General features: G+C 50.5%; 4 protein-coding genes and 1 long non-coding RNA gene across 11 annotated transcripts; 2 read left to right on the plus strand and 3 right to left on the minus strand.

Annotated features, from left to right (window-relative positions):
- Positions 1–1797: 1797 nt before the first annotated feature.
- Positions 1798–70322, minus strand: MROH1 (maestro heat like repeat family member 1). 7 transcript variants are annotated; one of them, XM_061607194.1, is made up of 43 exons: positions 70241–70322; positions 66241–66675; positions 55041–55186; positions 54296–54427; positions 53769–53931; positions 51799–51897; positions 49405–49562; positions 47866–48006; positions 44662–44754; positions 44121–44199; positions 40048–40161; positions 38708–38781; positions 37096–37215; positions 33866–33985; positions 33275–33422; positions 32759–32799; positions 32079–32220; positions 31224–31276; positions 30405–30512; positions 29951–30070; positions 28046–28168; positions 25218–25364; positions 25066–25092; positions 23474–23596; positions 22596–22675; positions 21998–22133; positions 21418–21513; positions 20946–21050; positions 20305–20440; positions 17392–17504; positions 16474–16626; positions 15671–15825; positions 14620–14785; positions 11901–12097; positions 9818–9955; positions 8911–9025; positions 7530–7676; positions 6714–6902; positions 6086–6241; positions 5864–5998; positions 4655–4757; positions 4407–4472; positions 1798–2563 (listed from the first exon to the last, which is right to left on the minus strand). In XM_061607194.1, exons 2-43 carry the CDS (start codon positions 66260–66262, stop codon positions 2478–2480), a joined length of 4965 nt encoding a protein of 1654 aa, XP_061463178.1. In that variant the 5' UTR covers positions 66263–66675; positions 70241–70322; the 3' UTR covers positions 1798–2477. The 7 variants fall into 7 exon arrangements, with proteins under 7 accessions (XP_061463178.1, XP_061463177.1, XP_061463176.1 ...); XM_061607193.1 differs by lacking the exon at positions 70241–70322 and adding an exon at positions 68730–68814; XM_061607192.1 differs by lacking the exon at positions 70241–70322 and adding an exon at positions 68578–68723.
- An 18059-nt stretch (positions 70323–88381) lies between these two features.
- On the plus strand, positions 88382–99996 carry LOC133375517 (testis-specific serine/threonine-protein kinase 5-like). Its single transcript, XM_061607199.1, has 8 exons — positions 88382–88585; positions 92367–92474; positions 94627–94829; positions 96594–96649; positions 97184–97316; positions 97666–97781; positions 98321–98503; positions 99551–99996. Exons 1-8 carry the CDS (start codon positions 88382–88384, stop codon positions 99994–99996), a joined length of 1449 nt encoding a protein of 482 aa, XP_061463183.1.
- LOC133375519 (uncharacterized) lies at positions 95919–100015 on the minus strand. The gene is made up of 3 exons (XR_009760244.1): positions 99252–100015; positions 98300–98446; positions 95919–96302 (listed from the first exon to the last, which is right to left on the minus strand). It is a non-coding gene; the product is annotated as an uncharacterized LOC133375519 (long non-coding RNA).
- Positions 100016–100180: 165 nt separating this feature from the next.
- HGH1 (HGH1 homolog) lies at positions 100181–110801 on the minus strand. The gene is made up of 7 exons (XM_061607200.1): positions 110528–110801; positions 108338–108906; positions 106241–106341; positions 105886–105984; positions 105556–105647; positions 104252–104374; positions 100181–103533 (listed from the first exon to the last, which is right to left on the minus strand). Exons 2-7 carry the CDS (start codon positions 108868–108870, stop codon positions 103378–103380), a joined length of 1104 nt encoding a protein of 367 aa, XP_061463184.1. The 5' UTR covers positions 108871–108906; positions 110528–110801; the 3' UTR covers positions 100181–103377.
- A 13095-nt stretch (positions 110802–123896) lies between these two features.
- Positions 123897–140201, plus strand: LOC133377714 (NFX1-type zinc finger-containing protein 1-like). The gene is given in 14 exon segments (XM_061612281.1): positions 123897–124033; positions 124451–124576; positions 125735–125883; positions 126137–126271; positions 126388–126493; positions 126929–127043; positions 127660–127779; positions 128259–128413; positions 131945–132090; positions 133712–133822; positions 134782–134877; positions 135773–135805; positions 135808–137602; positions 137604–140201. Coding segments are annotated over 14 exon segments (4785 nt in total). The 5' UTR covers positions 123897–123969; the 3' UTR covers positions 139238–140201.
- Positions 140202–141438: the final 1237 nt, after the last annotated feature.

A 141438-nucleotide genomic window follows, 5' to 3' on the forward strand; every position in this document is an offset into this window, starting at 1 on the left:
CTGAGAAGGCCCGCCGCTCCCATGTTCCCAGCAGATGTGCCTGTTGGGGTGGGCAGGGCCGAGGGAAGGGCTTCCCCTAAAGAGCTTAAAGCTCAGACAGGCCCATCTGGGAAGCTGAGGCCCTTCAGGTAACCTGGACACAAGCCATATAGGGCTTTATAGGCCATAACCAGCACTTTGACTTCTGCTCTGAAGCAAGCCAGAAGTCAGTGTTGTAACAAAGGAGTCGTGTGCTCTCTGTGAATGATTGCCCTACTCTCCAGGCTGCTGTGGTGGGGAATTCACCCAGCCCACTATCTGACCTCTGGCAAGGGTTTGACACCTTCCCTACCTCCCTTGCCAATTCAAGGAGCTGAACTATTCTCTGGTGCAGTTTTCTGCCAAGGCCTGGCTGGTCAGGAAGGGTCCCCCTCATTCTCACAACCTTCAGTTCACCTCCTTAACGTGGGACCTTCAAGACTCGCTTATGCGCCAGAAAAGGCTAGCGATGCCATGGCTGTCTTCTCCAACAGCAAGTCACACTCAAGGGGGGTTCTTTAAAGACCTTGGCCTACAGTAGCACTCCCAAACTTTGGTCATCCCACATCCTTACCAGCTGTTTAAAAATTCCATGGCAAGGAAAGCAGGAAAAGGGTGGACGCTGCAAGAGAGGGGAAAAGACAGACTGAAGTTCCTCCTGAGATTTGTTGTGCTTTTCCTACGAGCCAGCTAAACAGATTTGAACTAGGAAGAGCACAGTAGCATCTGCCTTGGATGTTAAGGACAGCTGGGTGGGCTTGTTAATGAAAGCATTATCTGGGTCCATGCTGTTGCAAGGCACAAGAGGCAGAAAGCTTCCTGGCCACAGGTGCTTCAAGTCTAAAACAGCCGCACTGAAGGAAGGAGCCCAGCAAAGCAGCCAAGGATGAACAGGAGCGTGCCCACAATTTCAGTGCTTCATTTGAGTTGGGAGAGGGGGCAGGGAGTGCAGGACAATAGGAGGCTTAAGGAATAGGTTTTGGGGAAAGGATGGCTGCTGGAAGGGGTGCCTCATCCCCAATTTCTGTTAAATCAGGAGCAACATGACAGAACCTTTTGCCCAGCCAGCCCTCGTGTTTCAGCAAGGTAGGGCAGTCATGCGGAAGCCACCTCAGCTCAGAGCTGGTTTCCCAGGCTTACCCAGCTGATGGGGAAAATATGGGGCTGGAGGCAGCCAAGTATCACCCCACGTCCCCAGGAGAGCAGCAGCAAAGGTTTCTCTCAGTCCTGCAGGTTCAACCCCGGGGGTGATTCTTGCACGTAAATATCAATGGGCAGTAGAGTCAAAGAGGAGCGGCAAGCACTTCACACACTGTAACACAAGGTCATCACCAGGCCCCTCAGGCGAGAGCAGCGAGGGGTGCAACTCTCCCAGGGAAATTCCCCCAGTCTAATTCCCCAGCCACTTTGGTAAGTGGGAGACCAAATCTCCTGCCCCCTCCCTTCAGTGGCTTGAAAGAGATTAGACTAATGCATGAATAAGCAGCAACTGGCCACTCAACGTGGTGGACACAAGGAAGGGAGGGGCTGCCCCACCATCATGCCCCACTTGTGGGATTGCCAGAAGCACTTAGCTGGGCACAGTTGTAAAAACAAGGAACTGGGCTACATAGATGCCCCTTAGTTTAACTCAACAAGACAATTCTTGGCACTATTCCCCACCATCTCCCACCCCAAATCTAATGTCAGGCTACCAGAGACTGCTAGCAAGCCACCTTCGGTTCTCCACAAAGGTCTAGTCCCAAACAGCCAGGGAGTTAAGAAGAGCCCTTGACATGGTTTCTGAGAAGCAAATACTTTATTAAAAATAGGTTGTCTGGTTGTATGTACAAATTCTACCAGGAGGAACAATGGATGAACTCGTGGACACTTGGGGGTGTGTGTGTGTGTGGCTCCTGCCCCTTCCAAAGAGTGGCAGGAGGGCCACTGCTTCTTGAAGAGGTGGCCAGCAATGACGAGCCTTGCCAATGTCTGTGTGCACGACGGGAGGAGGGCCCTCTGCCCCCCACCAGCTTCTGCCAGAAGCCCTAGTACAGTGTTGTGAAGAGCAGACAGTCCACAGCTGAAGGAAGGAGACAGGGGAGGGCAAGTGGAAGGAAACAAGGGGGGGGTTGTGAAAGTGGCAGCACTGAAGAGCGGTCTATGCTCTGGTGCCTGGACCAGCCAGCTCCTGCAGAGTGGCTCTGGCGTGTACCTGGAGGGAGGAATGCACTTAAGACACACAACTACACACTGTGGAAATGGGTGCCGTGACTTGAGAAGGCTCCTCAGCTCACGGGCCTTCTCTTCAAGATGGGGATGCAGCGCTCAATGTGCACTTGAGGGTCCCGTTGCTCTGGAAGACGAAGAAGATGTGCCGTGCCCAAAAGATGCACCCTGACAAGGCAGGTTTGAAGTGCATGGAGGAGGGTCCCCCTAAGTCCACCACTTCACAAGTCCTGCCAGGGGGGTGAAGGCCCTCAAGCAATCCTGACAAGGCGGCCCAGGGTCTCTGCCACCTTCACCCGCACGGCCGTCACAGGGTCCTTCAGCAGCACAGTCAGAGCTGGAGGTGGAACAGCAGAGGGAGGGAGTCAACAAGGCAAGAATCCCACTGCCGCCTTCAAGCAAGATGCAAGCCTGGACCCAAAGGGTCTCCATCTTCACGCCTAAAGCAGCTGTGGCCCCCACGATTCCCACCTGACCAGAGTGGCACTTGAGCCAGAGCCCCATTCCACAGAGCTGGGCAAATGACCTGCAGGGCAGTGGGCAACTGAGGGTCACAGCAAGCGCCTCTGAAGGGCTGAGGGCACCCGTCAGCGCCATCTGCTAATGGCTGGCACACCCAGCTGCCAAGGGGAGCGAGGGGGGCAGGAGTTCCCCTCAAGCAGTAGAGATACAATAATATTTTTCCAGTAGCATGTTTACACTGCAAATCCAAGACTCTCGCGTCCCTACAGAGCGAACGAGACAGCCTGATTTATGTGCTGAGACGCTTCCCGTTGGTCAGCCCTGGACCAGCTGCAAGAGCTCCCCCAGGGGGTCACTGGCAGAGAGAGCTCCTCGCGCTCAATACGGGAAGCTGTGGTGACCCCATCCGGAACCCTCGCTCCCCCCCTTCCAAAATATCCCCCCGCTATTGCAAACAGACGGGCCTCTCTTCAGGACCACTCCAACAGCCAACGGAAAGATAGCTTTCCCTTTTTTAGTGGTTTTTAAGCCCTGCTGGAAAGCACAGAGATTTTCCGAGTCTTACTCTAAACGATGAGGTCACTGCTGACAAAACAGCCCTGAAATCCAGGAAAGTTAGTTGTTCAACTGGCTTCCTCTGTTGCTCTTTGAATGGCAGACCCCCTCCTCAGTGAGGGACTGTGCCATGCACAGTCATGTGCCAACAACGAAGTGCCAGTCTTGTTCCACTACTTATTATTAAACACACTTAAGTGCAACCAGAGACACTGGCGGGTGGAGAGAATGGCCCTCAAGTCTTCCCACATCACATCAAGGGGACCAGTGGCTCTCGCCTGCAATGCCCCAGGTGGTCCTACGTCATTCATCTGCTGCACTTTACGGATTTTTAGGCAAGAATGATTCCAGCTCACTTCAGTTCCCCCCATACACGGAATTCATAGCCCAACATGAGAGACAGTGTGGTGTAGTGGTTAGCATGTCAGACTGGGACCTGAGGGGCCAAGGTTCAAATCCCTGCTCAGCCATGAAGCTCATTCGGCGATGTTGGGCCAGTCACAGTCTCTCGGGATAACCTACCACACAGGGTTGTTGTGAGGATAAAATCAGGAGAGGGAGGGCCATGTTTGTACACTACCTTGAGCTCCTTGGAGAAAAGGTGGGATATAAATGTAATAAATAAAGACAACCTCCGTTCATATAAAGATGAAAAAGGCCTGATAGTCCCAGCTCCCCCGAGGAGAGAAAGATCACATGGCTCACGTACACTATACATGCACTTGACCCATTACCTGCATTTGGCACACCTTTCCGAGAGGCGTGTCGAGGCCTATGCTGCCTTAAAGTCTGCCACAGCCCTAAACCAACGTCTTCAGGAGGCCTCAGTTGGGAACTCTTCCGGCCCCCTCCTCAGTGGTGGCAGGAAGGCGGTGGCGCCTGCCCACCTACCTCCCGCCTGCCCTCTGCCCCAGAGCCCTCAGCTGCAAGTGCACAAGACGAGCCCAGCAGATGCCGCCGAGGAACTGCCATGCCCACCCACCACCACTAGGCAGCTCGTTTTGGGCATCCCGAAAGGGCAGCAAGTAGTGGCTTAATTTAGGGGGAGGAGGAGGATTGTATTTTTACTGCGAGAGATGAGGAAAGGCCATTGGGTTTTCTGCTTCAGCTGTCCAAATGCACCCAGCAGCAAAATGCCATGGGCACCGAGTCCCACCACTCACCAGCGATGAGCTCGTCCAGGTCCAGCTGCTGGCTGTGCGCTCGGCTGACGTGAAGAACAAGGAAGCCTGGAAGGGAAGGGCAAGAAGAAAGCACCAATGGCTCAGGGCCACCCACTGCGGCTGGACCAAGCAGGCAGGATGCCAAGAGCTGGCCAGACACCCGAGGTAAGTTCTTGTGCCCAGCTGAGGACAAAGGGGTGGCAGGGGAAGGGCTCTGCCCTGCCCTGGGTGCCTCTTGCCCGCCTCACCTACAAACATGGGGGCGGCAGCACGGATCTCCGGCCAGCTGCTCTTGAAATAGAAGAGGTTGGTGGCAACCAAACGACTCAGGCTATCGGGGTAATTCTGCATCTACACAAGAGGAAACGAAAGCCACGGAGGTGAGCAGCTGGGACTTCATGGGGAAGAGTCCATCCCTTCAGCAGAGCCCATTCATAATCTTCTCTCTCTCCCCCCCCCCTTCTAGCCTAATTTTTCAGGACTGGCCACCAGTCAAACTATGAGAAGGAGGACCCTGAAAAGTTGCTGAATATTTCAGTGTTATCAATTGGCAAAAGCACCTCAACTGCTGGAGACGGTCCAACAAGAAGGCCTCATGAAGACCAACTGACGTTCCGTCTTCCCTCACTTCCCCATCCATCCCTCGGGCCCAATGCAGAATCCTTTAAAGCCCTAAGCAGATGGAGACCAGGATCTCTAGAGGATGGCTTCCACCCACATCCACTTGCCTGACCTCTCAGGTCGAGCATCCAAGGCTCTGTTGAGAAGGTGGGCACAAGCAATGGGGCCTTTCCAGTCAGGCTGCTCTTTGTCATCTGTGTAGTCACAACACACACTTGCACAGAGTAGCATGATGGAAACTCCTGGAGCTTCAAAGAGCTGTGCACCCCTGCCCTTGAGCAGAAAAACCCTGTGCTACTGCCTGTCTCAAGGGCAAGGCTCTTACCACTGAGCTTCATTTTGAACAGTCCCTAAACAGCACAATAGGGAGCGCTGGAGCTTCAAAAAGCTCTCAAATGACTTTGGAATGGCCCCTTGCCCGCCTCCCTTGCCCTGCAGCCTGGCGAACACGGGTTTGCCATGGGTTGTCTTGCGTGCATTTTAACTGTTACTTAAAAATATTATTTATTGGACTTATTAGTTGCTCACCACAAAAGAGTCTAAGCAACATGACAGAAAGTTAGCAGCCAATGGTATAGCATAAACACCAAAATGAGTAAATTATAATAAAACCTCAGCAACAACCCATAAACAGACCCAGCAAAACTTTAAAATTATTCAGGCCTGTGCCGTTAGGGTGTCAGCCGCCCCAAGGGTTCAATAACAGAGAGGAAAACTGCTTCGGAGGCCAGGAGTGGGACACAGGAGCGCCAACTCCTCAGCAGGACAGTTGGGAACTAGAGTGTGCTCTGGTCAGGCAAGGCCTCTGCTCCTCAAGCCCTCAGTATCATACTCACCAGGTGTTTGCAGACATCATTCATGAACTCGCCATAATGGAGGCTCCGGTCCTCATGAAGGTGGTTTTGGAACATGTCACAAAGGACGGGGCAGCCCATGCTGGGGCCACACCGGCGCAGAGCAAACTTACAGGCCTGCAAGGAGGGATAGTGTGGGCTGTGAGATGCCACCAGATCAAGCTCCCCACCCCGCTCCCCAAAGCCCCACAGCAGGACGCAAACCTTGATGACCTCTGGCTTTGGGTCCTGCAAGTGAAGCAGCAATGTCACCAGCCCGTTCAGGATCTGCTCAAAGAAAGCATCCTCGCAACTCCCAGCACTGAACTTGGTCAAGTGCCCAAAGAGAATGATGGAGCACTGGCGGAGCTCCCGTTTCTCCTGCAAGGGAATCAGCACCATCGGACTGGAGCCAAACCCGCCCAGGAAGGGCCCCGCCCTCTTCCACTTTGCCTCAGGATGGAGTGCGTGTGCCCCTCACCCTTCCCTAGGAAAAGCTTCCCAAGCAGAGAAGGACCAACCCACTTCACTGAGAGCACCAACTCAGCCTGCACAGCTGAAAGGGGAGGACCAGGAGAAGGCCCAGATCCTCTTCCCCTCCAGCCTGACGCCAAGCGCACTCTCTTCCAGCCCATCTCCTCCTTCTCCTGGTTGGTGCGCCTTCCATCTTAGATGTGGAGGACCAGGTCACCACCACCACCACAAGGTGTGTGTTTTTTGCCCTGTGACCCACGGTCCCATGCCTGCCCCCTCCCTGGGCACCTTGCCCTCTCAGAGGCTGAGCTGCCTTCTGCAGAACACCCAGCAGCAGCCGCCCCACAAGGCCTTGGGAGGTGCCTCTGATTCTCCTTACGCTGTCGAAGAAAGGCCGTATGCGGATGGCAATGTGGAGCAGCATGGAGTGCACGTCCCTCTCCTCTGTGAAGGCCAGGATCTTGGACAGGCTAGACATGGCCTCCAGGGCGACCAGGCTGTGGGGGTCGTCCTTGTCATCCATGCCGTTCATCATGGAAGCCAGGAGCTGAGCCCCATGCCGCCTCACCTGCACGAGCCAGAGAGCACACCAGGGAGGGTCAGAGCCAGCGCACACCCTTTCAAGCAGGGGCCTTGGGCAGGCGCTCCAAACGGCTCCCGGGGACGGCACCACTAGGTGGGCCAAACTCCCTGCCACGGTGCGGCTTTTCTGCTCCAGTACGAGCACTTCAGCCATGGCTTGCTGGGTGAGTGGAACGTGGGGAGGGAAAAGGGGGATCGACGTGCTGGGAGGCCAGGCTGGGTGAAGGAGGTTGAGTGGAAGCAGAGAGGGAGGACACGAGGAAAAGGCTAGAACCTTGACAATGCAGTGAGAAACCTCATGGTCGTATGGGCACTTCCCTTGGTCTGACAAGCAGAGATTTCTCTGCCTGGAGGCGAAGCCAGGAAGGCAAGGCCTGCCATTTGCAGCTGTGCTGGGCTGGGCAGAGCCACTCTGAGAGGAAGGATTACAATGGGGCCAATATGCAAACACCACGCGTATGGTGGCCCCGGGAGCAGCCCGCCCTCCCACCCGCTCAAAAGCTGCAGCAGGAGCTCCGGCAAGGGGCCATCACAGGCCGCCTGCGCCTGCTCAAGAGCAGCGTATTCTGCCGGGCACGAGATGGCAGCCGCCCTGGCATCGCTCCTCCCTCACCTTCTCCGGTGAGCCTGAGGCCATGTTGCCCAAGCCACGAAGTGCCAGCATGCGCACGGGGGTGCAGGGGTCACGCTGCCGGGCCGTCATGCTGTCCATCACGGACTCCAGGAGGACCAGGTCATGGACCACCTTGCTGTTCAGCAGCTGAAGGACACAAGCAGCAAGCAGCTGGCAGCGGGAGGGGTGTTGCTGCTGCTTGCCTGAGCCCACCCAGCAAGCATCATGGCACCAGCTTCCCAGCCCCTATCCATCATCATCATCATCATCCCCCACTCCAAGGGGAACATCCCCCTCCCCAGCCCCAACTAGCATCTTAAGCCAGGCCCCCACAGCACAGGGTGCCGCCAGAACCTGCCTCCGTGTCTCTAGAGGAAGAAGGAAGACCCCCCCCACCTCTGCCAATGCCTATCCTTTGGGGCGGCAGAGGAACTGAGGAGATCTCCCCAGGGCATGCTGAAGCCTGGCTCCCACTAAGGCCACAAGCCCAGCCACCCCAGAGCGCACTTGGGCCTGGGCTCCAGCAGCCCACTGCTCTTCTAGATGTGCTCCAGGCCTCTCTCCACAGGCAGGCTCCAAAGGCCAGGCCAAGCCCCCCAGCCAGCGCTATCCCCGCCCTCCTCCCCAGACCGCCCCCCTTGGCCTCTGCCCCTGCAGTGGTGGGAGCGGAGGGACCTCAGCAGCTCACACCTCAGCCCTCATGCCCTGCTCCTCAGAGCTGCTATTTTCAGCCCTCAGCCGGCCACTCCGGTTCTGGGCCCACATCCAGCAGCAGGCCTCCCCTCTGCTTCATCCCAGGCTGCTCCGTCAGCTGAGAGTTCAAAAGGTGGTTTATGAGCGTGGCGGCGGTGCTGGCGCAAGGGGCCGCTTTGTGTAACAAAGACCACTAGAATGGCCCCCCGTGTGAGGTGGTAAATCAGGCAAGGGAGGGCTGGCGGGTGGGTGGATGTGGCCTGACTCACTCCATTCCTCAGGATGGTATGTCAGGAACGATGAGGAGCAGGAGAAGGGCTCAGAACAGCCCCCCCCCCCAGTTCAGCAAATGGGAGGGACCCTTGAGAAAGAGGGGCTGTGGAGGAAGCCTCCCCAAGGCAGGCAGATCAGTTTGCTACACTCCTCCCCTTCTGCTAGCCGGGGGAAGATGACAAGTCAGAACTCACATCTCAATCAGGAACACGGGGGGGGGGGGAGCTGTGGCCCTCCAGATGTTGCACTCCCATCATCCCTGAAGTGCCGCAGATGCCTCCCCCCAAGACTCAAAACTTTTTGCGCTGCCATGTGCAGCCTTTTCCTTCCCTTCCAGCACACTCCCCAATTGCGCCCCTGCCTCATGCCCCGTGGCCAAGCGACCCCCTCTCCAACCCCCTCCCCCTCGACTCACCTCTGCAAAGAAGGCCGTGGCAGTCAGCCGCTGGCTGTCGTAGATGCTGTTCAGCATCGGGGAAAGGGTCTTCACAATCAAGGCGAGTTTGGGCCCAGCATGCTTCGCCATGGCGCTGGGAAAGAAGGGAGATCCCAGCCCAGTGAGGCAGGCCCCTCCCCAAGCATGCAGCTGTCAGACCCCCTTCCCACCCACCCCCACCTGGGCTCCTTGGGAAGCTGGAGGAGGAGGAGGGGGCAACCATGACTCCACAGCCCTGCAGACAGGAGAGCTAGCACCTCCTGCAGTTTAGCCAAATGGAGTCCGCCGTCCCTTCCCCACCTCCCAGCCACCCCAGCCACGGCTGCTACTGGGAGGCAGGCTGGCAGCCGCTGGGTGCACCCAGTGCTTGTGACCTGACTGCCCACACTAGGGGGCCCCCCTGACCATCCCTGCTTGTACCCCAAACTAGACCTACCACTGGGCTCTCTTCCACTCAGTCCCACCAGGAAATTAACGGCATGAACTGCCCCCACCCCCTTGCCCACAGAAGCAGGCAGGGTGCCACACCCCCCACACCCACGTTCAAGCACCAAATCCAAAACTATGCACAAGATTCCCCCCAAGGAACAGGCCACCCCACTCATGCTTCAGAAGACGCGCTGCTCACAAACCCGGGACTCGGAGAACAGGACAGTGCCTGTGTGGCGGCCGGCTAGCAGGTTTCTTGCCAGGGAACCCTTGGAATTGCGGCACACACCTCAAGGCAAAAGGCTGCTTCGGTGAAGAGGCGCTTGGCAAGCGTTGGCGACAGCACAGGGCATGTTCCAAGACCTCCCTGTGGCTCAGCCCAGGCCCAGCCCACCCGCTTGCAAGACGGACTGGACTGAGCGCTACTGCGGAGGCAGCGGGAGGCCCCTCCGCTTACCTGGCCAGGAGGGCAACGCCGTCGTGGTGCCTCTCGACGCTTCGCAGACATTCCCAGCCATTGCCTGCGGCCACAGCCTTGGCCACCTCTTCGCTGCCCCCCTGGGTCAGCATGGCCTTGAGGGTCTCCACAGCAGAGCTGGGGGTCGGGGGAGAAAGGAGCAGGAGGTATCAAGATCACTTGCTACTCTAGAGGAGGGGGGGAGCTCCACCTCTCGGATTGTGTCTGCAACCTCTCTCCCCCCTAGTGGCAGCAAGGGAGGTGCGAGGGAGAGGCAAGCAGTAACTCACAGCTACTTCACCCCCCCCCCGACAGCAGCCACCCTGTGAACCATTCAAGACAATCGACTGAAAAGTTACAAAGTCCAGAGCTGTTTAAAGGAGGTTTTGTCTGCGTTAATATTTTATTGCACTGCGGGTGGAGCGCTACATCTGGGAAACATGTGTAACCCTGTCCTACCAGGTCCAAAACGTTAGGCTCTGGGATCCCAAAAGCCAGAAATGTGCGTTCACACCCAGGCCCCTTGACAGCATCTGGCCCAACCTGCTCCTCCCCTCCCCCAAGTTGGGAGAGTCTCACTGCTTCCCAGAGGATTCGGCGGGGGGGAGAACAAACCCCCTTCTCCCCCCAACCTCCTGGGCACTTGTGCGGCCTGCCTCTGAGACTCCCATCTTTCCCAACGTCTCCAGCCAGAGTAGATTGTGCCAGGATCAAACTCTGAAACCAGCTGGGAATCCGCTCCCCTGGCTGGGCAGATCTCTCAAAGAACAAGCTACGCGTCTCCTGGTTCCAAGGTGTGGTGGGGACCCTGTGGCTCCAGAGAGGTTGCTGGACTACAACTCCCAGCATCCCTGTCCATTGGCCATGTGGCTGCTGGGACTTGGAGTCCAACCACCTCTGAAGGGCCACAGGCTCCCCAGCCCTGGTGAAGGGAAAAGGAAACCAAGAAATGGTGCAGACACCACAACACTGTACCTTGCCTGCTGATAGGCCAATGATCTGTGGATCCCATCACAGCAGCAGGATTTTAAGGGCAGCAGCTGACTTGGAAGTGGTCGACAGCTGCAATAGCCACCGAGCACCCGAAAGGGCACCTGCAGCCGTGCGTGCCAAGGCAGGGGGGCACTGAAAGGGATTCCCTGACTAAATGGGGCATGTCATGCCAAAGGAAAGGGCCCCTGACAAGCGTGGGCTGCTGCAACATGCACATGGGCACAACATCAGCAAGGACATAGCCGCGTTGGAGCAGAGGAGAGCACACAGTCAGCCCAAGGCATGATGGTACGTGACACTGCCACTGTCGCCTGTGAAGCACACACTGCCACCGGTTCCACTTTGCCCTCCTCCTGTGGAGAAATTTCTCACACTACCTTAGGCATTAAGCCAAAACAATCAAATGCCAAGACTGACTACAGGCAAGCATCCTCTCCCCAATTTGGGGGCGAGGAGAGAGTCGGCACCTGCACATCCACGTGCATACAGGGCACAGGAGATGGGCCAACCCTGCAAAGCAGAAATGTCCACAGAGAAATGCACTGTCTCTCCAGGACTGGGGGTGGAGGAAGTGAGGCTCCCAGTGGTTTGTGGCTTTGAACGTGCATCTCCTCACCGCCACCTCCAATCCCGTTTCTGTTCAGGGAGATGCTTTCTTCCCCAGCACCGTGCTGTTACAGCACCGCCTCCCTCCCTGCAAAGAGGGCCTGGGCAGCTCTCTCAGCCAGCCAGTCAATTCCAGCAGTTGGAAAACCTGCCGTAATTCAATCCGGCAGAGCCCAGCAAGCACGGGTACCTCTGCACCATGCGAGGAATGCAAATGCAAACCACAAACCAGGCTGCAACAGGAAGAGCGATTTAATATTTCCTGATTTAGGGGAGACGAGTGTCCCCCGTGGAGGTCAGGCCTGCCTTCATACCTAATACATTATGGGCCGTGGAGTATTATGCAGCCCTCAAATTATGCACGCAGCACTTGCAATCGTGTTTATGAAAAAACAAAATCAGTTCCACATGGCAGGTAAGGAAGCTGCTGCGTTTCTACATACACCCCTGCGACCAGCAGCTCAGTCGTTTGGCCAAGGAGTACCTGCAGGGGTCCAGAGTCCGGAGGGGCTGCCCACGGCCAGCGCTCTTCCTCTCCTTGGACTGCATGTTCTTCGGGAGCTGGACACCCACCGTGCAGCTGACCCGAAGGAGGAGAGACACAAACAGCTCGGCATAGAGGCCTACGACGGCTGGCCCAGACTCCGGCACAGACATGATCTCATGCAGCGCACATGTAGCCTTTGCGCAGGGTGGGGGGGGGGAAGACATGGGAAAGATTAGAAGGGATCATCCGTACCTGTACAAAGCTTTGCTCAAGAGCAACAAGGGACACCCGCGGGAGGCTAAGCAGGCGGTCACAAAGGCAGAGGGGAATGAAGCCCACACGGCAAGGACCCCTTTCCACCCGGCCACAGAAGGCGCACCCCAGGCCATCCAAAAAGTCACTGGGAGCAAAAAGTGCCTTCCGACACAGAGAGCTTGAGGGGTGGGCTCCCCTGGGAAAAGACCCCCCCCAAGGGGCACAGATATTCAGGCACACACATTCCCTGCCCACAAAGGCAGCTGAGGGGAACTGAGGTAGCAGGCCGACAGTGGCCGATGCTCCGGCCTCTCTAGCAATTCAGAGGCAGTGCTTGAGGAGGGGAGCTTCTGAGCACGCATGCATGCGCACAGATTCCTCCACCCCCAGGCCCAACACACAATGGAGCCTAGCCCAGTCTGAGCCTGGGGGAGAACGAGCCGGAGCAGCTCCGAGGGACACCATCCCTGGAGAAGACAACTACTTCCTTCAAAAGGAACAGAGCCCCACGGCAGACGGCAGGAAGAGCCCCGGAAGAGCCCCTTCGGCCTGAGGCAGCAGGCAGGACAAAGCCCTGAGCTCCAGACAGCAGCTGTGCCCAACGCACTGAGAACACCGAGGGCCAGCCCACCTCCAGGCAGAGCCAGACAGAAGGACCGGCAGCTGGAGAAGGAGGAGGAACAGCCAGGCAGAAAGCCGTGAACAGATGGAGTCCGCCTGAGGAGAACAGAAGGGACCCTGACAGGCAACACCTCTGGGGAGCAGCTGACAGAGTGCTGCTCCCTGGCCTGGCCTGCTACGAAGGGGGCGGGGTGGGGAGGGGAATCACACAAGAGTCCCCCCATTCTTTAGGAGCCCCAGCTGGACAGCAGTCCAGGAAGAGGAGCGTGCCGGAATGAGCCTTGCTCGAGGAAGAATTGAGGAGCCCGGCTGAAATCCTGCCAAACGTCTGGAGGGATCTCGCATGCAGGGCATGGAGGCAGCAACTGACTGCAGCGGCAACATCCCCTTGAGCCGCCAGCTGTCTGGGATTCAGAGGTACACTGCATCGGAACAAGTTCCATCTCACAACCGTGTCAAACAGCCAATGGGCCGAGCTCTCCATTAACGCATCTAACCTTTTCGAGCCTATGCTATACAACCGGGGATGAACCCAACGGGGAAGGGGGCGCAATTCACCCCAAACCAGGGAGGCCCGGGAAAAAGAACTCTGGGGCAGGATGTTAGCAAAACTCAGGAGACCCAGGAGACCTCGATATAGCCATCCTTAAAGCTCTCAGTCCAGTCCACACACACACACGTGCAGAGGATACGGTCACCAGGACTAGCGGCACTGAGCAACAGGAAGCTCAGGTATAGAACGGGACAAATATCAGCTGACAAAACTTGATTTTAGGGTAGTGCTTAAAAATGTAATTTTAAATTGCTTAATTGGATTTGGACTGTTTAGTTCCCTCAAGCATCTCCAGAGGCAGCTTCTTTTTAAACAAAAATTACAGTGACAGAAATACTTGGAAGGCTTTTTTCCTTGGCCCAACCTGAGGGCCTTTGACGGTGAGCAGAGAATGCACGGCAGCCAGATTTGTGCTCCAAGGTCCCTGCCTTTGGTCTGTGCCCAACAGGCCCTTTTGCGGGCCTGTCCAAGGGCCACCTGCTCTGCGTGCAGAAGATTCCCAGCAGCATCTCAGGTACAGCTGGGAAAAGGCTAGACCCATGGCCTGACTCAAGATATGACGCTTCCTGGGTACCTACGCTCTCTGCTGAGCCATGAGGGGGGCACGGGGGGCTCGGGGCATTTGCCGCTGGGAAGCGGGTGGGGTGCAAGGGCAACTCGCAGGTCTGAAGGGTCTGCTGTCCACAGGCTCTGGCTGCACGGGGTGAAGCGGCTGCACGGGGTGAAGCGGCTGCACGGGGTGAAGCGGCTGCACGGGGTGAAGCGGCTGCACGGGGTGAAGCGGCTGCACGGGGTGAAGCGGCTGCAGGCAGGCACATGCGCACAGAGCCCCCAAGAGGTTTCTGGGGGGTGGCATCCCCCTGCTGCAGCCCACTGAAAGAGCAAAGGGCTGAGCTGATACAAAAAAAGAGGTCGAGGGGTACAGCAGGGAGGTGGGCTGGCTTTGAACATGATGGATTCGCTGGCATCTGTGTCTGGGTCAGCGGAGGACGACACTTCCACAGCTGCTTTTCCGCTCAGAGAGCGGCCAAAGCAGCATTTGTTTTCTTGGGGGGATAAAATGCAAAGTGATCCCCCTGGAGGACAAACACCTGAGAGGGTCTTTAAGAGCTGGCGGATTAATGGTAATAAGCATTATATGGCAATGCCCTTCTTTCCAGAGTCCAGGCCTGGCCCGAGCAAAGGACATGAGAGGGAGCGGCGGGGTCAGCAGGGGGCGGGGGGGGGGGGGGGAAGAGAGAAGAGGAGGAGCCATGAGGCAGGCAGGCAGGCAGGCGGGACACTCACCGAGAGGGGGAAGAAGGTCGCCACGCGCTCCGAGCTGCTTCCCCGCAAGAAGGACTTGTTCTCCTTGTATGGGACATCCCGGTTGACTTTATCCAGAAGCAGCTCCAAGACCTGGGAAGCCAGAGTGAGCTCAGAGGCCAGCGCCCTCCACATAAGGCAGCTGCAGCTGACGTTCGGAAAGAGAAGCAGGACGCACGTGAGAGGCTTGCCAGGGCCACCAGCCCCGCGTGGGATGCTGAGGTGGCAGGCAAGCGGCTTCTGGGAGCCCAGCACAGACGTTGCAGGGCACCAACTGGAGACCAAGGCTGCCCCCCCCCACGCAAGCAGGGCACCACCAGGAGCACCCCCGTTGCCTAGGAGAGTCTGCTACGGAGCGGTCAGGTGTGTGCAGGGAGGGCCAGGCCGGGTGGCGTCCCAAGCACTGCCCGCGTACTCCACACACATCCAGAGCCCGGAAGTCCCAACACTCCAGGCAACACCAGCAGGCGCATCCCTCATCTGGGATGCTCAGCCCAAGGATGCTCTCCTGGCTCCAGCTGCCTATACAGCAGAGGCACCCTCATTCGACAGCAGCACTTCCACTGCCTGACAGGCCGGCACCGTCCTCTCTGCCCCATTGTGGAAACCCCAGGCATGGGGACGGTCTACAAGAATGGTTCCAGAGACCCACAGCCAGACCCACAACAGGAAGACGGATGACAATCCTTCCTGCAGGAATGTGCAATGCTTGTTTGGGGAGGGGGTGAAAGGGAAAGAGGCAACTTCCCACACAGGGATTGCCAATGCTCCTCCTTGCTCTGCTGGCGGGCCTGGGCCATGCAGTGCACCATGAGGAGTCCCCACCTCAGCCGGAGCCTTCTGGAGGGCTGTGTGACACCTTCATACCTTGCCCAAGCCCGAGGCACCAAGGGGACGCCCTGAGAACACACACCCTGCCTCACGGCCATTGAGCAACAATAGTTGAAGGACTTTGACCAAAGAGCCTCCAGCGCCAGCTGACAAAGCTCACGTCAAAGCAGGGGAAGGGGGGGTGCGTGTCAGAGCTTCCTACCTGTCCAGGGGAAGCTGGTTGCTCAGGAGGCTGCAGACGACGGCGGCCTTGTGCTGGGTGGCCAGAATGAGGACCGTCTGCTGGGCAGCCTTCCGGACAGAATCCTCTGTCACCTCCCGCAGCCTGGAGTGCACCACCTCCAGGATCTCAGGCACCTGCGAGGGGGGCGAGGGAAACAAGCTCAGAGCCTGTCACAGGGGACCCCGCTATGGGCTGCTCTCTCGGCTCGCTTGCCTACCACACGCAACGGTATTCCCACAGAGTTTGGGGGGAAATCCCTTCTGCCCCGCCCCCCAAGACAGTCTAACCTCCCTCAAGCACCCCCACCACCAAAGACAGAAGCACTTCAGAGCTCATAGCCTGCAGTTGAGGAATGGACGATATGGCCTGACCCCCCCCATGAAATGTAGAAGAGCTCTCCCTGCAACCCCCTCCTAGCACAAACAGCTCCACCACCCTAAAACCTTTTAACATAGCTCAATCCCAGTACATCACATTTTAGCCCCCACCCAAAGCCTCCAAGCTCCCCTGCAGGCCCACCTCCATTCCGCCCCTACCCCCTACAAGAAGGGGCTCCACAGAGAGGCCTGAGCAGAGAGCCCACCCAAACTAGGCCCTCCCCCCAAGAAGGCAGAGGACCCTAGCCTAGGGAGAGGTGCCATCCACAGTCGGCAGGGCTGGCCTGGCTGCTGGGCAAAACAGAGGAGTTGCCACCAGGGCTCCTCCCGGCATCCCTCCACAGGCCGGGGTCAGATGAGCACCGCACAGGATGGACTGGGTTCAAGGGGAGGGGGAGCCGTCACCTTCTCCAGCAGGACAGCCCCACGCTCCTTCAGCAGGGAGTTGACCACCACCGTGGCTGCCCGTGAACAGTTCTTGTCAGGGTCCGACAGCCCCTCCAATGTCGAGAGAAGAAGGCTGAGCAGCTGATCAGGGGGGAGGCGCTTGGCAGTGACCTGGTTGGGAGGACGACAGAGGACTGACTTTTGTCAGGCAGGCCCCGGTGCCCAAGCGGAAGCCCAAACCCTTTGGCAAGAGAAGGCTCTCCTGCAAATGCTTCTTATAAGCGCCTTGGCAAAGTTCTCCTCTAGCACAACACGAATCCCATTTCGGGGGGGGGGGCACAGTCAGTATGGCTCACTACTGAGTGCCAGGGACCCCCGCTCCCAAGGCTGGGGCAAGGCCACAGGTGTTCCACGAGGGGTGATGTGGGGACAGAAAGATGACCCAAGTACTGGCCAAGGAGGTGAAGAGTGCTCTTGCCACTTGTGTAGCGCTGATTGGGGGGGGGGAGCTGCAAAATGAGGCATTTCCCCTCCCCACAAATCCCCTCTTTAGCCAGCCTTGGACACCAGAGTGGTAGAAAGCCAGCAATCCAGCTACACAGACAGAGGCCAGTGCATGGATCAGGCCTCAGCCCTGTGCCAATAGCGCTTTCCCTGCACCCCACCATCCACATGCAGTATGCAGACACCTGAACTCTTGCCCTGGACGTGAGAGGTAGTTTCAGAAGCACGTGGGCTGGAAACTCTTCCAGATGAGATTCGGGGGGGGGGGCTCTCTTCATCACTAGCAGCCACTGCCCTCTATGCACCCCCCCAGTGCAGGAGCCTCTGAGCTGGGCCCAGAGCTCCAAGGGTCTAGCCAGAGGAAGGAGGCTGGCCCTGCAGTGCTATTGCTAGGGGCCGGGGGGCCGAGATGCCCACAGCTGATGGCTCTACCTTGGCAATGTTGCAGCACACCTGGTAGAGAACGTTGACATCTGGGTCCTTCAGGCCTGCCCTCATGGCTTTCAGCCTCTCCAGAGACTCGTCTTTATGATCCCGAGAAAAGCCTGCGTGGGGAGAGAGCAGCAGCCTAAGTCCAGGGAGCCACCAGAGCCTTTTTGATGGGGCTATGCCAGTCTGTGCCACACAGCTGCCCCTGCTTCTAAGACCACCACCCACTGGCCTTGGCTTCCCTGGCACCCTCAGTGGGGCAAGCAGGATTGTGCAAGCGGGGAAACACCACACCCCATCGCCTAGTTGATGCCACCGTCTCTCCAACACATGGCCCCAAGTACAGTCCCCATTTCTGTCCCGTCAACAGAAGAGGAGGGATAGAGCATACGGTCAGGGATATGCTGCCCTCTGCTGCCCAGAGAAAATAGATCGCTAGCTAGATAGGCCAAGGGCCTGACTCAAACGTAAGGCGGCTTCCTGTGTTCATGTTTTTATTATTTATTTTATCAATCACTTCCCATAAAATATCCCAAAACAATTTGACAATAAAAACAATTTCACGTCCAGTACAGATACAGAGCTAAAGAAAATCATTTAAAAGGCTAATTGAAAAAAAGAAAGGTCTTCAATAGGCACCAAAAGCAATAGAGTTGGGGCCTGTCTAATATATTCTGACATCGTGCATAAGGGGCACTCCTGATAGGACAGGGCAGCATCTGCCGGGTGCTTTGTCTTGCAGAGTGCAACGATTGGCTGGGCATCCAAGGGGTCAGACAATCTTTTCAGAATCCCAGTCACAAGCAGCACAGGGCTTTGAACAATCTGGGTTCTGGCCTGGCCGTGGGACTGAGTCAGCCTCAGTTGCCCCGATGGATGACCTCTCCTGAAAGCAGGAGAGGGAGAGTGTGACCTTGCTCTTGCTTCTGAATCCCTCTACAGCTTCCATACCATTGGCCACAGTATCCTTCTGGATCAGCTCCACGGAAGGGAATTGGGGGCACTGTGTTACAGGTGGTTCCAGTCCTACTTACAAGACCCCTCTATTATTAGTTCCCCTCTATTCAGCACTGGTTAGGCCTCATCTTGAGTACTGCATCCAGTTCTGATCTCTGCACTTCAAGAATGCAGACAAACTGGAACAGGTTCAGAGGAAGGCAACGAGGATGACCAGGGGACTGGAAACAAAGCCCTGTGAGGAGAGACTGAAAGAACTGGGCATGTTTAGCCTGGAGAAGACTGAGGGGAGATATGATAGCACTCTTCAAGTACATGAAAGGTTGTCACACAGAGAAGGACAGGGATCTCTTCTCGATCATCCCAGAGTGCAGGACACGGGCTCAAGTTGCAGGAATTTCAACTGAACATCAGGAAAAACTTCCTGTTAGAGCCATATGACAATGGAACCAATTACCTAGAGAGGGAGTGGGCTCTCCAACACTGGAGGCATTCAAGAGGCAGCTGGACAGCCACCTGTTGGGAATGCTTTGATTTGGATTCCTGCATTGAGCAGGGGGTTGGACTTGATGGCCTTAGAGGCCCCTTCCATTCTATGACCAAGTACAGAGAGCAGTGTTGAGTGATTGTTTTTTGGGCCCCTGGCAGTTGCACTATGGGGTGCGCCTGGGTACCATCTTATCCACAACACTATTTAATATCTATATGAAGCCACTGGGAGCAGTCATTAGGAGTTTCCGGACAAGGTGTCATCAGTATGCTGAAGACACAGCTCTACTCCTCCATTAACATCCAAAGCAGGAGAAGCTGTGCAGGCCCTGGACCAGTGCCTGGATGCAGCGATGGGATGGATGAAGGAAAATCAGCTGAGCTTGAGTCCTGCAAGATGGGGATGCTGTGGGAAAGTGGTTCCTGTGTCTGAGAAATTGATCAGTTGCCTGTCCTGGACGTGGTTGCATTCCACCTGAAGGAGCAGGTCTGGGGTCTGGGGGTGCTTCTAGACCCAACTTTGTCACTGGAGGCCCAGGTAGCCTCGGTGGCTAGAGGCACCTTTTACAAGCTGTGCTCGATAATGACAACTATGGCTGCTTATGGAGCAGAGCTTGACCATGGTAGTTCAGGCACTGGTGACCTCAAGAGTGGATTACTGCAATGCCCTCTATATGGGGCTTCCCTTGTGCTTGACTCGGAAACTGCAGTTAGTGCAGAATGCTGCAGCATGTTTGCTGACAAAAGTGAGACCCTGTCAGCATGTAACATCTCTGCCGAGGGATCTGCACTAGGTGCCGATTTGTTGCCAGGCCAAGTTCAAGGTGTTACTACCAGTATATAAAGCCCTTTCCAGCTCAGGACCACTTTACTTGCAAGACTGCCTTACCCCATATGAGCCCACTCGAGTGCTTTGCTCTGCGGAACAGGCAGTGTTACAAGTGCCACATAATACTTCTTCCGCGCTTGTAAGAACTTGCTCTTTTACGTGTGGCAGCAGCTGTTCGTCGGAGTGCCCTGCCTATTGACATCAGGCAGGCGCCATCACTTTATTCCTTTCAGTGCCTGCTTGAAACTGTTTTATTTAGGAATCCCTGTCCAGACACATATAGGTTGATCTGTTTTAATTTTTTTTAGTTAGTAGCTGTTTTAAACATGTTTTTAATTACTTGTTTTTAAACTGTTTTATTGACAGTTCTAATGTTTTTTGTAAACTGCTTAAAGGTCTTTACATTCAAGAAGTATATAAACTTTATATGATAAAATATATAAATAAAACACACCAGGGCCAGCACCATGAACTTAGCCGGACGGAACCAAATACAACAGAGGGGATACTAATCCTATGGAGGAACAAGCCAGGGATCATCAGCAGGACTAGAGAAGATGCCATTGTTTACTGAAAGGTCCAATTAGGAAGGAGTGGGCCTTCATGATTGCTCCCCTTCCCCCCTGGCCATCGACTGTTACCTTCATAGTACAGCTGAATGTAGAGAAGGGCGTAGACACAGTCAACAGCGTGCTGGCGTATGCTGGCCAGGGAGTCGGTGCAGCGGGGGGAGAAGAGGGCTATCAGCAGGCCCACGTTGTAGAAAGGGACCACCGTCTGGGCAGGGGAAGATAGGCCAGAGGAGCACCTTGAGCACGAGTTGGCCCAGAGGCTGCAATGCTCTGCCCCGCCCCACCCGAGGGCCAAACTGTGCCAGGACAACCCAGGCTGCGGTCAAAATAACACAAGCAAGCAGGGTCACGGGGTCTCAAACAGAAGAGCAGGCAGAAGCAGGAGGGAGGCTTGGGGCCAGAGGGACTAAGTACTATGAAGAGCTGCAGACAGCTCCCCTGGTGCAGTGGCTTCACGGCCTCCAGATCAGACTCCATGCAGAGCCAAGGAAGGCGCGCAGCAAGAGCACTCCACTGGGAACGCTGCCACCAGCACCAAACAGGCTGCTCACCAGTCCCCCCTTGGTCTGTGGCCAACACAAGCCAAATGGCTCATACATGTGGAAATTGGAAGCTCTGGACAAGCTGATGGAGCCGTCTAACTTCAGGCAAAACAAACGTCGTTATCCCCAACTGCTAGAAAGGACACTGAACCAACACAGAAAACTCACACTGACGTTCAGCTTCTCCTGATAGAACGCCAAGATGGCGGCACTCACGTCCACAGCTCGCTCCCGCTCATGTTCCTTGGTGGACTTAATCCAAGGGCTCAGATGCTGTGGGGACAGAGATAAAATGGCATCTAACCGGGAGAGGTCCTGTAGCACTTACGCGTGCAGGGGGGTCGGCAGCAGGGAAGCCACAGGCCCATCGCTTGCCCGCGATGGCCAGGACCACAAGAGTCCCCGGAAGGTGGCACCAAGAGACTGGGCAGCCAAGACCAGACAAAGGATGCCCCAGGAGACTCAGCTGCCTCAGGCAAGATCCTTCGGCCCTTCCCAGACGGAATCAGGTGAGGCATCAGAGCAAGACTCTTCTGGCGCAGTGTGTGGAGCCCATGCCAGCCTCACCTGGTCTATGGGGAGGGGAGGGGCACGTTGACAGGGGACCGAGATGCCACCACCTCCCTCTGCCCCCCCCTACCTCAAACATGGTCTGCAGGCCATGAGGAGTCATGTGCCTGTGCAGCAGGCTCTTCAGCAAGTCCTTGAGGGCACAAAGGGTGTCGCACCACAGAGGCTGGCAAGAGCAAGGAAGAGAAGGCGAAGGTTAGGGCACAGGTAGCTGCTTCCTGCATCGCAGCTGGGAGTGGGAGTGGGCCGCTGGGAAAGCCAAGCAGCTACTCTCCCCATTCCCACCCGTGGGGAAGCCCAGCCCAGAGATGCCCCTGGGTAGGTGTCTGCCCACTGCAGGGACTGCTGGGGGTCCTATGAGCTCAAGGCACATGGCACCTGTGTGCAGGCACGGCCAGGCGGAGGGGATTTGCAAGGTCGAAGCCACATGTACACTTCCCCAAGTTAAAATCACCTAGAAATCCCTCTGGGGGGCTGATTTACAAATTCCAGAAGAGCCTGCGGCAAGTAGTTACCAGTGCCCAAGTTGCATTGCTAGAGCAACTGGGTGCTTACAAGCGCCTTGCACGGCATGCCCACAAAGCTTTGTGGAAAGGCCTGGCAGGGACGGTGGGCCACAGCGCTCCCCCCTCAGGAGCTGCCCCTTGTACCTCTGTGCAGCCAGCCTCCAGCCCCGGCCCGTCTCTCTCCTTCAGGGCTTCTGGCAGCGGGAGGGAAAGGACAGCGCCCAGGCAAGTCTCCACCAGCTCAGCCTTCTCTGCATCGTTCAGAGGCGGCTCCAGGACGCTGGAGAGCAAGTTAAGGACTAGGAAGGGTGAGTTGTCGCAGGGTCGCTCCCAGGGAGAACAATGGACTGGCCAGAGGTTCAGGACAGACAAGGGAGAACTGTCACACGAGGGATGCTTAGCATAGGGATGTCACAGATGTGGCAACATCCAGCGGCTTCAATGGCTTTATTCAGGGTGTACTTGGCAAATTGGGAGGAGGAGCATTACCAGCAGCTGAACAGCATATCTGGAGAGCAACGCAGGATGGCTGTTGCCGCCATGCTGCCTTCCGCACTTCCTGACCTTGGTCTGATTGGGCAGGGCTGCATGCCTTTCTGGACCCATAAACCCCACATTTATTTCATTTTTTAAAAAGCCCTTTCAGTTGGACACCATTTGAAACACAAAAGTGATGTCCTCAGCTGGCGTTTCCAACAGGGTTACTGGGGGGGGGGGGAGGAAGAGAGAAGATAAAGGATACACCAGGAGCATGCAGGCAGCCATTGCCTTCTGGCGGATGGGAGTCCGCAGGGAGTCCAGAGGTTCTGCCTTGATAAAATCCTGCAGAGAAGGAGTTGAGAGAGAGAGAGAGAGAGAGAGAGACCGGCCTTCACAGCCACTCCCACTCTGGATTACCACCCAGTTGCACATACAAGGCTCTCTCTGCAAGTGTGAACGAATACCTAAGGCTATGTCTTGTCATGAAGATTAAAAGAGTAGACCAGGCAGATAATTCCTAGACATTTTCAAAGCTGCTCAAAGGAGGCGGCGGAAGAGGAGGCATTGCCATTTCCAAGGCCACTAAGCAAGAGCAGCAGCAGGCTTGCATTCCAGCAGGTTTATGGGCCACCCTCAGGAAGGCCAAACAAGAGATGGGTTGATTCCCTATAGGAAGCCACAGACCTGAACATACAAGATCTGAGCAAGGTGGTTCATGACAGATGCTCTTGGAGGTCACTGATTCATAGGGTCGCCATAAGTCGTAATCGACTTGGAGGCACATAACAGCAACAACTCCTTCAGATGGAACAGGCTGCCCAGAGAAGCTGTGGAACCCAGTGGTAAAGGAAAGGCACTCTGCATTGGCTCAGAGCACTATTCAGCAGGTCACCTTCTGCGAGCGCTGACATCAAGGATCATTTCTGTGGCTGGATCCTCATGGAACCGCCTCCCAAGGGCATGTGCCTGTCAAGGAGACTTCCAGGATAGCAGTGCCTGGCCTTGGAGGAGGCTGAACCAAGAGGCCGCTGCAGCTGATGCCACCATGCCACGTGTCTGAAAAATGGCCGAGAGCCCATGCCACGTGCCTGGAGACACCCACCACCACAACCACAGCAGGCGCCGCCTGCCTCTCCTCACCATCATCTGTGAAACCAATTCAGCCTTGCGGGAGAAGGTGAAGTCACCAGACTGGGCACTGTTGTAGATGGCCTGGCAGATCATGCAGATGCTCCGGAGGAGGCACATCTTCAGCACCAGGTCCTGAGGGCAGAGATCCAGGGTGGGGGTTGGGGGGAGAGAGTCAGAGAGAACAGGCTGGGCCCCCTAGGGTTCGAGGGGGCCAGTGGCCATCAGGACCCCGGCCACAGCCTCACAACTCCTCTGTTGCTGATAGCGGCTCATTATGCGTGGATGAGCAGCCCCCCGGTCCAGTGGAGCTTCTGCTAGGCCCACAAGGGCGCCCCATCTCAGGAGAGGGAGGGCAGCTCTGGGAAGCCCTGCCACAGAACATGGGGGGCGGCTGAGCCCCCACCGCCACCTGAAACATGGTCAGAAGAGGGTGCCCCACCCCCAGCACCTTTTGCAGAAGAAAGCAAAGCAACAGAACGGCTCCTGGGGATTCCGGAGCAAAGGACGCTTTGGTGCTGCTTATAAGCATATGCAACCCCAAGGTTTGCTCAAGCTTCCCTGTGCACAGCACCCCTGCCAGGGTTTCAACCAGCAGCACCCCCCGCCTGCCCCCACCGCGGTGCTCTGACTGCAAGTGCCGCAAGGGCGCCCAGAGCGAGCGGCGGCGGAGGAGCCTGCAGTCTCCACCGGGGTCCCACAGAAGTTAGTTAGTGCAAAGAACAGACCAGAAGAAAAGCATTAGTGAGACCTTAAGGACTGTGAGGCCACCCTCCTTCCAATGGGCTCCTCTCTCTCCAGAGGCAAGTCTTGCTAGCACCCCAATCTTTGCCCTGGGGGTGGGAGGAGAGCAAGCATGCGGCTGCTCCGCCCCCTGCATGTGTCAGCCCTTGCCCTGAACCAGCAGCCAAACGCCCTGCTAGGCAGCAGAACCAGGCAAGAGCTGACAGGCCTGGGCCTCTCCTGTCAGGATCAGCAGGGCAAACCTAGTGAGAGCTCCCCTTCCGGCCAGAGGCTTGGCGGAAGGAGTGAGATGTTGCATTCTCCTTAGGGAGGGCAGGAGGAGGTTACTTGGCGCCATTACCTCTTCCCCAAAGATTCCCTTGTCCCTCAAGCAACTCTGGCTTGGCCTGGATCAGGCTGTCATGGGCGGTGCTGTACCCTCCTCACAGAAACATAGAACAGTAGAGTTGGAAGGGGCCTCTAAGGCCATCCAGTCCAACCCCCTGCTCAATGCAGGAATCCAAATCAAAGCATTCCCGACAGATGGCTCTCCAGCTGCCTCTTGAATGCCTCCAGTATCAGAGAACCCACTACCTCTCTAGGTCATTGGTTCCATTGTCATATGGCACTAACAGAAAGTTTTTCCTGATGTCCAGTCAAGATCAGGCTTCCTGCAACTTTTGCCAGTGTAACCATGTAGCCCATTCCCCCTCTCTTTGAAAGGGTGGGCAAGATGAGCCAAGTGGGCAGGGAGCTTTACCCTTGCCTCAAGCCTTGGCACATTTCTGCTCCTTCACCTAAGCAGTGGCTAGAGAAGAGAGAGAGGGAGGGGCGCAGACTGAGAGGACAGAGGAGAGCAGGTTGAGGGCCTTACACTGTACCTTGGTTTCTACCTTTATTCCCAGAACCTGAGCAAAATAAAGGAGACAGACATTAACAATTCAGAAGACCGAGCGGAGAGATCACGCCACCCCACCGCTGGATGCTTCCAACCCGCCCTCCACCAAGGCTGGAGGGATGCAGCCAGACTTACCTTTGTATTGAAGTAGAGGAAGATGTTCCTGAGGATGTCTGCCTCAATCCGGGCCAACACCAGCTCTTTCGGCGCATGCTTGGCCACGTAGCCATAGCACAAGATAAGGGTGCTCTTCACCTTCTCAACCTCGTTGTCACTGCGATCCTGGATGTGGAGGGTTAGGAGGAAAAGGTGCAGATGGAATGGCTGCAAAGTGTCACCCCATCTTCAGACAACAGACGTGTCAGCCACACTCTTTCCAAGCACTTGGTGTGCCCCAGGAAGACCTGGGCCACCAGGCAAGGACATCTACGTGCATTACAATACAGGGTGGCATTCCAGGCTAGTCCTACTCAGAGTAGACCCACTGAAGTTAATAGACATGACTAACAGGTTCATTAATTTCAGTGGGTCTACTCTGAGTAGGACTTGGTGGCAACCCACAGATGATTTTTTTTTTACATATTTTTACACTCCCCCTTTCACAAACCGATCTCAGGGCAGAACACAATACAAATAAAGCGTAGAACAACTCACACAACAACAACAACAACTATTTCACAATGAGAGCAGGCAAACACACACGCATGTAGATGTTCTTGCCCGGTGGCCCAGGTTTTACTGGGTCCCACCAAGCACCTGGAAACAGCGCAGCCTACAAACTCTTCCTTTTCTTTTTTCTGGAACTACCAAGTCCTTAATATGCTTTACTCCTGTATACCATTGCATCTGACTTGTCAGATTATGAATTGCTTACAAATTCTGTTTGGACTGCATGGAACACACTATCAAGGCCAGTAGCTTTTCCTTCTGTAAGCAAATATTATGAAGCACCATGCGAACTCAAGCGCCTGGCTTCATCCCAACAAAGCGCTAAGTTATGTGCCACCAGAACAGAGACCGTTCTATTTCAGCAGGCATTTTAAGGAAGTTTTCTGTTTTTATGATTAATTTTAATTTATCTTATCCACTGTATGCTTTTTAATTTTTTATGTAAAACACTTGGGAATTTTGTTAATTAAGCGGTATATAAATGGTTTAAACAAATAAAACAATGTACTATGGCACTGTAACAGGTTTGGCAAGGAAATAATCAAGATAAATCCACACACTAAACACCTCTGTAATGACTGGAAGAGGTAGAAAAGAAAGTTGAGAGCTGTCTCCACTTACAGCTATTCGTTAAGATCAGGAACTAGAGGATCAAACGCTATTAAGTTCTAGAACAAACCTTTGTCTGACTCAATTAAGGAAACTTAATGTCTTATGAGGAAATGATAAATGAAATGGGGCCAAAACCACCAGCAGCACCCCTGCCGTATTTTCCAGCTTGGCACATTGCTGTTTGCTGACAAAATATGGCCCTTAAAGAGATAACAAGAATTTTAAAGCTTAATCACAAGAACAGAAGCAACCACTTTTAAGTAAAATATATAGCATAATTATGTGCATGGGCATACCTAAAAAGCGTATCACTTTTTATGCCAAGTTGTTAATGCCCTCAGACTCGAGCCTATGAAGGAGGACCATTATTTCAGAATGCGTAAGGAGAAAAGCCAGTGTGGCGTAGTGGTTAGAGTGTTGGACTACGGCCTGGGAGACCCGGGTTCGAATCCCCACACAGCCATGAAGCTCACTGGGTGGCCTTGGGCCAGTCACTGCCTCTCAGCCTCATGAAAACCCTCTTCCTAGGGTCGCTGTAAGTCGGGATCGACTTGAAGGCAGTCCATTTTCCAAGAAGAAAACCAAAGTGTCTCTGTTGTGCATGGCCTTGTTTTGTCTATTGATGTTTTTATTGTTTGCTACTTTGGAAAATGCTAACATTAAAAAAAGCCTAATCTGAAAAAGCAGTATATTAACAAATTCTGAAAAAATGAAACAGATCATCCTAAATGCAGTATAGAAACTGACATGGCAACATGCCCCACAAGAGGCTTTACGTACAAGTGGTAAAGGAAAGCTTTTACATATAAATATCTCAGTGATATTTAACACTTTTACGACTTAATCATAGATACACAGTTGATGTACGCTGGAGATTCACCAAATGCTGATGTGGTATATATTTTTGGTCATGTCCCAAAATGAAATTAGACTTATAATGGGGTATGAACCACCAACAGAACCATTAATAACTTTGTTTAATTTTACCAGTAGATGCAGAATACATTTGTTAATAGTTACTTGTACAGCTTAAGATCTGAACAGGGTGGTTTATAACAGATGCTACTGGAGGTTGCCGATTCATAGGGTCATCATAAGTCATGATAGACTTGAAGGCACATAACGACAACAGCTTGTACAGCAGTATATTATAGCTGGAGAGAAACAACTTATTCCTGTGTTATAAGACAGGATAGTGAGAGGATGGAAATTTGCTGATATGGTAAAACTGACTAATATTGTAAGGGTGAGAGAAAGCACAGACAACCTGATAATTTATCCATTTAAAACTGGAACAGTTTTCTTATGTACTGGTGTAATAAGACCCAAGAAAATAATCAAGCCACAGCTACAGCTGAAAATAATTTAAGGACCAATTTTTTTGTGCTGACGTGTGACTGATGCTGATCTTACCAAATTTATTTGTTATATACGAGTGTGTGTGTTCTCTAGATATTTGTTATAAACTAATTAAGGGTGCTTAGAATGCAGGAACTTTTTCATTTCTAACTATATAATGTTTTTATAAAAAAGAACAGCTCCTTAAAAAAAGGAGAGCATGTTGTGTATCTCCACATAAAGTAACGAACTAAATATACAGCAAAGAGCTGGGAGAACAAGTTTTCACCTGGCGCCAAAGTGAGGAAGGTGCAACGAAGGGAGTGCCTCGGCAGCGCTCTTACCTTGAATAGACTGAACAGCCCTGCAGATTTTTTGAAGACGTCCGACTTCACAAACTCCTCCAGCTTGGCAAGGGATTCATCCAGATGGGTCACTGCACACAGCCCCAGGCAAGAGGCAAGGCCCTAAAGGGAAGGGAGCCGATTCAGTCACCATCCCCTGAGCAAGCAGAGGCAGCACCTGCTGGGAGGCAGCGGAGACAGCCGGCAAGAGTCCCCACCAAGCTGGAGACTGGCAGCCAACGACCTCTGTGATGGCATGGGTTGTACCCAGCACTGTGGAAAGGGAGGAAAGCCAGCCAGCCACAGTCCAATCCCTCTTTGTTAACTTCATTGTTACCATGCAGTAGATCTCTTTTTTCCTCTGGCTGCATCCACTAAGCAGATCTTTAATATTTTGGACTAACCGGCCCAGCCTGCTCCCTATACTGCGTAGAGTGGTATGGCACCTTAGGCAAGGGATGAACAAGGCCTCAGACAAAGTTTTTCCAAAACAAACTATGCTTTTACTTAAAGTGTTAAGGCAACCAGTTAAACAGTTTTAAGATTAGTTGCTGCCCTGAGCTCCTGCTGGGAGGAAGGGTGGGATATAAATCAGATAATAAATAGATAAATAAGATTATTACTTTTAGGGGGGGAAACTCATTTTACTGCTTGAGCAAATAAAGCAAGTGTTGGAAGAGAAACGAGAAAGCGGCTATACCTAGGTGGTTTCCCTAAGCGACCAAACAGCCAATCAATTTGCATCCCTCAGTTCATCTTCTGGGTTTCTTTGTGGTATTCTGCCGGCTGCTTCCTGCTGCAATGCCCATCAATGCAGAAACATTTCCCAGTTTTCCACAGCTCCCTTCAAGGGTTCCAGCCGGTGTTCTTCTACAGCTCTCCAGGTTTCTGACTCCGCAACGACCCTGTTTCCTAGCATGGCTTGCATGCAGTCCTTCCTTCCCCCTCCCAACCTTCTAGCCAATGAGGAGAGGACAGGAGAATCTCGGTGAAGCTTGTGGTGCCCCTTCATGGCACGGTCCTAAGATGAAGCTTTGACCTTCCTGTAGGAAACATCCCTTCATACTTTTCACCATCTTGTGAATCTGATCCTCTAATGCAAAACAGCCTTAAAAGCAACCACTTGACAACCAAAACAGCTAATAGAAAATGGCTAAAGTCCCGACGGATGGATTGATATTCTGCCCTTCCTCCCAGCAGGAGCCCAGGGCAGCAAACAAAAGCATAAAAACACTTTAAACATCATAAAAACAGACTTCAATTCACATCTTCCAAGGAGCAGCCACGCTGCCCCTCTTCACAGGCCAAAAAAAGTCTTCAAAGCATTTTTAAAAAAATGTTTTTTAAACTGTTTTGCTTTCATGTATTTTAATGTCTGTTTTTATGATGTTTTAAAGTGTTTTTAGTGCTTTTGTTTGCCGCCCTGGGCTCTTGCTGGGAGGAAGGGCGGGATTATAAATCAAATAATAAATAAATATATTCAAGCAGGCTGCCAGGCAAATATCCACCCAAGCAGTCACGGGACAGACACAGTGGCTGCAGCAAACAGGAATTGGTGCCAGAGTTAAACACCATAAGAAGATTGCTGTTTAACATGGCACGCCCTTTCACAGCTCTTTGGACCATACCGGGGGGAGGGGGCTCTGCCTCAGGAGGAAGGAACACACACACTCCCACTCTGAGCTGTCACAGACATGAGGTCCCTGCCTGCCTGTCTTTGCTGGCCTAAAGAGACCTCAGTCGCAGCAGCAACCCTGCCTCTCACCATTCCCCATCTCACCTCCCTATCGGCCCCTGCCAAAGACCCTTCATCCCATGCCAAGTCCTCTCCCAAGAGGCCCAAAGAGCTGCACATCCTTCCGCTCATCCCTTGCAAGTACTGCACAGCACCTCCAGCTTCCTCACCTCCCTTTCTGCCTCCTCTTGATATCTCGCCGTTTCCAGAAGCTCTTGGAGTTGTTTCCGCACCAGATCCTTGCTTGAGCATGCAGCCAAGGTGGTCCCAATGCATTTGTAGAGGAAGTTCTAGAGGACAAAAAAAAGGGGAGGGGAGGAGGAATATGAGCATAGCTGCAGCTCCTGCTCACCAGCACCCACCCGGACACAGTCTGATTCTCCACTGCCTGAAGCAGGAGAGGAGGAGAGGCTGACCTAGGCTGACCTGTGCAGCCCCAAGCAGCCCTGGATGGAAGAGAGAAATAACCCCACCAGCACTGTGGCAGGCATCAGCCGGCATCAATGCAGGTGGACCCGGCCTTCTGCCAGATCTCAAGAGCCAGGAGCCTTGACCCTCTACCTGCCTATTTCCACCTCTCCCCCCGCACCCTGCAGCCGGCCCAGCTCAGTCCAAGCAACAGACCTTCTCCGGAAGTGAGCCATTGTAGCAGCTCAAGTGCTTGCACATCTCCAGAATCAGCTGACTAGTCCAAGAGGTGTCTGAAATGCTTTTCAGGGTCTTCTGAAGGAACTGCGGAAGGATGCATTTGCTGCTTCAGGGGTGGTATTAGCCAGAGATTAGTTTCAAACATTTTGTTCCTCCTTAGACGGGTGGAGGAGCACTCCACTGGAAAGTTCCCAACAAAGTTTAGCACAGGGTCACCGTCAGCAAGTGGGAGAGCATCCCAGGGAGAGGTACCCACCTCCGGCAGGCCCGGGCAAGTGCCATGTGGGAATACAGGGAGCTGTTTTCTGGACAGAGTTCAAGCTCAGGGTGTTGCACTTCCACTTGCAGGCTCAGCTGCAATTAGAACCCTCTTTTTGCAAACATAACAGAGCCCAGGAGTCAGCTTAATTGCACTAAGAGAACCTTGATGGGGAGGCTGCAGCAAGAGCCAGTAGCTGCAGCCTCAGAACTGTAGGTGGGAATCTGCGCCCCCTACAGGCAAGGGAGGAGAGTATTCTCTAGCAACAGCAGTAGGAATGGACATTTTTCTCTCATGAGAAAAAAAATCTAGGAACAAATGCATCCCATCACTGTCATGGGTTCAAGGTTAAGGAATAGGCCAGAAGGGGAACGAGGCATGATGATTACTACATTAGCAGTGACTAGGCTTTGAAAGGTAGTGCTCTCTTATCCAGTGCCTTGATTACAAGAGCTTTACTGTTCTGCCCTAACGAACCTCTCCGAGAACCAATAAGGCTGGTCCTTGGCCCAGATTATGAGAGGAGATCCGCTTACCTTAAGCAGCTGCTCCTCCCATTCTTTCTGGGACAAAGAAGCCTTCGTGTTTGCTGAAAGTAAGAAGAATTGCAAAGCATGTTGTTGTTGTTGTTGTTGTTTCAAGTTTAATTGATATCCCACCCTTCCTCACAGAAGGAGTCCAGGGTGGCAAACAAAAACACTAAAAACATCTTAGGAACAAAACGTATTTAAAAATAAATCTTTAATGCATCTGTAGTGTTTCGGCAACTACCCTTTGGAATTCACTCCCCTTACGTATCAGACAGGTGCAACCCTCTCCGTTGTCTTTTCGTTGCCTATTGAAGACTTTCCCCTTTCAACAAGTCTTTTAAGTGGAGACCTTATCCCAGTCATTTGTGGCACACGGACCCTCTCAGCCAATTCTTTTTAGCCTGGTTCCCTAGAGATAACTGGCTGTTTGCAAGCCTTGACTATTGCTCCAAAACGTGTAACCTTTCCATTCTGACTGGCAATGGGTCCCTTCATATCCAAGGGGGAGTTCTTCCCTAGCTCTGAGACTCTGGTTCTGACATGGAGATGCCAGGAACTGGACTTAGGACCTCCTGAGACATCCCACCTTTGAAGTGGGGCATCATCAATACAGCTGCCATAGATTCTCATAAAGGATCCTGAGGACACTGTGGCCTTTTGAGGTCTGAGGCCTTCAGCCACATTTGCAGAACTACATACAGTTCCCAGGACTCCCTGAGGAGGAGATGCCTCTACTAAAACCAACTGAAATCTGGGCTCCAGATGTGCCCATGGTCAAAAGCAGGAGAAGTCTCCCAAGAGTGCAGGTCACTTCCTGAAGGAGAAATAACTGCTCTACTGCCCCCTTCACAGCCCCTTTACCTTCCAGATGTTCCACCAAAGCAGGAATCTTCTTGCCCCACAGCTGCCCCAGAGCCTTGTGGACATTGAGGTGCAGGACGTTCAGGAGGCGAAGGGCTGCTGCCCCATGGCCTTCCCCTACGTAAGGCTGGGAAGCAACGACCTAGGAGGAAGCAGAGCAAGTAGATGGCAAGGCCTTCCTTGATGCCCACTGCGAAGGAAGAGGCTTCGGCTGTGAGGCGAACTCTGGGGGGCAGGAGGGTGGTGCTCAGAGACAGGTGGGATGCTATGCTAAGGAAAGGGCCACAAAATCCTGTCTTCAATAGGGCTCTGCGCAGTTCAGCAGCGGAGGACCTGGCCCGGGAAAAGAACAGCACCACACTACAGCAAACTGTGTGACACCAACAGCGTTGCTTAGATCAAACATGTGAAGCATGGACATGGAAATAAGTGGGCATGCACACTTGCAGCTGGGACACCTGAGCCAACTGGATTCTGCCTAGGCGGAGACATGCTTGCCCTCTTGGCTAGTAACGGGAGTGCAGTGGGGAGAGAGAGAGAGAGAAACAGACTAGGATTAGTGATGGGGCAGCCCTTTCCATTAGACTCTGCCAGGATTGTCAACACACCACTGTGTGGCTCAACAGGGAGCAATGCCACGGCTTCTTTCTCTTGAATTGGGATCTCCTCAGCACACTTACCAGCAACCTTGCCATTAGAGTGTAAGGAGATGGGAGATTTGCTGCAAATAAGAAGGGAAAGATGTTAAGACAAGAGCTCAGAACCAGGTCAGCACCCAGCAGGTTGTCAGAGGAAGCAGGACTGGAAGCCCAGCTCCATTTAAACATGCAGAACAGCCTCGAGCAAAACCCCAGGCCACCAAATTTCAGGGCCTTCTTTCAGGGAAGAGTAAGGGCCGCATGGCCTGGCTTGTGTAGAGGCTTCAGAAAGCATAGCCAGTCCAGGCAGGACTGAAGATGCAGCCCCACACCCTATCAGGACTTCTCCAGTCCCACATTCCCCTCCGAAGGGCAGTTTGTGGTAGAACAGGATCTCCATCAGCTATCCAAGTTTATTCAAGGCATCCATGCTTATTTTCAGCTTGCAGAAACACTCTATGAATAAGGCAATTTTAGGAAGGACGCCAAGCTGCCAGAATGCCCCCAACACACACAGCCCCCCCCCCAGGCCCAGCCTTGGAGCAAATGGATACGAACCGCCAGCCTCATAGAGGAGCTGCAAGTCAGACTCTTCCCGCTCCTCTTGCTTCTGGGCTGCCAGAAAGATGAGGCTCTTGCAAAGTGGGCCCAGGGCATTAGTCAAGTGTATGGGGATCACAAATTCCAGGAGGTAAGGCCAGAGAACCTGCAAGGACAAAAGCAGCAATCTCCGCTAACCCAGCTGGATTGGTTCGAGGTATGAAGCCGGGTTGGAGGAGAGGGAAGGAAATTCCCCACTTGCGCTTTGCGACACTCCACTACCTGCCCAGGGAGCCAAGCAGCAGCCCACACATCCCTGATCGCTTTCTGGGTTAGGGCTCAAGCATCTCTCGCTCAGTAGACAGCTCAGCGTGGCCACAGCTCCCCAGAGCATGAGCGCATGATGAGATGGACACCATGCGGCTGCTACAAACATGCCGGCACATGATCAGCCTTCACCAACCTGGCTGGGGCAGATGGGAGTTGCAGGCCAAAACATCTGGAGGGCATCAGGCCGGCAAACGCCAATTGATGGACATCCTTACCTCTGCAACATGGAAGGAGCCCCCCGCCCAGCAAGCCCAGCCATACTAGCCTCGGCAAACTCACATCAGCCATCCTGTCGACAGTGGTGCTGATGAGGAAGAGTGTGTTCACGCTGATGTCCCGGACGTGGCCGTCTGTCAAGTCCTCCGTTTCCAGGGAATGTCTCCATGCAAGATGGGCAGACTGAACAGACGCAGAATTATGGAGAGAGAGCCCTTGCTGAGAGCTCTTGGCTTTCCACAAGACCATTTTTAAAGTGATGCCAGAGCCAGGCCCAGTGGGCACTAGAAGGGCAAGTCCGTTTTACCAGCATCCCAGTGAGCCTCTCAGCCCTCTGCTTCCCTTTCAACCCACCTGGGAATATTTGAGATCCAACCAGTCACCTGGGTGGGCCTGGTCTGGAATTTACAGATCCAGGTCAACGTGTCAGGATGTGAGAAGCCAGTCACAGTCAGCTCTACTGAAAAGCAATCCACTCCTGTGCGGGAAGCTCCAAGCAAGGCAGCCTTCCCCACCCTCCTGCCCTCTGAATGTTTTGGACTACAACTCCTGTCAGAAGAGCAACGCTGGCTGGGGCTGATGAAATTTTTACCCCAAAATATCTGGAGGGCACCAGGTTGGGGAAGGCTGCACTAAGGAGAAGCCTACAACATTAATGGCTTGCCTAGCTCTTGCCTGAGAGAAGACCAGACTCAGTGCCTCAAGACCTACCCGCTCAGATTATTGGTGGGGAAAGACTCCACACACTTGCGCAGTTCTACCAGGGCATATCCACACCATACAGTTAAACCACATCCAGCGCACATTTAAAGCACATGATGTCCCCCAAAGAATCCTGGGAACTGTCGATTCCCCCTCACAAAGCAACAGCTTCCCAGCACTCTTAACAAGCTACAACTCCCATGACCCTTGAGGGGAAGTCACATGCTTTAAGTGTGCATTGGAAGTGTTTTCAATGTATGTTAACTTTTATGGCATGCTGCTCAGTGTGGACTCTGGACCACACGCTGACCCAATTCCCTTTTCACAGCGTAGCCAGCAGGGACTGCAGGTACCTGCAGCCATCCAGATGTTGCTGGACTACAACTCCCATCATCCTCCCTGGCCGGCAGCCATGTTGGCTGCTGGGGTTGATCTGAGCTGGAGTCCAGCTACATCTGGAGGGCAGCAAATGTTACCCACATCTGATATGGGGGACTCGGTAGGCACAGGCAAGACCTTCAGCCAAAAGGAAACAGCGGGCAAAATGATGGAAAGGGCTGGGGCATCATCCGTATAAAAGAAAGCCTGAAGTTTGGGACTTCTTTTTCTGCCAGATTTTGTCCCCACCATCTGGTCCCCCAAAGTACCCCAACCCTCTGGACATTTTCACTATTCTGCAAAGCACACGCGTTCTTCCAAAAGTCTGGTCTATGGCCATTATGACTAGTAGCCACTGTTAGCAAATTCCAGAGTTTATGTACTGTGTGAAGCAGTGCTTCCTTTCATCTCAGTCTCTCCCCTGCACTGTGATTGGATGACCCTGGTTCTCCCCTCTATTTATTTATTAATGCATTTGTGTAGCTCTAGTTCATTTTTTAGCAATACAACAAATTTAAGAAATATAGTAAAAACAGAGGTCAACTATTGCAAAAAGACATCTTCTTAACTGCCTGCATAAGCCTGGCGGAACAGAAAGGTTTTCAGCAGGCATTTAAAAGAGAAGGCACCTGATTAATCTCTCTTGGCAGAGCATTCCAGAGACCTGTGCCCATGACACTGAAGGCTCGACTTAGTGTCAATGTTAAATGCGCTCACCAACTCAGGGGATGACCAGAGCTGCTCCTGCAGATGGTCTCAGTGATGGAGCTGGGATATAAGAGTTCAGGCGTTCCCTAGGATACCCTGGACCTACGTTGTTCAGGGCTTTGTAAATTAATACAAGGACCTTGAAGCTGGCTTGGTGTATACCCTGTACCAGTCTATTATCCCAGCAAGCAAGTAGAGGCCTATAGCAAGATATTATAGCCTTATGTTAAGCATACATCCAGTGTGTATTTGTTAGTTAGCCTAAAGGATTGTATTTTCCCTTTAGAGCCCCAGCATCCTTGGGTATGTCAGATCACCTCATGACCACCTGGGATCTTATCTAGGTGTTCTAATGAGGATATGATGGCTTGCCCAGTATGATGCTGGGAAAGCACCTCGTTACCTTGAGACATGAAAGAAGCATCGTTAGGGGAAGGTACCTTGTTAACTCACATTAAAGGAAGCTGATAGGCATAGAGTCAAGGGTTGCTTGGCATAAACAGGTGGATGAGTCAAGGGACGGTCAATGATAAGATAGGGCAATAGTTGCTCGTCAGCCACAGGTGGACGAGTCAAGGGACGGTCACTGACCAGATAGTATAGCAGCTGCTTGTTAGCGAAGATAGAGAAGATATGGTAAGCATATAGTTTGCCAAGGAAGAGTGCCAGGGTATTTCCAGTAAAGATAATATAGTTTTCTAGCAATTAGTCTGCTTTTGAAGGTGTCCTGTCATAAGGTTAGAATAGCCAATTATAGGCAACAGGTGCCATGATAATGTGATTTTGATGTCTATATGCTCATTAATCATGCCAATATTGTATGTAATCCTAATAGCTGTATGCCAACTTTTATGCTATAAAAGTGTGTCTTGTGCTCAATGGGGTGTTCAGTCTGACACCAGCTACTGCAGAGCTGTGTGGCTGTTCCACTTTTATTGGGCTACTTGGCTGTATGCTTGTAAGTTACTCAATAAATTTTAGCTCTTTGTAAGCAAATCTCTTGTCTGCATCTCATCTCTGGTAACCCAAAACAACCTGAAGTGTTACACTTGGCAATGGATGGGCCACCACTTCATACTATGCACAACTTCATAAGCCTCCAGGGTATTCCGTTACTCACCGTTCTTCTAAGCAAAAAAGATGTAACCTTCCCTAATAGATCACTTTGGTTGCCCTTTTCCAGCTCAAAAATATCTCCTTTGTGGCGAGAAGAGGAGGACTGCACACAGTATTCCAAATGTGGTGAACCCGTCAGAGTTGCACTGGCAGTTTTATTGTCATCCCCTTTCCTCATGATCCCCAGCATGGAATGAGTTCGTTTGTTTTAATCACAGCATCCCACTGCTTATTTGGCCATGGCAAAGATGCCCCCAAGGGCCCCCCTGTGCAGCATCTGTCCTCCCTCACTGCCTTTGATCCGATTCCCCTGCCCACAGCTTCTCCTTGCCACACATCTCTCCTCGATTGCCTGGGGCTTCTTCCACAGTTCTTGGCAAGAGCCTTACCCGGTCAACAGGAAGGGCGCACTGGCAGATCAGGAACTCTATCATGGCTTCTCCACCCGGCTGTTCCAAGTATCCATGGTGGGCCATTGCGCTGATCACTTGGACCACCGCCCGCTTCACCTGTGGAAAAGCATTCCGGAGAAGGTGCCAGCTGAGTAGCCTACCATTATGATACACCCTCAGCAGCCATGTTGGGTGTAACTGTCCCCTTAAGCAAACTGCCGTCTCTGCCTCTGCAAAAGAAAAACTGACAGGCCACTGTAACAGCAGGTGAGGGAAGATGGAAGGGTTTTCGGACGGGTTAGAAAGGGGGATTTCCAGATGAGCGAGAGGCCTAAACTGCCATTGCTGCACAGGGGTCTTTGGAGACCGTGGAGGAGAGAGCGGAGAGGGGGCCTCTCACTTAGAGGCTCCATGCTCCCTTTAGACTACTTTCCCAGTAGCCTCCTCCTCACCTTTCCAGCCTCAAGCAAAGGCCTTTTAAAACAGGAGCATGCATAAGGACATAAGGAGAGCCTGCTGGGTCAGGCCAGTGGCCCATCTAGTCCAGCATCCTGTTCTCACAGTGGCCAACCAGGTGCCTGGGGGAAGCCCACAAGCAGGACCCGAGTGCAAGAACACTCTCCCCTCCTGAGGCTTCCGGCAACTGGTTTTCAGAAGCATGCTGCCTCTGACTAGGGTGGCAGAGCACTGCCATCATGGCTAGTAGCCATTGATAGCCCTGTCCTCCATGAATTTGTCTAATCTTCTTTTAAAGCCGTCCAAGCTGGTGGCCATTACTGCATCTTGTGGGAGCAAATTCCATAGTTTAACTATGCGCTGAGTAAAGAAGTACTTCCTTTTGTCTGTCCTGAATCTTCCAACATTCAGCTTCTTTGAATGTTCACGAGTTCTAGTATTATGAGAGAGGGAGAAGAACTTTTCTCTATCCACTTTCTCAAGGCCATGCATAATTTTATACACTTCTATCATGTCTCCTCTGACCCGCCTTTTCTCTAAACTAAAAAGCCCCAAATGCTGCAACCTTTCCTCGTAAGGGAGTCGCTCCATCCCCTTGATCATTCTGGTTGCCCTCTTCTGAACTTTTTCCAACTCTATAATATCCTTCTTGAGATGAGGCGACCAGAACTGTACACAGTATTCCAAATGCGGCCGCACCACAGATTTATACAATGGCATTATGATATCGGCTGTTTTATTTTCAATACCTTTCCTAATTATCGCTAGCATGGAATTTGCCTTTTTCACAGCTCCCGCACACTGGGTCGACAGTGCAATTTTCACCTGCCTCTGTCTGATCCTGATCCTGTGCCGACTTACTGTAACCTTTCTGCGTATTTTTAAGTTTCTGTTGTGAGCTGCCGAGTGCACTGCTGAAGGGCTGCACAGACATTTACTGTAAGGAACGCTGACCCAGACACCAACTCCAGGCCTCCTGCTTGGGAAGGGAAATCATCCCAGCTCAGCCACGTAGTCTGGCTAGGCTACTTCCTGTGCACGATTCCGACCGTCCCCGCAGACGGCACAAAGGCTGACAGGCCGGCTCTGAGCAGAGAGAGTCCTCAGCTGGATGTGGAGAGAGAGGAGATGCCAGACTTTGCCCTCCACTCACCTTATTGCTCTTGTCCTGCAGGGGCAGCTTCATGGAAGAAAGGATGAAGGGCTTCTTCATCTCCATCTGAGAGGCTAGGCAGAAGAGGGGCAGACAGGCAGGTGTGCAACTCAACAGGCCTCTGTGCCAGAGCAAGCCTAAGCCACCCACACCTAGCACTTTCTGCAGCGTGGCCCTTTTGAGTTCCCAACCAGGGAGCAGAGCACGGGACCTTTGACTCTCCTTACAGCCAAGAAGGGCCTGAGCTTTGAAGACAGCAGCACTACTAGCAGCCATGCAGTGCCAAACTGCTCACTCAGAGAACCACCAACCCACAGCCAGCTGCTCTTGTCCAGGCATCCAAAGTGGCTACCCTTGCAGAAGCCAAGGGGCATTTTGGAGTCCAAGGCAGTGGGCCCGCCTCAAGCACTGAGGAAGAGATGAGTCTGCTCCTCTTGGGGATGCGCTGACGGCCCACATACTTGCATTGGTCCCTCCCTTTGTAGTCTCACTTTGATCATTTTGGATTTGCCCAAGGCCAAAAGAGTCTGCTGTGCAGACACTGTGCCTGCCTCTGGGGGAGCTCACCCTTCTCTTTAAAACAAAAGGGGGGGACAAGCAAACATTGCTGCAGGTTAATCCTGCACCAAAGCTGCATCTGCCTCAAGACAGGGAAGCATCCTGCACAGGGATTTTCCAGGGATTCAGCCATGCAATCCCCACATACCATGCATGCCTTCAGCTGTGCCCACACTGTCTCCTCACATCTAGCAGTGAGAATTGGGGACAAGCCAGCGGGCGACGCCTACCAGAAGCATCCCTGGTGCTTCTCATTTGATACTGCAGTCCCACAGTGGAGTGGGAAAGGCAACAGGGCAGGTAAGTAAACAAAGGTATGAGACCCTGTCCGGGCATTCTCAGTCAGCCCAGCTACCAGCATTAACAGCCCCAACCTAGAAGCCAAACATGGCTTAGGCTTGAAGTAGATGAGTGGCGGCCAGCTACAAGCTAGCTCAGTCCCAGCCTCGCCCAACCTTTTGCCCTTCAGATGTTTTGGACTCCAACTCCCATCATCCCCAGCCAACAAGGCCAATGGTCAGAAGCGATGGGAACTGGAGTCCAAAACATCCGAGGACACCAGGCCGCCTTGCCAAGCAGGAGGAGTCAAACTGCAACAGCGGAAGCCAAAGCACAGGCAGTGTAAGTGTGAGCTGGGGGTTACGGTTGGGGCCCAGTCCTTGGCCTGGGCGCTCAGAGGGTCCCAAGGGGCCGGGGGCTCAACTTGCAAGGGTCTGCCCACAAGCCCTGGAAGTGCAGGGGTGGGCCTGGCAAGAGCTGCTCCTCCAGCCCCCCTCACTTACAGGCACTGTTGATGATTTGCCGCAGGATGGTGAGGGTTCCCACCCGTGTCTTTTCACTGCCCATCTCCAGCTTTGGAAGGAGAAAGCCAAGTAAACGGTCTGGGAACGAAGAGGCTGCAAGAGATCAAAGCCAAGACACCGTCAGCATCATGTGCGCAAGAGGACAAGCATCCCTAGACACTGCCAGCTGTTGCCGGACATCTAAAAGGCTTTCCAGGCAGCCACATAAGGGGATTTTCATCTGGCCGCACCACCCTCATGCTTCGACCCAGGATCAGTGGTCACGTAATGGCCTAGGGCAGAACTGCTGCAAAGAGAGTGGGCCAGGTGCCAAAGTCCGACTTCTTAATTTTAAGTCACGGCCGGCCAATTTCATGCACTGGGTTGGGAGTGAAGCCCGTGGCCCTGAGGAAGCTGAAAGGAGCACATTTCACAAATGGGCGAAATGACAGGGCAGGGCGAGGGAAGGAGTTTGCTGGCTTAGCGTCTGGGTATTCCTAGGCAGGCCATTTGCCAGCATTAACGACCCCAAGTCACAACACAGAAGACAAACATAGCCTTGAAATAAGCCACCCTTAATTCAAAGTATATTTTTCAGGGCAGTATATAAGGAAATGTACAACTACATAAATTGAGCCAGCTAAAAATACCATCATTTTAAAAGCCTGGGCAAATAAGGAGGTTTTAAAAGTGTACAGAGCTGGTGCCTGACATACCGCCCTTGGGAGGACATTCCTCTCCCTGGGAGGCCCTCCAGAAAAGGCCTTCTCTTTTCTGCTTCACCTAAGCATGGAACACCGAGACTGTCCGCCTTCAATTATCATGGGCAAATTGGTACAGGAGAAAGTGCTCCTTCAAATATTGTTCAGAGGATCTCAAATTGGCCTCACCAGTAAATATGCAGCCAATGCAGATCCTTCAGAACTGACATTATGTAGCTCCATCTAGTTAAACAAGCCAACATTTTAGCAACAAAATTATTTAGTAGTGGTAGTACTAGGATACCGAGGACTGCGAAAAAGACAAATAATTGGGTGTTAGAACAAATTAAACCAGAACTGTCACTAGAAGCTAAAATGATGAAACTGAGGTTATCCTACTCTGGACACATAATGAGAAGACACGATTCACTAGAAAAGACAACAATGCTGGGGAAAACAGAAGGGAGTAGAAAAAGAGGAAGGCCCAACAAGAGATGGATTGATTCCCTAAAGGAAGCCACAGACCTGAACTTACAAGATCTGAACAGGGTGGTCCACGACAGATGCTCTTGGAGTCGCTGATTCATAGGGTCACCATAAGTCGAAATCGACCGGAAGGCACATAACAACAAAGCAGTACTAGATTCTGAACTATTTTCAAGGGCAATCCCATATACAATGCATTGCAGTAATTCAACCTGGGGGATTACTGGAGCATGGATTGGCATGGCCAGGCTATTCCTATCTAGGAAAGGCCACAGCAGATGTGTTCTAAGCCAATGAGGCCTCAAGTGACAACTATGGATCAAGGAGCACTGCCGCCGCCCCCAACCCCCACCTACACACCTGCTCCTTTGGGGGAGAGCGACCCCCTCTAGAACAGGTAATATATCAACATTCCAGACCTGGAAATCACCAACCCTCAGTGCCTCCATCTTGTCAGGATCCAACTTCAGTTCACTGGCCATCATCCAGCCCATGATCAAGTCCAGACACTGGTTCAGCACATGCAAAGTCTCACCTGACTCAGATGGCAAGCAGAAGAGAGCTGGGCATCATCATCATCATCTGCGTACTGATGACACCTCACTCCAAATCTCCAGAGGACCTCACCAGTGACGATGGGGGAAGGGGGGGAATACAATGGAGCCTTGCAAACCCCCTCAGCTAGAAATGCCAGAGGACTGAGCAGAAATCTCCCCAATACATCTTTCTGGAACAGACACTGCAGGTGAGGGTTAGGGGGGAGCCACCACTCCATTGTCTCCCAACCCCTGAATTAACTCAGTCAGACACCATGATCAATGGTCTCAAAAGCTACTGGAAGATCCAAGAGAATCAGCATGGACAGACTCCCCTGCCTTGACAGACAGAGGTCATCCATCAGGGCAACCAAGGCTGTTTCAGTGTCAAACTCCTGCTCAGACGCTCACCTGAAATTAGTCTAGATAATCCAACAGCACCTGAGGACGGGCAGCCCCCATCCCTTTTAAGCACCTTGCCTCAAAAAGGGGGGGATGTAAGCAACTGGGCAACAGTTATCTTTTTGGTCCAGTGAGGATTTCTTCAGAGAAGCAGCCTCACAACCACTTCCTTCAACTGTACTGACACACAGAGGCTACAGAGAGCACTCGCTGCTTAACAAGACTAATATCCAAAAATATTTCTTGCTTGTAGCCACAGGCCGCTGCAAAGAGCTTAGAAGGACACTCTAAGCTAGCAAAACCTTGCCAAAATAATCAGTGAAGTAAAGGAGGGGGGTGGCAAGAGCTCTTCCCTCACAGAAACGTTAGCTAGAGAGTGAAAAGGAAATCACACTTCTACAGTGTCAAAATATTGCCAGAAACCACCATCCCAACAAGAAATGGCCCCTTGAAGACTGACTTCGAGAGGCCTGCAATTTATAGCACAGCAGAGACTCCAAAATTGGGAAGGGTGTGAAGCACAGCAGGCCCAAGGAGGGCCAAGGGCCGATCCGCAGGTGGGTGGAGGTGCTGCACAAAGGCCAACATTTGCAATGCAAAGCACCCAAAAAAGAAGTTGCGCGTTTCATTCCTGGCCTCCCTCCGACACCATGCGCCCGCCCGCATCGCTCAGCATGCTGCTTTCTCATCCCTACTCATGCAAGAGACATTCACCTGACCATGACTAAGCCAAAAGACAGTTTTCAGCTCCACAAGTTTGCAAGGGACTGTGGCACCTGCGGCTGGCAACACCCTCCTGCTCAAGCACGAGTGACACACTGGAGCTCCCCACCCTATACCCAGCCCCACAGGACAGAATCATCAGACACAAAAGCATACGTGCACGCCATCAGCAACAGGGCTAGAGGGTGCATTCATAAGAACACCAGAAGGACCCTGAAGCTGCATCGGGCCAAAGGGAGCCCATCGACTGCAGCATCCTCTTCTCCCCATGGCTAACCAGTTGCCCCACTGGGAATGCCACACGCAGGACCTGAGAGCAACTCTCCCCTCCTGCAGTTTCCATCAAAGCAAACCACCTCTGACTGGTCAGTTTTTATTTTATTTTCTCTATTAAGCCTAGAATTTCATCTCTCATCACCACTATCTACCTCAGTTCCTCAGACTCCCTTCCGACAAAGGTTAGTCCAGCACAGGGATCTGCCCTATATCTTCCACTGTGAAGACAGATGCAAAGAATTCATTTAGCTTCTCTGCAATCTCCTTATCCAAGGGTCCAACTGCCTCCCTAGACAGTCTCCTGCTTTGAATATATTTAAAGAATTTTTTGTTGGTAGTCTTTATGTTTTTCACAATGTACTCCTCAAATTCTTTTTTATCCACTTGCATTTATTTTGCCAAAGTTTGTTCTTTTATTTTCCCTTCAGGGCAGACCATTCTTCCTGGGCCATAGCTACCTTGGCTACAAACACCCCAGGCAGCAGTAGCCACAAATCAGGATGTGGCCATGGAAGTTCTGTGCTTTTAAGAACAGGCAAACTGAAAGCTCTGCACCAGGAGAAGCAGAAGTCCAGCCCTCTCTATTATTAGCAAACTTAAACATACGCAAACAGACTCTGCCTTACATCACATGCAGCACTTACAAAAAGCAACGCATGGCCTCAAAGTCCCACCTCTGGAGACGTGGAAACCCTAACCGTTCCCCTCCTCCTGGTATTTCACCACACGCTCCCCATAAGGCCGTCTTTGGACTAGAAAGCTAGTTGTTTCCTTCCTTCTTTGTTTCTTAAGATACTCAGGATATTCAGTTCCACGTTCATGCATTGCAATGACAGAATTCATGGTGCTTAGATGACACAGTGCAAGTTACAAACAGGTCTTCTGACTGTCCGTAGCGATTATTATTCCATCTCACAGGCGTGTAGCACAATTCTCTCTGGGCTCTTACCAAGCACAGTGAAGCACCGAAGGACCTCGTTGTGATTCTTCAGCTGGACTGGCAGAGATGAATCAAGAGGGGCACATATCTGCTCCAGAGGGGAGAGGAAAGGTCCAGTGAGGAACTCTTTACACAGCTTATTCATCAAGCCATTTTTACCCCACTCACCCTCCAAGGAGCTCAGAGTGGAATGCACAGCTCCCACCCCACCCGCATTGTCACCACCACCCTGGGAGGTAGGTTAGGCTGAGAGATGATGACTGGGTCCCAAGGTCACCCCGTGAGCATTAGGCCGAGCAGGAGTTTGAACTTGGCTCTCCCTGGTGCTATCCCAACTCTTTAACCACACCTCCACCCTGACAATGAGATGAAGCACCCTTCCCCAGCCTGGGGGCCTACAGACATTTTGGACTACAACTCCCATCAGGCCCAGCCAGCACAGCTACACTGGTTGGGTCTGATGGGAGTTGTAGTCCAAATGTCTGCAGGCCCCCAGGTTAGGCTGGAGAGGCAGAGCGAAAGAGTTAGCCCTCCCAGCCCCCTTTCCTACCTGGAGGTGCAGGGCACCGAGGAGGGTGTCCAGCTGTGCGTCCAAAGTGCGGCTACCTACGTTGACTGCTGCTTCAAGGATCTGGCATAAACTCTGTTCAGGGAGGGAGAACATAGCATAGCACTGGGCTAGCATCACCCTCTTGGCAAGTGGCAGATCACGCCACTCTCGCATTTCACACCCAGCTGAAGCCACCAGCACCTGCAGCCTAATTTGACAACAGCTTTAGCAACAGAACAGGTTTCCTTCCATTCTTCCTCCCCCCCCCCGGTACTGTTGCAGACGCTGCTGGGCCAGCCTCCCTTTCCATGCAAAATCCACTCACCAAATCCCAGGCAGCAAAAAACGCATCTCACCCTTGCTTTGGCAACACCACTCGGGAGAGACTGAGCCTTGGGGGAGCCTCGCCTGCCGCCCTCTGGAGAGGTTCTCAAGTTCCTCCCCTTGCCCTTCCTCCCCTGTCACTGAACACCATCGCCTGTGCCCTTCTCCCATTCCTGCCTTCTGCACTGCTGCTGTGTACGCCCAGACAGTGAAGCCGCTTCATTCTCCCCCTTCACATCTCCAGCAAAGCTTCTCCTGAACGGCCCCGATTCCCTCTTCCTGCCCCTTAACTCCCCACTGCCACCATTCTTTGCCCATCTTACACAGAGCTCTTGGCTGCCACAGAACGCCTGCGCTCTGGGCCACGGCCACGTACTATGCCTAACGCAGCGTGGTGCATTACAAGATTTGCCCAGCTAATACAGGCTTTGTGCACTTCAGAAAGAAGTAAGCCACATACTTCCGGGAAGGGTGACTTAGCCTGTGCCTGCTTTTGAGACGGGCTCCTGCCTCAAAAGAAGCTTATTCAGATATATCAGTCAGTTTTTTCTTTTTTTTTGACTGATTAAACTTCTCCCGGGTAGGGAGAAACGAAGAGATTAACCTCAAAGCCTATTTTTGTTGGGACGACCAGATCTCATTAATTTATGGGACGAGGTCCAGCCGACGAAGGTGGGACGGATTTTCAACAGCAAGCTCTATCTGATAAAGCGAACGTTCATCTTATCTTCTAAGAGAGAACGCACTAACAGGCAAGCACCCTTCTTTCTATATTTTTCTTTTATTTGACTTAAATTGTTGCTGTTTAAAAGAGATTTGCCAGATTGATCGGTTTTTGACATCTCACTGGGGAGCCATAACTTCTCTCTGCTACGCACTAATTAATAGCTTATCTCTGTTTTTGTTGCAAAAAGCTGTCCTGGATTTGCATTCTAAAGATATACACAGAAGAGGGATTTCTATTCCAGATTTTTATTTTGAAGAATATTATATTGTCTGAGACTACTCTCTTTTTGGTCTATTTTTTTTTGACGAATCTGTTTCCTGACGACTGCCATTAATTGTTTCGATCCTGGGAACTGCATTTTGTTTACTTAACTATGGAGAGATAAGGCTGTCTGCTCTGTTTATACTGTGATGTCACCAAGTTTGGAGTATTAACCCAATTGTTGCTGAAATAAGAAGTGGTTTTCCTATATTTTTCTTTTAAAATGGCAATTAAGAAAGTGGCTGAGAATCTGGAAATAACTATGTTTCAGAAAATAATGGATGAGATTGAGATAACGAAACAAAACCTGCGACAGGGTTGTAAGGAGCTGAAAATTGAATTGAGTAAAATGACGCAGGAGATTAAAGATATAGGGGTCCCTGTGAGAGAGGTGACCCTGGAAGGGGTCCCTGTGAGAGAGGAGACCCCGGAGATTGGAACAAACGTGGAACAGGAAAAAGATTTGGAGTCTATGGACTTTAGAAATAAAATCTATTGTTTGGAGACACAGGAGATTAAAGACATAGGGGTCCTTGTGAGAGAGGAGACCCTGGAGACTGGAACAGGGGTCCCTGTGAGAGAGGAGACCCTGGAGACTGGAACAGGGGTCCCTGTGAGAGAGGAGACCCCGGAGATTGGAACAAACGTGGAACAGGAAAAAGATTTGGAGTCTATGGACTTTAGAAATAAAATCTATTGTTTGGAACTCAATGTTATCTCTGAAGAAATTAATGAAGATTCTAGAGATAAAGTTATCAATGGCATGGATAATCTTCTGGACTGGAATGATGTGATGGAGCCCAATATAGAGAAAATCTATGGAATTAACTGCAGCCATGTGACAATGGAAAAACTTTCAAGAGATGACCCAGTGTATTTTGAAAAAAAGAACAGAGATATGATTTTACAGCAGTATTTCAGCAACCTATTCAGAATGGATGGCAAGAAAATATTTGGGATAGAGGTAATTCCCATCAGACTCTTACTATATGACTATGGCTTTGACAGCAAGATTATTATGGAATACTGATAATGGAAGATTGGATACCGAAATTACTGGACTTAACAAGACTACTGAAGATGGAAGATGGAAAATGGAACTAATAGGGATAATAGAATAATGGCTACTGAAATTACTGAACCTAACAGATTCTGATGTGATGGATTAATTGAAATGTTTATTTTTACTATGGTTATGACAATAAGATTATCATAATTAGTAATGAGATGGATTAATCGATATGCTTATCTGGAAAAAAAAAATTGATAGATATATTTCTTAAAGAATTGAAACCTCTCTTTGACTTTTTGTGGAAAGAATAAAGTAATGTTTATGAGATTTGATGATTAAGTAAGATAACTATTGGAGGAAAGTGATTTTATAATATGACTTAAGAGACAGGATTGTTATATATTATAGACTTATAACTGATCTGATCTTTGACAAATGGGAAGTCAATATTTTACTCTTTATTTTTTATTTTTTATTTTTATTTTTATTTTTTTTAATTTTTTTTGTTTAACTATTTTTGATTTTGTTTTTTGTCTTTGAATGTTTTATGATTTCGTCTTGTATGTTTTATGAAAATTTGAATAAAAATTATTGAAAAAAAAAAAAAAAGAAAGAAGTAAGCCACACTTGCACCAGCGGCCTCTCTAGATCCTGCCATGGCAGGACTAGATCAACACTTCTTGGGCAGCAAGAGGACATGCAGCGTGGCCTCTGCTTCTAGAGGTCTTGGCAGCGCACAGGGAGGGCAACAGCTGGAGTCTGAAAGGGTGATGAGCTGTTGCAGCAACACCCAAGTGCCCATCCAAGGACAGAGGGACTCCCCACGGGCCCTTGAAGCACAGCAGTGCTCCATGCGGCGCATCCCTCACCCCACACTTACCTTGGAGACATAGTAGGCCTCTGCTGGCTTCCTGTAGAGAGCCAGGATACCCTGGATGAGGCGAGGGAGCTGCTCCTCCAGCTTCTCAGTGGGCATCAGGTGGCTCATAGGACCAAGTGCCTCCACAACAGCCAGCCTCAGCTGCAAAGAGGGACAGGAAGGGTCACTGGCCTTCTAAGGCATCATCGACCACTGTCAACCATGACCAGAACAAGCCCCTCTAGCCCAGTCTTTTTGAACCCAGCTCTGCTGCAGCAAGGAAGATGGCTCATGCAGACTGTCATTAGCCTTTCCCCCAAACACAGGGCAGAGGGAAGCCGCCTCCATACGGGGAAGTGGCATCACCAGAGATGGAGCGTGGCAGGCGCTGCCTTCAAGTCCAGAGTCTAGCTTGGACAGCTGCTTTGCTAAAGAGCATCTTTTCGAGAGCAGCCCCTTCTTCCAATCTCACTAGCTGGGTGGGGGAGGGGTTGTTTTTGTTTCTTTACAGCCAGCCACTGCATGCACTCCCAGGATCCACACCACTGCTCCCAGATAAGCCACCTCAGCAAAGAGCCAGGATTTATTCAGACTGTGACAGCTCCAGAATCTAGCAGGGCGAAGGCACTCTCCCCTACCAAACCTCCCTTCCTGCCAGCCCACAACCCTTTCTTTCACTGAGCCCAGCCATTCCAGGCCCCATCTAAGGACTCTACCATTTTGCCCAGGAGGCTTCCTTCCTCCCAGGGCCCCCCATATCCTCTCCTCTTCATACAACCAGCGCAAGGAGAGGAAAGTCCTGCACCTCACCCTGGACTGGGGGATGGCAGAGAGACTTGTTCCATGTGCGAGGGAGGGGCAGACGGTGCCCCAGTTAATGCAAGCCGCTTTGAGCATAATCTGTGGAGCGGCAGGGCTGTCCGTGGGGTTGGCAGTGGCCTCATGGTGGAGCACTGCAGAGTTAAAATCTACCTTAACATGTACACTGTGTTACTCCAGAGAGTTAAGACACAGACGTCGAGAGTAATGTATGTAGAAATAAAATGTTTTAATACAAATGTGTATGCTGGCAAATAAAAATACTCATAGGAGTGCACATAATAGAACAGAAGCGGCCAAAGGACAAATTCTATGCAGGACCCACGTCCACACAAGAGAGAGGGTAAGAAAATCAAAACAGCAGCAAACTGTTATCCTAAACTGACTACTGAGCAATGGCCTAGTAGCAAAACTCAATACCCAGAGAATTCAAAGTGGATATGCTGGCCAGACGCGTTTCGACTGGAAAGTCTTTCTCAGTGGCCTTGCAGATGGATGTTGATTAATATTTATATTCTGGGATGTGGACTGATAGTTGGATAACCTGTAGATTCAATTTGTTCATTTCATTTTCTCAGTCATTCTCGAATCCCATTAAAAAAAAAATTACCAACACACACTCAAGGTGGAGCAGTCATAGGGGCAGAAAGGAGAGCCAGAGGGCAGAGAATGGCCTAGAGTAATGGGCAGAGAGGAGGAAGAGACCCTTCTCTCCCACCAAACCCCATTTCGATAGCTCACCCCCACCTTGGCTTCCCGGCTCTGCAGCCAGCTGTTGAAGAGCACTTCGTAGGCACTGAAGATATCGTTGGAGAAGGTGTCTCGCCTCACGGTCGGATCTGGTGCCTTGTCCAGGTTTGCCATGTACTCCTGGATGCTCTCACTGAAGTACTGCAAAGCTACACAACAGACTCCATGCCAGTTACAGCTCCACACAAAGCCCCCTTGAATCAGCCGGGGAGGGAGGAGGTTTTAGGACAATTTTAAAGACAGGAATGACACAAATTCACGGAGGGTAAAAGCTATCAATGGCAGCTAACCATGACGGCTGCAAGCTACCTCCAGGACCAGAGGCTGCTGAATGCCACATCCTGGGGAGCAGAAGTGTAAGGAGTTGCACTGTTGCACTCCTCTCCATGGAATAATGGGCTCAAGTTGCAGGAAGCCAGATTTCGACTGAGCATCAGGAAAAACTTCCTAACTGCTAGAGCCATACAACAGTGGAACCAATGACCTAGAGAGGTAGTGGGCTCTCCAACACTGGAGGCCTTCGAGAGGCAGCTGGAGAGCCATCTGTCAGGAATGCTTTGGCCTTACAGGCCCCTTCCAACTCTATGATTGGCTATGATCCTGCTTGCAGGGTTCCCATAGTGGGCATCTGCTTGGCCCTGGACTCCATGGTCCCCCTTTGGTCTGATCCGACAGCCAAGCTCTTTTGATGTCCCGGAATACTAGCTCCTCTTTAGTTTCCCTGAGGGAAAGAGTGCAGCGGAGTCCTTCCCGCCTCTTAACCCTTGGCGCAAAGCAGTTATCACAAGGTAGGTCTCTTGCCTGCGAGTTCAGCATGTCAAGCCCAACATGTGGAGAACGCAGCTCCTGCAGGCCCCACACCCGCTGCTCGTTGCACTATGGATGAGCAGGCGACTGCGAATGCAGGCTGATCAACAGCATGGCTAAGGGAGAAACCACTAGACTTGAACGAGCATCTTTTCACAAGTCACCTTGTGTAGGATTTGTGTGGTGTAAAGGAAGGACCCAGGATTTTGGGACTCTAGCAGGAAGGAAAAAAAATTCCAGAAATTGTCATGAGGAATCCTGAATCCAGCTACATAAATGTTCTACATGAGGTGCCTTATGGAAAGGAGCTGGCTCACGCGTACCGGGTTCTGGCCTCTTGCCTTCTGTCAGACATCCTTCCAATCATCAACAGCTAGACTAGCAGCTAGAGCAATTCTCTCTCTCTACTCCCGGACAACCCTCCCTGCTTTATAAAGACAACTTTTACATCTGCAGGGATTGTCCATTCAAGAGTTTTCCAGCAAAGGCATCTAGCTGTTCTTTTGGTGGTGACTTTTTTCCTGCTTCCATTGCAGATTTGGGGTATGGAGATTAAGACAGGTGTTTTAAAAAGTTCTAACACGTAACCAAACATACAAGAAAGTGCACTTGTAAGCAGATCAATAGGAATTAATAAGGAACCATGACAAGCAGTTTTGCTAAGTACTCATGCCAGAAATCCAACTTTTAGAATGAAGGGAAGGGTAATGGATGCAATGTTCTGGCCATTCAAGCTTCAGCACATAAAGGGGGGGGGAGTTCAAACACTCCACAACTTCAGCAAATGTTTTTAACAAGGGAGATAAGTCATATGATTAGTAATAAATATGTTCCTAGCAACACATTCTTTGACAGTTTTGCACTAATTAGAAGACTAAGAGATGCACAGACAATCATGCTGTTGACGAAGAGTCCTGTCTTCACAATTATACCAACAACCAAACCCAGTAAGCTGACTGCAGCCTCCAAGATGAAGAGTGCAACTATTGAGCAAAAAAACTTGAGCCATGATGCCTTTCCTACCTGATGGAATACAGGGCCTATTTATCATACTTCCTGTCCAAGTATCCTTAACAAAATAAGATTTAGCTCTTGGATGTTCAGTGTCTTCAGACACAGCCCTCTAAAGACAAGTGTAAGTCATGCCCCATTAATATCGACACAGGCAAGAAGTCTGCAACAGGAACAACTTGGAAATTATTATATTGGGACAGAGCGCAATTTGGTTCGCAGGAGTTTTAACAGCTGGAAGCTTTCCAGATCTAGTGCCAGCTTCATGCACGGATGGTGGGAATGCCGCAGATTTATTTTCTCTGTTTTTTGGAATGGTTGGGAACGGAATGCCGTTTAATGTAAAGGCTGCTATGAGGCATTTGAAAGACATAATTAATTAACCAACTTGAGTGCCTTTCAGTGTTTGGCTCAAGATCACCTCCTGCACATTTTCACGTGGCTGCAGAGCACGCGGCAGCCCTTGCTGTGGCCTCTCTGCCCATCTCCCTCCCAAACATGCACACAAAAAGCCACAGCTGACACATGAACTAGCAGAGTCCAATGGGAAGAGGACTGTCGTCTTACCGTAGCAGAAGACAGACTTCATGTTGTCCTGCTTGGCCATCGCCAGCATGGGTAGCATGGTCCCCAGGATGGAGTTGAGGAAAGGCACCATCCCAAACACTGGGGGGGGGGGGGAGACAACAAATTAAAGGAGGAGGAAAAATTAAATCCTAGTCCCTTTAGTGAGCTCTTATTTAGAGCAGGCTCTGGGGCCCACAGCATCAGCCTGGGGAACATGACCCATTTGAGTACCCTAATTCCCACCATCTCTGCCTGGCAGGCCCACCTAAAGGCTCGGGCAACCAGCAACCTTCTATACCTAGGCAGCTGGCAATTGAGCAAGTCGCACACTGCGTATGTGGCCCACGCATATCCAAGCTTTATAGCAGAGTAATAGCTCAGAGGCTCATTTGACAACATCCCATTTCTGCTGCCGCTGCTATAGCTCAGGGGGCAGCTCTACATCATAATTCATGGAGAATAAGACTATCAACAGCTACTAGCCACGATGGCTACATCCCACCTCCACTGCTGGGGGCAGAATGCCTCTGGGTGCCACCAACTGCTGGGAATCACAAGTAGGGAGAATGTTGTTGCACTCAGGTCCTGCTTGCATCTGGTTGGCCACCATGAGGACAGGATGCTAGACCCTATGGCCTGATCCAGCATCCAGGCTCTTCTTAGGTTCTTCACATGGAGTGCAGTAGCTCAGGTCTACACACATTAGCCCTTCACATGGCAAGAGACCCTCTGGCACCTGGGCAGGCGCCATCAGCATATACTCGAATCCAGGCTGGCACCAGATGCTAGATCTGACAGCAGTTTTCAGCACAAAGCCTACCTAGCAGCTCAGTTGTGCTTGGTGCATTATGGCAGGGCAGTTCTGTGGAACCAGAACACCAGCAACTGCTATTTGTTGCACTGGTTGCCCCTCCAGGGCGTGGGACCAGGAGGCTTGAAGAACCACCTTTCTGCCACAGAAGCTCGCCCACCCACCCAGGTAAGAGCCCCTGCTTTGTGTCCCTGACCAACTGGACCTCTAGCAGAAGCTATCTCCCTCCTCACAGAGTTTGTGGGCTGCCTTTGGCCTCTCCCCCCAACCTTCTTCTGCAATTTACATATCTAGCTTTCAGTTTATTTGCTTAGTCTTCATTTTGCAGATTGTATGCAGTTTAATTGATGCTGTGAGCTGCCCCGAGGGACCAAAAGGGGAATATAAATATTTTGATTGACTCGCTGCTTTGTGAGTTTCCATTGGCCTTGGTAAAGTTTACAATGCTGTCGCCATTTAGATTTCCTCCTCATGGGTCAGTATGGCTGCCTGCATTTCCCCCCTCAGCCTGAACAGTGACCTCCCAGGTCAAAGGTGAGCAGGACAGCCCGTCCACCCAGCTGTGGCTCCAGGGACCAGGATCTGCCCTGCATACCAGGTCCTGTGGTTAGATGCCACCCCCTGCCCCATTAAGGCAGTAGCCCACAGAGTTAGACAGCTTAGTTCCACAGAACACTCAAAGCATCCCTCAAAGCTGTCGTTTGTTCCTTAAACTTACATCCCACTCTTCTTCCCAGAAGGAGCCCAGGGCAGCAATTTAAGCCTATCTATACAAGACTCTGTTGGCAAGAGGAATCTATACTGAACCAAACTGGGCTCAAGTGTTTGCCAGAGCTGTGGGGAGCCAGGACAGCCCCATGACTCCTATATACCCACCCACCCCGTTACACCCTTTGTGCTTGGCCCAGACATCCTCTCCTTCCCAAAATCTTTCTGTATTAGTTCCTAGAGCCATCACAAGAAAGCCTCCCAGGCAACTTGCAACAGAAGATGCCCACGAGGGGCTGGGGGTGCCTCAGAGGGCAGGCCCACTCATGGGGCACTTGTCTCACAGGAGGTTTGTGCCTCCCTCCCACACCCTAGCCCCAGGCCAAGGCAACTCATCCGTGCCCAAACATGCCCTGTCCCCCTTCCTCCAGCCGAGAAGGCAGCCACGTACCGTTCGCCAGAGAAAGGTTGGCAAAGGTCTGCATGATGAAGTAGTGAGGCAGGATGCCCGGCTGGAACTTGGTCAGCACCTCCTCCATCACCTTGTTGATGAAACGCCTCCCGACAGCAACAAGGACATTGCTCGCCGCCTGCTGCCACTCAAAGATTATTTCCTAAATCGAACAGAAAGAAGCGGCTGCCACTGCAATCCCTGCGGCTCCCTCACACGAAGACGCCCTTGACTGCTGCATGACAAGTCAGGCCAAAGGAGAACTGTGGAGCTCTACTACCCACAGGCAGCTCCAGTGTAGTTCAACTGAAGGCAGCAGACATTAGGTGCCAAGGATGAGAGCAGGAATCCCCGGGCCTCAGAAAAAGATTGATTATGTGCTGCTTCTCCAGAAAAAGGCCGAGACCAGCTTCCCGGGATAAAGGCGATGTTTACAGCTTACAGGTGGAGGAGATTGCCAGGGAGATGGTCAAGGCCACCTGCTAAGTGATGAGCCTCTCCAGTCAGGGGCACATAAGGAGCCATACCTTTGATCTGGTCATTTCATTGGATGCCAAGAAGATGACTATCTTTGCTGTGCTTTTGTCAAGGTGCGCAAGGCTGCTTCTCACCACCGCTTCCATGGCCCTCAGGATAATTATACGGTGCGGATAAGCCAACTAAGAGTGGAAAAGAAGACAATGGGCAGAGGTCATCGCGACATTTCTGTGCTCAAGTTTACATCCTGCCTTTCCTCCCAGGAGGAGGAAAAAGCAACAAAACACTGAAAGCATCTTAAGAACACACTTTAAAAGATCTTTTTTTTAAAAAGTCTTTAAACACCGTGAAAACAAATTCAAACACAGATGCAGACTGGTATAAGGTCTCTACTGAAGAAGACTGGGTGAAAGAGGAAATTCACTCATACCTCATCCCTATCTCTTCCTCCCTCCCTCCCCAACACTAGGCACCATCTACTTTTTTGAACAAGAGCCCTGGACCCAGATCAGTCCCAGGCACCAGGGCCCCTAGCTTTTAAGAGCCAATGTTTGGGGGAAGGCTTCCAGCAGTTAGCAAGAGACATTTTACCTCAAGCTCCTCCCCGCAGGCATCCAGCCACCACATGCAAATTCTTCCCCCTCACCCAGCCCAAATCACATCCAAATCACATCTTGCACTGGCTCAGTGTGAGAAGGGATGGCTCCACCACCGCCCCGCCCCCATTCCCTCTGTACGCAGTAGGCACACTGGAGAAGCACATGCAGCCACACTGCCCAGACTGCCAGAGTTTACCTTGTCGTGCTGCCGCAAATACTCCTCGCAGGCATTCAAGATCTCTTCTGGCTCTGTCCCTCCCAGGTAGCAGAGAGCCGTGAAGATTTGCTCATGGACCAGCGGATCCTTATCAGTCGTGGCATCCATCAGAGTCGTGGCCAGCCCTGAAGAAGGCAGGAAAGGGACTGGGGAGGAGTTCCACAAGCCCTTCAGTTGGTTCCTCCTCCCCAACTCCTGGACAGGGGACACAAGACCGACAGACAGACAGAGCCTCCACCGCCTCCTGGGCCAGTAATCCAGCCAGGCCCATTCCATGGACACTCCCTACGCCAAGGAGTTCCATAAGGAGGCATCCATTCAGAGGGAAACAGAGCTACCGCTACCACTGCTGCTCTTGCAGAGCCAGGAGTGGCTCTCCTGGCTCCCTGCTCTGTACCAGCTGAACAGCACTCCAGCCTTGCAGTCCTTCCTGAAGTTGTGCAAACTGAGCCTCGTTGGGGGTAAACACAGCATTTTGAAACCCAGCCCTTGTTTCAAGCACACGGCACTCAGGTTCAGGAAGGCTTCCTCCCAGAAGGAGCCCAGGGCAGTGAACCAGAACACTAAAAGCACTCTAAAGCATCTGAAAAACAAAAGACTTAAAAACATTAGAACAAAACATCTTTCAAAAGTTTTTAAAAAACAGCTTTAAAAATATCTTAAAAAGCAATTCCAACACAGACTGGGATAAGGTCTCTACTTAAAAGGATTGTTGAAAGAGGAAGGACTTCTATAGGTGTCAAAAAGATAGCAGAGATGGCGCCTGCCTAATATTTAAGGGGAGGGAGTTCCAAAGGGTCGGTGCCGCTACACTAAAGGTCTGCTTCCTACGTTGTGCAGAACGGACCTCCTGATAAGATGGTATCTCCAGGAGGCCCTCACCTGCAGAGCGCAGTGATCGACTGGGTATATAAGGGATAAGACGGTCTTTCAGGTAGCCTGAACCCAGGCTGCATAGGGCTTTGTACACCAGAACTAGAAACTTGAACTTGGCCTAGTAGCAAATGGGTAGCCAGTGCAATTCTTTCAGCAGCGGTCAGGCTATCCCACTCCAGAAACGGCCAAAGCGGGTAAAAGGCACTCCTAGCCACTGAGGTCACCTCTAGCGACAAAGAGGGAACTAGGAACAACCCCAGACTACGGACCTGCTCTTTCAGAGGTAGTATGACCCCATCCAAAGTAGGCAGCTGACCAATTATCTGAACTCAGGAACCACCAAACCACAGCGTCACTGTCTTGCTAGGATTCAGACTCAGTTTATTGGCCCTCATCCAGCCCACCACCAAGTCCAAGCAGCAATCCAGGGCCTGCACAGCCTCTCCCAATTCAGATGTCACAGAGAAATAGAGCTGGGTATCATCAGTGTACTGCTGACACCTAGCCCCAAAGCTCCTGATGACTGCTCCCAATGGCTTCATATGGATGTTAAACAGCATGGGGGACAAGACAGTACCATGACACCCCACAGCACAACTGTCAGGGAGCCGAAAGACAGTCACCCAATGCTATTCTCTGACAGCGACCTTGGAGATAGGATCCAAACAACGGTCAAACAGTGCCTCCAATACCAAGCTGGCCCAGAAGGATACCACGGTCAATGGTATCAAAAGCCGCTGACGGATCAAGTAAGAGTAACAGGGTCGCACTCCCCCTGTTCTTCTCCCAATAAAGGTCATCCAGGGCAACCAAGGCCCACCCATTCAGCCTCATAACCAGGCCTGAATCCACATCAGAATGGATCAAGATAATATGTTTCATCCAAGATTACTTGCAATTGCTGTGCCACAATCCTCTCAATCACCTTGCCTAAGAATGGGATATTTGTGACCGGTCGGTAATTGTCACAGACCAATGGGTCCAGGGTGGGCTTTTTCAGGAGCAGCTGGATCATTGCCTCTTTCAGGGCAGCTGGAACCACTCCCTCCCACAATGATGCCTTCCACCACACCCTGGATACACTTGGTCAAACCCCCTTAGCAAGCTTTAATAAGCCAAGAAGGGCAAGGGTCGAGAGGACACGTTGCTGGCCACATCAACGCAAGCACCTTGTCTACGTCATCAGGTCGCATCAACTGAAACCGTTCCCAAGTTGCAGAAGATGTTGCACTGGACACCTCATTGGGGACTACAGTAGATGTGGATGGGGCATCAAGACTGCTACAGAGGCAAGCAACTTTACCCTCAAAGTGCCTTGCAAACAATTCGCAATGGGCCTCCAAAAGGTCTAAATCTCCATTTCCTAGGCAGCAAATAAGTCATATCAGAAGCACCAGTGAAGACAACATATCCTGAAGCAATCAAGACAGTAAAATTCAAAGAGGATTCTGAAGAAATCTAGACAGTATCTTCTTATCGGGACACCATGTAAGATGCTGGATCTCATTTTTTGTAAGTGCAATTCACTTTCCTTACACAGAAGGGCTGTGGCTCAGTGGTACAGCATCTGCCTTGTATGCAGAAGGTCCTTGATGTCTCCAGGTAGGACTGGAAAAAGCTCGTGCCTGAAGAGCAGCTGCGAGCCAGAGTAGGCAGTACTGAGCTAGACAGGCCAGTGGTCTGACTCAATATAATACAAAATCAACGCTCTTTTAGACATATTAATACAATTGGGGAACCACGTAGCTCGCCCTATATGCCTGCGAATCACTTGAGGATCTTAGTGGACTATAGAAGAAGAAAAGCATTCACGAAGGCCAAATACAATGTTCTACCCTCTGCCTTATTAAACGGCAGATATCAAAAAATACCACTGCTAGAGCGTGTCTGCCCATGTGGCAGTGGCTCTTTAGAAAACATCGACCATGTCCTGTTAAATTGTGAGTTTTACAATGAGTTGAGACAGCGATTTATTACTCCTCTTCTCCAGCGAATCCCAGGCCGAGACTCTGCATTATATACAAAATATCTTTTAGCAGATGTGGACCCTTCTGTTACATTCCCAGTTGCAAAATATTGCGCTGCAGTAATAAAGCAACGCACCTTGCTGGTCCCACATGGTGTTTTATAATTTGATAGTTTTAAAATATCTTAAATTGAACAAAACTTTGTTCATTTTAGTTAAATGTATGTATTATTGGATATTGTTTTACGGCTGGTCTTTGACCGTATCAATAAAGATTTGGATTTGGAATATAATAAGGCATCTTCCTCGGTACCCATGGTGTCTGAGAGCTCTAGCTCCCTATAGGAAATCCAGGGTTGGCTTGCAGTTACCCAGAGAAGATCTTCATCATAGCAGGAAGTTCACACACAAAAGATCAGTGGAGGGTTGGCATTCAGTTGAGGTTAAAAAGTTAATACCTTTGCAGAAGGTTTGTGTATGCCTCCGCTTGAAGAGCATTTTGTGCAATTCTGCTCACCTTAGTGTTAAATGGGCAACAGAGCAACCAACTGGGGTAAAACACATTATTATTATTAAATTTGTTTTAACATATTTGTATTATTTATATTTATGTTATTTAAAGAGGGAGGATTGACAATTGCTGCCACCCAAGTCTTTTCCAAAACTTATAAATAAGATGCTATATTAGAACTGAGATACAATTAAATCTTCCTTTTAAAAAAAGAGAAGGAAATATTGTCAAATATTTGTAAGTTGTTTCCATCAACAGACAGTTAACAGAAGCAGAAGACACTTATCAAAACAACAAGAAATGTTTGGGAGAACAGACCCTTCTTGCTGCCATCTGCAAATATTCTTGGATGTTGGGTGTAACAAATCACTGCCTATGTTAACATTAGTGAATTTGGGCTCTCAATTAACAATGGTACAGCACAGTGCAAGTTAGACGATGCTCCCAAGATTCAGGTGGGGAATGCTGGAGATAAGAACACAGTAAGGAAGAATTTATTCTTCCATTAGCATTGCTTTTCCTCCACATCGGAGGCAGTATGCGTCTGAACACCAGTTGCTGGAAACTGTGGAAGGGGAGAGCACATTTGCACTCAGGTCCTCCTTTCAGACTTCCCATATGGGCAACTCACTGGCCACTGTGAGAAAAGGATGATGGACTAGATGGGCCACTGGCCTGATCCTGCAAGGCTCTTATGTTCTTATAGTAAGTAGCAGTATCCCCATATGCAGAAATTTAGACAGAGCATGGGGCACTGGGGTAGATGGGAGACTAAATCAACTTTCACTAACTGCGTACCCTCCAGCTGTGCTGCCTGGGAGCTGCAATCCAATACATACAGAGAGCACCAGGTTGGAAAAGGTTGCATTAGATATCAATCTGTAAACAGATCCATAGCTTATTCTGTTAGGACACTTAGATGGCATCCAAGATTAAATAAAAAGCAACTTCAGACAATCAGCAGCAAAGATGCCAATTGTTAGATTATGAGACCATCATAGCTCAAATTTCAAAAACACAGAAAATCAGCTTATGTCAGTTCCATTATTTGCACATGTTAAGGTTGTTTATTAATGGGGAGGAGAGACGTTTCTGTCTTCATATACTTATCCTCACACTCTCTAACCAACCTTTTTGATTCAAGAGCTGTCCTATCACCTTAAGAATGAGAGCAAGGTACCTACATTGGTCTCTTGCAGTTGGTACGGTTTCCACACTTTACACTGCCGTGTTATTTTTATCTTCTTTGATCTGTGTTTTTATTGTTAGGGCACTTTGGGTTTGATCCCATCACAGAAAGGCGGGGCGGAGGAGTCCAAAAAGTAAGCCAAGGCCTACTTTTTTCATTCAAACTACATGGAAAGATGCAGAATTGCGTCTTTTGTGATCAACTGATGAGCTAGGGTGATTAACAGCAGCCTTCAGTCATATTTTAATCAGTCTGCCAGGGGAGACAAGCTGCTGTGGTTAAGTCTCAGGGAGTTTGCCATGAAGAATTCCAAGCTGCAGCCGGGAAGGGTGACTTAGCCTGTGCCTGCTTTTGAGACGGGCTCCTGCCTCAAAAGAAGCTTATTCAGATATATCAGTCAGTTTTTTCTTTTTTTTTTGACTGATTAAACTTCTCCCGGGTAGGGAGAAACGAAGAGATTAACCTCAAAGCCTATTTTTGTTGGGACGACCAGATCTCATTAATTTATGGGACGAGGTCCAGCCGACGAAGGTGGGACGGATTTTCAACAGCAAGCTCTATCTGATAAAGCGAACGTTCATCTTATCTTCTAAGAGAGAACGCACTAACAGGCAAGCACCCTTCTTTCTATATTTTTCTTTTACTTGACTTAAATTGTTGCTGTTTAAAAGAGATTTGCCAGATTGATCAGTTTTTGACATCTCACTGGGGAGCCGTAACTTCTCTCTGCTACGCACTAATTAATAGCTTATCTCTGTTTTTGTTGCAAAAAGCTGTCCTGGATTTGCATTCTAAAGATATACACAGAAGAGGGATTTCTATTCCAGATTTTTATTTTGAAAAATATTATACTGTTTTGAGACTACTCTCTTTTTGGTCTATTTTATTTTGACGAATCTGTTTCTTGACGATTGCCATTAATTGTTTCGATCCTGGGAACTGCATTTTGTTTACTTAACTATTGGAGAGATAAGGCTGTCTGCTCTGTTTATACTGTGATGTCACCAAGTTTGGAGTATTAACCCAATTGTTGCTGAAATAAGAAGTGGTTTTCCTATATTTTTCTTTTAAAATGGCAATTAAGAAAGTGGCTGAAAATCTGGAAATAACTATGTTTCAGAAAATAATGGATGAGATTGAGATAATGAAAATTGAATTGAGTAAAATGAAGCAGGAGATTAAAGATATAAGGGTCCCTGTGAGAGAGGTGACCCTGGAAGGGGTCCCTGTGAGAGAGGAGACCCCGGAGATTGGAACAGGGGTCCCTGTGAGAGAGGTGACCCTGGAGACTGGAATAGGGGTCCCTGTGAGAGAGGAGATCCCGGAGATTGGAACCAACGTGGAACAGGAACAAGATTTGGAGTCTATGGACTTTAGAAATAAAATCTATTGTTTGGAACTCAATGTTATCTCTGAAGAAATGAATGAAGATTCTAGAGATAAAGTTATCAATGGCATGGATAATCTTCTGGACTGGAATGATGTGATGGAGCCCAATATAGAGAAAATCTATGGAATTAACTGCAGCCATGTGACAATGGAAAAACTTTTAAGAGATGACCCAGTGTATTTTGAAAAAAAGAACAGAGATATGATTTTACAGCAGTATTTCAGCAACCTATTCAGAATGGATGGCAAGAAAATATTTGGGATAGAGGTAATCCCCATCAGACTCTTACTATATGACTATGGCTTTGACAGCAAGATTATTATGGAATACTGATAATGGAAGATTGGATATTGAAATTACTGGACTTAACAAGACTACTGAAGATGGAAGATGGAAAATGGAACTAATAGAGATAATAGAACAATGGCTACTGAAATTATTGAACCTAACAGATTCTGATGTGATGGATTAATTGAAATGTTTATTTTGACTATGGTTATGACAATAAGATTATCATAATTAGTAATGAGATGGATTAATCGATATGCTTATCTGGAAAAAAAAATTGATAGATATATTTCTTAAAGAATTGAAACCTCTCTTTGACTTTTTGTGGAAAGAATAAAGTAATGTTTATGAGATTTGATGATTAAGTAAGATAACTACTGGAGGAAAGTGATTTTATAATATGACTTAAGAGACAGGATTGTTATATATTATAGACTTATAACTGATTTGATCTTTGACAAATGGGAAGTCAATATTTTACTCTTTATTTTTATTTTTGTTTTTTTTTTTCTTTTTTTCTTTTTGTTTAACTATTTTTGATTTTGTTTTTTGTCTTTGAATGTTTTATGATTTTGTCTTGTATGTTTTATGAAAATCTGAATAAAAATTATTGAAAAAAAAAAAAAAAAAAGAATTCCAAGCTGCAGAACATGATAAGCAGCACAGAAGATGCTCTAGTCTGGTCTCAGGGTTGGAAGCATCATTCCCTCTTCCCATGCACCACCACCACGACAAGGGATGCAAAGATCCAGCTAATTATTTGGGTTCACCCTGGATGATATACCAGCTGAGATACACAGCTCCATACAAAGACTTAAGCGTGCTACAGAAAATATTCCACCCTCCACGGGATCACTCCAAGCTCTCAGAATTAACCACTTCTTCCTCTCAAATCAAACCACCACCACCCTCATAGCTTATCTACTGCATGCACACCCGTGGCAGCAGGTGGTAGAAGGGAAATCAGCAACACCCAGAGCTGAACTCAAGCGGATTGCCTCTCTCTGCAACTGAGCTCCTCCTCCGCACATCTGAGCAGGAAGTTGGGCTGCTGGGCCTTAGGGCAGTCTGCTAGGGCCATATTGTGGCAATACTTCGATAATTACTACATTCCCTGGGATCCCCTTTCTTTGGAATTGGGATGTATATTAAACGCTTCCAGTCTGTGGGCCATTGTTAAGTTCTCCTTATTTCTTGACAAATTTTTGTCAAAATTTGGACAGATTCAGTCCCAGTAGCTTGTAGCAGCTCTATTGGTATGCCCTCTGTTCCTGGTGATTTGTTTCTTCCAAGTATTTTAAGAGCAGCTTTCACCTCACATTCTAACATTTCTGATTCTTCATCATACGGTTCCTCCATGAATGAATCTGTCATCCTTGCATCTCTTTCATAGAGAGGCAGTAAATGCCTCTGAACACCAGCTGGTGGGAGTCTCAAGGGGGTAGAGTGCTGGTGCACTCAGCTCCTGCTTGTGGGTTGCCCACTGGGGACCACTGGAAAAAGCAGACTGCTGGACTACTTGGGCCATTTGTCTGATCCAGCAGCCAGGCTCTTCTTCCATCAGCGCACTGAAGTCACATAGCCCAGTTGCTCTCCTTTAAAGAGGTCAGCTGCAGCTGGAGAGAATGGCATGTTTCGCAGAAGCTGAAACTGGTTGCAAGATTATTCATTGCTAAAGGTCAGGAATGCTAATAAGCTCCATCAACAGCAGAAAGCTTTCCATGTGCTCTGCAGGGAGCTCAGGTATCAGCTGCAGTCCAGGACAGGCTGCAGCAGATGCTGAAGAAACATCCGCCTTTTGCATCTGCATGCCAAACACCCACAGCCACTTAGTACATGAGACGCGTCAGACACTAAGGGGACTGACATGGAATGCCACCGGAGTGTACCATGCACAGAATCTGGCAGCCCAGGAACCAAAGTTTATTTAAAAAAACAAACATTTTCTTGTGGATATAGGGAAGTGTTTGGCATGATGCAGAGTCTGCTGAAGGGCCCGGCCCAGAGAAGAAGCAGGGATGGCTTTCAGTGACCATGAACCAATGACCTAGAGAGGTGGTGGGCTCTCCGACACTGGAGGCCTTCAAGAGGCAGCTGGACAGCCATCCGTCGGGAATGCTTTGATTTGGATTCCTGCCTTGAGCAGGGGGTTGGACTTGATGGCCTTATAGGCCCCTTCCAACTCTACTATTCTATGATCCTGTGTGGCACAAGGTCTTCATCTCCTCACACTCTGAAGACATGAAACCAGTTCAGACAAGAGGCAGCAAAATAAATAAAGTGAGATGAGATTATCTGATCAGTCTATCAAGAGTTGGCTTAAGAAGCAAGCATGGCGTGTGTGTCCACTGTCTGCCTCTGCAGGGCACAGACCAACCGCTGACAATTTCCCAGTCACTTTCAAATGACTTGTTAACCCTCAACATTGCCAGGAGGCACCTGACAAGGATATTTTGCTACTTCAGGGCACATCAGCCAGGTGTTTTCCTGCCTGCATGATTTCCAAGACATCTTCTACCAAAATTTGGAGCCTGGGCCATGTTTCCCACCAGCTTCCCAACAGGAATATTGCTAGACTGCAGCACCTATGCTGCATGAAATCTGTCATATTCTGTTCCTAAACAGAAAATGCAAAGCCAGGCACTTCCTGCATACTGAATACATATTCCCTACTTGGTTCTGGCTCTAGAGAGAGCTCAACACACATTTGATCTTCTGACGCATTCATGCATGTACTGCATTAATGGAGAATACAAAATCACACACAGGCTGGCCAGACATCATTAAACGTGAATCGTTATGCTAGTCTGGTTTTCTTAGCCAATTTCTTTTCCAGCTTTTTATTCATTCCCTCAACTGTTGGCTCCATCTTCTCTGCTCAAGAGTATCAGAGAGGCAGAACCTTTTGGGGGGGGATTATCTCTCACCCACTGCCAGTTTGAGCATCACTTTGTAGTGCAGAAGGAAATTATCTTTAGGACTGAACATGCCATTTGATGTTTGGTCACATGCTTACGGGGCGGATGGGGAGGAAATAAGAAATCAGACACATGCAAAGGGAGGCACCATCCTTGCAGGGTCCAAAGTTAAATTAGCCTATTTATTAAAGTTGTCAACTTCACTGAGGCTACATAAAAAGCTTTCAGTTGGCAACCTCAAAATAGCTGAGGATGCAGCAGGAAGGAAGCCAAGTATTATAACCGGCTGAACAAGACAGCACAAAGCTTCCCTGACCCCACAAAGATCCCAGGTCCCATCTATGGAGGGCAAAACTCAAAGCAGACTTTGGAAACAGTACGTGAACTGACCATGAAGGGGCGGGCGGGCAGATGAACTATAGGAAGTACTCATCAGTTATGATAAACATTATTTCCACAAGAGGGATCACCAAACCTTTTTAGGCATATTTGAGTTTTTGAGTGAGTGCTGTGGGCACCACCCTCCCTGGTCATTTCTCTCCCCTACCGCCTTAGATCAGGCCCCTCTCCAGAGAGAAAAGTGTGGGGGGGGGAGACACACTTCACTTTTTCAAGGAATCTGGGTAAAAGTCATGTTTATTAGAATGAACATGAGTTTTGAAAGCACAGAACAGGAAGTAGGAAAGAGTGTCACTCTTCTGACTTCCTCCTCCTTCAGCTCTATGTACTTTCCAAGGGAGACAGAGGCAGCCACCCTCACAGATTGGGAGGGGACCTCGCAAGAGATTCTGCAGGCACCAAGGAAAGACCTCAAGGGCACCACTGTGCCCACAGGCACCAAGGTGGTGAACCCCTGTTCTACAAGAACTACAATACACTGGGCCAATAAAATGAGAAGTTACAAACATTTGTCATGTGGGAATTGATTTTTGCCACTGCTCCCCTTCCCCCTTCCCCCATCACGAACAGGCTCCAAGGCAAACTCAATTTATCTCCACGTGAGGGGTGAATCAGCTCTTTTGAGTAAACATAGAAAAACAGAAAAGAAGGTGGTTCCAAATTAACCTTTTTAGGATAACATTGACCAGAACAGCTTTGCAATTATAAAAGCTGGAAGAATACAACAGACTAACCTAATTTGAGAGTCCTGGGCAGAGGGAAATGTTTTTACAGAGAAATTTCAGTTAGAAGAAGTGGTTTGTATCAGGAAGTACAGCCCTGTTGAAACACACTATACTTTTCCCCTCAGCCAAACCCATCTGAACCACTCATTGAGAGACCCTCCCCTATCAAAGTCACACCACTTTGGGAGACACAGACCTGGAAACTGAAACTTATAGACATAACTCACATTGGGCATCTCAGTTCTTGGGTTATTTGTAACACAGAGATGCAGTGAATCCTCTTGAGCCAAGCATTCTCCTGACTGAATGCCCGTTTGACATTCTGTAGGTCAGCTCAGTCCAGACGTGCAATTTATCATCTTCTTGTTCTGCCTCAACAGCAGCATCATGAAGCCTGCACATGTGAATAATTTCACACCAAGAGAACCTACTATACTATTCTATGAACCACCCAATAAACTGCCTCCTTGCCCACAATGTAAGAACACTGTGTGCACAAGCAAATAGGTTTGGGGCTGCTTTTAGTGGTTATTAGACCTGGGTAGTCTCAAGTCATACTGGGACCAGAAGCTACGCACTGTTTCCACTCCAAGGGCAGGAGGGAAGGCTGCAGTCCTATTACAAATGCATTTTTGAGTGCCTGGAACTGGACAAGAGGAGGTGGCTACCTCTGCCCTGACCAGGTTTAGCTAGGAAAGAAACCCTAAAATTGGGAAGGGAGGAGGCAGAGAGATGCCTACCAATGCAATTCCACAAAGACCTAGACCAATCCTGGTTGCAAGATGAAGGCTTCAATAACATCTGAAGCCCCTAAATGTGATCTTGGCTTTGGAAAGTTTCCCCCAAACCCTCCCTCCAGCCACAGACTTTGCTTTCAGTCCTGCCTTCTACAGATTTCATGGCTCTGCCGTACTTACTCTTCACCCGTGACTCAGACATCTTCCTTGTCTTTGGGTTTCCAGCCCACCAATCAGAGTCCGGCTGTTCAAAGTGAGAGGCTCGAGGAGACCCTATTTTGGTGCTGGCGTATGGCACGCTCCCAGTATGAATGGTTCTCTAGGAAAGCAAAGTCTAAGAGTCACTGCTTAGCTTCACAGCTGGAAGGACCAGAGTTCATCCTCTTGAGGCTCCAGGAAGGATCAGAGTTGGGAAGCTCAGAGTACGAGTCTATTACCAGTTCCACGCAGACCAAGAATAGCCAGCTGAACTTCTTGCTTTAAGTCTCCAAATCTCTGGCCACTTCCAGGTGACAAGTAATAGGTGTCTCCAACTCACTCATCATTTCAAAGGGAACGTCTAAGAAGACACAGGATGCTCGGAGTTCCAAAGTTGCTTGCTTCCTCTCTCCTGGCCTGTAAAGATGACAACAGTTCTTAAGACAGTTCTTTACACACAGTTTTCATGCTGACACCAATTCATGCACCAGCCAGCCATTACATCACTCTCAATGGAATCTAATTGGGCCATCATTGAGGCAGGAAAAGATGCAACTTATTGGCCAAGCAAGTGAGCTTTTGGTGATTCAGGTGGTGCTGGGAAAAGATAAGATTATTTTAAAAGTGATTTAATTCAGAAGGCCTTTCTGGACAAGAGTGCCCATTGAAGACAACATACTGAAAACTATCACTGTTAAAACCAGAAGTCAAAACACAGGGTGGTATTCAATGCTAGTCCTAATCAGAGTAGACCCATTGAAGTTAATAGACATGACCAACTTAGTTTATTAATTTCAACAGGCTTACTCTGAATAGGACTCATTTGAATACAACCCAGTCATGGCACACACTGGAATGATATCCAAAAAAGTCACAATTGGCATTATCTAAAAACAAAAGTCTCCATAAGATATGAACTTGTAGATCTCAATAACAATTCAACTAAGAATTTCCCTCCAAGCACTTAACTTCTACAGCGTCACTGCACAACAGTCACTTCTGTGGAGCATTTTGTAGTTAAAAGTGTCAACACTTCTTCAACATTAAGCAATAAAGAGGGCAAAGCACCTTTTCCACCACACTGAGTTATCTGTGATTGCATGGAAGAGATGAAAGAGAAGACTAGGAGCTCTGCATTTTCACAGAGGAGCACCATTTAACTGTGCTCTTGCTCAGGATGATGGGCAGGATAGAGGGCAAGAACCCTCTGGAAAGAATTTTATGAAAACTCTGTCTTCATTACAGCCACCCAAACAAATCCCAGGGTGCTCTAGCACGTATTGCAGGTACAGGATGCATAAGGAGCCCAGTTGATACGAAAACCCAATATGAAAACACTGCAAAAGCCTCCGATGTCAGTGCCTCATCCTTGTATCCTGTAATCTATGACGGCCTTTTTAAAGAGTCAGATCTCCAAGAGCGGCACCTCAAACGCTGGAGCTACTTCCCGGTAGAGGATAACTCTCCATGCATCTGATAAAAGGGAGTCTCGCCCACAAAAGCTTATGCCATAGTAAGTCTTCATAAGCCCTTCTTGTTTTTCGCCACTATGCACTAAGCAGGCCTTCCCCTGCAAAATCGAGTACTCCTCATGAAGACCCGGCAATCCGGGCAGTAGAACACAAGGCCAAAGGTGGAAAGAGCCCCTCAGATGCGGAAGCTGGCTAGCACAGAGAAGGGCCAGAAGACGAGCAACTTCACTGGCCAAAAGACACCGAAAGGGGGTAAGAGGCAGCGTTTCCTCTGGAAACAGAGCTCAAGCCAGGGTCGTGGGGTGGGGTGAGAAAGGCTTGGAAGAAGAGAATGCGCAGCGGCAAACAAGCCGCCGCTCCCAGGGTTAGAATCCAAGTGACGCCCCCCCCCATAGTTGGCCGTGCAAAACTGCCATGAAGGAGGCTTCGCCGCCGGCAAATACAGACCAAGGGCGGCGGCGGCGGAGAAATGAAGAGAATCCCCGAAGCTTCAGGGGCTGCTCTCCAGGCACGCAGAGGAGAGCCGGAGAGGACTATGCGGCGGGGGGGACCGGGCTTCCCCAACATGCGCCCACTCCACCCCAGTTCCAGCCACACCCTTGAGAACAAGAGGGCGCGCCGGCCACGACCGGACCCAGACGCAGGGAAAGGATTGGGGGGAAGGGGCAGAGAGAGAAGCAGGAGGGTCGAGGTGGGCAGGGGGCTCCTGGGCAGCCCCTCTCGCTCCCTCCCAGGCAGCCCACCGCGCAGCGGGAAAGGCACGCAGCCCCGCCCTCCCGCCGACCTTGGCACCGCGCTCAGACGACAACGGCGAAGGGGGCGTCGAGGAGAAGGGCGCCAAGCCCACCTCTGGCCGCCTGGCGGGCCACCTGAGACCCTCCGCGACCTGCCAGCGGGCGGGGAGGCAGCCGCGGGCGGGGAGGCAGGCAGCGCCAGCCCTTGCGAAGTCCCCGGGTGCCGTCGGGCTCACGGACCCGCGGCGACTCCTCTGCGGCTTACCTGCTCTGGCTGGAGGGGCGGCCCTGCGCTTCCGCGTATTTATGGGCCCGCCCCTCACCTGTGCTGAAGGGAGACGCTTGGCCCCGCCCCCTCGTCCTCCCCCCCCCCCGTCCTCTCGGGGTTTCTCCACAGAGTGGCAAGAGAAGTACTAAGAGGGACAGCTCTTTTGCCTCCAGATGAGACTTCCTGGTCATTTTCGATGCCCCTTTAGAGGGACCGCCTGGCGTCGATGAGACGTTTCCAGAGCAGGGGTGGGGAAGCCGGTGGTGGCCCTGCAGGCACTGCTGGTCTCCGCCTCCCTTCCAGCATCACTGACCACTGGGCGTGCTGGCTCATGGGAGCCGGGGGCCAAAAACAGCTGGAGGACCACAGATACCCCACTACCGCCCACCTGGCTTGAAGGGTGGCCCTGACTGGGCAGCGGGGGGAGGGGCTCCACCCCTTACGAAAGCAGCAAGACGCTCTTCTCAGGGCCGCCTTGTGTGCAATTTGCATACAGTATACGCGCGCGCACACATATGTATAGCGTCTGGAAGGAGACGGTCGTCGAGGCTCCGCGGGGCACCACGGGCGCCACCAAGGGCATCCACAGAGAGGATCTCTGCAAGGGAAGGGGCTTGGAGGGACCCGCCACGGGGATGAACAGAGAGCGAGCGGGCGAGGGAGAACGTGGGAAACGGGGCGCGAGGTGCAAGACGACTCGCCTCGCGTCAGCAAGCCTAAGGCGCCTGAAGCCAAGAGAGGCGGTGGGCGAGCGGCCTCCGAGGGCCGCTCGTCTTCCTCTTCTTTCTCCTTCAGGGAATGGCCCTACGAACATGTCAACTAGAGGGCCTCGGGGGATGCCAGGCACCACTTTGGTAGGGGCGAGAAGAGCGGACAGTCTCTGGGGAGCTGCGGCGCTGAGATTCGGCCTCGGGACGCACCGCCGAGGCAACAAGCACAGGAGAAACGGATGACCAATAGAGGGACGGAGGGACGGCGGCTTTCTAAACGTTCCGCAGGGTGGCTCTTCAGTCTAGGATTATTATCATCATCATCATCCGGGGGGAGAGTGGCTTAGGACAGCCCTGCAATGTAGTGCGCTGCAAATATCGCCCGGTTGCAAGACGCAAGTTTGCAGCCAGCCTGCATTTGGATCCCACCTTTCGAGGGGGGGGGGGCTGGCAACCACGGCTTCGCCTCCTGCGTGGCGAGATACAGCGTCAGAGACCCGGGCTTCCTCTCCCTTGCAAAAGCGCACGGTACACACATGTCGTTTCCCAGATGCCGACGGGCCGAACCACCCCTGCCGATGGGGCCATCCAAATGGTCCCGTAGGTAACAGCAAGGGCCCGTTGTTTCCAAAGCCTCGCTTAATTACCACGAGGCTTCTAGGCACGTTTACCTAGAAGAAAGTCCCACTTTGTTCAATGGGAATTTCTCCCAGGTTAAGAGTGCTGAGGAATCGCATCCAGGGGGCAGCAAAAGTCGGTTTAATTCAGATTCCCCCTCCCCGCAGCAGCACTCCTCACCTGCATACAGGGGCGGCCCCGTTCCCGACCCGCATTTCCCCACTCTAACGGCGTCAACAGCAGATCCCCAACCACACCGGACGTCAAGGGGCGTCTCATTTGCTCTACACTTTCTATCTCTATGTGGCTCTCACATGGGCACGCCCTCTTCGTCGCGTAGGGCGGCCGTTGGTTACAGCCGGTACCAAAATGATAACCAATACGCATGCGTAAGAGGAAGCTAGCGAGCCCTCCCCGTTTCGTTTTGCCCGCGCGCTCTGTCAGCCTCTTGCTTGGGGCGGGGTGAAGTCTACTGCGCGCCTTATCTCGTGACGAGCGAGAGGGCGGGAGGGTCCGCCTCAGAGTCGGGACCGCCCACTCACTCACGTGTTTAGACAGCCACTCCCCCCGCCTTGGAAGTGGTGAATAAAACCCGCCACCCCGGGCAGTGAGTTTCTTGCCTGTTCGCTCCGAGTCACGGGACGAGGAAAGGCGCCCTTCCTCTCTTCCCCCCCCCCATACACTGTTCTGAGGCGATTTATGTACATATAGGCGTATTTATTAGCGCGCTTATGCCCCGCATGTCTATTATATTGGTCCGGGCGGCTTACAACCACTACAGTTTCCTAAAGCAATAAACAATTGCCAAAACGTGACCAAATCGGCGCTTTCACAAAAGCCCACGAACATGACCCGCCTCATAAACATCCCAGCCTGCCCGAGTAGTGAGGTCTCCAACGGGCGACGGTCCGTGAGCCGAGCAATGGCGCTTGCTTCCCGGGCCAAGAGAGGCGCCTTTCTCTCCAAGGGGATCCAGCCAGGGAGGCGGCGGCGGCGGCGGCCCGCTCGCCTCATGCGGGGATGGGGTGTCTGCCTCAGGGCCGCCTCGGCTGAAGGGCGCCTCGCCCTCCTCTCCTGCCGAGGCAACTCCCTCCGTTCCAACCATCCGCCTTGCATGGACCACCAGGGAGTACAGGGCAAACTCTCTAGGACCAGGGAATGTAGCCGCTGAAGAAAGAAAACGCTCACTGAGGCAATATTCACCCCGTACTTTTATTCCACTATTATTCCATTTTAAACAGTTATGGCTTCCCCCAAAGAATCCCGGGAAGGATAGTTTGTGAAGGGTGCCCAAAATTAAGAGATTGGCATTTTCATCACAGAACAATTATGATAATGGTTTAACAGTCAGCCCCTCTCCCCAGAGACCTCTGCAAACAGCAGTTCTGTGAGGGGAATAGGAGCCTAACAACTCTCAGCTCCCTTCACAAACTACACTTCCCAGGATTCTTTGGGGTAAGCCATAACTGTTTAAAGTAGAGTTAAAAAATGTGAATATACTGCCTTCAAGTCGATTCCGACTTATGGCGACCCTATCAATAGGTTTTTCATGAGGCTGAGAGGCAGTGACTGGCCCAAGGTCACCCAGTGAGCTTCATGGCTAGGTGGGGATTCAAACCCTGGTCTCCCAGGTTGTAGTCCAACACCTACCACTACACCACACTGCCTCTCCTAAAGTGGAGTTATAGTGGAATAAATGTATGAATGTGGCCTGAGACTCAGTTACTTCCTCTTGTCTGATGGCACCATCAGAGCAGGCAAGCCAACTGATGCCTTTGGTGCTTCCACACACAGAGCCAGGAAACTTTAAAGAAAGCTGCATCGGGGCAGAAGTCCCTGTGAGAGAAGGCGGTGGCTGTTGGAAAGGGGGCAAGAGCAACTCCTCTTTTGTTCTTTTGTTTATGTTCCAGAAGGGAGATAGAGTCAGGGTCCTCCAGATGGAGAGGCTTGCCTGTCTTGACCTGTGCTATGCTCTGACTGACTTCCTTCTGTCGCTAGGCTGTTATGTCTTTAGGGAAGCTTACCTGTCCCTCCTCCTTCCACCCTTTCCATTCCTTCTTTCTCCAACTGTCCAGGAGAGAGGAGACATCCTTTGTCTGTGCTCTCTCTCCTAGCATGGGGCTAACTCCCACGCCTGGGCATTACGCCCCCAACTGAGTTAGTTAGTTAGAACTAGGTATTATTTATTATTTATTTATTTATTTCAAAAATTTATATACCGCTCTAGTTCCGAAACTCAGAATTCAGAGCGGTGAACATTAAAAAAACAGAGATAATACAAAAACAGCATAATAGAATACCTAAAAACAAATAAGTAAATTAATACTAAAAGTTCGACAACAATCTCACTTCAAACATTAAAAGCTAGTTGAAACAGGTATGTTTTAATCTGCCGACGGAATTCAATGAGAGACGAGGAACGTCGTATCTCAGATGGTAAATTATTCCAAAGAGTAGGGGCTATGACTGAGAAGGCCTTCCTCCTGATGTTCATTTGGCGGATCATGAAAGTTGAGGGAATAATAAGAGTGCTTTCAGAAATCGATCTCATAGGGCGATAGGTTTTGAATTCAACGAGACGGTTTGTCAAATATACCAGCACCAGTCCGTGAAGAGCCTTAAACGTTAGAACCAGAATCTTAAACTGATGTCTGGAGCTAATAGGGAGCCAGTGAAGATGGTAAAGAAGAGGTGAGGTATGAACCCGAGGACCAGTTTTAGTGATCATCCTCGCGGCCGCTCTTTGTACCTGCTTGAGCGGTCGAAGTGCTCTAGCAGAAAGGCCAACATATAAAGAATTACAATAGTCCAGTCGAGAGGTTACTAAGGCCTGGGTTACTTTCATTAATTCTGATGTTCCTAGAAATGGGCGGAGTTGACGGACCAGTTTTAGTTTTGCAAATGTGGCTCTAGACATGGCTGCAACCTGGGGTTCAAAGGTTAGGGCTGAGTCCAAGATTACACCTAAACTACGGACTTGAGATTTTAAAGGGAGAAAAACTCCGTCAAGTGAAGGCAGATGTCCAGTTCCTTGGGGGAGATTTTTGCCAATGAGAATGACCTCTGTTTTTTCTGGGTTTAGTTTCAATTTGTTTTTATTCATCCAACTTTGCACTGCTAGGAGACATTGATTAAGGCAGTTGACAGTCTCTACAGTGTTCGGTGGAAAGGAACAATACAGTTGTGTATCATCGGCATATTGGTGATAATGAATCCCAAATTTTCGAATGATTTTTCCTAAAGGGCTTACATAAATATTAAATAACATCGGGGATAAAACAGAGCCCTGTGGAACGCCATATTTTAATGGCCAGGGTTTAGAGCAATGGTCCCCGAGGGCAACTCTCTGAAGCCTTTTTTCCAAAAAGGAGCGAAGCCATTTTAGTACTGTACCTCTGAGACCCATTTTAAAGAGACGATCTAACAGAATGCTGTGATCAATTGTGTCGAATGCGGCAGATAAATCCAATAAAACTAGAAGGGACAGATTCCCTTTGTCATGTTCTAGTCAAAGATCGTTGACTAATGCGACTAGAGCTGTTTCAGTCCCATGATTCGGTCTGAAACCAGATTGGAAGAGGTCATAATAGTCGGAGGTGTCTATAAACTTTTGAAGCTGTGAGGCTACCACTCTCTCAATGATTTTACTCAGAAAAGGTAGATTAGATACCGGTCGATAATTATTTAATATTTTAGGGTCGAGAGAGGTTTTTTTTAGTAAAGGTGTAACCATTGCTTCTTTTAGGCATTCCGGTAAGTGGCCTTGTTGAAGAGAAGAGTTTACGATTGTACTAATCCAGCTTGCTAATTTCAAATTTGATGTTTTTATCAACCAGGAAGGACATGGATCAAGTAAACAGGTTGTTGGATTCATTCCATTTAGAAATCGAGGAATGTCATCTGGAAAGATTAATTGAAAGGTGGCAAAAAGCGCAGGGTAGTCATTTTCTGATCTGATGTTCTTTTCCTCTGCCAGTTCAGTATGATCTATATTAAAACGAATCTGATCCACCTTGGCTTCAAAAAATGAGGCGAATTCTTGGCAGCGGGCTTGAGAGCAGATTAAATGAGAGTTTGTTTGTGGTGTTTGAAGGAGATTATTCACTATCCGGAACAGTTCTTTTGGATGATTACTCGATGAGGCAATAGAGGTCGAATAAAAAGATTTTCGGGCTGCCATTCTCATCGAGGCATAGGTTTTTGCACATTTGTTGGCTTGAATCTTATCAAATGAGCTAGTTGACTTTTTCCAGCGCCGTTCTAGCCGCCGGTAGGAACATTTCATTTTTAATAGGTCTTTTGAGAACCATGGAGCTAATTTCGATCTCACCATTTTCAGTGGGCGGAGAGGGGCCATTTCATCCACTATTTCGGTCATCCTATTATTCCAAGAGTTGGTCAAAATTTGCCTTTTCTATCTATGATGTATTTCTATAAATAAAGTAGCTTTTCTTATTTTACTAAGTCTCAAGTCTCAGTGATGCTGATGCAGGGTACAAGCCTGCTTTCTTAGGCAAACGCACGCACACACTGGCACGCTCGCATTTCAACATCCGCTGTTACTCTGCTGCTGCTGTGTCGCTTTAAACGAAATTAAGCACACAAATACACACAGCACAATAAGGGTTATGGGCCCAGCAAACTAAGTTGAATGCAAGTTGTAGCTGAAGCTAAAGGTGCTTGTGTGTAATTTACAAGGGAGACTTTAAGTTAGAAAGAAAAGCAGAACAGAGATAGAAAAGATGACTGAAATATCTTTGCTGGAGAGACGTGTTCCAAGGCTTGAAAAGGATACCTTCGATCTGTGGGGTTTAAGATTCAGAGCCCTGCTTGACGGAGAGGGTCTGGAAGGAATCCTGACTGAGAGAAAGCCCTCAGCTGAGGATGAAGATGCAACAGCTTCATGGATATGTAAGCATGCTAAAGTAAAAGCTCTGCTTATTTCTGCTCTATCAGATGAAGCTTTGAATATCTGTACAGGCTGCAACAGTGTTAGACAGATGTATGGAAAATTGCAGGAAGTCTATAACAAGAAAACAAAGAACCACATTTTATACCTTTACAAAGAGTTGTTTTCTCTAAAGGAAACTACTGAGAGAGGCAGTCTCAGTAAATACATAGAAAAGTTTCCAGAACTTATTGCTAGATTGGAAAGATGTGGCAGAGTATTAGATGAAGAATTACGGGAAGGATTGCTTTTAAGCTCTCTTAATCAAGGTCATAAATTAATTTGCTGTGTACTAGAGAATTCTGAACACAGCTTGAATCAAATCATATCATATTTAAAGGACCAAGATTTTAAGGAAAAGCAGGAAATGCAAGCTGTCTCTGAGCAAGCAAAATTTACTGTGGGGAAACAAACAAAGGATAACTACATGAGTCATCGCCCGAATCCACAAAAGGGCAGAGACAGACACAGCAACAGGGGTTTCATATGCAAAACACCAAAGCAAACAACAGGGAGCCCTGACTGTAAACAGAGGCCCGCCAAAGTGAGAGATGCCTCCAGCAGGGCTAGTTCTAAAGGGTGGCCAGGTTGGGCACTGGCCTGAGGGCCCCAGAGCTACAGGAGCCCCTGAGGAGCCCTCCGCTCCCCTTCCATGATCCGCACCCACCATGTCCCCACTTACCTGTCAGCCAGCTTTTTAGCATTGCCCTTAATGAAGATGGCGGCCGCAGCTTCCCTAAGGTACTGAAGCTGCTGCCGCCATCTTAGTTGATGGCAGAGATGTGTGCGCATAGCACGCACATGTGCCATCAACAAAGATGGCAGCGGAGGCTTCATTCCCCTTAGGGAAACTGCAGCTGCCATCTTCATTAAGGGCAATGGTAAAGACTACACAGGTAGGGGGGCCGTGGAGGGGCCGCACGCACGTGCATACGTGCACATGTGCACACCCACCCACCGGGGGGGCAGGGCAAGCTGATGCCCAAGGGCCCCCGCATGCCTGGAGCCGGCTCTGGCCTCCAGGCAAACTGACTTTAAACAAAGGCGGAAAAAGGCAAATCCAGAGGATTTTAGTTTCTATGTGCTTCATCAAGGCAAGTATGACTGTAAAAGCAGATTTTTAATTGACTCAGGATCCACCTCACATATAATAATTGATAGGAACCTGTTTAAAAGTTTTGAAAGTCACAGGCAAAAGATACTGATAGCGTCTGGAGAGAAAATTTTCTCTGAAGGAATAGGGACAGTGAAATTATTGTGTAAAGTGCCAAATGGACAAACATTGGTGAAACTGAAGGACTGTTTATATGTTCCAGTTTTTAGAGACAATCTAATAAGTGTTACCAGAATAATGCAATTTGGAGGCGAATTTCATGAGTGGAGAATTTTGTCATGTTCTAAGTAAAGGAGTAATAAGTTGCACTGCAAAAGTGAAAAATGGACTAGAATCATAGAATCATAGAGTTGGAAGGGGCCTTGTAGGCCATTGAGTCCAACCCCCTGCTCACAGCAGGAAATCCACAGCTAGAGCATCTCCCGCAGATAGCTGTCCAGCCTCTGCTTGAAGACATCCAGCGAAGGGGATCCCACCACCTCCCTAGGCAGTCGGTTCCATTGCCGAACTGCCCTTACTGTCAAGAAGTTCCTGCTAATGTCCAATCTGAATCTACGCTCCTGCAACTTAAAACCATTAGACCTAGTCCTACCCTCTGGGGCAGCAGAGAACAAATCTGTACCCTCCTCTATGTGACAGCCCTTCAAGTACTTGACGAGTGCAATCATGTCACCCCTCAGCCTTCTCTTCACCAGACTGAACATGCCAAGTTCCTTCAACCTTTCCTCATAAGACTTGTTCTCCATACCGGCTATCATCCTCGTCGCCCTCTTCTGAACCCACTCTAACTTGTCTATATCTTTCTTAAAATGAGGCGCCCAGAGCTGAACGCAGTATTCCAGATGAGGCCTGACTAATGCAGAATATAGTGGGACTATTACTTTCCTCGACCTGGAAACTATAGCTCTGTTTATGCATCCCAAAACTGCATTTGCCTTTTTTGCCGCAGCATCACACTGCTGGGTCATGTTCAACTTGCGATCCACTACAATTCCAAGGTCCTTCTCACACGCACTACTGCTAAGCCGACTAATTCTTGATTGCTTGGAAACTATGCATGCAAATGTGGTCAAGGAAACCAGTGATTTTCAATGCTTACACACCTGGCATAGAAGGATGGGATATGCCAGTTTAGCCAGATTTACTGCCCTTGAAAAGGAGAATTTAGCAAGAGGCATTAAGATGAAACAGTGCAATTGTACACGGACTTGCGAGTTATGTGCCTTCAAGTCGATTACAACTAATGGCAACCCTATGAATCAGTGACCTCCAAGAGCATCTCTCATGAACCACCTTGTTCAGATCTTGTAAATTCAGGTCTGTGGCTTCCTTTATGGAATCAATCCATCTCTTGTTTGGCCCTCCTCTTTTTCTACTCCCATCTGTTTTTCCCAGCATTTAAGCGAGATTCGACCAAGATGAAGGAAGTGTGAAAACTGGAGGGACAAATATTAATAATTTAAGATATGTAGACAATACCATACTACTAGCAGAAACCAGTAATGATTTGAAATGAATGCTAATGAAAGTTAAAGAGGAAAGCACAAAAGCAGGACTACAACTGAACATCAAGAAGACTAAAGTAATTACAACAGAAGATCTATATAACTTTAAAGTTGACAACGAGGACATAGAACTTGTCAAGGATTATCAATACCTCAGCACAGTCATTAACCAAAATGGAGACAATAGTCAAAAAGTCAGAGGAAGGCTAGGACTGGGGAGGGCAGCTATGAGAGAACTAGAAAAAGTCCTCAAATGCAAAGATGTATTACTGAACACTAAAGTCAGGATCATTCAGACAATAGTATTCCCAATCTCTATGTATGGATGTGAAAGTTGGACAGTGAGAAAAGCGGATAAGAGAAAAATTCCACTAATTTGAAATGTGGTGTTGGAGGAGAGCTTTGCGGATACCATGGACTACGAAAAAGACCAATAATTGGGTGTTAGAACAAGTTAAACCAGAACTATCACCAGAAGCTAAAATGATGAAACTGAGGTTATCATACTTTGGACACATCATGAGAAGACATGATTCCCTAGAAAAGACAATAATGCTTGGAAAAACAGCAGGGAGTAGAAAAAGAGGAAGGCCATAAAGGAAGCCACAGACCTGCTTACAAGATCTGAACAGGGTGTCCGATAACAGATGCTCTTGGAGGTCGTTGATTCTTAGGGTCACCATAAGTCGTAGCTGACTTGGAGGCACATAACAACAACAACTATTCAAGAAGAACCACACTGCACACATCCTTGTGTTATGTAGTATTTCACCCTCCCAGCACCAATACTATGGCTTTTATGCAAGGGAATGAGCTTTTTCACTTCATTTTATCCTTTTATGCTTTTCCACTCCATTCACACAACCACTTCCGAAAGGCTCCCTCCTTGTCCAAACACCAGAGAAGTTACTCTCTTGGATGCAGAAGGTCCCATTTTCAATCCCTGGCATTTCCAGGTAGAGCTGGGAGTGTGCCCTGCCTGAACCCCTGGAGAGACGCTGCTAGTCAGTGTAGACAATACTGAGCTAGATAGGCTGAGGGTCTGAGTCAGTATAAAGCAGGTGTCGTGGAGGGTGCTGTCTAGTTGCCAACGCTGACGTAAGATTTAACTGCCAGTCTGGACAGCTTCTGTACATGGACTGTAGGGGCACTACCTTGGCCTCTGCCTCAATCAGCCAAATGTCTTTGGACAGCTCTGCCTGCCAGGTAATCATCCCACCCTTGTCCCTCCATCATAATCCCTGGTAGTTTGCAGTATGATAACTTTGTGGAACTCTAGTCTCCCTACCCACATTACTATGGCTGCCACATAGCAGTGATTTACACAGTCAGCTCAAATAGACTAGATGTAATTTAAATTTTGGTTCTTGGAGACTATGGATTTTGTGGCTTTGCGCGCACGCACACACACACACACACACACACACACACAGCAACTCAATGTCTCATGTCCATAAAAGGCAAAATGGGGAAGGCTGCATTACATGCTTTCCCTGCTTAGTAATCTTATTCATCGTAGACTTCTGCAAGATTAAGTTGGCTGTAGTAGTGGTTAAGGTGTTGGACTATGACCTGGGAGACCAGGCTTCGAATCCCCACACAGCCATGAAGCTCACTGGGTGACCTTGGGCCAGTCACTGCCTCTCAGCCTCATGAAAACCCTATTCATAGGGTCGCCATAAGTCGGAATCGACTTGAAGGCAGTACATTTACATTTAGCATCTCTGCTGTAGCATCTAAGTGAATCTAGCCATCTCCAGCCACTTTTTGTGATTTCTCCCAGATAGCCACTTTGCTGCCCAGCTGAATTTGGCATGCCACCCTCACTTAGAGGGCAGAAGCAAGGGCAAAGGTAAGGGTGCATCCCAAATGTAGTCCTTATGGCCCACTCGTTAGGAATCCCATGGAGAAAAAGAAACCCTTTCAGATCAACATTACAAAAATAATTGTCTTTAAAGGAAAAGGGGGTCAGAGGCCATTTTCCTACCATGAGGAGTTTAATCAGCCTGCATTGTACTTTAACGCTTTTGATTCTGCCAGAAGAAACTGTTTAGATTCATGAGCTTTGCCTCTCTCCTTGTAGCACCCATTTTCTGAGGGTGGCCCCTTCCCCACCCCCACTCAAGGAATGCTAGCAAGCCAGATCCCAGCAGAGATGTCTCCAAGCTATTTTTGAATACTTGGTCCATTTCATAATTGGGTATTTGGTGCTGACTGAGGTTGCAATCCATCACAAAAATCAAACACTAATTCTTACACAAGATTCCTGCTGAAGCAAAAGCATGCAACTGTTTTTTTACCAACCTCCAGATTTGAGAGAGCTCCTGCTGATGTGATCAGCAATCAGAAGGGGATTGAATATCATGCAGGTTCCTGCTGGGATATGACCCTCCGTGGCGCAGAGTGGTAAGCGGCGGTAACGCAGCTGAAGCTCTGCTCACAGCCGGAGTTCAATTCCAATGGAAGGAGGAAGTCGAATCACCAGTAAAAGGGGTGGAGGTCTGCTCAGCCTTCCTTCCATCCGTGGTGGGTAAAATGAGTACCCGGCATACGCTGGGGGGTAAAGAAAGGCCAGGGAAGGAACTGGCAATCCCACCCCATATATACGGTCTGCCTAGTAAACGTCGCAAGACGTCACCCTAAGAGTTGGAAACGACTCGCACTATAAGTGCGGGGACACCTTTACCTTTACTTTTTTTCCTGCTGGAATGCCCACTGAAATACACACTAGCTCAGGAATCTGCCAGTTGCTAACTGTTGCTTGTTGTCCCTGATCCCAGTTCAGAGTCTGTTCTCTCCACTAGCCAAGTTCATCTAAGAGGCACCTGCCAGCCCCAGAGCCAGAGAAGAGAGAGGGGGGGCTTGCTTTACTGACCAAGCATGGTACTGGATCAGGACTCCTTAGACCTATTGCTAGCTCACTCACAGCAAGAGGAGCCTTGCCCTTCCTCTTGGGCCCCAGTTTTCTTCATCGGCTCACCTTTCTCTCAACTCCTGGGAGGAGGAAAGGCTAACGCCTGATTTGGCTTACAGTCCTGGCTGTCCTGCCTCCTTTGTCACTGCAGGAGCAAGACAGAAAGACGAACAAATATATACTGCAAGAGAGATGGGGACCTGCCTCTGCCCAGAAATGGTCCTAGAGAGAAGGCAAGCGAAGGACCCCTGTGCCACCTTTTGGAGATGCGTGGAAGTGAATCCTCCAATGCTGGCAGCAGAAGAGCCTTGGCCACTCACTTGGGGATGATCTACATACTCTCACAGAACAAGGTTGTGGCTGTTTAAGAAGATATTTCGGCTGCCAGGGCCATAGAAGTTGGTGAGACTTAGCACCAGCTCTGAGTGTGTTTTGCTTATGTTCCTCCATGTAAGCCCATGTGGTAAAGGAGTTACAATGCTGGACAACTAATATGGGAATTTGCCTTAGACCCTTGGTTCATCTGGGGCAGTATTGTCTTCACTGACTGACAGCAGCTCTCCAGGGCTTCGGGCAGCAGTCTTTTCCAGCTCTACCTGGAAATGCCACAAAATTGGACCTGAGACTTTCTACATGTAAAGCAGACACTCGGTCACTGAATTACGGCCCTTACATAGGAATGAGGAGGAAATGGAAATGGACTGCTTTCAAATCGATCCCAACTTATGGCAACCCTACGAATAGGGTTTTCATGGTAAGTGGTATTCAGAAGGGGGTGTACCATTGCCTCCCTCTGAGGCTGAGAGGCAGTGACTGGCCCAAGGTCACCCAGGGAGCTTCATGGCTGTGTGGGGATTTGAACCCAGGTCTCCAGGTTCAAATCCCCTGTCCGTCGTGAACCTCACTGAACCAGTCACCTTGGGCCAGTCACTACTCAGCCTAATCTACCTCACAAGGATGTGGTATGGATAAACATGGAAGGTGACCATGAGCTCCTTGGAGGAACGGTGGGTTATAAAATTGAATAAATAATAAATTGCCAATTACATTGACTACGCTACATTGTTAACATACATTATACATTATTAAAAACAACAATGAACATAAATCCCTTGCTCCTCTCATTCCCCCCCCATGCTTTGTTCTTTATTGCTTTTCTCTCTCCTCCCTCTGTCATTTCTTCCACTGTTAACATTTAGAATGTCAGCTCTCAGAGGCAGGGATCGTTCTTTTTCGTTTATGTTACTCTGTAAAGCGCCATAGCACACTGAATTCTTTCATTACTGTACTCCCTGTCTTCCAGTCACATTCTGCCTTGCACTTTTCTTACCCCATAAGCTTCTCTCTTGCTTTATTTTAAGGTGGATCCTCTGTGCTACTGAACAGAACTTAATATTTACATTTGGGTGCCTTGGTTCCATGGAATCACCAAAATCTTCAACCTATCCAATTGTTTGGGCCTTGGAGATGCTCATTGTTTGATAAGGAAGAATAAAAGAAAGCCTGCCTCAGTGGGAATTGCTTGCCCCTTAGAAGGGCTGCCCTCAAAATCCTGCTGCCCACCGAAGCACTTGGGGGAATGCCCATGCCAGTTTCCAGGAATGGGTGTGTTTCCAAATGGGTGCTTATTATGGGTTCAGTGCATTTCATCTATGATTTTTTTTTTGCAGTATCCACACAGTGTCATCAGCATCAAAATGCAAGCTTGTATTTCTCCCCATTTAAAAAATGAATGAATAATGGAATTTGTATACCACTTAATCATAAGTGGGGGCTAGTCCAGCACCTTCTCTATGGTCTTTTCAGCACCAGGTGAAGACCTTTTATCTGCCTAGGCTTTTAAATTGCATTTTAAATCTGGACTATAAATTGTTTTATGTTGTCTCTGTAGTACGAAAACTGAGTGGGAGGTTTTTGTCTGGGTGTTTTTAATGATTAAATATTGTATTTTAATCTTATTTTGTTAGCTGCCCAAGGAATATTTATTGATATCTGGCTATAGATTTAATTTAAAAAATTGATGATAATGATGTAGCACAGCCTTTCCCAACCTTTGGATCCCCAGATGTTGCTGGACTAAACTCCCATCAGCCCAACCAGCATAGCCAATGGTTAGGAATGATCAGAACTGTAGTCCAGCAACATCTGGGGAGCCAAAGGTTGGGAAAGGCTAATATAGCACATGGAGTTGTCAGGATGGGGAAGAGTTTTGGGTTCAAGGTGATGTAGCTGGTGATATCATGGCTGTAAAGTTGGGTTTGGATGTTTGTGTGAGGGGGAGCAGATTCAAATTCCCAGTCAGGCATGAAGTTCATTGGTTGACCTGTTGGTCAGTGAAGCATGCTGTGAGACTCACAGACAGGGTTTTTAGCAGAGAGAGTGAAACCTGAAGCAGAAGGGTTAAGCTGTGAGAACAGAGCGCCAGGTTTGCCAAGGTCAGTAGCTGGCTGGGAAGCCTGATAAGGTGGGATGCTTGGAAAAGCTCAGTGTGGGGGAAAAGCTGTCTGTGAAAAGAACTGTGTCTAATGTCTTTGCCTAGTAAAGACTCTTACAAGAAACTTGCCTGGCCTGGCTTATTCCTGTTCTATGCGACTCTTGGATTCCATCCTTGTATGATCTATACACGCACATGCCAACAGGGGTTATGGGCCCAGCTTATCATACAAGGTAGCGGGTTCGAGAGCAGTTGACGTGACGTTGTTGCAGAGAGAAACAAAGTGCAAGAAAGAGGCAAGTAAGAGTGGGCAACATGGCTGTAAACCTGTTATCCGGGATGCCGATGGAGAGGCTGAATGCTGTAAACTACTCCAGCTGGAAATGGAGAATGAGAGCAGTTCTGATTAAAGAAGATTTGAATGATGTTGTAGAAAACCCTCCTCCGGCAGCTCCTTCAGCAGCGTGGTTGAAAAAAGACGAGAAAGCGAAGGCTTTTATTACTCTGGGGCTGTCTGATTCACAACTGTTGCTGGTGAGTAATGAGCCGACAGCTAATCAGATGTGGGAGAAGCTAAGAGCTGCTCATGTGCAGCAAACTGCTGGGAGCAGGCTGTGTTTAGCACGGAAACTTTATCAGATGCGTTTTACAGATGAAGTGACTATGACAGAGCATCTGGCTGAATTTCGTAGATTAAATGCTGAGCTGCAAGATAGAGGAGTGCATCAATGTGACATTCAGATGGTCTATATACTGTTATCTTCATTTGATCAAAAATGGGAGGTCATGGTCTCTAGCCTGGAAACTTTACCCGACGGACATCTGAATTTGGACTTTGTAGAACAGAAACTTCAACAAGAGTGGAATAGAAGACAAGAGAATAAGAAAACAGAGTTAAAAGAGACTGTGGCTGTACAACAACAAAATCAAAGAAGCAGGCAAGAGAATAAAATATGTTACTTTTGTGGGTCCCATGGACATATACAGAGACATTGTTTAAAGAAGAGAAATAACAGGGACTTTGGAAGTCAGAGAACAAGCGTGAACTTTGTTACTAAGGAGGACAATAAACTCATTAACTCTAAGTGGCTTCTCGACAGTGGAGCGTCTAATTGCCTAATCACAGACTCTAGTTTATTTTACACTTCAAAGCCGACGCAGGAGAAGATTTATCTGGCTGACGGATCGACTCAGGACACGATTGCAAAAGGCACTCTCAGGTTGAGTAATTTGGGAACTATATTAACAGATGTGTTATTGGTTTCTGGTTTAAAATATAACATTCTATCAGTAAGAAAATTGGCTCAAATAGGTTGTAAAGTTACATTTGAAGGGGATAGATGTTTTGTGAGAAAAGATGGTGAAATATGCATGCAAGGGAAATTACAGAACCAAATGTTTATGGTTGAGTGCAATCTTGATAAACCCACGTGTGCTTGGATAAGAGTTAATAAAGATAAACATGATAATTGTTTACATGAATGGCACAGAAAATTAGCACACGCACATTTTGAAAAGGTACAAAACACCCCAAAGCATAGTCAAGATTTGAAATTAACACATTGTGAGCATGTGGATGAGTGTGAAGTATGCTATAAAACAAAAATGACTGTGACTCCGGTAAATAAGAGCTGTGAAAGCACGACCACTGAACCCTATCAGCTCATACATGTGGATTTGGCTGGACCTTTCCAGTGCTCAAAAGGTGGAGCAAGGTTTTATTTAGTAATTGTGGATGATTTCTCCAGATTTACACATGTATTCTTATTGAAAAAGAAAAGTGAAGCAGAAGAGAAATTGAAGGCATTTATACAGAGGACAGAGACACAATATGGGGTTGTTATCAAAAATATCAAATCAGATCAAGGTGGAGAATTTACCAGTAATTCATTTAAAACATATTTGGAAAAGAAGGGAATAATACAGAGTCTCACTGCTCCCTTCAGCCCATCCTCCAACGGAACGGCAGAGAGGAGGAACCGGTCATTGCAGGATTCAATGAGAGCCATGCTAGCAGATGCTGATATGAATAACACTTATTGGGGTGAATGTATTCTGTACACTGTTTATATTCAGAACCGTCTCATGCACAGAACAATAGGCATGTCTCCCTATGAGAAACTGACTGGAAGAAAGCCCAGGGTGAAACACATAGAACGTTTTGGGGCAAAATGCTGGGTACAAGTTGCAAAACAGAAAAGGCATGGTAAATTAGGCTCAAGAGCTCAGGCAGGACGCATTTTGGGATTTCAGAATTCATATTATAGAGTTTGGTTGCCTGAGAAACAACAAGTAGTGTTAAGCAGAAGCATAAAGGTGATAGATAAACCTTGGAGAGACAGTCAAACAGTTATCCTAGATAGTGCAAGCAAGCAGGAAGCAGCAGATGTTCCTTTTGGGCAGCAAATTCCATTAAGAACTGCATTGACTGATCTAATACACGGTGGCAAACGTACTGTAAAAAGGCTGAGAGGTGAAGACATGGCAATGCAAGATACAGAAATGCCAAGTACAAGTGCAGACACAGGTGCAGGTCCAAGTAAAATTGAGAGTGAGGAAGAAATGGAAATAGATAATATTAGAAGATCAGAAAGAAAAACGAAAGGTCAACCACCTCAGAGATTCACATTTAATGTAACACAACAGAATAATGAAACAGATAAATATCCAGTAGAATGGGAAAAAGAAGGACCAATAGATAAAGAAACAATGGATCTCATGTGGAAGTTTTGTGTTGAGGAATGAAATATAAATGTATCATCAAATAAAAGTGAACGAAAATGACTCTGTAAAACTTGTGTGAATAAAGAAATAAAGAAACAAGAACTGAACTGAAAATGTAAATAGAAACTGTAAGAAAACAAACCATGTACTGATATGTATTGTAATGAAAAAGTTAATATTGTAGAAATGTAATAATGAACAATGAAGTTTTGTAATCTGTGAGTCTCAGGTGGGGGCTGTTGGTCAGTGAAGCATGCTGTGAGACTCACAGACAGGGTTTTTAGCAGAGAGAGTGAAACCTGAAGCAGAAGGGTTAAGCTGTGAGAACAGAGTGCCAGGTTTGCCAAGGTCAGTAGCTGGCTGGGAAGCCTGATAAGGTGGGATGCTTGGAAAAGCTCAGTGTGGGGGAAAAGCTGTCTGTGAAAAGAACTGTGTCTAATGTCTTTGCCTAGTAAAGACTCTTACAAGAAACTTGCCTGGCCTGGCTTATTCCTGTTCTATGCGACTCTTGGATTCCATCCTTGTATGATCTATACACGCACACGCCAACATGACCTTGGCCAAGTGGCTGACTCTTAGCCTAGTGACATGGTCAATAATCACAGATGATGGGAGCTGTAGTTCATCAAGCTAAAGAACACTGGCCTAGCCTAATGTGCAGGGTTGTTGTGACTGGTAATCACCTAGTTAGTAATAAAAGTAATTCATGGAGGATGGATGAAGTGCCATATGACTGGAGGAGGGCTAATGTTGTCCCTATCTTCAAAAAGAGCAAAAAGGAGGAACTTGGGAACTACAGACCAGTCAGCCTAACACCGATCCCTGGGAAAATTCTGGAGCAGATTATAAAGCAGTCAATCTGTAAGCACCTTGAAAATAATGCAGTGATTACTAGAAGCTAACATGGATTTATCAAGAACAAATCCTGCCAGACTAAACTTATTTCATTTTTTGATTGCATAACCTCTCTGGTAGACTGTAGGAATGCTGTGGACATAATATAACTCAGCTTCAGCAAAGCTTTTGGCAAAGTGCCCCATGATATTCTGGTTGGCAAGCTAGCTAAATGTGGGCTGGATGGAACAACTATCAGGTGGATCCACAGTTGGCTACAGCATCGTACTCAAAGAGTGCTTATCAGTGGTTCCTTCTCAAAGTGGGGGGAAGTAACAAGTGGGGTACCTTAAGGCTGGTCCTGGGCTCAGTGCTCTTCAATGTTTTTATTAATGACTTGGATGAGGAAGTGCAGGGAATGCTTATTAAATTTGCAGATGATACAAAATTGGGAGCAATAGTTAATACCTTGGAAGACGGAAACAAAATTCAAAGGGATCTTGATGGGCTGGAGCCTTGGGCTGAAAACAACAGAATGAAATTTAACAGGGATAAGTGCAAAGTTCTACATTTAGGAAAAAGAAACCAAATGCACAGTTATAAGATGGGGGATACTTGGCTCAGCAATACTACATGCGAGAAGGATCTTGGGATTGTTGTTGATCACAAGCTGAATATGAGCAAACTGTGATGTGGCTGCAAAAAAGGCAAATGCTATTTTAGGCTACATTAACAGTATAGTTTCCAAATCATATGAAGTATTGGTTCCCCTCTATTACACACTGGTTAGGCTTTATCTTGAGTACTGCATCTGGTTCTAGACACCACACTTTAAGAAAAATGCAGACAAACTGGAACAGGTTCAGAGGAGGGCAACAAAGACGATCAGGGAACTGGAAACAAAGCCCTATGAGGAGAGACTGAAAGAACTGGGCATGTTTAGCCTGGAGAAGAGAAGACTGAGGGGAGGCAGGATAGCACTCTTCAAGTACATGAAAGGTTGCCACACAGAGGAGGGCCGGGATCTTTTCTCAGTCATCCTAGAGTGCAGGACATGGAATAATGGGCTGAAGTTTCAGGAAGCCAGATTTCGGCTGAACCTCAGGAAAAACTTCCTGTTAGGGTGGTACGACAATGGAAGCAATGACCTAGGGAGGTGGTGGGCTCTCCAACCCTGCAGGCATTCAAGAGGCAGCTGGACAGTCACCTGTTGGGGATGCTTTAATTTCGATTCCAGCATTGAGCAAGGGGTTGGACCCTATGGCCTTATAGGTCCCTTCCAACTCTACAATTCTATGGCTCTATGATTCAAACCATCACCTCAGCAGCATGCTTTGCACACTTCTCATTGCTCACCTGGCTTCTGTGGTGCTCCACCTGAGAAGTAGCTTTGTGCGTTATCAAGCACTGTTGGGAGGGGCTTCCTTCACCATCCTCTTGCTGTGGCTGCAGCTGACCACAGGGATAGTAGTGGGAGCAATCCAGGGCAGTGCCTGGCCCCTTCCCCAAGGCCCGAAGTTCTAAAACTGCTTGTTACACTTCAGTTCTAGAACTCTGCCTCTGGAATGCTTGTTCCATCCCCCGTCACTGTGGAAACTCCTCCATCTGAAGAGCAACAAGGAACCTCTGGTCTTGCCATTCCCTGTGCTTGGCCAGTGGCAGCCAAACCAAAAGATGAGAAAGGTGCCGTGCTAAGAGAGAGGCCACAGCTTTGGGCTTTCCCCTCCTTGTAGAGCTGATGTGTTTCCCTGGACTCTGGTTCCTTTGGAGTTTCCCCAGGCCTGGTGCAGTTGGTGCTCCTTTGCCTGCCCCAACCAACTGGGCCCTCCCTGAAGAGCGCCAAGTGCCATGAAGAGCTTTTCCAAGCGTGAGGCCGACAGGAGGACATTCCTAGAGCAGGTTCGAGAAAGCAAGGAGAATGGCTACCTCCTCTCTTCCAAGAAGATAGGCTCAGGAGCTTTCTCTAAAGTCTACCTGGGTTACGCCACCCAAGAAAAAATGATGCAGAACTACAAGCTGGCCTCAGACCTCAGGAGCAAGCGCCACTCCATGGTGAGCACAAGAACAGGGTTGTTGTTATGTGCCTTCAAGTCGACCACGACTTATGGCGACCCTATGAATCAGTGACCGCCAAGAACAGGGTAGGGGCTCTATTCACACCCGCCCAAGTTGGGAGGGTGGAACAGGTCTTTCCCAGAATATGACATGCCACGAGTTTGCTGTTCACAATCTTCCCAGGAAGGGGGCACTTTCAGGCTCTGCTGTGGAACTGTCCATTATGACTGATGCATGCTTGCCAGACTTCCTACAACATAAGCATTAGTGCAGTGTGTGACACAGACCACACGCTCCATAATCATAATGTGTGTGTCTCATTCATGTCATCTGTGTTTGTTATAGAGTCTGAAAGGAACTGGATGACCCTGTCCCACTCAAACTGAGCAGGTGCTCCATTAAACAACTCATGGCATCGGTACTGGCCAAAGTCTGCAGTAGAGCCCCTCTCTGTGGCCATGACTCCAGGGCTTTGCACCTCTCCTGTTTTTCACAAGCCCACCTGCTGCACAGCTCTCTCTGCCTTGGCTGTTGCTGGCTTAACATGGATAGAGTTCATTATAAGCCAGTTATCTTTGTTATTTCAGCATCATCTCTCTGCCCTCCTACAGGCATCGTCTCAGGAATGGCTTCCTTTAACAAAATGTTTTTCAACCACCTGATATCCACTTTACCTTCCCCTTGATTGTAACCTGACATTTCCTCACCCCAACCATTTCCTTTCCTGCCTTCTGCACAGGAACCAGGACACTTCTACGTTCCATAGAGCACCTGATGCATTGACAGCATCAAACAGATATTATGCAGTAGCAGGGGAGTAGTAATGGACCCCCTGTTCACATATGATGTATCTGACATGGTATGAAATATTTTGCCCCTGTCCTGGGTAAACTTGTACCTTACAACTACTGATCTATGTTCAGATCACAAGGAAAGGGTGGTTGGACTTGAACAGGGCAGCTTGCAGGCAGAGGAAGTTGCTAGCTTGCACTTTGTCACTCTTCAGTGACGCCAGCACAAGTGGCCAGAGAAGTGGCTGCAGCGCTCTGTCTAGAAAGCTCAGACGACTTGAGGAGCCAGTGGGTCCCATCTGCCCTTCTATACTGTTACAGATTCCTGCCCATTATCTTGTATTTTATTGAGTTGGGGTTTTTTTCTATTTGGATTTTTAAGATTCATTGTGGATTTTGATTGTATTATGATGTTTTTAATTGATTTTGTGTGGCATTCAGACAACTTAGTTTATGAGGTGTCTAACAAATATAACCAAGAAATAAAAACACATATTCAGAAGTGCGAGGGCCCAGAGTCAGTGCCCAGCATCTCCACTTGAATATGCCTCAGGAGAGCATCTGCAAAAGGCCTCTCAGTCTGCCTTGAAACCTTGTAGGAGCAGCCAGAGAAGACACTGGAGGAACGTTCTGGCTCGGTCTAGGGGAGCTTCCTATCTTGTCTAGTCTCTCAATTCAGTGCCGCCTCAATCCTGGCCCCTCTGTCTGAGCAGTTGGTTGATCAGAAGGCTTCCCTGCCAGCCAAACCATCAGCCTGCTTCCCTCCCAGCTGCCCAGATCTCACACAGGGTTCAGAGTTATGGTGGAAGGGGTCAAGTCACGTTTTGGAAGTAGAACCCTCAGAATTGAGCCCTGGGATTTCCTCCAAGGATAAGTGCGGAGGGGGAGATTCCTCCCCCCCGGCATTGTAAATGTAATGGGAGGTAGAGTGGGTTGCCAATGACCAGCAGTAACAATGCATAGACCTTCCCCCCCCAAAAAAAATATTTCTGGGGACCCTCTTGATCTCCTTCAACATCCCAGGGGGAACAGGAGGGCAACACTCAGCTCACCAATGCCAGAAGCCTGGCCAAATCTAGACAAAACAGTATTTGGGCGTGTGTGTTGTGCTGGCCAGCCTTGGCCAGCCCTGCAGGGGACCTGGGTGGTGCTGCTGCACTTCCCCACCCTGCACCTTCGCAGACTGCAGGTAGCGGAGGAGCCGCTCCTGCAGCTGCCATGTATGGACAGGAGCAATCTTCAGCCACCAGCCTGCCTTCCCCACACACTTTCACCCTCTCAATACTTTCACCTTCCTCAAGAATCCAACTGTGATCCAATTTTCAACATTGTCCTAGTCACAGACAAATTTCTGCATGGATGTGGGAAAGCCCCTCTTTATCTGCTTCTTACAGCTTAGATATTCATTTTGTCCTCTCTTGCCCTGTCTTGTCTCTATGCAATTTTCATTGCTTGACCTTAAGCACCACAGCCAAGGGCAAGATTCTTCATGCCCTACGAACAAAGCTGCCTTCTAACAGACCAGACTCTTCATCCTTCGAGCCCAGGCATGGGGAACCTGTGATGGCCCTGCAGATGCTGCTAGACTCCAACTCCCAGTGGCCCGCATGGCCAGTAGACAGAGGTGGCAGGAGCTGGGATCCAACAACATTGGGCAGGCCGACACAGGTTCCCCATCTCTGGTCTTAAGCAGAAATCTTTCCTGTCACCCCTTTAACTGGAGATGCCTGAGGTTCAAGCTAGGACCAAACTCCTACTCGAAAAGCACGTGCTCTGTTTTGTCATGAAATCATGGTCCCTCCCATAAAGCATCTGTATGCAAACTTCAAAAACTTCATTCACACTTACTTACTTTGCACTTTCCTCTGATTTCTTTTAAATGCTCTCTCTTGATCTAACAAGCCTCCCTGCCAAACAATTACAATCTTCTTTTCCATTTCTGGCTCTTTAAATTTAGTCCAAGTCTAAAACTGGATTCTGCCACTCTCTTTCTCCTCCAGCTTCTCAAAACTATTGCAAGTAAAGATTACCTTCCAGAAAGAGAGTCTGTGAGTTAAAATCCCCGCTCGTGTCTCCTAGGTGTAAAGGGCCAGCTAAAGATCACACCCACAGGGAGTGGCTCAGGGGCCCAGCTTGGAAAAGTTATTTTTTTGAACTACAACTCCCATCAGCCCCAGCCAGCATCGCCACTGGATTGGGCTGATGGGAGTTGTAGTTCAAAAAAGTAACTTTTCCAAGCTCTGCTCAGGGGTGACGTGCCCTGCCACCTGTGCAGCTGTGGGCAAGCTGCATAGTCCCAAGGAGCCCAGTTGCCCCCCAGTTGGCAGTTGCAGACAGGAAGGGGCTGACTTGTGCAGCTGTGGCAAGCTGAGCAGGCCCTAGTCAGCCGGGGAGGACTAGCTTCAGAGGGAGGCAATGGTGAACTCCCTCTGAATACCGTTTACCATGAAATCCCTATTCATAGGGTCGCCTTGAGTGAGCATCGACTTGAAGGCAGTCCATCCACTTCAGTGGAACCCTTCACGGGTGGTTAAGCCAGCCTGCCACCCACTCAACACCTGCTGTGCTGGCTGGGGACGATGGACGTTGTAGTCTACAACCAAGATGGGGAATGCTGTATTAGATTTTTCAGCTAGTGTGGACTGCGATCAGGACTAGCTGTAGCCCTGTGCATCCAGGACAGGTGTGAGAAATCTTTGGCCTTCCATATGTTGCTGACGCACAACTCCCATCATCCGTGGCCATTTTCCTTGCTTGCTGGGTCTGATGGGAGTTGTAGTTCATTGCCACTGCCCACGATGAGTAATAAGCAGCCTATATTATGCCAAATAAGCAAAAATCTGCAAACTTACTCAGCTTCCATATTTCATAGCCATGGAGCCCAGAATTGCTGGGCTCTCCTACCCATGTCCTCACCAGCTATGTTTCCCATCATGCTAAGTAGCAGGTGGGTGCTCCACGTTCACTTTCATTTTCTCATCTCCTAGGTTGCTATAAAAATCATCTCAACTGCAGAAGCACCTGTAGAATATACCAAAAAGTTCCTCCCAAGAGAAATCTACTCCCTCAATGTTACCTACAAGCACCTAAATGTGGTGAGTCTCTGTGGCCTGTTCTGGCCCTAAAAAGCACAGACTTCCTCCCGTGCCTGACCTCTCCCTCTTGTCTGGGCCAGGGATGAAGGACAGCCTGTAATCCAGATGCAGCCTCTGCAGGCCGAGAAATAATTTGGTTAGAAAGGGGATTAGGCAGGCAAATTCTAATCTGGTGGAGGCCTGGGCAGCAGCCAGGGACATAAAGCTGACAGTAGCTTGGCTGGGTTCAGCAACAAGGGGTTAAAAGATAACTTGACCCCAGACTAGAAGCCATAGCTATAAGCAAGGGATTTTAGGAAAGCAAGGGCTCTCCAGTAGAAAGAAGGGAGGCTGAAACTACCTTTAGAGCCCATGTCTAAGACAGAAGTCTCATCATTTCCAATGAGATTTCCTCTCAGATAAGTGTATAGGACTGCAGAAAATTCTTAATTGAAAGAACTCCCTGAGAGACTGGCTTCTTAAAGAACAATAGGAGTTGGAAGAATTTTTCACGAATTTGACTTCCAATGCAATACTTTGGATTTTGCTCCACACTCTAATTATGCACACAGGACAGCGATTGCTGTGGGGCAGCCCTTGCTCAGTTTTATTATTTATTATATTATTATTATTATTATTATTATTATTGCACTTGTATGCTGCCCCATAGCTGAAGCTCTCTGGGCGGTTTACAGCCATCAAAAACATTAAAACAAATATACAATTTAAAACACATATTTTAAAAACAATTAAAAATCTTTTTCATGACAAGCTTCCTGTGGGCATCCTGGATATGCATCAGCACTGCTGTCAACGGCAAAGACCACACACCCATTGAAGCAGCTGCTTTTTCCCACAATGTATGTGACAGCAGGATCCTCTCCTGACGGCCACAGTCTGTAGGGATGCAGCTATTTAAAAGTGCCATCCACATCTTGCACATGTGTTTTGTGCTCAAGTCAATGAAGAGTGCGTCCAAGGAACAATGGGATCCAACTAGAGAGTAGTTCTGCTAGAGCAAGCACTTTTGTTTGTGCAATGGAATTTCTTCTCCCTCGCCTCTCCTCATGCCCCCTGTATGCCCCCAATATGTACTGGTCTTTCCCCCAACAGTCCAGAGCAGATTTAGGGAGTGCATGGGGGGCAAATGGGGAGAGGGAGGGGAACTTCCACTGTGCAACCCAGAGTGCTTGCGGAACTGGTCTTAGTTAGCATCCACTGTGTCCATGCAGAATATTGTGCTTTGAGGCCATCCAATCCATTTTGGAGCCACAAAGTCAATTATTAAGAACATCAGAAGAGCCGGGCTGCTGGATCAGTCCAAAAGGCCACCTAGTCCAGCATCCTGTTCTCACAATGCCCAACCAGATTTCTCAGAAGAGACTTTGCCTTTAAGCAAAACAAGAGTTTATCTGTTATCTTTTTGGCACCTACTGAAGACCTTCCTCTTTCAACAGGCCTTTTCAGTACAGACCTTATCCCAGTTTGTGTTGGAATTGCTTTTTAATGTTTTAAAGCTTTTTCTAAAAAAAATATGATTTTAAAGCTTTTTAAAAAAGTTTTAAAAGATGTTTTGTTTTAATATACGTATTTTAAAGGATGTTTTATTGTAATATATTTTAAAGTCTGTTTTTATGACGTTTCGGAGTGTTTGTAGTGCTTTTGTTTGCTGCCCTGGGCTCCTGCTGGGAGGAAGGGCGGGATGTAAATCTAATAAATAAATTAAACAGTAAAGAGCCCTCTTCCCACTTGTGATCCCCAGAAACTGGTATACAGAGACATACTGTCTCCAACAGTGGAGGTGGATGTAACCATCATAGCTAGTAGCCAGTGAGAACCCTAGCCGTCTCCTCCTCCATGAATTTGTCTAATCCTCTTTGAAAGACCTCCAAGTTGGTGGCCATCACTGCCCTCTTGTGGGAGCACATTCCCTAGTTTAACTCTGCACTGTGTGAAGAAGGACTTCCTTTTGTCTGTCCTGAATCTCCCAGCATTCAGCTTCATTGGATGGCCCTGTAGGGAGGGAGAAAAACCCCTGTGCCCCTGAGCTCTCCTGGTGACTGATAGAGGGGATCTACTCTTCAAGATTCAACCAGCTTGGAGTGGGGTGGGGGTTGGGGAGTGGGGTCATCCATCTGGCTCCCCTTTTGACAAGCGCTGGGCTCCCCTGCAGATCCAGCTCTATGAGATGTACCGGAACAGCAAGCGCACTTACTTGGTCCTGGAGCTTGCCTCCCGTGGGGATCTACTGGAGCACATCAACGCCACATCTGACAGGAGGGAGTTTCCTGGGCTGGAGGAAGAGGAGGCACGGAGGCTTTTCCGTCAGATTGTCAGTGCTGTGGCACACTGTCACAATGTCGGCATTGTGCACAGGTGAGGAAGAGGGCTGGGCAGGGAGGGAGGCAGGGAGGAAGTAGCCCGGGGGGGGGCACAGCAGGATAGCCTCTGGAGCCAGGAACCCCTCTAGAAGCAGAGGCAGACAGCCTGCTGGGCCTGCACCAGATTCCCTCTTGGGAAGGGGAAGAGAGCCCTGAGGGTGACAGAAGCAAGGACAAGCTTTGCTTTGCTCAGGACGATGGGACAGAGTGGGCAACCTTTTTAGGTTAGGGGCCTAAAACATAAGAAAAAATCACCTAAAACATAAGAAAAATAGTGTAATATCATGCCACTGGTGCTGCCCAAATGCCCACGAAAACAAAAGGGCGTTGAAGGGCCAAAGCAGCTCAGCAGTGGAGCATCTGCTTTGCATGCAAAAGGTGCCAGGCTCAGTCCCGGCCTCTCCAGGTAGGGCAGAGAGACCCTTGTCTGAAACCCTGGAGAGCCATTGTGGCCAGTTAGTGTATTGTGGACAATACATAACTGGACGGAACAAACAGACTCAGCATAAAGCCACTTCCCGTGTTTCTGAGAACATCTTTGCCTTTCGCTGAAACGATGACAAGGTTGGCACCCAGCAGGCCTTCCTGGGGAGGACATTTATTCCAAGGACCCCATTCCATAATGGGGAGCCTTCTGGGGGTCTCTTGCCAGTGGTTGGTGGGGCTATGGCACTAAAATGGGCAGACACAGAGACAGAAAGTGGGCAGAGCAACCGGTGTGACTCTTACCTTTGGAAAGCAGGATATATTCTGGCCATGTGAATGTCAGGTGTTTCTACACCACCACCCCATCTTCCCACCCTCTATGCATGCAAGCAAGAGGCATTATCACCGTTGAAGGACACATTCTTGCCAGGCAAAAGCACTTCAGCAGACGTGAGTGTTGCCAAAGGAGAAAATGTGGTCTAAAGAGAGTCCCGAGGGCACAGAGAGAGCGATTTGGTCCTCAGAAATGTGGTTCCCCACCCCCACTTTACGGTCTTCCACAAACGCATCCTAGGACACACAAATATTAATTTGAAGGCATTTTGCGTGACGTCCTGGTTCCACCCTCATACTCACCAATTAATTATTTATAAGCAGATTGTTTAATATCATATAAGGATGCTGTAGTTCTCTGCACTTTGCAGGATACAACTCATTCCTTCGAGTGTTTTAAAGCTGGCATTCATTTTTACAATATTAAGGTGCTAGGAGGACTCCGGATACTAATAGGCATTAAAGAGGCCTGAAATTCTATACAAGCACAACTCATTGCCTGAGATAGTATGTCAATTAATTGTTCTTTTGGCTTTTCCGCCTCTGGCAGAAGACTAAAACTTGTAGGCGAGGCACACCGAATGCTTCAAAATGCTCTTGCGTGCAGGTCCCAGGAGTGGTGATGGGAACTTCCATAAGCAGCTGTGTGCTCCTCTGGCTGATGCACTGCCTCACCTTCCATAAACAGCGCTCCAGTACACCAAGATCACTGCAAAACCCGAAACGTAGCAGTTAAAAGTGAATTATTCTGTGACCAAAGAAAATTGATGCAAATTTGTGTAATTTATTCCATGTGTAGGGTTTTGAGTCCTTGCAGCAGAATCCACTTGCATGCTCCTGTGGTCCTTATGAACAAGTCATCAAACACCAAGACACCAACTAGTGCTTTCCACTGTTTTCACATATGCATGCGCACATGTAGTGCTTGGTGCATCTGCATAAGCAGGGAGGGGGATGGTTTACAGTCCGTTGAGGCTACTTTGCTGTTTTTGTTCCTCAGAGATTTGAAATGTGAGAACATTTTACTGGATGAACGTGGCTTCATTAAGCTGACTGGTGAGTTTTTTCATCATTTCTTTATGTCAAGTTAGCACATGGTTCAAAGCAACTCAGGCACTTCTAGAGGATCTCATGGTATACTCCAGCTAAATACATTGTTTTTATTAGTAACATTAAAATATACTTTCCCAACTAAATACAACAGCAATTTCCCCCATTTCGGCACCATAACACAAGGTTATGCTGAAAGATTGTTGAAAGAGGCTGGGAACAGCAGGCCTAGCCGCAGTGTCTTTTTAGTGTGGGCTTCTGCGTCCTGTACCCTCCCCCCGCTCCCCAGCAGTTGTTGATCCTTTTTGTTGTTGCTTACACTGTGAGCCCCAATTCCCAAAGCAATATGACCAGCTGGGAAACTTGGGCAGGGATGATGAAGCTGAAGGACACATCTCTTACACCTCGATACCCACCTGGTGCCCCCCAGGGGCTGTTGGAGTTGTAGTCTGAAGCATCTGGAATGCACCAGGTGTGCCAGACTGTAGATGCGGGGTGGGGCTTCTTCGCTGCCTTGACCTGACTGGGACCACGTTGCAGATTTTGGATTTGCCAATCGCTATTCCCTGAAGAACTCCCTAATGAGCACGTTCTGTGGCTCCGTGGCCTACACTGCCCCCGAGATCCTCATGAGCAAGAAGTACAATGGGGAGCTGGCTGACCTATGGAGCCTGTGAGTACAATTAGTGGGTGCGTGTGTAAAGTCACAGTGAGAGGTGGGGGGAAGAGACGTGGCAGTCATAGAGCGTTTGCTTTGCATGCAGAAGGCCCCAAATTCAACCCCCAGGTAGGGCTGGTAGAAATCCCTGCCTGAAATCCTGGAGAGGTGCTACCACTCGGTGTAGACCATACTAAGCTAGATGGACCAATTTGGTCTGGCTCTGTAGAGGCAGCGTCCCCAATCCCTAAGCACACGCAAGGCCAGGGAGCACTTAGGGGATGCTCTGGGCACCTGGAAAAGGGAGGAAGCTCCTTGTCCTGTGTCAGCTAGCCCCGGCTGTCCCCTTTCCTCCTTCATACAGTGGGGTGATCCTCTACGCCATGGTGACAGGGAAGCTCCCCTTCAAGGAGCGCCAGCCACATAAGATGATCCACGTGATCAAGCAGGGCCTGGCCTTCCGGCAGCCCATCTCTCCAGGTACAGTGGGGGCAACACATAGCTCTGCCTCCAAGGGTCCAAGGGAGAGGGGTGGGGAATATCAGCTGTGCCAGATCTGCAGTCCCAGCTCCCAAGAAGAGGAAAAGGCCAGTAGGCGGCCAATAGAGTTGCATTTCTGTACAAAGAGAACTAGGGCCCTGAGGACATTCTGCAATCCAAACATTTGCAGAATCTCCTGTACATCAGCATTTGCAGAATTTCAGAGAGTGCTGGTGGGCAGGAGGAGGAGGAACAGCATTGTGGCCATCACACCCTTGACCCCAGGGTCAAGGACAATGCCAAATACAGCAGCATTTGGCAAAGAGCAGCAGTTGGGGGATCTGCTCCTTTCCACCGCCACCTTGGCACAGGGGCATCTGTTGCTCAGCACCCACCAGGGGCAAAGGGGAGCCTTTGGATGGGGTGCCCACTGCAGTAGTCCAGGATGCACTTTTTGTGGGGCAGCCATTTGCCTTTGCCTGCTTGGGCAAGGAGTCCGAGGCTGCTTTTGGTCTCACCTGCTTTTCTCCCTGCTCCAGAGTGTCAGAACCTCATTGAGGGCTTGCTCCAGCTGAAGCCAGCAGCCCGGCTCGGCCTGCAGCAGGTGGCCACGCACCGATGGATGTTGCCTGCCACGTCAGCCATCTTCCACCGGGTGATGAGCTCTATGGGAGTCCATCCAGAGTGCAACATGAGCCAAGAAAAACCACAAGTGGCACAAGGTAGAGTGGAACAAGGCCTCCCCTAGATCCCCCCTCCCGATTCCCCTGTTGGGAGCAGCCCCCTCCCCCGCTCCTTCTGGGAGGAAGGGTGAGATATACATTAAAGAAATAAAGAAGGGAAGCAGGCAAGGACAGGCAAACCCACCCACACCATCCAGGGAGGCAGGGCGCCCCATTGCAAGCCCAAGCCAGCCTCGGCCTGCCTGGATAGCTGCTCTCTGCTCCCAGCAAACCTCCACTATCCAGGCCAGTTATTCCCAATCAGGAAGATACAGCAGGCCAGTCCTGGGGGAGGTGGGAGATTGTCCGGTCCTGTGCACCTTTATTAGGCCAGGAGGCAGACTGAGCCCTGAACCTGCCTCCAGCTAGAGTGAACTGCCAAAGGACCAAGCCCCTTTTGCATCTATCGCCCGTGTCAGAGAGTAACAGGCAAACGCCTCCCTTCCCGACCTAATGGCGGGTCCTCTCCTGCAGTCCTCCTTCCCATTCATTTTGGACTACAGCCAAGAGTGAGGCCGACAACTCAAAACAGATACACAGTGGCAGGGAGTGGGTGAGGAAGAAGTGAGGCTCACTGGTATTTGAGTGACGTCGGAAAGCCCTTTATTATGATCACTTCCCCCAGCTTCTGCCAGCCTTCTCCACGAGTGAGAGGAAGAGCAGATCGGTTCATCCCAAAAGGCCAGTCCTTGAGGAACTCTTCACACTCACAGATTAAACTCAGTGTGTGTGTGAGAAAGTACTATACCTTGTAAAGCATAAAGGCTGACGTCAGTCTTCAGTCACTCCCACCCTGGGTAATTTCCCCGGACCCACCAGTTTGGTTTCTTCCCTGCTGCACACATCTGGGGCAAAAGATTACCCTGGGCGCGGGGGTGACTTTTGTAAGAGGAAACGTCGTGCCTCAGTGTTTCCACAGGACCAAGTTGCGAGCTGGCCCTCTGCCTGGCAGTCTTCGGGCAACCGTGCCCCATCACCAGGCACTTCAGCTTGCTCTGTCCTTGGGACAGGCTCTGCAAGAGCCTAACCTCTCTTACCCCTTTGCAGCCGAAAGCGGAAGCGCCACTTCGCAACTCCCCGGCCTGGAGAGCACAGCCAAGACTCCCGAAGCGCCTGCCAAGGAGGGTAAAGCGCTGCCCACGCCCCGCGCAGCCTCTGCCACAGGGGCTTTCCCCAGCAGGGCCACCAAGGCCACGGAAAAGAAGAGCCCCGAGGTGACGGCCACCAACTGCATCCTCCAACTCCCGTCCCCTCGGAAGACAGAGCGGCCCCCGCGACTCTCCTTGTACCGCCCCAGCCTGCTGACTACCCTGCAGCCCTTCCACCACCTGCCCAACTTCCGCAAGCCCGGCTCCGGCTTCTCCACCAGCGCCTACGTGGCCAGCAAGCGGCTCGGGGAAAAGGTCCCGGCCCGGGCGGCAGCCCTGGGCAGCGGCTCGTCCAGCCTCTCCAAGCAAGTGCACTCCCTCTACACTATGACTCCGTGCCCGTGACCCGCCAGCCACCCCCACGCCCCATCTCAAACTCACGTGGCTCAGAAGGGGGGGCCTGACCCCGTGGACACACAGTGGCCGAGGACAGGATGCAGTGAGCGCTATTAAATATTATTCAGAGTCCCACCGGGCTGCTTGCCTGCTCAAATGGGTGCGCTGCCTGGGGCTGCTCTCTGGCACGCACCTGCTGCTGTGGAACTGAGGAGGGGCCGGCCCCGTCGCGGGGGGGAGGCGGCTGAGCCATTGCTGACCAAGTGCCGTTGCTCTGCCTGCCCAGCTTCTACCCATGCGGTTGTCCGCTGTTTCTCTATATACATCAGTGTATCATTGCTCTGCGTGCCTGTTTGACACCTTCTGTTTCTGCTGCAATTGTGGCTGCTGGGCTAAGCCACCTCTCCCCCTGCAACCAACCCAGGGAACCCCACAGAATGGCAACTTCCCCAACCTCCTCTAAGCACCCTCCGACTGCCAGCTCTCCAGGGAAACTGTTCCATTGCCCAGCAAGTTCTCTGCCCTAAAGGTTCCTTTCTAAAACCTGTATGTATTGCCCCATGTAGTTCCTAAAACCCACCTCCCTGGGGGCAGCCTTTTTACCCGGGAAGAATATACATCTCATGCCTTCTGAATCCTTTATTGTAACATCTCTTCTAAAAGGGGAGTGGGTCATGTCATTCTCCACCCCACCCCGCCACGAAAGTGCTGGTCTTGCTTCCGGCGTGCAGTTGATCCAAAGCTGCTGCTGCTGCTGCTGAAACGTTTCCACAACCGCTTATCTCCTCCCACAGAGCATTCAGATGCTGGTCCATGTTTAGCAGAGTATTTCTGACCCATGCTGGGGGCCCTACGTCTCAATTAGTGACTCCTTTTTCTGCAGTGTCCCATTTAGGCTTTTTTAAGTTTACAATTTGCTCTTCTTGAGTACCACTTGTACAGCCCAGATATTCTTGCAGTTGATTCAGGCCATTCTTAATGCACATCTTAAAACAGATCCCCTCTACACGCACCCTCCCCCTGCTGCAGGCTGGGCTCTGCAGAGTCACTTCAAGCAACTGGTCCCAAACAACCTTTTGCAGAATGACCTGATCACATGGAAGCTTTCCCTGAAATACAAACAGCAGCTTTGGAGAGAGAAGCCTTTTTTCCTGGAGCTTGGCAGAAGAGAGAGTTAATCGTCCTACCTAGCATAACACTTAACTGCATTCACACAACTAACGTCTCCTCTACTTTGGCCCTCAATGTCATAAGTTTTCTGCATTTCAACCAGCCAGATAAACAACGGGGACGCAACTGCTCTGGTCCTCTAAGCCCACTTCCCCAAGGCCTTGGCCTCTCCCCTGATACAGCCCCTGTAAAGTCCCCGATGCTGCAACAATCCTTCTTTGGCACCCCTCCTACAGAGCCCCAACTCCCTTCGCCTGCTAGGACTGACTTTCTTTCTTCCCTATCCACCCACCCACCTCCTGAGATGTAAGAGAGCACTCTTGGAACAAGCCAAAGGGCCGACCAGTCCACCAACCCTTTCCCTACAGAGGCCCACGAGTGGCCCCAAGCGGGAGCTCACGAGGAGGGCAGGAAGGAAACGGCTCCCTCAGGCACTGCAGCAATGCCAGCAGGCCAAGAGTGCCTTCTTAGAAAACGAGTTTCTCTCCATCCGATGAAGGTGAAGGCTGAGGACCAACAAAAGGAAGTCCTTCTCCACACAACGCATAGGTTAACTTCACACACAGGTAAGCTAGGGAATTTGCTCTCACAAGAGGCAGTGACGGCAACCACCTTGGATGGCTTAAAATAAGGATTAGAAGGCTACCTCTGGCTACCAACCATGATGGACATGTTTTACTTCCAGTCAGAAGGCAGTATGGTTGTGAATGCCAGTCGCTGGCAACCACAGGAGGGGAGAGTGCTGCTGTGCCGAGGTCCTGCTTGCAGGCTTCCCAGAAGAGGCACCTGGCTGGCCCTTGTGGACACACAATGCTGGACTGGGTGGGGGCCCCTCGGCCTGATCCAGCTGCAGCCAGGCTCAGCCTAGGAGTTCTCTTGGCCTTCTGCCTGGAGGTTGCCAACCCGTCTGTGGTAGTGTCAATAATTCTAGCTCCTCCCTCTTCATTCTATCTAATCAAGAATGCCTGTCATCTGAAGGTCACTCCCTCTCCCCCATCAATTTGACATCCCCCAAAAAGTTTCCAAAGGACCAATATTCTGCTGCCAGGGATTCCCAACTATTTTCAGAGCCACACCAAGAGCCTCATACAACTTATAGGAAACAAAAAGAAAGAAAGCCAGGCTTGCTGTCTCTCCACTCCCCCAATGGTATCCCAGCCTTTGTCCACCCTTAAGCCTCTGCATGTGTCTGGATCAACCCGTCTCTAGAATTCCTCCCTCCAGGCACCAGGTTCCCTGCAATTTCAGCTCAGAGCAGAGTCATAGGGTGAAAGGGCCAAAGGCTCTATTCCAGAGGGAAAAGCCGGAAGGAACAGGCAGAGGACTGGGAAGGTGTCTTGCAACCCAAGAGGCCAAAGGGAGCCCCCTAGTCCAGCACCCTCTTCTCACGGTGGCCAACCAGATGCCCCAATGGGAAGCCCGAAAACAAGACCTGAGTGCAACAGTGCTCTTTCCTGCTTGCACTGCTCAGCAGAGGCATGCTTCCTGGGCTAAGGGCTGCATCCCTCGTTACCAACAGACCAACCAAGTAGCCAGAAATAGCCCCCTCCTTTCCGGCCACAGATTAGAACATTCTGGAAAGGGCCCGTTGCTGAAAATCAGCCCCCACACAGTTGATATGGAACACACCTTTTGGGGGTGGAAGGGGAGGGAGTATAGCACATTCCCACAGCTGCAGCGCTGTAGGTTCTGTAACTTGAAGAAGCTGAAGAGCCTCAGTGGGGACAGGCACCCTATAGCCAGCCTGAAGTTGCCAGATACACAGGGCTGTCCTCCTGTAGAAAGGCGAGAATCTCAAGAGGCAAACTGTACATACGAACTGGGCCTTTCTGTGCTGGCAAAAACGTTTGTGGAGGGCAGCGGAGTCTGTGGGGCTACCAGCCCATCTTTCCGTTTCTGTAGGTGGTAGCAGACTGATCTGCCTGGTGTTCCCCAGTTCCAGGAAGGGCATCTTCTTCTGCTTGAACAAAGTGCTGGAAAAGAGGAGCCAGACTCTGCTTCAAGCAGAGCAAGGGCAGCCCCTGCACATCCCATTCCAGAATGGGGCTCAGTCCAGTTATCCGTGACAGAGCCAGCGGCTGGCTGCTTCCCAGCACAGGTTCCTTGCCCCAAAGGGCAGGGCCACTTTCCACCCGGTGGTTCCAGTTCCAGTGGCAAGAAGTGTGGGGGGGGGAGAGAGAGACAGTCCCTGAGGTCTCCCTTGCCTCGATCCTCTGTCCCTCATCTCTGCAGCCCTTCTGAGCGGGACGCCGGGCGCTTGCTCTGCTCCTCTTCCGCCTCCTGATCCAGGCGCTGCAGCTGCTCCTCCACAGCGGCAGGGATCTCCACCTCCAGTAGGTTCTCCATCCCTGCCTGGGGCTCGTCCCCAATGAGGACCTGCTCAGGGGAGGAAAGTGACCATCACGCCCAACCCTCAAGCGGCATCCATTCCAGCCGCACACTCTCTGGCAAAGGGATTAAACACCAAGCCAAGCCAAAAGGGCTTCCCCTGCCCCCCTCACCCCATAGAATTACAGAAGGTCATGGATTCCAAAGGAGGGAAAAGGGGTAGATGCCCAAAGCACAAATATATTCTAAGCAAGTGCTCAGATTCTTCACAGCTTCTTTCAGTGGCTTGGTAACTGCCCAGTCACTTTACAGCCCAACATCACCGCCTGCCCCCCAACAATTGCCAAGCAAAACCTGTTGCTTGCTACCTTCTGCTTGGGGGCTTTACAACCCCTACTTCCTGTTTAAAAAGACCTCTTATGCCCTCTCTATAATCTTTTCTCCAAGCTCAACGCATCTGGATCAATCTACTTTTTCTTGTAAAGCAAACATGCTAAACTCCGCCTTGTCTTATTCCTCTCAACTTAGTCGCTGCCTTCCTAAAAGCCTGGGGGCATAAACATTGCCTGCTATTCCAAATGAACCCCAAACGGCCCACGGCTGTTCCCTCCTGAAGCACCTTGCAGACCCAGAGCACCAAAAATACTCCTAGCTCACTCAGGGATCCTTCCACACCTGGGATTTCCCAGCAATCCCCTGGGGGGCGGGGTCTGAGTGACCAGAGGGAGCCAAAGGGACAATCCTGGGCCACCCCCTCCCTCCTTACCTGAATCAACTTTTCGCAGGCGGCCAGGACACCTGGGTCCGCTTCCCACACATGCAGCGCCCGCAGGATGAGGTAGGTGCCTTTCTCTCGCACCAGCTGCCGCCCCGGCTTTGTGGCTGTGAGCTGTCAAGGGGAATGAGAAAGGCCACTGTTGTAGGAGGGCAAGCAGAGGCGCAAGTCGGCAACCAAGCCTCACCAGAGACAGCAGGAGACAGATGCTTCCGAAGGCAGATTGATCGGGAGCAGAAAGCCGCCTGCCACCTTGCCTGTGCCAGAGCTGGGAATAAGCTGCCTCAGGAGGGGGCAGGTGGTGGCCGAGGCCACGGGAGGCGTTCACAGACTAGGCCACAGTCAGCCCGATTCCGTGTCTTCCAGACCCCCAGCAACGGTGGTGCGTAGGAGACAAAGAGGCTGCTTGCAGAGACACAGGAATCTACAGTCACCAGCCTTATGCAAGATGGCAGCCGCTTGGCATTCCAGGAAACCCTTCACAAGAGCCCTGAGCCTTGTCAGCTTGGCTCCCGAGTGTCAAAAGCTCCTCTGCACAGAAAGTCTCTTCATGCAGAAAACTAGCATCTCTTGGGAAAAGGTTTTAACCCCTTCTCCCTGACATGCTTCCTTTCTATGTGCAGGGATTACTTATTCATTTAGATTGTAGGGAGGAGCATCTGTCGTGAGAGTCCTCACACACTACCTCCATGTGAAGTGGGCCCCGGCATCTTATGAACGTCCCTATGAATCCTGCCTTAGCACCAGCTGGCTGGGGACAGTGGTAGCAGCAGCAGATGACTCTGCAAGTGAAGCGCAGCGTGTGTAGGGGTGCAACGTGAGGGAGAGACTCAAAGGCCCAGGAGGAGACGAGGCTCGACAGAGCAGCCGTGTGTGGATATTTAAGAGCCTATCAATGATCCTACCCCCCCCCCGAGGTGTGGCAGGCAGTGTGCGAGTGTGTCAGCGTGTGTGAGGCGATACGTTGCCACTAAGGACCTTCCCCAGTTCTGGCAAACCTGCCAGCTCCTCCAAGGCTCTTGCTACTATGTGGTTTAATAAAGCACAAAGGCTTTCTGTCCAAGACTTGTGGGGTAGAGAACCCAAATTCTAGGACCCAGATGAAACTCTGCAATCCACGTGAATTAAGGCTGCACAGGGCAGAAACCATTCTTTTCAAGAACTAAAGTGCGAGGAGAGAAAATGGAAAGGAAAAAGGAGAGCGATTCGGACAGGTGGGCTGCAGGGGCAAGGCCCTCCGTCAGGGTGCCGGGGCTCACACTCCGTCCCCACCCACCCTGGGGGGAGGGACTCACCAGCATGAGGGCTTCCAGAAGCATTTTGCGGATGTCGGGGTCGGGCTCCCGCTGCTTCTCCGGTGGCAAGTACTGGAGGTCCAAGGGCAGCCCTGGGAACAAGAGTCGGAGGCTGAGAGAGACTGGCAAATGGCTGCACTACCCCAAACTCCTGCTCAGACCCACATCACCGAGGCCACAGGACTGCGAGGGCTGGCATGTCCCTAGCCACAGAACCACGTGCTAGAGCTCCTGCCCAGGCTTTCTAGAGCTGACTCTTTCCCCCACCCAGCAAGACTTTGCATCCCTCCCTCCCTCCCTCCCTCCCACTGCCTTCCCAAAGCAACACACTTTCCATCTCCTCCTCTGCAAACTCCTCAGGGCCAGCCAGAGGGAGGAGGAGGAAGGGGAGCAGGTCCACCTCTTCGCTCAGCAGCCATTTGTGGTACCCTGGAAGGAAAAGCAGACCATCAACATCAGGGCTAAGGCCCCACTGGGGTGGGACAGTCCCAGCCCCCAACCCAAGAGACCACAGACATCGGCAGCAAAGGAAGTGAAGCCATCACATACTTGGGGCCGAAAGTGCAGAAGCAGAACTAGGACAAGCAGCAGCACAAGGACACACACACACCCCAATCGAAAGAAAAGCAAAAAGACTCCCTGGGCCAGAGGAGAGAAAGAGACCCCCCCCCCCACACACACTCACCATAGTCAAAGCAGCAGTTCCGGAGTGTCCCAACCACACCTCCTCGACGGACGGCTGAGCCTGCATATTGCGTGAATGGCAGCAACCTCTGCACCACACACCTGGCAGGACGAGGAGGAAGGAGGCCTAAGCAAGGGAGGGTCTCGCCTTCCTCCCATCATGCACCGCAGGCCCATCAGCAGGAGGGCAGTCGCTGTCAGGGATCCCCATTGATACACTTGAACAGAGGTCAGAATGCAACACAAGTGCTGCAAGAAAGGCCTCTCCTTGCGCCCCACCCCACCCCATCATGATCCACCTGCAGCCCCCAGCTCTCCCTTCTCTCAGAGGTCCATCCCTCCTGTCCATTTCCTCCTTGGTTTTTCTGGCTTCAAAAAAGGCATTCAGTGTAGCTTCACAACTGGAAGAGGATCCATGTTTTTTATATGATAACAACAAATCTACTTTAAAAAAAATAACTTTTTTTTACTGATGATAACACTTGGGGAAAGGAGATCCCTGCCCAGCTCTCTTACAAACAAATTGGAAAACGTTTGAGGATAGCACACCAAATTTGGAAAGGAGTTACTTGCCCTTGCTTTCCAGAACTGTGACTGTATGGCTCTGTTCTTACACTTATTTGAGACTAACCCCATCAGTCCCAGTGGGGCTTCTTTCTGATCTGAGGCAGCCATGACAAAAATCAAGGGCTGTATTGATTCTGGATTAGTTCATCCACAAGGCTTTTGTCTCTGGCTCTGCCCATCATGCAGCCCACCACCACCACCACACACAGGTGAGCCCCCAGGGAGTGCGGCCTTGGGCAGAAAAAACGTGGCCCGCCACTGATGAACAGGGACACCAACCCTCAGACTCTCTTATTTATTTATGTATTATTTGATTTATATCCAGCCCTTCTTCCCAGTAGGAGCCCAGGACGGCAAACAAAAGCACTAAAAACACTTTAAAACATCATAAAAACAGACTTTAAAATACATTAGAACAAAACAACTTTAAAAATATATTTTTAAAAAACTTTGACAACATCTTTTAAAAAAGGTTAAAAAACATCTTTAAAAGCAATTCCAACACAAACGCAGACTGGGACAAGGTCTCTACTTAAAAGCCTTGTTGAAAGAGGAAAGTCTTCAAAAGGCGCCAAAAAGATAACAGAGATGGCACCTGCCTAATATTCAAAGGGAGGGAATTCCACAGGGTAGGTGCCACCACACTAAAAGTCCATTTCCTATACTGTGCAGAATGAACCTCCTAATAAGATGGTATCTGCAGGAGGCCCTCACCTGCAGAGCACAGTGATCAACTGGGTATATAAAGGGTAAGATGGTCTTTCAGGTATCCTGGTCCCGAGCTATATAGGGCTTTGTACACCACAACTAGAACCTTGAGTTTGGCCCAGTAGCTAACAGGTAGCCAGTGCAATTCTTTCAGCAGCGGGGTGACATGTTGGCAATACCCTGCCCCAGTGAGCAGTCTCACCACCACATTTTGCACCAGCTGCAGCTTCCGGACCAACCTCAAGGGCAGCCCCACATAGAGCGCATTACACTAATCCAGCCTGGAGATTACCGGTGCGTGGACAACAGTGGTCAGGCTACCCCGGTCCAGAAACTGCCACAGCTGTCTTACCAGCCGAAGGTAATAAAAGGCACTCCTAGCCACTGGGGTGACCTGGGCCTCTAGCGACAAAGATGGATCCAGGAGCACCCCCAGACTACGGACCTGCTCTTTCAGAGGGAGTACTTCCCCATCCAAAACAGGCAACTGACCAATTATCTGAACTCGGGAACCACCAACGCACAGCGCCTCCGTCTTGCTAGGATTCAGACTCAGTTTATTGGCCCTCATCCAGCCTACCACCGAGTCCAGGCAGCGGTCCAGGGCTTGCACGGCCTCTCCCGATTCAGATGTCACAGAGAAATAGAGCTGGGTATCATCAGCATACTGATGACACCGCGCCCCAAATCTCCCGATGACTGCTCGCAAGGGCTTCATATAGATGTTAAACAGCAAGGGGGACAAGATGGTACCCTGCGGCACCCCACGGCACAGCTGCCACAACTCTTCACTCCCAAACCCTCCTCAGCACCCCGTACCTGCCTGGATCTGTCCAAGAGGATGTTTCGGGCTTCTGACAGCTGGCTCAGGTTTGACAGCAAAGGGCCCAGGTAGTGCAAAGATGCCTTGGCGTTGAACCCTTCAGTGCAGAAAGCCTCCACGACTGCCACCAGGCCCCCCACGTCGTCCTGCTGCAGGGCCGCCAAGAGGTCGCCGGAAGAGGCCTCTTCCCGTGACAGGTTGGAGAGGAGAGCGCAGACCTGGTCGGCCAAGGGGAAGCCTGGGTCCAGGAGGCGCTTCAGCATGACGGGGATCCCTTTCTTCAGAGTCTCATGGGCAACTGGCTCTGTGGCCAGGTTGATGAGGGTGTGATAGGCATCTTTGGCTACAGCCAAGGAGAGGTCACTGGTCAGGGCCAGCAAGGCTTCCACAAAGGCCGGCTGCACGGCCAGCAGTTGCCTGCCCTCCGGGTTGCCTGTTAGCCCCATAACATACTGGGTGGCCTGGCCTTTCAGGTCCAAACGGGCCTCTGGCCGGAGGAACCCCAACAGCTCCTGGGCCTGCTGTGCATCCATGCTGGAGTAGCCAGAGAGAGGAAGAGCTGTCTGGATCTGCAGAGAGAGAAGGGAAAAGGCACACCCCATGAGCCAGTCTGTTTTAAAGGTAAAGGTGTCCCCGCACTTATAGTGCGAGTCGTTTCCGACTCTTAGGGTGCCGTCTTGCAACGTTTACTAGGCAGACCGTTTATATGGGGTGGGATTGCCAGTTCCTTCCCCGGCCTTTCTTTACCCCCCAGCGTATGCCGGGTACTCATTTTACCGACCACGGATGGATGGAAGGCTGAGTGGACCTCCACCCCTTTTACCGGAGATTCGACTTCCTCCTTCCGTTGGAATCAAACTCTGGCTGTGAGCAGAGCTTTCGGCTGTGTTACCGCCGCTTACCACTCTGTGCCAGAGAGGATCTGTTTTAGGAGACCCCAAAACTGCTCAGGATAGTGTTTCATTATTGACCTCAGACAAAACGGCACTCAAAACAGCAAACAGAGCAGTTAAAAAAAAAAGACAATGTAAAACATGAAGACAATCCTAGAAGCCCAGTGCGGGGGGGAGACAGCCTGGCTGGGAGCCCAGAGTCTGCGAGTTCAAATCCCCGCTCGTGTCTCCTGGGTGTCCAGGGCCACCTAAAGATCACCCCACAGTGAGTGGCTCAGGGGTTACGTGCCCTGCCACCTGTGCAGCCGTGGGCAAGCTGCAGAGTCCCAAGGAGCCCAGTCGCCCCCCAGCTGGCAGTTGCGGACGAGGAAGGGGCTGGCTTGTGCAGCTGTGGCAAGCTGAGCAGGCCTAGCCAGCTGGGGAGGACTAGCCTCAGAGGAAGGCAATGGCGAACCTCCAATCAAAAGACGGATTCATAAGGTTGCCATATGTCGGGATTGACCTGAAGGCCAATAACCTAAGGAGCAAATCTGAAATACCGCACAGTCAGCTCAAGAAAGAGATGAGCAACAATTTTTCTTATTTGTTTCCTGTTGCTTTTTAATGCACAATAACCAATGACACTTTTTTGTGGAAAAAAGAGAATAGGAAGGTTTTAAGAACGACGTGAAGGACAAAACCTCTCCCGCTGAGCCAGGGCAAGGGGGGCATATGGGGCAGGGGCTCCCTGAGGAACGATCCAAAGTCCGGGCTCTTCAAGGGCCACGTGCCTAGCGGTGCCTCGGCTCTTCCAAGCAGGCCACTGAGCGGCTGCAGCCTCCGAGCCTCCTTCAAAGGCAGGCGGAGGGCACCCCTCCCCACGGGAGCCCTTCTGGGGTGCCTGGCGGCCAGCTGTTGCTCCAGCTGGGTGGACCATCACAGCTGCACCGCGACACCAGAGCCGGCGGCTGCAGGCATGGAACCGAGGGGACGGGGGAGAGCAGCCACCCCAGCCGGACGTTCTGGCCTCCAACTCTCATCGGGCTCAGGCGCGGCGGGCGGGGGGGCTGGTAGGTGCGCAGCGGGAGGCACCGGGCTGGGGAGGGGGCTGCCTTAAGAGAGCATCAGGCACCCGCGGGGGGGCCTTTCGTGAGTGCGGCGCCCCGCAGGATCTCTCCCGGGGGCCCAGCGGGGGTCAGGCAGACCATCTCTCGCTCGCACCCCCGAGGGCCGGGCCAGGCCCCTCCGCGTTCGGGCGTGGGGGGCTCGCGCCTTTGCGTCCCCGCACGGGGGTCTTCCCACCGTGCGCCTCGCTCACCTGCCTCCCCGCAGCCGCCACGCGCCGACTCTCTTCCGGTGCCGGGGTCCCTCGCCCAATCCCCGCCAGGAGTTGCCCGAGGGGCGGGAGCAAGGCCGCGCACCCGGATGCTCTGCGCCAATCAGAGGGCGCACCCCAGAGCGGGGTTTGCTGGGGGTTGTAGTCGACTCCCTCGAGCCCGGCAGGCGGGCCACCTGCGCCCTCGCGGCGGCAGGACGTTGCACGCCCTGTCGCCCGCCCGGCCTGTGCTCGAGGCGGCTCACAAGATGATAACGATCACATCGCTCCCCGTTGCGAAGCAGAGGTCCGGCTGCGCGCTCCCGCTAGGAGTGTCCTGCGCGGCTCAAGCTCAGTCTGGGAACTGGGGTGCTCATTTAGCCTGCGTTATATTTTCCGCTGCACGGTAACACTTCCTAGGAGCGCGAACCCGAACGGGGCGCCTCCACGGAGCCCGTCGCAGAGCAAGGGAGGCGGGCTCGAGCGGCGCTCTGCTGACCACGATCTCCGACTCCGCCGTTCTGAAAGGAAAGCGGCTGCCGTCTCTCCTGGAAGGGCCCCCCTCCGAGAAGGCAGCGCTGGGTGTCTCCAGCCTCCTCGGCGCCAGTGCAGCTTGTGGCGCCGCCGCGAAGCCTTTTCAGTGGAGACCTTAATCCCAGTCTGCGTCTGTGTCGGAATGGCTTTTGAAATTTATTTATTTATTTTTATTTAATTCAATTTTTATACCGCCCATAGCAAAGCTCTCTGGGTGGTGTACATCAAGTAAGCACTTTACATTCAATTTAAAAAGCACCTGGTCATCAAATCAACAATTTAAACATACAACAAAAACTAAGATTAACATAATTAAACCCATTAAATACAATAATAATAATAATAATAACAATAAAGTCAAAAAGTAATTAGAAAAAGATGAACATATAACTATCTTTACAACATTAAATACAAAATACTAAGATATTAAAATACTAAAAATACTAAAACGCCTGTGTAAAGAGGAAGGTTTTCACCTGGCGCCGAAAAGATAGTAATGTAGGCGCCAGGCGTACCTCGTCAGGAAGGGTGTTCCATAGTTCGGGGGCCGCTACCGAGAAGGCCCTCTTTCTTGTAATCGCCTTCCGGGTGTCTTTCTGAGTAGGCACCCGGAGGAGGGCCTTCAATGTTGAGCGCAGTGTACGGGTAGGTTCATATCGGGAGAGACGTTCCATCAGGTATTGCGAGCCTGTGCTGTGTAAGGCTTTATAGGTTAAAACCAGCACCTTGAATCGAGCCCGGAAACATATAGGCAGCCAGTGCAAGCGGGCCAGAATCGGTGTCACATGTTCCGACCGCTTGGTCCCAGTTATTAATCTGGCCGCTGCATTCTGCATAAGCTGCAGTTTCCGAACCGTCTTCAAGGGCAGCCCCACGTATAGTGCATTGCAGTAGTCCAGTTTCGAGGTTACCAGAGCATGAACAACTGAAGCAAGATGTTCCCTGTCCAGATATGGGCGTAGCTGGGCTACCAGCCTAAGTTGGTAAAAAGCACTCCGTGCCACCAAGGCCACCTGCGCCTCAAGTGACAAGGACGGGTCCAAAAGGACTCCCAAGCTGCGCACCTGCTCCTTCAGGGGGAGTGTAACCTCATCCAGAACAGGTCGAACATCCATCTGGTCAGGGGATCCATTTACTAACAGCATCTCAGTCTTGTCTGGATTGAGCTTCAATTTGTTCACTCTCATCCAGTCCATTATCGCGGCCAAGCATCGGTTTAGCACCTTGACGGCCTCACCTGAAGAAGATGTAAAGGAGAAGCAGAGCTGCGTATCATCAGCGTACTGATGAGAACGCACTCCAAAACTCCTGATGACAGCACCCAGCGGCTTCATATAGATGTTAAAGAGCATGGGGGACAGAACTGATCCCTGCAGAACTCCATATTGGAGCGCCCAGGGTATTGAGTAGTGCTCCCCAAGCACTACTTTCTGGAGACGACCTGCCAGATACGAGCCGAACCACTGCCAAGCAGTACCTCCAACTCCCAAATCCGCAAGCCTCCCCAGAAGGATGCCATGGTCGATGGTATCAAAAGCCGCTGAGAGATCAAGGAAAATCAACAGGGTTACACTCCCCCTGTCTTTCTCCCGACAAAGGTCATCATACAGGGCGACCAAGGCCGTCTCCGTGCCAAAACCGGGCCTGAAACCCGATTGAAATGGATCCAGATAATCGGTCTCATCCAAGAGTGCCTGGAGCTGGGATGCAACCACCCTTTCCAGAACTTTGCCCAGGAATGGCACATTTGCTACCAGCCTATAGTTATTCAAATTATCTGGGTCCAGGGAAGATTTCTTCAAAAGTGGTCTCACCACCGCCGCCTTAAGGCAGTTCGGGACCACTCCCTCACATAGTGAGGCATTAATCACTTCCCTGGCCCAGCCGGCAGTGCCATCCCTGCTAACTTTTATTAGCCAAGAGGGGCAAGGATCTAACACAGAAGTGGTTGCACGCACCTGTCCAAGCACCTTGTCAACGTCCTCAAGCTGCACCAATTGAAACTCATCCAATAAAATATGACCAGACTGTGGAGTCTAAGTCCTGACGGATGCAAGAGATTTTATTCTGGAAGTGGTTGGCAAATTCGTCACAGCGAGCTTTAGAAGATTCAATCACGTCCTTAGGGCCAGAATGTAAGAGCCCTTTGACAGTTTGAAAAATGTTTTTAAACCCTTTAAAAAAAAACGTTAAAAACATATTTTTTAAAAAGATGTAATATATTTTAAAAGTCTGCTTTTATGATGTTTTAGTGTGTTGCTAGTGCTTTGGTTTGCCGCCCTGGGCTCCTGCTGGGAGGAAGGGCGAGATACAACTCTAATAAATAAGTCATTGGCCCACCAGTCTGGCTGCTGTGCCGGACCGGCGGGGTCTCCCCCTGGACTGAGGCTCGGCCTTTCTTCCGACAGAGATGGAAAAGCTCCGCTCCGCTCCTTTGGATTCCTTCTGACTTTCGAAGAAACGCGCAGAAGCGAGTGGCTGCGCTTCTCCTTCGACGGGCTCCCTCCCTCGGGCGCGGCGGTTCGCTCAAAAGGGTGCAGAAGAACCGGGGAGGGGACGGGGAGGCAGCGAGACCGGCCGGAAGAGAGTTTTACCCCAAGGACCTCCGAAGGGCGCCCCCTGTAGCTGCCACCCCGGCGGCGGCGGCGTCCTGCCGTCCGAAGGGGAGCCCGCGCGGAGGACCCGGGCGCCGCCGCAGCGCTCTCCCGGCTCGCCATTCCGCCCGGCGGAAGCCAAGCGGCCAGGCCCCCGGTCGAGATGAAACTCTCTCGCCGGCTGTTTTAGGCTGGGTGGGTGTCAGTAGATTTCCCTGCATGCTGGGGGGGGGGCTGTTCCCGCGCTTTGCTGTCGTCCACTGTCTTGGGAACTCCTGGAAGCAGGCCGTAAAGGCAGTCAGTGCGCGCCCTGCCAGGCAGCATTCTTTCGCTATGCTTTATATTCGTTGAAATGTTTCTCTGCGTGCGTTGTGTTAGTTCTTTTGTCATTAATAAAAGCAATTTTTAAAAAAATCTCTGGGTGGTCTTGCAGGTGAGACTTCTCTAACCAGGTTCCCCCCCCCATGCTTTGGCCGGCCCAGCCGGCAGAGCTGATGGGGGCATGGCTCGGCCGGCGGGGGCTGATGGGAGTTGTAGTCCAAAGGATCTGGAGGGCACTAGGTTGGAGAGGGATGATGCAGAAGAAATATCTGAGCTGACTCCTAAGAAGAGCTCAATCAAGGAAAACGAAACTCACCAGCGAGTGCAGGGCCTTGTGGCACTCCGGAGCCCTTCTGCATCTCTGCACTGACCCCCTCCCAGCCAGCCCACCCCCCAGACAGACCATTCATGAACCCTCCTGCCGGTTGCTTAGCAGACGGGCTGCCTGCCCGGGCCGGGAAGGAAGAGCCCTGATGCAGGAACTGGCTGGCAACATTAGGACCCAGAAGGATCCTCAGAGAAGCATCTGAGTTTCTGTTTCTCTGAAACAAAACTTAACATGCTTTGGCAATGAGCTGCTGCCCACTGGCATCTCTGTCGGACAGGGATCCCTGGAAGAGAGCAAGCGAGGAGCCTTCACCAGCTGCCTGCCTGTGCCATCCTCCTTGCAACCAGGGGTAGGTTCTGGCAGCAAAGCCAGCTGGGGCTGCTGAAAGGCAGTAGAGTCTAAGGGTTGGCATCAACTCACTTTTAATCGATAAACTTAAGTTAGCCATTGTCACTTACTTTGCTGGGTCCATTCTGAGCGAAAATGAGTTGAATCCATCCCTATAAAATCCAGGGTGGCATGGAGGGAGGAGTTGGAGCCCCCCTTTGCACCCCAATGGCCAGGATCGCCCCTCCTCATCTCACACAGCCCTTTCCATTCTGGGGTGGGGCAGGGGAAATCGCAGCAGCCGGAGGATCCCTTGCAGAGCCACCCTCACCCCCCTGAGGAGGCCCCCCCTTTCCCCAATATTGCTTCTCCTCGCCCTTCCCTTTGGCGCCTCACCTGAAGTCCTTTTCTGCTGAAATTTGAAGGCAGGGCTGACTAGGGCTCCTCTGGGCACCCACCTGGCATGCCTGGCCCCAAAGAGGGGTGCTCTGTCCACAGCAACAGCACTCCTACTTATTGTGGTTGGAGCAGTACGGATTGGGGGGGTGTTGCTGTGTGAAATTTGTGTGTGTACTTAATTTAAAGCTGCAACAGCAGCAGAGAGTAACAGCAGATGTTGAAATGTGAATGTGCCAGCGTGTGCGTGCGTTTACCTAAGAAAGCAGGCTTTTACCCTGCATCAGCATCACGGAGACTTGAGACTTAGTAAAATAAGAAAAGCTACTTTATTTATAGAAATACATAGTAGATAGAAGGCAAACCTAGTTCTAACTAACGCTAAGTTGGAGGCATAATGCCCAGGCGTGGGAGTTAGCCCCATGCCAGGAGAGAGAGCAGAGACAAAGGGATGCCTCCTCTCTCCTGGAGTCGGAGAAGGAAGGAATGGAAAGGGCGGAAGGAGGAGGGGCAGGTAAGCTTCCCTGAAGTCAGTCAGAGCATCACAGGTAAAAGGTAAACAAGCCTCTCCATCTGGAGGACCCTGACTCTATCTTCCTTCTGGAGCACAAACAAAAGAACAAAAGAGGAGTTGCTCTTGCCCCACTTCCAACAGGGTGGAGGGCAGTGGCATTGTGACTCCGGCTTCTGTGTGTTTGGGGCTGGGCTGGGGTTGGGGGGACTAAGCTGTGACTCACCCGCTGCCTTTCTCCCAGCAGGCTGAGCGCGCCACCCCCTGCTGGCCGTCCCACCACCATCCTGCAGAAGCATGTCAGGGCTGAAGCGGTGCTGGGCCGTGCCAGGCAGAAGGTACAGCCCACCCCCCCTGCAAAGCCCCCTGGCTCTCTCCAGAGCCAGGGCCTAGCTGGAGGCAGGACCCTGGCGACAAGGACATCGTTGCAGACTTGGAAAGGCTCTGCAATCACAGTCCCAGGCAGCTCCTGGCCTTCTTGGAGGACCATGGCTACCAGCTGGCGAGAGCACTGGGCAGGTCAGGGCTCAGTCCTGGCAAGGTGTACGTCGTGCTGCGTGTGGTCAAGCACGTGCTGGAGGCGTCTGTGGAGCAGGAGCAGGTCCAGCCCTTCTTGGAGGTGGTGCTGCAGCCGGTCTTTGTGCTCCAGGGCCTGCTGGCCTTCATGGCTAACATGGAGGCCTTCCGCTGTGAGGATGGGCAGGTTTCCCAGGAGGTGCTGGGGGACACGGTGGCTGCCCTCCACCATTTGCTGGAGGCATCTCCCAGCCACACCCAGACCTTGCTCTGCTACCCCGTGGATCTCCTCTGCTCCACGGTCCAGAGGCTGCAGAGCCATGGCTTCCAGTTCTCGTGGATCACCCAGAAGCGGCTGTGGGACACCAAGAGCCTTGTGGACAAGGCTTTCCGACAGTGTCGTCGGTCAGGCAGGGAAGGTCTGGCTTCCCCAGCGGGCAGGGAAGACTTCCACCTCATCCCAGTCTTCCCCACTCCAGAGGACATATTTCTGGAGCCTGCTTGGCAGCTGAAACCCAACATAATATCGGGCAGATACGAGAGCGATGCTGCGTACCTGGACACGCACTTCCGCCTGTTGCAGGAGGATCTGGTCAAGCCCCTCAGGGATGGGATCTCCTCTCAATTCACCCTCCGCAGCCTCTTCACCAACTCACAGAAACCGGCTGGGGCACTGCAGCTCTATCGGAACGTCCAGCTGGTCAGTGTGGACACCTCACCCGCTGGTGTGATGTACCTGGCCACGTTCGGCTCCAGGCGAAGTGCCACAGCCTTCCCCTTCAAGAGGCTCTTGAGCGGCTCTCTCGTCTGCCTCATCTCCAATGACTGTGGCCGTATCTTCTTTGGGACGGTGGCTGGGTCTGGCAGGAGAGAGCTCAGCCAAGGGACAGTGTGGCTGGATATCCAGGAAAGGCACGCCAGCCTCCTGCAGAACTTGAAGAGGACCAGCTTCACCATGGTAGAGTCCCCAGCCTTCTTTGAGGCTTACCGGCATGTGCTGGAAGGCCTTCAAGAGCTGGACGCCACCTGCGTGCCCTTCAGAAAGTACATCGTGAAATGCGCCCGTGACACCGCCAGGCCTTTGTATCTGGAGAAAGGGGTGACCTTTGACCTCTGCGCCCTGCGTAGCCCAAGGAGCAGCAAAGGTGGTGAGGGTGCTGGTGCTGAGGACAGCCCCAAGGTATGTACGTGTGTATGTGTGTATTTATTTAATATCCTGCCCTTCCTCCCAGAAGGAGCCCAGGGCAGCAAGCAACAAGCAGCAAAACACTGGAAAACATCTTTAAAAACATCTTAAAACAAACAACTTTACAACCTCTTTAAAAGAGGTGCACTACGGATGCAGAGTGGGGTAAGGTGTCAACTTAAAAGGCTTGTTGAGAGAGGAAGGTCTTCAGCAGGTGCCAGAAAGAGAAAAGGCGAGTCAGAGGCAACATGATAGAAGTATGTAAAATTATGCATGGCCTGGGAAAAAGTGGATAGAGAAAAGCTGTTCTTCCTCACAAGACTAGAACTCGTGGGCATCCTATGAAGCTGAAGGCTGTGGGCACCTCACCCCTTTTTCTTCTTCTCTAAAACATCAGCCAAGAGGCAGGACTCTTCCTCCTGGTAGGTGACAAAGCAGATGAATGTTTATTGATTCAGTCTGTAGTTGCTAAGCAGACTTAAGGCACTCAGGAGAGCTACAAATCCATTTGGATGGCTTTGCATATGAAGTTTGGCTGGAGCATTGCCAGCCCCTCCACACAGACATAAGAGGAGCCTGCTGGATCAGGCCAGTGGCCCACCTAGCCCAGCACCCTGTTCTCTCAGTGGCTGACCAGATGCCTCTCTCCTCCTGCGGTTTGCAGCAACTGGTTGTTGTTGTTATGTGCCTCCAAATGGACTATGACTTATGGTGACCCTATGAATCAGTGACCTCCAAGAGCATCTGTCATGAACCACCCTGTTCAGATCTTGTAAGTTCAGGTCTGTGGCTTCCTTTAGGGAATCAATCCATCTCTTGTTTGGCCTTCCTCTTTTTCTACTCCCTTCTGTTTTCCCCAGCATTATGGTCTTTTCTAGTGAATCATGTCTTCTCATGATGTGTCCAAAGTAGGATAACCTCATTTTCATCATTTTAGCTTCTAGTGACAGTTCTGGTTTAATCTGTTCTAACACCCAATTATTTGTCTTTTTTGCAGTCCATGGTATGCACAAAGCTCTCCTCCAACACCACATTTCAAATGAGTTGATTTTTCTCTTATCCTTCTTTTTCACTGTCCAACTTTCACATCCATACATAGAGATTGGGAATACCATGGTCTGAATGATCCTGACTTTGGTGTTCAGTGTTACATCTTTGCATTTGAGGACCTTCTCTAGTTCTCTCACAGCTGCCCTCCCCAGTCCTAGCCTTCTTCTGATTTCTTGACTATTGCCTCCATTTTGGTTAATGACTGTGCCGAGGTATTGATAATCCTTGACAAGTTCAATGTCCTCATTGTCAACTGTAAACCCCTCCTGTGGTTTCCAGCAGCTGGTACATGTACTGTATTTAGAAGCATACGACCTCCACCTATGGAGGCAGAGCCTAGCCATCATGGCTAGTAGCCTTCCATAGCCTTATCCTCCATGAATTTGTCTAATCCTCTCTTAAAGCCATCCAAGCTGGTGGCCATCACTGCCTCTTGTGGGAGTGAAGAAGTCCTTCCCCTTGTCTGTCCTGAATCTTCCAAGGTTCAGCTTCATTGGATGTCCACAAATTCTACTGTTTTGCAAGAGGAAGAGGGGAAAAAATCTCTATCCACTCTCTCTATGCCGTGCACAATTTTGTACACTTCTATCATGTCACCTCTGACCTGCCTTTTCTTTAAACTGAAAAGCCCCAAATGCTGCAGCCTTTCCTTATAGGGGCGTTGCTCCACCCCCTCAATCATTCTGGTTGCCCTTTTCTAGATCTTGACAATGCTCACTCTGATTGAAAATGCAGCTTTGCTCCGTGAAGGTCTCCCCTCCAAGCTCCCCCCTTTGAAAGGTGTTCCTGTGTTGGGGACTTGAAGGGGGTTGGGCTGTTTTCTTTTCCTTAGAGAATAGTAGAGTTGGAAGGGGCCTATAAGGCCATCAAGTCCAACCCCCTGCTCAATGCTTTATGTTCATTCCTTTCTCCTCAACATCCAGAGCATGGCCAATGGTCAGGTGAGCATTAAGGTCCAAAAACATCTGGGGAGGGTCACAGATTAAAGGCACAGATTAAAGGCACATATGCCAGGAGGGAAGATACCTGCCACCTGTTGTAGAGGCCTTGTGCCCCAGACCTTGACTTATTATTATTTGATTTATATCCCACCCTTCCTCCCAGTAGGAGCCCAGGGCAGCAGACAAAAGCACTAAAACAAACATTAAAACATAATAAAAACAGACTTTAACATATATTTTAAAAAACATCTTTAAAAACATTTTTTTAAAAGCTTTAAAACCATCTTTAAAAAAAAGAAAGAAAAGGTTTAAAAACATTAAAAAGCTATTCCAACACAGACAAAGAGGCTCGTTAAAACATAAGAACATAAGAAGAGCCTGCTGGATCAGGCCAGTGGCCCATCTAGTCCAGCATCCTGTTCTCACAGTGGCCAACCAGGTGCCTGGGAGAAGCCCGCAAGCAGGACCCGAGTGCAAGAACACTCTCCCCTCCTGAGGCTTCCGGCAACTGGGTTTCAGAAGCATGCTGCCTCTGACTAGGGTGGCACAGCACAGCCATCACAGCTAGTAGCCATTGATAGCCCTGTCCTCCATGAATTTGTCTAATCTTCTTTTAAAGCCGTCTAAGCTGGTGGCCATTACTGCATCTTGTGGGAGCAAATTCCATAGTTTAACTATGCGCTGAGTAAAGAAGTACTTCCTTTTGTCTGTCCTGAATCTTCCAACATTCAGCTTCTTTGAATGTCCACGAGTTCTAGTATTATGAGAGAGGGAGAAGAACTTTTCTCTATCCACTTTCTCAATGCCATGCATAATTTTATACACTTCTATCATGTCTCCTCTGACCTGCCTTTTCTCTAAACTAAAAAGCCCCAAATGCTGCAACCTTTCCTCGTAAGGGAGTCGCTCCATCCCCTTGATCATTCTGGTTGCCCTCTTCTGAACCTTTTCCAACTCTATAATATCCTTTTTGAGATGAGGCGACCAGAACTGTACACAGTATTCCAAATGCGGCCGCACCATAGATTTATACAACGGCATTATGATATCGGCTGTTTTATTTTCAATACCTTTCCTAATTATCGCTAGCATAGAATTTGCCTTTTTCACAGCTGCCGCACACTGGGTCGACATTTTCATCGTGCTGTCCACTACAACCCCGAGGTCTCTCTCCTGGTCGGTCACCGCCAGTTCAGACCCCATGAGCGTATATGTGAAATTCAGATTTTTTGCTCCAATATGCATAATTTTACACTTGTTTATATTGAATTGCATTTGCCATTTTTCCGCCCATTCACTCAGTTTGGAGAGATCTTTTTGGAGCTCTTCACAATCCCTTTTTGTTTTAACAACCCTGAACAATTTAGTGTCGTCAGCAAACTTGGCCACTTCACTGCTCACTCCTAATTCTAGGTCATTAATGAACAAGTTGAAAAGTACAGGTCCCAATACCGATCCTTGAGGGACTCCACTTTCTACAGCCCTCCATTGGGAGAACTGTCCGTTTATTCCTACTCTCTGCTTTCTGCTTCTTAACCAATTCCTTATCCACAAGAGGACCTCTCCTCTTATTCCATGACTGCTAAGCTTCCTCAGAAGTCTTTGGTGAGGTACCTTGTCAAACGCTTTTTGAAAGTCTAAGTACACTATGTCCACTGGATCACCTCTATCTATATGCTTGTTGACACTCTCAAAGAATTCTAATAGGTTACTGAGACAGGACTTTCCCTTGCAGAAGCCATGCTGGCTCTGCTTCAGCAAGGCTTGTTCTTCTATGTGCTTAGTTAATCTAGCTTTAATCATACTTTCTACCAGTTTTCCAGGGACAGAAGTTAAGCTAACTGGCCTGTAATTTCCGGGATCCCCTCTGGATCCCTTTTTGAAGATTGGTGTTACATTGGCCACTTTCCAGTCCTCAGGCACGGAAGAGGACCCAAGGGACAAGTTACATATTTTAGTTAGCAGATCAGCAATTTCACATCTGAGTTCTTTGAGAACTCTCGGGTGGATGCCATCCGGGCCCGGTGATTTGTCAGTTTTTATATTGTCCATTAAGCTTAGAACTTCCTCTCTCGTTACCACTATTTGTCTCAGTTCCTCAGAATCCCTTCCTGCAAATGTTAGTTCAGGTTCAGGGATCTGCCCTATATCTTCCACTGTGAAGACAGATGCAAAGAATTCATTTAGCTTCTCTGCAATCTCCTTATCGTTCTTTAGTACGCCTTTCACTCCCTTATCATCCAAGGGTCCAATCGCCTCCCTAGATGGTCTCCTGCTTTGAATGTATTTATAGAATTTTTTGTTGTTGGTTTTTATGTTCTTAGCAATGTGCTCCTCAAATTCTTTTTTAGCATCCCTTATTGTCTTCTTGCATTTCTTTTGCCAGAGTTTGTGTTCTTTTTTATTTTCTTCATTCGGACAAGACTTCCATTTTCTGAAGGAAGACTTTTGCCTCTCAGAGCTTCCTTGACTTTGCTCGTTAACCATGCTGGCATCTTCTTGGCCCTGGCGGTACCTTTTCTGATCTGCGGTATGCACTCCAGTTGAGCTTCTAATATAGTGTTTTTAAACAATTTCCAAGCATTTTTGAGTGATGTGACCCTCTGGACTTTGTTTTTCAGCTTTCTTTTTACCAGTCCCCTCATTTTTGTGAAGTTTCCTCTTTTGAAGTCAAATGTGACCGTGTTGGATTTTCTTGGCAATTGGCCAGTTACATGTATGTTTAATTTAATAGCACTGTGGTCACTGCTCCCAATCGGTTCAACAACACTTACATCTCGCACCAGGTCCCGGTCCCCACTGAGGATTAAGTTGAAAGAGGAAGATCTTGAGTAGGCTCCAAAAAGATAACAGAGATGGTGCCTGCCTAATATTCAAGGGGAGGGAATTCCACAGGGTAGGTGCCGCCACACTAAAGGTCCGTTTCCTATATTGTGCAGAACGGCCCTTCTGATAAGATGGTATCTGCAGGAGGCCCTCACTTGCAGAGTGCAGTGATCGACTGGGTATGTAAGGGATAAGACGGTCTTTCAGGTATCCTGGTCCCGAGCTGTATAGGGCTTTGTACACCAAAACTAGAATCTTGAACTTTGCCCAGTAGCTAATAGGTACCCAGTGCAATTCTTTCAGCAGGGGGGTGACATGTTGGTGATACCATGCCCCAGTGAGCAGTCTCACCACCACATTTTGCACCAGCTGCAGCTTCTGAACCAACTTCAAGGGCAGCCCCACATAGAGTGCATTACAGTAATCCAGCCTGGAGGTTACCAGTGCATAGACAACAGTGGTCAGGCTACCCTGGTCCAGAAATGGCCACAACTGTCTCACCAGCCAAAGCTGGTAAAAGGCACTCCTAACCACGGAGGTCACCTGGGCCTCTAGCGACAAAGATGGATCTAGGAGCACCCCCAGACTACAGACCTGCTCTTTCAGAGGGAGTACTTCCCCATCCAAAACAGGCAACTGACCAATTATCTGAACTCGGGAACCACCAACCCACAGCGCCTCCGTCTTGCTAGGATTCAGACTCAGTTTATTGGCCCTCATCCAGCCTACCACCGAGTCCAGGCAGTAGTCCAGGGCTTGCACGGCCTCTCCCGATTTAGATGTCACAGAGAAATAGAGCTGGGTAACGTCAGCATACTGATGACACCGCGCCCCAAATCTCCTGATGACTGCTCACAAGGGCTTCATATAGATGTTAAACAGCAAGGGGGACAAGATGGTACCCTGTGGCACCCCACAGCACAACTGCCAGGAGGCCGAAAGACAGTCACCCAATGCTATTCTCTGACAATGACCCTGGAGATAGGATCAGAACCACTGTAAAACAGTGCCTCCAATACCCATCTCACCAGTCTGCCCAGAAGGATACCACGGTCAATGGCATCAAAAGCCGCTGAGAGATCAACTAAGAATAACAGGGTCGCACTCCCCCTGTCCTCCTGATAAAGGTCATCTATCAGGGCGACCAGGGCCAATTCAGTTCCACAACCAGGCCTAAACCCAGACTGGAAAGGGTCAAGATAATCTGTTTCATCCAAGAGTACTTGCAATTGCTGTGCTACAACCCTCTCATTACCTCCCCTAAAAGGGGGTATTTGCGACTGGTTGGTAATTGTCGCAGACCAACGGGTCCAGGGTGGGCTTTTTCAGGAGCCGCCTCTTTCAAGGTGCCTGGAACCACTCCTGCAATGATGTGTTGTCCACACGCTGGATCCACTTGGTCAAACCCCCACGGCAAGCTTTAATAAGCCAAGAAGGGCAAGGGTTGAGGGACACATTGCTGGCCGCATCATCACAAGCACCTTGTCTACATCATCAGGCCGCATCAACTGAAACTGATCCCAAGAGGTTGCAGCAGACATTGCACTGGACGCCTCACTGGGGACTACAGTAGATGTGGATGGGGCATCAAGATTGCTACTGAGACGAGCCTCAAAGTGCCTTGCAAAGAATTCCCAGTGGGCCTCCAAAGGGTCTAAAATTCCATTTCCTGGAGTTGATGTCAACAGACGTCATGATAGGATCTGTAGTCCAAAATGGCTGGGGGAAACTGCTCTCACTGTTCCTCTGACCAGTTCTTTGTAGGATCAGGGCCTGCCTTACACTAAGGGCTAAGGAGTGCTAAGGAGGCTCTTGTGCATCTCTTCCTCCAGGCAGAAATGCCTCTGGTGGACCTGTCAGCCGTGAGTCCCTTTTCTGATCATGTCTGGACTACGGAGATGTTTCCACACCTGAGATGGCTGCCATCCGGATGGCTCTGAGCACAGAATTTGTGCTGATCCAGGGCCCACCTGGGACAGGTGAGCACAAGGCTGTGAGGAACTCCTGCCCCCCCCAACTCCTGCTCTCCACTGCCTGGCAGGAATTCCCCCCTCCAGTCAGTGGGTCAGTTGGGGCAGCCATAGGCTAGAGGGGCACAGTTGGTGCCAGAGGGCCGAGACGCCCTCTTCCTGCCTGCTTGCGGGCTTCCCCCAGGCACCTGGTTGGCCACTGTGAGAACAGGATGCTGGACTAGATGGGCCACTGGCCTGATCCAGCAGGCTCTTCTTACGTTCTTATGCCTTCTCTTGCTCTGGGGGACAGACTAAAGAACGGGTGTATTCCTTCTAAATGCATTAACCCCAGTGTGATTGATTGCTTACACAGGGGATTGTGGAACTCTCCACTAGCCCTTGCTATCCAAATTGGGGCAGTGACGGTGCCTGTTTACCTTCTAGGTAAGACATTCATAGGACTAAAGATCTTGGAGGTCCTGTTGGACAATCAGGCCCTCTGGAATGAGGATCACACGCCTTGCCTGGTAGTTTGCTACACAAACCATGCCCTGGACCAGTTTCTTGAAGGTGAGTGCAACCAGCGGGCCAGTTAGGTCCCACAATCTGCTCTGGTGTGTGGTTGGCACCTGTGTGCCTTTTGAAAGCAAAGCCACTTTGGACATGTCAGCACCCTCCTGGCTGACACTGGGCATGTTAGAAATATTGTGCCACCACCACCAACCCCGCACCCCACATTATCCTGGTGCTAGTCCACGTGCCCTAGCCGTCAGCCACCGCTGCTGTCTTTGCTACTAAGGGGGCAGCCCTAAAAATATTTGGACAGACCCTACCCCAAGGGGTGAGCTGTGGCAGCTCCACAAAACAGGCTGGCTGCTAGCTCAGGTGCACTTAATGCCCCACTGAAATAAATGGAAATGCAGTTAAGTCATGACTTGCTTTTCACCCCAATTTCCTGGGGGGCTCACGGCAACTCTTGCCAGCTTGCATCCAGCCCACTGATTCCTGCATTTGGCACATAGAGCCTTTTGGGCAGGCACAGGGAACCAATGGCTTGCATCCCAGCCCACGATCAGGGAAGATGATGGAGCTTGAGATCAGCAACATCTAGAGGGCCAGAGATGTTCTCCACCCACTGACTGCCGCACAATATTTCTAACATGCCCAGAGTCGCTGTGGATGGTAGAGCCCCTGGCCGTCCTCCTCAGTCCCAGGTAGCCGCCTTGGCCATGCAGGGTTGCTGTTGGTAAACAGAGCTACTCTTTCCCCAGCTGTGCTCGTGTGACTCTGCGGGTGGGGCCCCAAGAGGCAGAGGACAAAGAGGCATCTCAGCCAGCTGGGGGAGGGGCCAATAACAGCAGACGTCACCAAAGGTTTTAAAAAACATTTTAAAAAATATATTGTGTGGCTTCGTGGCAAACATTGTCTCTCACTTGGCCCCCCATGCACATGTTGGCCTGCAGGTCCACCCCCATTCCTTCATGGTGTGACCCATAGCCAGCACATCTTGCGCTACAGGAGCTCTTGGCCAACCAGGTGCCCTCCAGCTCTTGGTGGACTACAACTCCCATCAGCCTCAGACAGCATAGCCAATGGTCAAGGATGATGGGAGCTACAATCTGGCAACATCTGGAGGGCACGGGGTTTGGGAAGGCTGCACTAGAGCACCAGAGACCCACGAGCAGTGCCCCAAAAGGTCACAACACCCCTGCCGGGCCCTCTCTCCAGGGATCCTCCAGTTCCAGCCCTCTGGGGTCGTGCGCATCGGGGGCCGGAGCAGAAGTGAGCGAGTGCAGGCCTGCTCCCTGAAGAACCTGCGCAGGCAGTGGCTCCCAGGCCGCCTGGGGATCCAAGCCCAGAAGCAGCACTTTGGATGGGTAAGCCCTGGATGGTTGTCCCTGCCAGCGGGGAGATGCTGCCAGAGCTACACCGGGCTGGGCCAAGGAGCGCTCAGCAGGAGGGGTGCTTTGCCCGGTTTTGACCCCTCATCCCTGGCTTGCCACTCCTGCTGGCTACAGAGCTGCTCCCTGTGACAGCATCAAAGGGAACAGTTGCAGCTATAGAACTCCCCCCCCTCCTTTCCATGGGGTTGGTGTTCCTGCCTCACTGCCCCATGTTCCTTGTGCCCAGATGCTGACGTCTCTGCGCAGGCAGAAGAAGAGCATTGCCTACTGCACCCAGGTGCTGGATCTACTCTCCAGGGGGGTCCTCCTGGCCCAGGAACTGGAGGCAGAGATCGCCGATGATCACCTGTGGATCCCAGAGGTAAGGCAGGAGAAGAAGGGGCCTTTTGGGGTCCTGCCCTTACTGTGGACTGGCCCTCCTGGGGCCCGGGTCTCCCCCAAAGGGCGTCTGGCTTCTAACTGGGACCCGTCTTTCAGGGGGGGATGCTGCAGTGGCTGAAGATCTACCCCCAAGGAGAGAAAGTGCAGCCGTCCCAGAGACACAGCCACCCCAACTGCACCTGGAAAGGAGGGGATTGCAGGGGTGAGCCCAGGAAGGGGGTTAAGGTGGCTGAAGGCCGGACCCTTTTTTGAGAACAACCCTTCCCCAGCCTGGCTGGGACCCTGCCAAACCGGGAGGGTTGGGCATGTGGGCCTTTGGCGCCTTGCAATCCCAGCCCTCACGATGTAACTCAGCAAGGCACATGGACACCTAGAGGTTTTTCCTGTTAGGGTTGGAGCTCAGGAGATGCCTGGATGGGAGAGGGTGGGCAGCTCTGAGAGCCTGACTCACATCCAGCTGGGAGCCTTGGCACAGCCCACAGCCCAACTTGCCACAGGAAGGCATAACTTCCTCTCCCTTTGAGCCACGGACGTGGGGGGGGCAGCAGCATTGGAGAGAGGCAGCAACAGCCTCCGACGTGGCAGGCTGAGGTCCCCCTCTGTGGCCTCCCAGCTGGGTTCCTGTCCCGTCTTCTAGATGCAGGGGATGCGGACGAGCGGTTCTTGGAGGACAGCTACGAGTATGAGGGCGATGACAAGCCGGGGTCTTCCACTGAGAGAAAGTTTGCCTACATCATCCCTGCGGAGGGAAGGTAAAGGCCCAGGAACGCTGAGGAGGGCGGTGGAGGCTTCTGACCCAGAGGGTGAGTGGGTCCCTTCCTGATGAGCTGTGGGGAGCAGTGCTGGTGCTTGGAAAGATGTGCCCTCCTCACAGCAAGGTCTTGGCTTTGGCCTTGGTCCTGGTTTAGCCAGTTCCATGCGATGGTATCCCTCAAAGGGACTCATCTTTGCTGCGCTCCTGTCGGCAGCTCAGAAGCATGCAATGATGCCTCCAGGCTCGGGCCTCACCTCTTCCTCCTTACCAGCCTGTTACTGGCTTGATGGGAGGCAGGGCTGGTTCTCAGCACCAAGGCAGAGAAAAACCAACCAGATGGGGGAGCGGCCAACATGGCACCGTCCAGATGCTGCTGGACATCAACAGCAGCCATCAGCCACCTCCCCCGGCCTGGCCAATGGTCAGGGATAAGGGTGGGAGTTGGGCCCACACTTGCCCCAAGGGCTTCATTCCTGGTTGGCAATAATGCTGCTGCCTGAGCAGAGGCCTTGGGGTCAGATGCTCCCAGTCCAAGCAGCTGAGCCCCAGCACCTATTTCAAAGTGACCGAGCTGTTCCTGCCCTTCATCACTTTCCCTTCTTCCTCCTTCCCAGCACTTCCCAGAAGCAGATGTTGGAATGGCTGAAGTCGGGGGACCTCATGGCCAACGATGAAGTCGCCAGGATCCAGAGTGTCGAGAAGCTGCGGCAGAACGACCGCTGGCGCCTCTACAGGTTGCCCCCAACCCAACCTCTTACTCCCCCCTTTGAGGAGGCTCCCAGGGAAGCCTGCCCTCCTTTTTAACTGGTCCTTCCTTCTGGAGAAGGAAAGGCCAGAGGAAGAGAGGTGCATTCAGCTGCTAGTACCCCATCCCTCTTTTTAGGCTGGGGGAGCCTTATGCAGGCAGCAGCAGCACCCTCCCTCGGAGGACGGATGCTGGCCATGCCGCTACCTGCCTCAGCCGTTCACCTGGATCCACCTTCGTTTGCTCCTGGGCAGGACCTGGCCTGGAAGGTGGCTCTTTGGATGGGTCAAACTGGATGCCTCTTGGGGGGTTGGTGGCAGAAGTCCCCTCCTGCTGTGCAGGGGCGGGCTGAGGCCAAACACGGAGGCCCCATGTGCTCTCGCGAGTGGTAGGTAGCATCCCCCACTGACAGACTCCTCATCCTCCTCTGTGCTTGCTTGAGCAGGCGTCCCTCTCCCCTGCCTCCAGGCGGTGGGTAGCAGCCTACGAGAAGCAGCTGAAGGAAGCCTTGGAGGAGAAGCTGAAGGCCTACGAGAAAGACGTGGCGAAGCTGGAAGAGCTGAGCTTCCAGGAGGACCTGGAGATCCTCCGGTGGAGCCAGGTCATCGGGATGACAACGACAGGTGACAAGCGGGCCCCTCCCTTGCAAGCAAAAGCCACAGCAGGGAGGAGGAGGCCACCTCTGGAGCTTCATTGACCCACCACAGGTCAGTGGTGGACATCTTCCCCCCATTCCTCCGTGAATGTGTCTGCAATCTTCTTTTTTAAAAAGCCACCCAAGATGCTCTTGCCCCTTTCCCAGTTCCCTGAGTGGCGAAGTTTTCCAGGGGCAGCTCAACTTACAGAGATTAGTTTCTTTTGGATGAGAGTAAAGCCCAGAGCTGGAATATTTGTAGGAATGCCGTCATTCATACAAAGCATTTATAAACCACTCAATATTCAAGTGGTGAACAATGTTTAAAAAACAGTATCTTTGAAAACAGCCTAAACCCAATAAACCAGCAATATGAAACAAATTCAAGCACGTAAAATAAGGACCAAGCTTCTGGGCCAAGGGAGAGCATGGGCAAAAAGATGGGAGTCCTTACAAGCCATCTGAAGCAACTGCTGCTTGCTGCTTCGCAACCTATGGCCGAAGGGAGGGCATTCCACAAAGCAGAAAATGCCTGTTCTGGGGGTCATTGCCCTCTGATATTCTGTAGCGCGTGGAGCCAAGAGTAAAGTTTCCCCAGACGGTCAAAGTGATCTTACAGTCCTGTACAGGGGCAAGAGGTCTTTCAGGTAACCTGGTCCTGAGTTGTTCACGGCTTTTTTAAAAATTTATTTTTTAATTGCAATTTCATAAAAGAAAAAAGAGAAGGGGGGTAGAAAAAGGAGGAGAGGGAAAAAACCTCACAGCTCACTTTACATTTAAACATTGATAGATCCATTTTGGTTTACACAGATAGATCAATATATGTACTTATTTATTTAACAAAATGTATATACCACTTGAGAGCCGGTGTGGGGTAGTGGTTAAGGTGTTGGACTACGACCTGGGAGACCAGGGTTCGAATACCCCCACAGCCATGAAGCACACTGGGTCAGTCACTGCCTCTCAGCCTCAGAGCGAGGCAATGGCAAACCCCCTCTGAATGCCACTTACCATGAAAACCCCGTTCAGAGGGTCGCCATAAGTCGGGATCGCCTTGAAGGCAGCCCATGTACATTTTTCATGTACCACTTGATTGTAGAAAACCTCTAAGTGGTGTACACAAAACATTAATTTTATTTATGTATTTGAGTCATTTCTATACCACTTTATATATATATATTTGGGGGGGAATCAAAGCATTTTATAACCTAGATTAAAACATCAAACAAAACATCGCAAAATATTAAAAACATTACAGATATAGTTGAAGTAAAAGAGACACATTCAAAACAACATTATTTACAGAAAAATATTCTCTTAAACATAAACATGAATAAAAATCACATACAACAATACAACAAACTCCACAAAACAGCGTTATTAGTAATTGGTATTAGTAATTAAAAATAAATAGCCCTCCCACACAGTAGCCCCTCCCAAATATGTCCTCAGCACAAGCCCCACTCTGGTTCATTCCCAGATTCGTATACAGATAACTAATCTGCAGCCAAACAACCATTAAGGAGCAAATACAAAACATTACAAAATGTTATCTAGCAGCATCAGGCATTTAAAATTATCAATAAAACAATTAAAAACCAGTACTTAAAATATTTTAAAAATGATTAAAACTGCAATAGACTAAAAAGATTAAGACAGATCAACATCTACGTGTCTGGATAGGGTTGCCTAAACAGGAAAGTTTTAAGCAGGCACCCAAAGGAACACAGCAAAGGCCTCTGCCTGATGTGAACAGGCAGGGAGTTCCAAAGAGAAGGTGCTGCCACTCTGAAAGAACAATTTCTTACAAGTGTGGAACAAGCATTACGTGGCACCTGTTGCCCTGCTATTACTCCTCATATAATTAGGAATATAATGTAAAAGAGCACGGACACCCACACATTTCAAAGATTTCACCAATACGAGGTTAATATGGACAACGGCTTCAGAACAACACTAAAGTGTCACTGGACAGGCAGTCCAGGGCTTTACGTGTTAACAAGAAGACCTTGAACCCGGGCCAGTAGTGGAGTGGCAGGCTGTGCAGTTCCCTCGGGAAACGGATTGGAAGAGGCAAGGCCAGTCACTGTTTAAAGCTGGTTCTTTGTTAATTTAAAGGAGGAGCACTCTAGTTCAAGTATTACACTAGTCCTGCTGGGGGTCATCTCGGTCCATCTAGTCCAAAACCTTGCTTCGCACAGTGGTCAGCTAGATGCTTCCTGGAACCCCTCAGCAGACTTTGAGGGGAATAGCCCTGCCTTGCCTTTGTCTGTTAGCATCTGGTACTCAGTGGTAGACTGCCCCTGAATTTGGAAGCTCCATATAATCAGAATGACTAAGGGCAATCGCACGGTCTCTCCTCCATGAATTTGTCTAATCCCCTTTTAAAGACCTCTCAGCCAGTGACTGCGGGTTGTAGCCAGAGCACTGTCAGCAGAGTTTTGCTGGTGCTGTAGCACTCCCGCTTCCTCTCTCCCCTTGTCGAGAGGGTCTCCCAACCCTCCAGAGGTGATTTTGAGGGTGCGTGGGGGGCTGCAGGGGAAAGGTCTGGTCTGCTTGTACAAACCTCTTCAGTTAGTGGGAGTGCTGGTCACTGCCCCATGCCCAGATCTTGTACTACTGTTTAATTATCATTCATAATTATGGGATGCGTGTAGGACTTCATTCTAAACCTCCCATCTATCCATGTCATTGGATGACCACCATCTTCTAGTGTTATGAGAGAGGAAGGAAACCCTCCCTCCCCCTTTTCCCTTTTTCTAATCACTCTGCATAATTTTATGAAAAAATGGAAATGGACTGCCTTCAAGTCGATCCCGACTTATGGCGGCCCTCTGAACAGGGTTTTCATGGTAAGCGGTCTTCAGAGGGGGTTTCCCATTGCCTCCCTCTGAGGCTGAGAGGCAGTGACTGGCCCAAGGTCACCCAGGGAGCTTCGTGGCTGTGTGGGGATTCGAACCCGGGTCTCCCAGGTCGTAGTCCAATGCAGGACTGGTGGAGAGGAACATGGGCTGCTGGTCTACTGCAGCCTTCGGCAACCTGGCCTTGTTCGTATGTTTCGGACTACAACTCTCATCAGCCCCTAGCCAAATTCCTGGAGGCTGCAGCGGCGGCTGTCCCTGGCTGTGCTGTGCCTGTACTGAGAGGCGCAGTATGCCTCTAAATCCCAGTTGCTCGAAACTGCAGGAGGGGGCACTACCGTCATAGAATCATAGAATAGTAGAGTTGGAAGGGGCCGATAAGGCCATTGAGTCCAACCCCCTGCTCAAGGCAGGAATCCAATTCTTGCACTCAGGTCCTGCATGTGTGCTTCCCAGAAGAGGCGTCTGTCTGGCCCCCGTGAGAACAGGATGCCTGACTAGATAGGCCTCCTTGGGCCTGATCCACAAGGGCTCTTAGGTGCCCCAAAATGTCAGGAGGGCACCAGGCGGGTAGTGTGAAGAGGGTGTGCAACACATCTGACCCCAGAGTAGCTCAGGGCGATTGCTGGCAGGACATTTACGGCCTTCTTTCCCTGCAGGGGCTGCCAAGTACAGGAAGTTGCTCCAGAGCATCCGTCCCCGCATCGTGATTGTGGAGGAGGCAGCCGAAATCCTCGAGGCCCACGTCCTGACCTCTCTTACCTCCTCCTGCCACCATCTCATTCTTATTGGTGATCACCAGCAGGTAACTGCAGAGCTGCCTTCCCCTCCTTCCCGCTCCCATCAGCCCAGGGCAAGGGCTTGAGAGCCACTCCGCAGTCCCTCTTGGCACGTGGCTGTAACAGGCGGATGAAACGCCTGCAAACAAAGGCACAACTGCTGCTTTCTTCATATCTGAATGGGAAGCCGGATTGGAGGGGCGACTGTGGGTGCTTCGAGACAGCAATTAATTTCTTTATAGAAATACTTGCATACCATAATGTCATAAAAAAAATCAAAGTGAGTTTACAACAATTATACATAACACAATAAAACCACAGAAAGATTTAAAAGCAGATCACCATCTCGCTATTACAGAAAATGTTTTTCTCAATTGTTTGCATAAGCACACAAGAGTTAATGCAGAAGGCGCCTGCTGAATCTCTCCCAGAACAGCGTTCCACAGGAGCAGGCCACTGACACTGAGGGCTCAGTTTCATGCTGATGCCAAACCTACCTCACCACCTCAGGGGACAACCAGCAACTGGGTTCTAAGGTGGTCTCTAAGGTACCCTGGACCTACGATGATGAATGCAAGGACCTTGAGCCTGGCTTGGTAGTAGATGGGCAGCCAGCACGGACGTTGTAACAGTGGTGTCAGATGTTGTCAGCCATGTGGAGCTTCCAGAACAGACCCAAAGGCAGCCCCATATAAAGTACATTGTAGTAATCCAGCCTGAAGGCAGCCAATGCATGGACTACAAATGGTCAGGTTATTGTGGAATCGGTGCTGCCCATTCCCATGGTTGGTTTTTTTGCAGCATTCACATGACTTTGTCCTCATCCACATTAAGACAGCTGCATTGGTTGTCAGTTTGTTTAATTTACTTCAGGAGCTGGCACAATTCTGATGGGTGTTCTGATCCATCTGTGCACCTATTAATGTTTTGCTAAAATTGCAGTTACCTTTAAAAAGAACTCGCAAAGGCCAGAGATGAATCCTCTTCTTAAATGGACAACTTGCATGACGGCAGCAGCAGCAGCAGCAGCCAATTCTGGCTTCTTTAAAGTGCATCTCTTTCCTGTCTTGCTTCCTGTATTGGAGAAAACATCTTGGTGAAGTGGGGGAGTAGAGAGGGCCAAGCAGAAAAAAGTAGAACCCCCAAGCCCCACTTTATAGGACGTTTTCCTTTCTTTACAGTAAAACCGCCCTGCAGAGCCCAGCTGTGCATTGGGGAGGGGAGGGGGAGGCAGAGTGGTCCTTTCCCTGCCCCCTGAGATGTGAGCCATTCCAACAGGGCAGATGGAACATGTGGGCACAATATGTGGAAAGGCCGCTGCAGTCCTTCTTGTTGCTTACAGTGGAAAAACAACAACTGTGTAGCACTAGGAGCCTTCAGTCGGGAAGCTTCGGCTTCAGAAAAAACTTTACAATGAATTACATTGTGCCACTTTCTTTCCCAAGACCGCTGTCATCCTTCGATCCCTGGACCAGGGAAGTAGACAAGCTCTGGTGCTGCCTCTTGGAAGAAGCTGTTTCTGTAGTTCCTTCCTTCCAGATCCCTGTTATCCCTGCAAACCAGGCAATACTAACAACTGCAAAGGTTCCTCAGAGGCCTCTCAAGGATGCAAGGCCTGCAATGGCTCCTGTGTTTGGTGTTTTCCAGCTGAGACCAAAGCCGGCAGACTACGTCTTGGAGAAGAAGTTTTGCCTGGGAATCTCCCTCTTTGAGCGCATGATCAACAACCAACTTCCTCACGTGCAGCTGCTCTACCAGGTGCGCTGGGATGGAGAAAATACCCATCAGATAGGAACACCCCAAACTGTATCCAGGTCACCGCCTCACCCTCAAGCGAGGCGTTGCTCCTTCCTAATGGCAATGCTGGGCGCAAATAAATCAGAATGGAGGCTCAGTAAATGGGTTACCTGGAACACAGGAAGCCGCCCTGCACAGAGTCAGGCCATGTAGCTCAGTAACGTCTGCAGTGACCCGCAGCAGCTCTCCAAGGGCTCAGCCCCACCTGGAGGTGCTGCTGCCGCCAGGAATTGAACTCGGGACCTTCTGCACGCGAGGCAGATGTCCTCCCACTGAGCTACGATGCCCTTTCCGGAAGAGCCCAAAGGTTGAGGAGGAGGGTAGAGAAGCAGGGGGACAAGTGCCCGCCCAGCAAGCAGTGCTGAGGCACAAGGAGGGAGGTGGTGTCGCTGTGGGGAAAGGGAGCAGGCAGGCAAATGGGCTGGGCTACTGAGGAGCATCTAGGCAGGGAGCCGGGCCTTGAATTGGGCCCATGCAGCAGGGCAGATGCCACACTGGACCAGCCCAAGCCCAAGGCTGTCTCTTTGCCCTGCCCTGCCCTGCCTCATCTCTTTAGGATTGCCCTATGGCCACATTCAGATTGGGGTCGGGGGAGCCCTCTTCTGCAGGGAGACTCAGCACAGGCTGCGGTGGGCCTTCTTTGGGGTCAGACTCTCGCACAGAGACAGCGGTTGAAGGGTGGGTTGGAGAAGGGTCAATGCTGCACAGTCACGATGCTTCTGGCAGTTTTTACTTTTTAAAAACCTACTTTTTTGTATATAAGATTGTTACTTGTTTGGAGCCTTCTGCCCGAGGATAGTCAGTCCTCATATCTGAGCAAAATAAAACAAGTGGAGACCAGGGAGAGAAATTTCCACTGAACTAAAAGGCTCTACTGACGAGTCAACACACATCTGGCGTTTCTCTCTCCTCTCTCCCAGCATCGCATGTGGCCAGAGATCTCCCAGCTGCTGGCGCCTTTCTTCTACAAGGAACTGAGGGATCATGCTTTGGTGCTGCAGTATGAAAACATCAAGGTAGGGATGAGGGCTGTGGTGCCCAGGCTCCTACAAGTGGGAAACAGCCCAGTTCCTGGCAAGCAAAGGGAGATTGTGGAGGAAACTACCTCTCCCACAAAATGTACCCCTGAAACCCAGCAGGGGTGAAAGGCAAGCCTGGCGAGGCGGAAGGACCACAGCAAAGGTCCTTCTCCTTGGTTTCCACTCGTAGAGGATAATGCCCCCATCATCCTCCAGGCCACAGGGGAGGGGATTCCTTCCAGCCACCCTCAATTTCCTCTACATCCTGATAAAGCCCCTGGAATGTGCCAGGGCTCCTTAACAGAAATGTAAAAAGTCAACAATTGACATGTATACAAAGTACTACGCAGTCTGTTAAGTGGAGGACTCAAGTATTCTAATAAAAAAAGTAAAAACATAACCATTATATTTAAACCAAAGAGTTGTCAAGTTATACGTTACAAAATCATTTGTAAAGTAGTCCCAACAATGTGCGTTATTCTGTTTGACACAACGATCAGTTATTATTTACTTCTGTTTATGATCAGTTCCAAAATACATTATTTCATATTCTTTTGGTTTCTCTCACTTTCTCCACACACGTCTTCCTGCTACTCCCCCCCCCCTCCATTTCCATGTGGGAGAAACTCAAGATAATTTTCTTCAGTTGCAACATAAATATTCTCAGCCCTAGATTTTGAAGTCCACCATTGAGGCCACCAGGTCACAACATCCCACCTCCAATTTATAATCTCACTTTCTTCTTCTACATTTCTTTCCGGGTCTCTAATTTTGACTACCTTCCCTAATGCTTCAGGGTCACCTTCTCTTTAGAATGTGGGGAGAATGTTTATACGGGTTGTGTCCTATTTTAATTCTGTCACTGAGCAATTGATGTCTCTTTTTTTAAAAGGGGGTAGAAAAGAGTGTGTTCTTTGTGCAGCACAGACAGGAAGAGAGGAAGAGAGCCACAGTGCCGACTCAGAGAGCTTCAGCAACTGTCATGAAGCTGCCTTCCTGGTCTCCCTTACCGGCTACCTCCTTAAGCAAGGATACAGTCAAAGCCAGATCACTGTCCTCACCCCGTACCACGGGCAGGTGATAAGAATCCGAGCTCTCTTGAAAGGGAAGAAAATCGAGGAAGTGGCTTGCCATGCCATGGATGACTTCCAAGGAGAAGAAAATGACATTGTTCTCCTCTCACTGGTGCGAAGCAACAGCCAAGGGAAGATTGGCTTTGTCAAGGACAAGAACAGGCTCTGCGTGGCGCTCTCCCGTGCCAAGAAAGGGTTCTACTGCATTGGAAATCTAGAAAACCTCTCAGCCAACAGCAAACTGTGGAAAGAGATTGTGAGCTTGCTAAAAGAGAAGTCTCTTGTCGGGGAAGAGCTGGCACTGATGTGTCAAAACCACCCAGAGACAAAGACAGCAGTGAAGAAGACTACAGACTTCAGCAAATTACTGGACGGAGCGTGCACACTCAAGTGTCAAACCCGGCTGGAGTGTGGCCACCCCTGCCATCGCAGCTGCCACCCTTGCGACAGGGAACACTGCCTGAATATCTGCAAGTTCCCCTGCAGCAAGACCCTGTGCCAACTCAATCACAAATGCCCCAAGAAGTGCTGGGAAACCTGCGGGCACTGCCAGGTTGGAGTGGAAAAAGTCATCCCAAAATGTGGGCACAGCCAAATAGTTCCATGCCACATGCCTGTGGATAGATGGGTCTGCAAAGAGCCATGCCAGCTGGTCCTGGAACGCAGCCACCGGTGCAAGCTGTGGTGCGGAGAAAACTGCAGAGCCGCCCTCTGCGAAGAAGTGGTGCCAGTCACTCTGCCATGCACCCATGCGACCCAAACAGAGTGCTTCAAGCAGAAGATGCCCTGGCCTTGCCATGAGAAATGCCAGCAGAGGCTGGATTGTGGTCACAGCTGTAAGGGAAGCTGTTACGAATGTGTCGAGGGCCGGATCCACAGGGCCTGTCGAAGGAGGTGCACCAGGGTCCTACTCTGCTCCCATGTGTGCCAGGGCTCCTGTTGCGAGAACTGCCCCCCGTGCAGAAAGAAGTGCCCCAACCAGTGCCACCACAGCCACTGTGACAGGTGGTGCGGAGAGGTCTGTTTCCGCTGCGTCCAGCCCTGCACTTGGAAGTGCAAACATCCCTGGTGCACCAGGGTGTGCTGGCAGGTCTGCAACCGCCCCCGCTGTGATGAGCCATGTCCCAAGACCCTCAAGGGCAAGCACCCAAGCGTGGGCCTTTGTGGGGAGCCCTGCCCCCCAAAGTGCCGCATGTGCCACCAGGATGAGCTGGCAGATATCTTCTTTGGGAGAGAAGATGAACCGGATTCTCGCTTTGTCGTCTTGGAAGGCTGCGGCCACGTCTTTGAGGTGGGGGGCCTGGATCGGTGGATGGACGGAGACCCGGGCAACGCTCAAGGGCAGCAGCACATTCAGCAGAAGGTGTGTCCCAAGTGCTCAGCCCCAATCCTGAACAACCCCCGTTACAACAACGTCATCAAAGCAACACAACAAAGGATCGAAGAGATCAAGCAGAGGATCCAGGGCAGCAAAGGAGAATTCCAGGCTAGGCAGACAATGTTGTTCAACAAAATGGCCCCCCTGCCGCATGCAAGTTGCTGTTTTGTACAGGAAGCTTTGACAAGAAAGAGCCCTTCAGAGCCTCCGGGACTGAGAAAACACTGTGAATTTCCTTCTCTGCACCCAGAAGCTGAAAAAGCAAGCCGATAAGTGCACGATGGAGCGGAGGCGTCATCTGAGGAAGGCAGCCGAGGCTGTAGAGTCCTGGTTAGGCAGGAGGAGAGAAGGTGGTGCACTCACAGCGCAGCAGCTCAGAGAATGCAGGAACGAGCTCAGGCGAATCTCTTACTTGGCCAACATCTTTGAGCGGCTGAGCAGCTATGAGCAGAGTCAAGTGCCTTCCTCTTCAGAGGCCTCAGCTGCTGTTGACAAGGCCTTGAGTGTGCTCAACCGGCAAGAGCCGTTCACGGAAGCCCACGAGGAACTCCTTCAGGTGACCCTGGACACCGTTGACGAGCTAATGCCAGCCTCAGGAACACAGCTGTCAGAAGCAGAGAGAGTCTCGATAACGGAGGCCATGCGTTTTGGAAAGGGGCACTGCTACAGGTGCCCCCAGGGCCACTTATACACCGTGGGAGAGTGCGGCCGGCCAATGGAAAAGAGCCAGTGCCCCAACTGTGGGGCTACCATTGGAGGTCGAGGTCACAGACTTAATCCAGATAATGTTGCTGCTGATGAAATACTGGACTCTGGTGATGGGGCAGGCAGGGAAGGAGAGGGGCGCCTCAGCAACATCATAGAGTCCGCCAGCCCCACTTACCACCTGGCTGTGCCAACATACACTGCTGTCAGTCCCTCCTATCAGCCACGCTCTCCAGATACCAGTCTGCCTTCATACAGTCCAGCCACTCCAACAGGGACCCCCAGCAGCCCTCCTGGCAACTCTTGCCAGCTCCTAGAACCTGATGCAGAAGGGGCGTTGGTGGAGGGAGATCCCATTGCATGCCAGGGCCAGGAGGAGCCTGCTGTCATGAGCCCCACGGAGAACTCTTGGCAGAACTGGGATCCAGGGGAGGGGCCTAGTGGTCTGGGACTGGTGGATGAGGACGCCAGGGAGGGGCCAAGTGATCTGCCTGTTGACAGCTCCTCCCCCAAGGTGTTGGCCGACACAGATGAAGGGGTTAAGTTGCCAATCCACCCCCTTCCCCCACCAGTTGTTCCACCTCCAGGCCAGCCTCCTGTTGCTGTCACGCCTCCAGCACAGGAGAGGTTGCCAGAGGTAGACCCAGGGGATGATCTGGCCAAGTCACCTCCATCGCCGCAGAAGTGCCAGAGGCTGCACAGGCATGAACAGACTGAGCCCATTAACCAGCCTACTCCTAGGAGTGCCTGCTTGCTTGCCCAGTCCCAAGCTGGTGTTGTGACCCAATTTGGGAGGGGAGGCTTCGAGACACCAGACTCTGACTTGGAGGATTGGGGAGATGAGCTGGGAGAGGGGACTAGCAGCAGGGTCAGATCACAGAGCGCACAAATCCCCGCCACTGACAGGTCGACTCCCCCCAGTCCTGGCCCCCCCGAAGCAAAACCAGAACTGTCAGAGGCTGCCCCGTTAGACACCCCACACACACACCTGTGCCCACGTCAAAGGCGCCACCTGCTTCACCTGACATTTCCCAGCCAGGCGACCCGCAGCTTCCCACAGTCGAGCCAGCTGACCGCCCACAGCTCTCGGAGGGAGAAGCTGAAAGCCAGCCCCCTTCACCCCACGCACAGCAGAAGCAGGAGATTCAACAGACAACTGAGGAGGAGCCAACGGTTATGTGCGAAAGCCAAGCCTCGTTAAGGGGACACGGGGAGGGGTTCATTGCTGAGTCAACGTTGTAGCGCTGTGGAGTCAAGCTTAGTCAGAGTTAGTCAGGGCAAAAGTTCCTAGAAAGTGTAGTTAGGTTAGTGAAGCACGCTGCTTTTGCTGTAACTTTAATGAAAAGAGGAAAAATCACAGCCTCATCCGAGACTGGATCTCTCCACTTCAGGCAGGACAGTCGTGCCTGCCCCACCCTTTGTGAGGGGTCCAGGCTCAGAGGGCACGTCAAGTGTTGTGATTACGCCTTTGCTTGTGTAGCCATGCCGAGTAGCGCTTTGCAACCCTGTGTGAACTGTAATCTGATCTGTGTTCCAATCCTATGCCAACTGGATTAAAGCCATTGGCAATAACCAAGCCGAGAGGGTGCCACGTTTGAATCTGCTGGTGGGAGCCCGGACACCTGCACCCTCTTCTCAGGAGGACCCAGAGACTCCTTTCCTCTTGGACCGTGGCTGAAGACAAGGTGCCATGGTCCCAGAGTCTGAGGCTGCAGTGCTTCCAGCTGCGGAGGGGTCAGACTAAGGTTCAGGGCTGGAGAGCGAGAGACCACACAGGTGACTCCTGGCCTGCCTTGGTGCTCTACTCTGGCGCCAGGCCAGGACCTAATTCCCCCTTACTGCCCCCCTGCCTGTGTTCACCCAACTCCTCAGGACTCTCCACAGCCATCTTCTTCATAAGGAGCCCAAGCAAAAGCCAGTATTCGGAAGCAGAGTGCTGGCCTGGCAGCACAGAGCCTGGTTCCCCGACTCCACAGCTCCTTTGCTGCAACAACCTTGCTCGTAGCGGACTCCCTACCCTTCTCGAGCTCTCCCACCTTGCTCAGAAGGCCATGAATCATGTACGTACCAGGCAAAAACCTTTGTTTCCCCAGACCAGCCTTTCCCAACCAGTGTGCCTCCAGATGTTGCTGGACCACAACTCCCATCTTTCCTGACCATTGGCAATGCTGGCTGAGGCTGATGGGAGTTGTGGTCCAACAACATCTGGAGGCACACCGGTTGGGAAAGGCTGCCCCAGCCATTTAATAACTGCTAATGTAAGCATGTTTTGTCATTTGTTTAAACTGGCTATAGCTGTTTTACTCTGTGCTTTTAAAACATGCTGTATTAGTATGCATGCTTTTTATTATTTCAAATTGTACTTGTTAGCCACTCTGGGAACATAAATCTATGTTGAAAGTGTAGGGTATGAATTGTGTAAATAAAAACAATACTTTCAAAAGGCAATGACAAGTCAAGTCTGTGTTGGAATTGCTTTAAGATGTTTTAAAGGCTTTTGTTTTTAAGATGTTTTAGAGTACTGCTAGTGTTTTTGTTTGCTACCCTGGGCTCCTAATGGCAGGAAGGACGAGATATAAATGAAATAATTAAAAGGCTACTTGTGGAACTCCCTGCCAATAAACCTGAGCTCCTCTGGCATTTTCCACCAGCTTTTCCCAACATGGTGCCCTTCAGATGTTCGACTACAACTCCCATGAACCTTGACCACGCTGGCTGGGGTTGATGGGAGTTGTAGTTCATCATTATCATCTGAAGGGTACTACAATTGGGAAAACACGTTTTTCAACAAAGTGACAGATGTGAGTCCCTGGACTGAGAGCTGCCACCTGACATATTTGTGAATTTTGCATTGGAAAAAGTCACCTGCAGATTAGGTTTGCATTCAAGAGGCACAATGGTTCAGTTAGACCAGCCTGGTCCATATGATGGGGGCCGACCCAACATCCTCCCAGGCTCCTTTCAGATGCGTTTACCAGCCTTTCTTTGAAAGCGTCAAAAGATAAGAGTCTACTGTGGACTCATTAGATAACTGTGGGTCAGGAAGTGATTCCCAATATTTAAAGCTAAAATGTGCATTTCTTACTTCCATGGCTTCTCGTCCCACTACCCTTAGAGTTGCAAAGTCACAGTGGAGAGAACTGTACTCACTTCCATTCTGAAGTGGACAGGGAGAAAAGGGCGGGGGGACGACGACAAAAAAAGTAGCAGTTAAAACCTGATGAGTTGTTTTGTGATGCTCTCTTTAGCAACTGCTGGGTACTGGTCCCATTAGAAAGTTGCAATGTGGGGGAGGGAGTGGCTTTGTAAGGTACCTTCAGAGCCCCAAGTCTACCACCGGCAATTAGGAGAGACTTGGTTCCTTCCTTTAACAAGGAATCGGGGGCTCCTCTTGTTCCTGGG

The sequence above is a fragment of the Rhineura floridana genome, chromosome 1 (genome assembly GCF_030035675.1).
Source record: "Rhineura floridana isolate rRhiFlo1 chromosome 1, rRhiFlo1.hap2, whole genome shotgun sequence".
Lineage (NCBI taxonomy): Eukaryota > Metazoa > Chordata > Lepidosauria > Squamata > Rhineuridae > Rhineura > Rhineura floridana.

Bases quoted from the DNA above. Each gene is read 5' to 3' on its own strand.
- HGH1 (XM_061607200.1), bottom strand. From the start codon at position 108,870: ATGGATGCACAGCAGGCCCAGGAGCTGTTGGGGTTCCTCCGGCCAGAG. The intron at 105,985-106,240 runs GTGAGTGTGTGT...TTTTCCTTCCAG, and splicing joins GAACTGCTGCTTTGACTATG to GGTACCACAAATGGCTGCTG. The intron at 104,375-105,555 runs GTGAGTCCCTCC...TCCCCTTGACAG, and splicing joins TTCTGGAAGCCCTCATGCTG to CTCACAGCCACAAAGCCGGG.
- MROH1 (XM_061607194.1), bottom strand. From the start codon at position 66,262: ATGTCTGAGTCACGGGTGAAGA. The intron at 44,755-47,865 runs GTAAGTGTGGGG...CTCCCTGAACAG, and splicing joins AGGCCTACTATGTCTCCAAG to AGTTTATGCCAGATCCTTGA. The intron at 38,782-40,047 runs GTAAGTGAGGGG...TCTTCTGCCTAG, and splicing joins GCAAATCATCAACAGTGCCT to CCTCTCAGATGGAGATGAAG.
- LOC133375517 (XM_061607199.1), top strand. From the start codon at position 88,382: ATGAAGAGCTTTTCCAAGCGTGAGGCCGACAGGAGGACATTCCTAGAG. The intron at 88,586-92,366 runs GTGAGCACAAGA...CTCATCTCCTAG, and splicing joins GGAGCAAGCGCCACTCCATG to GTTGCTATAAAAATCATCTC. The intron at 97,782-98,320 runs GTACAGTGGGGG...TCCCTGCTCCAG, and splicing joins CCGGCAGCCCATCTCTCCAG to AGTGTCAGAACCTCATTGAG.